At 30.0% G+C, this 114477-nt stretch overlaps 5 protein-coding genes across 12 annotated transcripts; all 5 read left to right on the top strand.

Moving 5' to 3' along the window:
- The first annotated feature begins 5545 nt into the window (after positions 1-5545).
- LOC107440113 (uncharacterized) lies at positions 5546-17173 on the top strand. 5 transcript variants are annotated; one of them, XM_043053634.3, is made up of 8 exons: positions 5546-5584; positions 5794-5888; positions 7831-7937; positions 8672-8767; positions 11951-12052; positions 14035-14142; positions 14813-14923; positions 16154-17173. In XM_043053634.3, the coding sequence occupies exons 3-8, from the start codon at positions 7931-7933 to the stop codon at positions 16270-16272; spliced, it is 543 nt and encodes a 180-aa protein (XP_042909568.2). In that variant the 5' UTR covers positions 5546-5584; positions 5794-5888; positions 7831-7930; the 3' UTR covers positions 16273-17173. The 5 variants fall into 5 exon arrangements, with proteins under 5 accessions (XP_042909568.2, XP_087007226.1, XP_071042724.2 ...); XM_087151100.1 differs by lacking the exon at positions 5794-5888 and having other exon boundaries at positions 5560-5584; XM_071186622.2 differs by lacking the exons at positions 5546-5584; positions 5794-5888 and adding an exon at positions 6777-7746.
- Positions 17174-24823: 7650 nt separating this feature from the next.
- Positions 24824-26533, top strand: LOC122272883 (uncharacterized). The gene is made up of 2 exons (XM_043056918.3): positions 24824-25545; positions 25643-26533. Exons 1-2 carry the CDS (start codon positions 25471-25473, stop codon positions 26480-26482), a joined length of 915 nt encoding a protein of 304 aa, XP_042912852.2. The 5' UTR covers positions 24824-25470; the 3' UTR covers positions 26483-26533.
- Positions 26534-35145: 8612 nt separating this feature from the next.
- On the top strand, positions 35146-35664 carry LOC147803422 (uncharacterized). Its single transcript, XM_087151304.1, has one exon. It carries the CDS (start codon positions 35146-35148, stop codon positions 35662-35664), a length of 519 nt encoding a protein of 172 aa, XP_087007430.1.
- A 5847-nt stretch (positions 35665-41511) lies between these two features.
- Positions 41512-45886, top strand: LOC147803423 (uncharacterized). Its single transcript, XM_087151092.1, has one exon. The coding sequence runs from the start codon at positions 41981-41983 to the stop codon at positions 45632-45634; it is 3654 nt and encodes a 1217-aa protein (XP_087007218.1). The 5' UTR covers positions 41512-41980; the 3' UTR covers positions 45635-45886.
- Positions 45887-57655: 11769 nt separating this feature from the next.
- On the top strand, positions 57656-97801 carry LOC147803424 (uncharacterized). Of its 4 annotated transcripts, XM_087151101.1 has the most exons (7): positions 57656-57914; positions 58965-59072; positions 60765-60860; positions 69301-69402; positions 72654-72761; positions 96775-96882; positions 97705-97801. In XM_087151101.1, the coding sequence occupies exons 2-7, from the start codon at positions 59066-59068 to the stop codon at positions 97794-97796; spliced, it is 513 nt and encodes a 170-aa protein (XP_087007227.1). In that variant the 5' UTR covers positions 57656-57914; positions 58965-59065; the 3' UTR covers positions 97797-97801. The 4 variants fall into 4 exon arrangements, with proteins under 4 accessions (XP_087007227.1, XP_087007228.1, XP_087007229.1 ...); XM_087151102.1 differs by lacking the exons at positions 57656-57914; positions 58965-59072; positions 60765-60860; positions 69301-69402; positions 72654-72761 and adding exons at positions 89457-89617; positions 91352-91460; positions 92690-92791; positions 94973-95080; XM_087151103.1 differs by lacking the exons at positions 57656-57914; positions 58965-59072; positions 60765-60860; positions 69301-69402; positions 72654-72761 and adding exons at positions 89641-89919; positions 91352-91460; positions 92690-92791; positions 94973-95080.
- Positions 97802-114477: the final 16676 nt, after the last annotated feature.

A 114477-nucleotide genomic window follows, 5' to 3' on the forward strand; every position in this document is an offset into this window, starting at 1 on the left:
GCCGCGTCAGCCACCGGTGGCTGACACTAAAATTACACTTAGGGCGCGTCAGTCACCGGTGGCTGACACTGAAATTACACTTAGGGCGCGTCAGTCACCGGTGGCTGACACTGAAATTACATTTAGGGCGCGTCAGTCACCGGTGGCTGACACTGAAATTACATTTAGGGCGCGTCAGTCACCGGTGGCTGACACTGAAATTACATTTAGGGCGCGTCAGTCACCGGTGGCTGACACTGAAATTACATTTAGGGAGCGTCAACCACAGGTGGTTGACACTGAAATTACATTTAGGCCGCGTCAACCACAGGTGGCTGACACTGACCTTTCACATAGGCCGCGAAAAACAGCTGGCTGACAGCGTATAACGTGATATAGAACTATAAAATTTACGCTCTTTTATGGTATTGCAGAAAATGTATTCAAAATTTACTTAATTATTGTGATTCTTGGTTTAATAAAATCAATTTACTAGGTTTTTATCCACCACTATTTCTAAACAATTCGTAGGCTTATATAATTCACCACTTTTATCAGATATTATAAGCATACCTTCTAACTTTTACGCATTTGGCGTAAAATTTTGTTTTTATATTTAAAGTGGTAGAAAATATATAAAATTTTTTCCTTTATAAACTTATATTTTAAATTATTTTAATCACCACTATTCTTAAAAAAATTAAGCACATATGTTAATATGTGTTGCTGAAACTTTTTGAAATACAACGTATTTTTTTTACTTACAATTGAAATTTTAAATCCATTTTATTACCACTGGGAAAAATCATAATGGAAGGGATCAAAAGTTGGCAGGTATGTATAAGTATCAGTCACCCCAAAAACTCTGTATACAAACTGCTTTATTTTTTAATTTTTGCTGTAATTTCTCGATAAATGGGATATGGGTCTTCTGCACGGCCCAGGTGACCAGTTTTTGTTAAATAAAGTAAGTAAGTAAGATATTATAAGAATTTTATTCTTATATTTGAATGAATATAAGATAGAGGTGAGCTTGATAATGGTGAAAGTGATATTAATAAATTGAATTATAAAAGAAACAAAATTTAGACTGTTCTGGCATTTGTTTCTATAAGACAAAATTGCAAAATATACGAAAAAAAAATATTTTCTTTCATAGCCGATCAACTCTTTCGAGGTGTGGGTATATTGCCAGAAAAACAACCCGCCTTCTTACAGAGGGCCCCTTCGCTCTCCACCCCATTAAGCAACCCTATTCCACTCTGCTCCCAACACCTCTCTCCTTTGTATCTCCCCACTCAGAGAAATAGCTAATGAAAAGTGACTCAACACACCCGTTTGTTTATGCGCTTTACCGACTTATATGGTCTTGAAAAAGGTTTACTTTTTAAGCAAGGAAAATATTTACTTGAGACGAATTCATTAAAAAATAAATAAAAGTTATTATTTTTACATAGTCAAAAACAATTTTTTTTGGATTGAATGAATTAATATAATACACAAATAATAAAATAATTGCTTTAAATATTAAGTCTTTTTTCTTATAGCAAAAAAATTTTCAGTTAGGTTGTATAAAGGCATTTTCTTGTGCCATAACTATCACTACAATTATTAAACATCAATTTAGTACTATACAAAACCTGCTCACCACTATCATTTAATTATCATTTCTTGACGAAGGCTGTCATTGTTTAAGAGTCTTACCCCATAATATTGACCCGGACGTGATATGATCGATTAACACGTTCACGCCGGGAAAAGTAAAAAAATACTGGTAGAAGAACTATTTCCAGAAAATTATTAGATAATATTCGGGAGGAGTTAATCAATTCTCAACAATAACAATTCACTGTAAGGAAATCTATCACGGCGAAGAAGCATTTCAATATAATAATTGCACCCGTTAAAAACAATTGGTAGTTATGGATTTTTATTATTCCCGGAAAAAAACTAAAAAATGGAATTTATTTGTTACCAGTTTTTACTCTGGTGCGCAGCCTAGATGAAACATTCTAGCGTGACCCACCGGTGGGTCACCCCGCCGTGAACGTGTTAATGGTCCACGTTGAACAGTTTATTTGCTAGTTGTGACTGCGTCATTGTCCTCCTCTCGCTTTTGCTTCTCTGTCTCATTTATACACAACGGGACTCGACTTATTCACTCGACTGCTAATAGCGACACAGAAGTGACCACACGCACAACCATGAACTTAATACAGCTCTCATGGCTAAAGCTCAAAAAACCCGGTAACCTTAATACAGTTCTCCCACAAATATAGCAATTAGTGGTATCCGTTCATCTATCCTTGATAAAACTCAGGTGGGGAAGTATTGCGGCGTTACTTCCACTTCGATTATTAAATAACTAGTATATAAGACATGCTAACTGGGTTTAATATGGAGGTACCTTTCGCTAAATGAAGGTTGACATTGTTTAATAGAAAAAGTTACAATTTTTAAGTAAAAATAGAAATATATTTCCTTTAGGTAAATGATGAAATACGTCAAGTTTTCGATTAGCTAATGTTTTAAAGCATTTTAAAATAATGAGAAAAAAAAGTTAAGTTATCAATTTAAGACCACCTAACCTAATATAGATAAAATTTATTCAAATATGCATAATTATTTTACATTAATGCTGTACTTCAACAAACACTTAAATTTTAATACATGCAATTTTCTTAATTCTTGTAATAAATACATAAATTAAATGGAGAAAAATTAATTACATAAAATATAGACAAAAACACCCATAGTAAATACAGTAAATCTATGCACAAATAAAAATCATAAAACTAATACAAATAAAATATACACAAAATTAGCAAAAATGGAAAATGTATCTAAGATACCTACATGAATATATTAAAAACTGGAATAAATTATCGCTACAGGAAAAATTAAGGACATATTGCCTCTTATTTTCAAATATCTGTAATTTGAGTAAAGGAAAATTTCAAAACGCCTTCAGTTTAATCATCTATGTTTTTTTCTTTTCTTTTTCGTTAAAGTAATAGATATTTTTAATAAAGTTAACAATAGCACAACATTCGTTAGATAATACTTGAACATATTTTTACATATTTAATATTTTTCATATCCAATTAATTCTATTTTAAGTGTTGAAAAAAAAATCTACTTATACTCTATGAAATACTTAAGATTTGAGTGATAAAAAATTTTTATCTGCGAAAAAATAAACTTGAAATAACAGAGATCGTTTCAGCAATCAGTAGTTTTCTTTTTATTACAAAACCAGGCTTATATCTTTTTATGAATGTTTTTTAGCAACGAAATAATACTTATTCGGGTACATTTGAAATTTAAAAAATATCTTTAACTTAAATTATATAATTTCCAATCTACACCGCGTTCATTTTAATTCTTGGATTATAACTTAAGTAAGAGATATGAAGTAATTACTCACAATAATGATAAAAAAGTTTATCGAAACTGCAGCTAAACTAGTACATACGTACAAAAACCATACCCAAAAGCAAATATTTACGCGATAGAATAAATATATAAGAATTCCGGATGGTGAATAAATACTTATTCGAAGTAACTTAAAAATATTGTGTGGTATAACTCTCTCTCCTTTTTTTTTGGTGATTTTTCTTTCTGATGCAGATGGTGCCGATTATAAAGCAAGCAGCTATTTCTTTTACTATCTGTTACCTAAACATTGAACTGGAGTTCGCCAATGGGAGATTGAACTCGAGTTCTTCGCAATGATAGTTCAATGCCTTAACCACTGAGCCATCGCGGCTCCATTACTATTACAGTAGGGAACCGATTTTCCGGAACGATCGGGACCATCGCTATTCCGGATAACTGATTTTTCCGGTTTTCTGAATCGCTACAAAAAGCCGTTTTTTTTATTGTTAAACACAACTAAAAAAAATTTTTTTGGGGGGAAATAATCTTAAAAAGAAGAAAAAACGATGGAGTAATACACTAATGATTATTTCCAAAAAGATGGTAAGGTAAGCATCTTTCAAAAAAGAAAGAAAAATCCTAAAATCTTATGAGGAAAAAAAATTTTTTTTTTAAAAAATGGCGGGAAAATGTATCGAATTTCGTTCCGGTTTTTTGGTTTTCTGATTTTCGGATAAGGGGTTCTGTACTGTACTATGATCCGTTAATACTAAATTAGAGAAGAAAAAAAAATTATTGCGTAAAACTTGGCATAAATTCCAACCGAAATTTTTTTTTTGTACATTTCAGTCATTAACCCCTCATTTCTTTTTCTTCTTTTTAATATACTAGTATAATCAACTAGGATAGTCTCTTTAGACTTAACAGAATTCTCAAACGATTCCAGGTTTTCTTAAATAAAATTCGAACAGAAAGGAATATTGGGCGTAGCGTGAGGGGGACACATTTTGGTATATATATATACATATTCATAAAATTTTACTTAAACAGTTCTCTTGAAATAAAAAGTGTGCCCCCTCTCACCCTATGCCTATGATCAGAATCTAAATTACAATTAAAAATGATTTAAATTACGGATAATAAATAATTTATAGACGATTTTGGCACTTTAAAAATATTGCTCATTTTATCACAAATTGTGGAATTTTATTAGAATTTATCACAAATTTTGAATTTTATTAGAATTTATCACAAATTGTGAATTTTATTAAAATTACCGTTCAATAGAAAACAATTATGCAGTTAACTGAATTTTGTACGATGGGTAATTAATACAAGCATTTTATTTTGATTATGTTACATACAAGTATTTTATTTTGATTATGTTACATAAAACCATTTTATTTCGATTATGTTACAAATGTTTTTAATGTATAGGGCATGGAATTAAACAAATATTTCTTTGAATTGCTATTAAGCTATGAACAACAAGGCTAGATCTGCAAATGAGGGGAGTTAAGCACAGAACTGTCAACAACTCTGTGGTTACTTAAAACTAAATTTACCCATGGTTTAATTACGAAGTGTTTTTAAATTATTTATAACACAAGTAAATTGCGATGTATTAGTAAAATTGAACTTATATTTATTTCAATATTTGTTAACTTATAACTGACTCTAATAAACAGCTCTTAAGGAAAAACACACAGAAAAAAAATAATAATAAATAAATAATAATAATAAATTGTGACATTTAGGGGTCTTAGGTTTGGGCCTCTTAGACCTTGTGATAAATCATGGACTAATGGCTACTCAGGGGTCCGATTTTTAAGAACGAAATTAAAGTACATTATTACTATAGTTCTCTATAATAATAAGAAAAAAAAAAGTTCTAATATTTGCAAAAACATTAATTATTTTTATTTTTCTCGTTTTTAACTGATGAATTTAAATCAATTGAAACATAAATATGGATTTTTTTTAGTACCTGCCCCTTCCCCATCCCCAACGATAGCCTTGAATTTCGTAAATATTTAGAAGAAGAAAATAAAACGAAGGCACGTGTGAAACGAAATTTGCCTGCAAACGCCAGTGAATCAATATACGCTATCTCTCTTCCTGCATGCAGTGACGTCATTTTCGGCCAATACCGTTGTCCGGCGCATTTAGTATTTAACCGCTCGTCTTTATTTACGTCGCATTAGAGCTGTACGATTGTCACTGATAAGTATTATGCTTTTTTATGGATAAAATATTGAATACGATGAGGCTTAAAGAACATTCATTTTATTTTTTCTCCTTAACAATTTTTTGTTAACTGTTAAATTTGTATATCTATTTTTATCACAAGTTTATTTTATTTTAATTCATATAAATAAATTTGTTATCTGCTTTTCTTCATTCATCTTAAAATCATTTAAAATTGCATTTTTTCAGAGGCATTGACGCAATTTAAGGAGTGATTTTTATCTTAGGATAATTATTCTTCATTTTGAAATGCATCTTTCGCTGCAAGGAGTGCTTCCGGATGAGTACCTTTACGTTTTTTCATCAAAATATTTTTTACTATTTTTTTTCTAATTATATTATGTTTCTATATATGTATGGTATAATTGATGTAAAAATATTGATTGGTAATATAAAACATTTTTTCAGCGTCATGATATCATAATAACGATATATTTATCTATACATATAGATTGAAATATCGTTATTATGATATCATGATGCTAAAAAAATACCGATTTTCCAATGCTTAATATTTTGGTCTAGTGTGCCATATTTAAGTTTTGACTAAAAACTAGTAATATTTTGAAATTTTCGTTTTTTTAAAAGTCTTCTTTCTAGTGGATTTATTATTTTAACGATAATATCTTTTATTTAAAGTGATAAATAATATTAAATAAGCGCCTGATTTTTGGACCAAATATTAATTTTTTTATTTGCTGCTATGCAATTTGTTCTTTTTTACAAAAGTAATTGAACTACTAATTTTGATTATTTTTTTTTTTTTGGATAAAATAAAGGAGTGTATCTGATAGCAAATAAGTTTTGAAGTGTTTACGTGTTTGTCAAGTTTTATAGTCTAATGCAGGGGTTGCCAAACTTTTTTGATCATCGACCCCTACATAATTTTTCGAAATCTCCATCGACCCCCATAAAAGTAATTTTCTGTTAATTAAAATAAAACTCTATTAGATACTGTGTTTGTACATTTATTTTATGATTTTGAACATTTATTAAAGTAATAGTACATAGTGTAACAATAGTTTTATGAAAAATATATTAATGTTGAAATATAAATACCTTAATATTTATGAAATAATAAGTAATTATAAGTAAGTAGAAATAATAAGTAAAGTAACTACGGATTTATTGTTTCTTAATCAATGACATGGGTGTGCCTGGTGTTTTTTTTTTTTTTTTTTCTGCAAGGTTCGTTATATTGGGTTCAAAATTAGTCAATTTTAATCTTAAATCCCCTCGAAACTCCACATTTAATTTATTTCTGTTCTTAGTTAAGATTTAATTTACGTGACTGAAACCGGCTTCAACCATATAGGAACTTGGAAATGCTATCATAAAAGGCTGAAATATTTCGTAAAGTCTTACATATTTTTGCATTATATTTATATTTGTCCAAAATTTGCTTATTGTTAAATTTTTAAAAAGCGTCTTTGCTTCAAATCCCCATAATAATTCAGCAAGCTCATCTTGCAGGTTGATGTCCAATTGATTGCCAATTTGAGCAGAAAAAGGTACAATAATCCAATCAGGGATGTCAATGTTTTCCAAATCAACAAAACGCAGTTTAAAAATTGTCGCTCAATTTTTGAAGATTACCTGCATATATTTCCAAGTCTTCTTCTTTTATTTCTAATTGTCACATATCTGAAAAATACTGATAATCCTTCGACCAATCGACCCTTCCTGTTCGAATCGACCCCCGCTTATGTTAAATAGACCCCTGGGGGTCTATATAGACCACTTTGGCGACCTCTGGTCTAATGCATTATTAGTGATTACATATTAATGCATTGATTTTACAAAAAATTGAAGCTCCAATATGCAATTTGTATTTATTCTGGATTTAATAATAGATAAGCTTTTTATAACTGCTATTTTTTGTGACATATCTTTTTTTATATTTTGATCATTTTTATTATATCTTTGAGTATCATATCTTATAACTACTTCAATTTTATTCATTTTTTGGTTATTATTTTGCACGTCCATGTTGATTTTTACTATAAGTATAATTTCCCCGAATGATGATATTGTAATCATTGAGAAAACATAATCTCTTAGTAATTTTTAATTGCATTCTAGACTAGAGCATTTTGGTTACAGAATGTGTTCATTTGGTTTAATGCTATGCATATACTAAAAGTATAGTTATTAATATTTATGTATAGTTATGAGACTTATTATGTAATTTCATAGCAATCTTGTTCATTTTATGTTTATTTATAGCTTTCGTACTTATAATCCCGACCAAAGTTTGACGACTGCATTATAATCCACTCCGAAATATTTGTATTTTCTCAAACCTAAGGATCCTAAACCAGAGAATATGTCTGGTGAGTTGCATCCAGTGAATTAATAACATTTTTATTTCTTCAGATTAGTAATATTTTTCTTACTTCTATGAGATGTTAATGTTTACTAGAGCAGTGATTATAAAACTTATGAAGCTTTTGAATTATCATACTGTTTTTAAATCCCTCTGTGAGCTACCAACGATAAGAATTTCCAACCTTTTTTTTTTTAAATTTTTTTTTTATCATCAAGTTTTTTGCAGGGGAGATATCAATGTTACTTAACCGTGGTGTTGACACAATCGACCAAATATGTCTCCACAAGTTCAACAAGCTTGTTTATATCTCGGAAAATAAAAAAATTTAATTGTGACAAACTCTGTGACTTCTTCGTCTGCTGTATTAATAGTTTTAGTTGCACAGTGACTTTTTTCTTGGAATATTTAGATAATTTGGGGTAGAAATCTTAAATCTTCAAAATATACTCTCAGTATTAGACAAAGTTACAACTGTGGTGCTCGCAGTCTAGTCAAAAATACCTAATAAAAGTCGGATGCTTTTCAAGAATTGTAGGGATTGGGACAGTATGAAGATGAGTGAACTTTTTCAAAGAATGATAATTATCTGTTTAACATTTATTAACAAACACATCTTTCACACCTTACTTTGGAGTTAAGTTTATTACGAACTCCTGTCATAACTTGATGTATAGAATTAAGCTATTATACTTAATAGTAAATATTAAAATATCTTTATTCTTTCTTATTCATCGCCAGGCCAATGTGACCCAGAAAAGACCGTTCATTATTCATCACCTAATTATAGTCCTGGACCGAGGCCCAACAAAAATTCAAAGCCTGACAACAATCCTGGTATGTTACAAATTTTTTGATTTAAATCTTATTGCATTCATTAGTTCGTTTCGTAAATTTATTTAATTTCTCGCAGTTTAACTCTTGTTGTTTTTTTCAATAAATATATATTTTATTTTATATTGACCAATAGCTATGGTGAGTAATAATATATAGGGTCTCCTTATCCTTTGTCTTTTTTAGCGAGAAGCTCTTACTTTAAAACCTTTAAATTCGTGTATTTTCTGTTACAAAAACTTAGGGTGTTTTTGAGGTTTATTAGAAGTTGACATCAAAACCAACCTTAAAGGAATCAACCTCTCAAGGTTGATGAAGTTGTTTTATTCACACTTTCAGTAGTTTTGATGTTGATAAAAATCTGACTTAGAGCATACAGTTATTATTTTTTCGTATCATGTGATCTACAATACCCAGACTTCTTTGTTAGAAATGACACTGTAAGATGTAATCACAAGACCCGATGAAGTTGTATTAATATCTCAAAATATTTATTAAATTTAATGGGAATTCGGTTTCATAAAGATATCTTACTGCCCAGTATGGACTCATTTTATAAATAAAGATAGCATTTCTACTTATGATACTATATTCCTCGAAGTGCTTAATTTATTTTGTGAAGGAGATTATTTAATGTTCTCATCTGCTGGAAAGGCTAGTCTGCAATTAAAATATATTTCTTTTTAAGTTAAGTTTTAAGATTCCTTTAACTTTATTAAGCAATAATTTTAGATGTTTATATATATATATATATATAGTTAGAGATAAAAAACCTGGAAAAAATTGAAAAAGAGAAGTTCTTTTCTTTATTTTCTTCTAGAAAAGTTAACTTTCTTTTCTCTTTTCATTATTCTGTAATTTTTTCCATGTTTTCTCTACATTTTGAGCTTATTTTATGAGTTCTATATGCTTGCAGATTATGCACAGTAAATAAAAGTTATTAGTTTCTTAATTTTCTGCATTGTTCGTTTTATCCTTTTTGTATTTATTATGTATGCTGTGGTATATGTTGCTATATATGTACTGTATATGTAAACATAAATTTAAACTTTATTAGCTAGTTTTTCTATAATAAATATAAGAATTGATTAATATTCAAATTGAATAGTATTATGATCTCCTTCTGCACTTATAAATTAAATTCTCTTACTTTAATTTATTAAGTATGATTACAGAACTATTCAGTTCAGTTCGAATTTATTATATGGGATTTTAAAATTTATATAAATATTATTGTAAAATAATATTTGATTATTTGAAAAAAGATTTTGTCATATCTTAGAGAAAAATATTATTTTATAAAGGAATCTGATTTCCTTGTTGATTTTTTGTTCAACTTGTTGCTTGACACTTAGAATTTTTTGAGGAACTTCTTTTAAATTTTTCCTGCGGCACTTCGATAAACGCACTGTGGTGACAAGCAAATAATTTGCTCCAGCTAAATAATAAAAAATATTTACAATACAATAGAAATGTACTAGAATTAAAAGATAGAATTTTTTGTTAATTTATTGTTTCATTTGATATTAATTCAATGAGCAATTCATAATCATTCTCTTTAATTTTGATGGAAATTATGCATCAAAAATTAATAAAATAAACATCTTAAAAGACAATTGCTTGATTTCTTAGTTGTCAAATAACACTTTTTCGTTATTATAAAACATTTAACAAACAAAAGAAAATATTATTAAAAAAAAAGTTATAAATAGGTAGAATAATGCAGATCTTTTAGTTTTATTTTATAAAAATAGATGGCGCCACTAATAATAATCATTTTAAACTTAAAACCTATTCTTTTAATTTTAGTAATCCACAAGGAATAAATAAATTATTCATTCAATTCGATAAACATTAATTTAATTCCATAAATATCAAGTTGAAAATATTGAGTTTTCATTTCATAGAGGGTATAAGAATTGAGCAAGGCAATTGAACTTCGATATCAATGTTATTCCTTAAATTAGAGTGATATTAGCTTTAAAATTCATGCATGTGATAATCATAAATTTGACAAAAAAAAGCATTTCCCTTAAAAATTAAATACAAAATTTTCCTTAAAATAACTAAACTAGTTATTTACCAATACCAACAAGCAAATCTTTCTCCTTGAGGTTTCGAAGTTCTGTAGTAAGTAAAGTTTTGTAAGTTCCCTGAAATTTTTTCCCTGAGAATTTGTAAGTTCCCCAAATTCATTTACCCACTTGTTGCAATCTTCTAAATTTATAAGATTGCTTCTAAAGGTAATAATATTTGATGAAATAGCTTCTATTTCATTTTAAAATGAAGGAGGCAGTTTCGCAGGTGAAAAACCTGACATTTTAAGTTTGCAAAACAAAAGCTGGAGTACAGAAATTTCTCAATGCTGAAAATAAGAAGCATGGCAGAATAAAATCGTCACAGAAGGCGTCGCCGATAAAACCAATCAGCGCTCACAAAATCTCTTGGGGAAACTATAGTTGTAAACATAGTTTACATGCACCTCGGACAGCTATTGCGGGAATTCTCGATAAGACTCATGAAAATAGTACAAGGAGTTAATGAACACATCAAATCTGCCAACTCCGATTTTCTAAAATTCTGAAGATTTATTAGGAAGTTGCAGAATAAATTACACAATGCAGTAGTTAAGAATAAAATTTAAAAAAATCATGGCAAACATTATTTCACAACTTAATTATTTTATTTTAAAACAAAACACAATATAAATGTAAACTGTATTCAATTAGAAAAGCAATATATTCTTACTGTCATTGTTTAATCTAATCATATCGATAATCCTTTAGTAAAATACAAGTTAAGAACACATATTTGTAAATAATAATATAAATAAATGTTTATTTATTAATAATATGAGATGCCCTTTCGCAAAAAAGTGGCACTGGACCAAAAGTAATAAAATAGTTGATAATTTTTAGAAGTTTTAATTTAAGATCGAATTATATTTAATCTTATATAATATTAGCTCTAATATCCAAAGATGGGAAGTTAGCGTGCTGACATGAAACTAAGTTTTTATTTAATAATATTAACACTAAGAAATTTTAACAATTAAATTGGTAATTATTGGATGCATTACAATAGTAATTGAGGATCATCAGTTTCTTCCATGTAAAGTTAAATCTGAAATATTATTAATATTGAGAGTGAGTCTAATGAAAGATACTATATTTTCAAATATTTCAGCTCCTGGTTATTATGATCCCACCCATAACAATCGACAAGATATGAAGCCAGGCTACACATTCGGACATAAGCGTTCACCTCCAAGAATTGATGCAACTCCTGGTATAGCTAAAGATTTATATCCTATCTATAGATTTGTTTTCTATTAAAACCTGCTATTTTTTATCAACTCCGTGTTACACAAGCACTTTTCATTAAACAAAATTCTTAAATAACAATCATTTTGAGCCAAATTTGTTTATTCTCAAATTAACGTTTATCATTTAAAAATTTATTATTTGCTGTATTTATTAGAATTTTGTACCTAGCGCACCACGTATAAATGAGAATAATACTGTGGCACCATGCTTATATAATTCCTGGATGACTCTGCCTATACATAATATTTAGTTCTTCTAAAAAGCCTATACTCCGTTGCAAGTTAAGAAATGACCATTGCGGTCTAGGACTTAAGTAATCATACTGTACTGCTTTAATTCTGTTTTATTTCGTTAAAAAAATTATACAACTATGCGCAAAAACATTATAAAAGCTTTAAAATAAGCCACTTCAGATAATTTGTCCCATCTATTAATCATAGAATTACATATTATTTAAAGAGAAATAGGTTATAATTTCGTGTTTATACTGAAATCCTAAACTGCTCCTATAAAAGGTGGCACTTCTTATACTGACATGCTCTTAACAAATCAAGTGCGAGATAATAATTTTTTACTACTCAGCTTAACTCGACTATCATTTTACAACTAAAATAGATGATTACAATGACAAAAGGAAATCTTTAAATGTAATTTCGTGTGGTGCTAAGTTCCTAATATTACTTAATATAATAATTTCTTTATATGAATGCAGTTCTATGTATATAACTATTAATATATATATATATAAACACAAATAATAAAATAAAATATAATAATATAAAGAAAAACTATAAATGGGAATAACCAATAGTCTTCAAGACTCATCTATTGGTATAATTTAATGCAATATTTCTGAATAAAGAATAATTATCCTAGGATAAGAATTATTCTTTATATGTGTCAATATCGCCAAAAAATTATTGTTGAAAAAGAGCATGAAATAAAAGAAAGCAGTAACTTACCGGCGTGTAGCAAAATGCGGTTTAGGTTTTAAAGTAAAATAATTAAACAGTTAACAAAATTCGCAAAGAGGTAAAATCTTTAAAGTTGTGTTTATAGCTTGAATCGAATAAAATAAAATTTAAAAAATATATTTGGTCGAGAAAAAGAAAAAGTTTTTTAAGCAAGTAACATATTAGTGCTGCCATCTATGAAAAAAACTATTAAAAAAATATTCGGAAATTAATTTAATAAGAAGAAAATGTAATTATATTTATTACAATAAAAAAATGGTAAACGTTGTAATTTAATTAACAGACTTTAAAAAAAGGTAAGAATCATTCATTCATTTCCATCCCATCATTCATAGGGTAACTCATTTAAAAGTCAGAGCTTGCACATATGGATAGAGGGTTGTTTATAGACTTTATCCTTCATTCATACATCCTTACATAATTTTAAAATCTACACCTATCACCTGCATTCATCTGGGGTGGTTGTTTATACACCAGAGCCCGTTCACTTCTTACAAAAAAATAGTAATAAATAATTAAAGTATTAAACTGTTTATTATACTGGACAGTTAAAATATTTGAAGTTATTTTAAGAGGCTACAAATTATTAAGAAATTACTTAAAAATGTATTTAACTAATCCAGTATAAAAGGTCATACATCCAAACTATTCCGTCCAGTGGCATATATATATTGTCAAGAATAAATAAAAATATTAAATTGTTAACTGATTTCGCATATTTAATAAATTGTTCTATTATCAAAAAATATTATGAGCTTCCAGATACTTTTGGATTGTGTGTGCAGAAACTTTTTTCTTTTCTTATTATGATACTCACTAATATTCTCCCTGACTCGAATTAATCACTTACTAATATCACTTGTGTATCACTTTATGTCATTCACTTTTTAGAGTACTTTTAAAATCCATTAGTTGTGCACACTTTCACATCTCAAAATTTTTGTTTTTAAATTTAATAATGTGTTTATAGCACCTGGATACTATGACCCTGATCAAGCCTTAAAGAAAGTGGAAAGTTCAAAGGCCAGTTACAGTTATTCATTTGGAGAGAAGCATCACATGATGGAAGACGCACCGGGTAATCAAAACGTCTAATGAAAGAACACAAAATATTACTACATGTTAGAATAGATGCATTTGTGTTACAGTACAATTATATTAGATTTACAGTATATTCAGGGATTGGACAAAATTATGGAAACATACTAACTCTATACTAGTTCTACTCTAACCATATACTAACTCAACTCTAACTCTATACTAACTCTCTGAAAATAACTTTCGTTTAGCAACAAATGTTTTGGAAACTTTTACAAATCTCTTGGCTCAGTTTGAGAGATCATGCTTTCAGATTTTAGAAATGTTATCTTTTTACCCATGCAAAATTTGGATCAACCAAATTGAGGAAAGGAAGGTAATAACTTCTTCCAAACTTTTATATACCAAAACAATTTTGAAATTATGCTATAGGATTACGATATTTTCAAAGAATAATTGCCACATGATAAACAAAACAAAGTTTTTTAAAGTATTTCTAATCGCTCAAATTCAGGCTAGTGTGCTGACATGAAACTAAAATATTACTAAATAATATTAACACTATGAAATTTTAACAGTTAAATTAGTAATTATGAGATGAATTACAATGGTAATTGAGAATCGTCAGTTTATTAAATGCAAAGTTTAATTTGAAATATTGCTAATATTGACAGTGAGTCTTATGAAAAATATGTTTTCAAATATTTCAGCTGCTGGTTATTACGAAACAGATTCGGCCTATAAGGATCAGCAAGATATGAACCACCCAAGCTACACATTCGGACATAAACGTTCTCCTCCAAAAGTTGATGCAAACCCCGGTATAGCTACAGATTTATTACCTATTAAAAACTGATATTTCTTATCGCAACTAGTTACACAAGCACTTTTCCTTAAATTAAACGAAATTATTAAATAACAATCATTTTTGGCCAGATTTGTTTATTCTCAAATTAACATTTCTCATTTAAAAATTATTTTCTGCTGTAATTATTAAAAATTTGTACCTAGCAAACCAAGTATAAATGAGAATAATAGTGGGGAACCATGCTTATATCATGTTGATATGCATTTGAGCTGGGAGCTTAGCTTAGCATCAATTTGGTGCGCACTTATATACAAAGGGCTTTCTCAATTGAGATTTAAAATTTTTTTTTATTAACTTTCAACGCAGTATAGTTGTACATTTTTGCTGAAGAATTCATACACAGATTTAACCAATACAGTTTTGGGAATAGAGTAATCAGTAACTTGTAGAAATCAGCAACTAAAAAAAAAATTTCCAAAGTTAAATTGGGGTGCTTTTCTTTATGATCAGAATTTTTCTTGAGGTAGAAAAACTAGTATATTAGTGTATAATTCTTGCTCTAGTTAATTTGTTAAAATTTATTTTGCCCACCACTGCTTTTTTTTCTCTCCATTTTATTACCAGTCATATAAATCAGATTGTTGTAACCGGGAAGCAACCCACCAGAAGCTGCGGACAACCGCAGAGAAGGTGGATCCACCGCCGTGCATATATATTGCCATTGTTATTTCTTCTATATGAATGTTTGTGCCATCTTAATACTAGACTATGTGACTAGCCATGATTCTAGTACCTAGTCCTCTATCATCATGTTTCACGCCATGTACTAGATCATGTATTATGTACCTAGTCATCTTATCTTTTTGAGTAATGTCATATCTAATAAATCAGTGAGAGCCAACTAGGGCTGGTTCTGAGTAACCAGAACAGTCTAGGTGCAGTTATCTCGTGAGAAATCTTTTCAAAAGTTGGTGCAATCATCCTTATTTGATAGCTTTTACTATTTATTTCTCTACCAATGTATTAAAACTTAAACAGAAAGCGGAGTTGTTAGTATCCCTGATAATTATACCCAAAATATTTTTGCACTGATACTCACTAATATTCTCCCCGACACAAAATAATCACTTACTAATGTCACTTGTGTATCACACTTTATGTCATTCCCGTTTTAAAATCCATTACTTATGCACACTTTCACATCTCAAAACTTTTACTTTTATGTTTAATAATGTGTTTATAGCGCCTGGATACTATGATCCCGATCAAGCTTTAAAGAATGTTGAAGGTTCAAAACCCAGATATTCATTTGCAGAGAAGCATCACATGATGGATGACACTCACTGTAATCAAAACGTCTAATGAAAGAACACAAAATATTACTTCCTGTTAGAATAGAGGCTTTTGTTTTACATCACAATTATATTTACAGTATATTCAGGGGTTGAACAAAATTATGGAAACATACTAACTCTATGAAAACTCTACTGTAACTCTATACTAACTAGACTCTAAATCTATACTAACTCAATGAAAGTAATTTTCGTTTAGCAGCAAATGTTTTGGAAGCTTTTACGTGGAAAATCTCTTGACTCAGTTTGAAAGATCATGCTTTAAGCTTTTAGAAATGGTTTCTTCGGAATTCGGATCAACCAAATTGAGGAGAGGAAGTTAGTAACTTCTTTCAAACTTTATTACCAACAGATTTTGAAATCATGCTATAGGATTGCGATAATTAAAAGGATAATAGCCAATTTAATTTCAGGAGACACTGAGTACCTATCCTGGGGGCTTTCTGCTCCTTTATAGAAATATAATCGAACTAAGGAAGTGGAGGGGGGGGGGAGAATATCACATTGGCTAATTTTATATGATAATAAAATACACTAATGAGTTATATAAAAAAAATTAAAAATTCGTGAAGTGGAAAAACTTATTTATATAAATATGGTATTCAAATATACTTCTTTAACTATAGTGGTATTTAAAATAGGAAAAGAGCTTTTAATTCCTTTACACTCATTTCAGTCGATGTAAATTTTGCATGGGTAAAAAGGACACCGTTTCAGAAATCTTTAAACACGATCTTTTAAATTGTACCAGCTGTTAAACCATATTAAATGTTCAAAAACATTTGCTTCTATAAGGAAGATTGTTCAAATAGAGTTAGTATCAAATTATTACCATATTTTTGTCCATTTTATTATCATGTTGTGTAGAACACAAGCACATTGAATTTTCTTAATAAATGCTTATAATTTACCATTTTGTCTCTTATTGCTTTAATGTGAGCGAGTCAATCGAGGTATCTGTCTTCCGCCGCTTGCCTCTTCATTTATGATATAGCTATAATCAACGATGAGGACTTATCGGTGATAAAAATAATGGAAAATTACAGTCAATTATTTTTAAAATCTTAATGCATTCAGAATTTCTCAAAACTCCCAGAAAGCATTTTATTGCTTTCCTGGAAGTGCAATTTATTAAGTTATTTTTAGGAAAAATCGTTTACTTTCATTTTCATCTGAAACGGGGAGTTACGTGATTATTCGCGAACTGACGTCACACGTGTCCATTCATTTACAATCGCTGTACTGTGAAAACCAATACTTTCTTGCTTTCATTGAATTTTCATAATTAAATCCAACTATTTTAGATAAGCAATAACTATCTGTAAAATAAATTGTGCCCTAATGTAGCTGAATGAAAATGTGGGTTTTGACATAATGTATATTTAAAACGTTATATTTTAATGGAACCCACTGAAACATTGTTAATATTTGACAAAATTTTCTAGTTCTGAATATTTAAGATTTTTTAATTCAGTAAAAAAGGTATTAAAATGAGTTATGTATACCTGGTACTACTTATTAAAATGATTAATGTGTATTTTAATATATAATAATAATAAAAAGAAGACATAAACTACATTAGTAAATATTTACTTAAAAAGTCTTTTAACTCCTGTAAAAATGAATAAAAAAAGAAGAAAAATTTAATTGCATTATGGGAATTCTTGAATATTAACACATAGATTGAAACAATGATGAATTGATATTTTTCAATGGACTAGATTTATGAAAATACTGATTTGTTTTAATACAATACCGAATAATAAAATGATCCATCGTATATCTTAATTTTAACTATTTCTATCCAATCTACGACTGCTTTTAATTAAACAATTAGGCTTTTTAACTTAAAAATAAGTTGAATAAAATTTAATTTCCTATGAACTTTAACACCACTGATTTTAGCCGAAACGAAATGTTGATTCGCTGTGAAAAGCTGCATAATCATTTCTTCAGATATTTTAGTGATATATAAACAGAAGTTTTAAAATCTTTTTTTCATTTTGCACACATTTTCAAAACTGTACATTTAATTCACAAAATTTTTACTTATGATTTACAAAGGATGTTCATACGGTATAAGTGATATCAGACCTAAAAGAGCATTGCAATATCCTTAGTGGATGGAGGCGACACGTTTCCATTCAGCACTTGTGAGGTCATAACCAATGAGGGATCGATTTTGATTGCATTGCTTTCTAAGGCTATTTTGGGAAATTTAAATGTTTAATAACTAAATAAACAAACATTAAGAAAAAACAAAAGGAAACAGATTTTTGGCTTCGACAGAGATTTTCCAATAAGTTAGGATTGGAAATAAAATAAAAAATTAAAAGGTAATGTAATTGTCCATTATAATTACAAAATATGATACATTATACATCAATATTTTTTTTAAAAATTAAATTTAATGATAAAGTAGTTATATGATTTCTTTATTGCTGAGGAAATTAATATGTATGTATTATACATTACTTTCACAACCAATAAAAGATTTAATGGACATTTTTCAAAAGGGATTTAATATGCATGAAGTTTTAAAAAATACCTTTTGTGATTATACTTATGTACACGTCAGAAAAAATTAGAATATCGCATTTGTCATCTAAGTACGTAGTGAAGACGCATTTATCAAAATGTGTACTTGCTTTCATTGCCATTTAACATTTCAAAATCACTCCTCTGAAATATTACCACAGAACTTGTAAAACTTACCTTACTTAAATCTAAATTTGCTTACGTCACTATGAGAAATTAAAGCTGAAAGTCTTTCTACTATTTAGCAAACCAACATATCGCTTAAGAGAACGCTAAGCACCATTTAATTAATCATCAGTATTACAAAGCGCTGTTATAAGATGAGATTAAATTTTAATGAAAATATTTGTATTCTTTTTAATTTTATTACTATAATTGATTAGTCTTTAAAAACGCATGCATAGTGTATATGTGGATGCAAAGAACTTGAGAAATATCGTGATACTCTACATATTCATTATTGTTCTAGAAAGCGTTTCTTGATAGTTTTTACAGGCAAGAAATTCTCGGATGCATTCACTCACCGTCAAATGCAACTCAACTCACTGCGAAACCTTAAATATCGATATCTTTGATATGAACAACAAAAATCTTAATTTAATTCAGTTTTGAGATTATGGACAACTACTCGAATTTTCATTTTGTGATGTAGCTAAGTTAGAAAAGGATTTAAAAAATAAAAATAATGAAGAAATAAAGTATAAAAATAATGAAGAAATAAAGTTTTAAAAAAAATATCAGTTCAGCGTATGAAACGATGATACCCATCTAGGAAAAAAAAAACTATCACGAGCAAAGAAGAGAATTGTTGAAATTGGAACAAGCTCCTAAAAAAAATGCATAATGTAGAAAATAGTGTAAAAAAAGTTTTTACACGAGGTCAAATACAATCTTTAATGAAGGGTACTTCAAATTTCAGGTGGATAACAGAGGACATTCCACGATGCATTATTATACGTTCTCTTTCTTCAAAAGCATATGACACTTCGGCAGAATTTCCAAATACCAATTAAATCAGTTTAGTTTCTGATTCATATCTGACCATCGTCAAAAATTTTTGTTTTGGGGGATGAGAATTATGCCTCATTACCTAAAGTTACTGCGGAATCATGGAATAATTTTAGATGATGGAACTTTTATCAACTCTGGAACTGTAGAAAAAGTATTAAGAAAAGATACCGGAGAAATAAAATTGTGGCACAAACTGAAAGAGTCATTCATTAGTTAAAGCTAACGATAGACAAAAAGTTAGACACACAGAGGTGTTATCAGGGCCCGATTAACCTCTGAAAATAGGGGAAGCATAATAGAATTTTGGGGCCCCCCTAACTTAAGCAAAAGAAATTTTTGATATTTTTCGCCCATAAGCAATACATTTTAAAGAGACAAGAACCATGAGAAAACTATTAGAACCTTAGAAAGGAATACAGAGATCTTATGCAATCATGTTGGGCCCTTCTTTACGTGCTTTATAGTAACAAAAACATGTTAACAAAATTTAAATATTCCAATAAATTAAATTATAAAATTACTTGTTGTTATACGAAAGGTTCTTTGCAAGATTAGTCTCTTATTTTACGCCAATTCGTTTACTAGCGGCAGAACAACACAAAATTCTAATTCAGCATAAATTATTGTTACTGCACCAGAAAAATCATACCAAATAATTTTCAAACATGAAACAAAAATATTTTTCGTACTGATAGATATTTAAAAGTCTTGTGTGTTTAGTTCAACAATAAAAAGCAGAGTAAAATTAATTTGAGCACAATGATAGAGAAAAAAGAAATAAGAAAATTCATAGGTTTATTACCATTACATATGTTTTTTTCTCGCTGTTAAATTCGCAAAATCTTCAATAATATCTGCAAATTGTAACATATTTGTAATATCGCTCTCTTTTGCCCAAAAGGGCTAAACTACTTAATTTATTATTTGAAAGAGTTGATCTCCACCGATTTTTTATTCTTTTCAATACAGAAAATGAACGTTCACTAGTGCAGTTATAAGTCACTAGTACATTTTCAAAAATAAGAAATTGGGCCCTTAATTTCAGTCGTTTGGGGGCCCCCCCTAGAATTTTACAGGGGAAGCACTTGCTTCCTATGCCTTTTCGGTAATCAGGCCCTGGGTGTTATTCTCTGCCACTACAGCAAAGGGAATATTAAATTTTACAGGAAACAAGAAGGCCCATGATTTTTTTAAATTAATCGATTTTTTTTGATGTGATGAACAGAAAGAGCTTAGAGCCCCCTCCAGCAAAAGGTATGAAAGCTGCTAAATTATTTTCAGTCTCAATCACTTGTTCTAAATGAAGTCAGAGAAGTTGTAAGCAAAATGAGATTGCTCCGTAAATAATGACTACTTCCATTTCAAAAAGAAATTTTTATCTCAATATCTTCATTATTAGAAGATTTAAAATCCGTCGAAGTATGATACATTCTAACCACTAGATTAACTCAAGATGCTCTTGAGAGTTTAGCCAAATTATAGGTCTTGGCAGATTTAATGACCATCCAAGTTCTACCGAAGTAATTAAAAGATTTAAACACTTGTTAATAGTAAATAAGCTACCTAATCTTTCGTCAAAAGTATGCGCAGAAATAAAAAATTCAGAAATAGGTTGTTATTTAACTGCGGAATTGTTAGAAAAAGCGCTTAAAAACCCACAACAAGAAATATAATTTCAAAAAGTAATGATATTCTTGACAACGTTGAAAATATAATGCATGACTTGACTAACTCCTTTCCTATGTCTTGGGATATTGACCTCAATTTGGGAAAGAAAATGATCAATTCACAAGAAAAAGGACTAAATTATATTGCTGGATGATTTCGCCTTAAAAATATTGATTCAAAATTAGGAATATCATCTTCTCAGTACATCCAACAACAGGGAAGCAACACGGAATGGATAAATCTCTTATCTAAGGGAGGATTATTTGTTCTGTCAACAGCATGGATGGAAGTGTGTCAGGAATTTGAGAACATTTTTCAACGTGTGCATGGGACATCTTACAGAAAATCAAAGAGTGTCCTCAAAGAACTTATAAATGAATTAGAGGGACGACATCCCGCAGTGAATAAAGCAACAGTACGTTTATTTTGTCGACTTAGAACTTATAAAGAATTCGCCATCTAAACAGAAACCTCCCCGTTACTTCAAAAAGAAAGACAGGCGGAAAAAATTAAAAAATGGATTAAGTCAAAGAAAATAAAAACTTAATTAGAAAGTAAAAATAATTAATAGTTAAAATTCTTCTAATTTCATAACATAGTTTTTAATGTAGTTATTCTAAATATGTATGTTTTTTTTAAATCATATTCTCTTAAATTTAAATATCTATAAACAACTGAACAATTTCTAATATAATGAAAATAAATTATTATTTTGTTTCAGTAATTAGCTTTTAAGGTTGTAGTTTACTAATGATTAAGTATAAACAAATTGCCATTAACAGCATATTTTAAAATCAGGATTTTAAATTTTAACCCAACTTTACAAATTATTGTTATCGAACAATTTATAGCCAAAAAGGTATCGATATATGCTTTAATTTTTTTTAGCAATGAAAGTTAAAATTTTAAAATAAAGTATTTATAGCCTCATTTACGACAACCAGTAAAATATTTTTATTAGTTTTGAATGGTATTTATTTTAATATTATGGCCAAGAAACTTTTTTTGAACTGAAATAATGTGTTAATTATGTAAAGTTTGAAAGCTAATATCAAAAAAAAAAAAAAAAAAGGTGGAACTTATTTTTACAGAGAGAATGATGCAAAGTTTTCATAGTATCTTTGCGTACGACCTCCGAGATCTGTGTGCGGCGTGACGTCATGAAGGGGGAAATCGTAGCTTCAGCTCTAAAGGCCTGGTTTCTTAAGAGAAGCGCCTTGTCTGGGCGTCAGCGGGTAGTTGACGTAACGCTGATTCCAACCTGTCCTGTCCTAAGAAACTAGGGCCTGGTTGATATGTGAAATTTTTATTTAACATATCAATTATTTAGGAGGAAGAAAAATCAAATGATAATAATAGTTCACTAAAGCGTGTTTGAAATAATTACATAAAAGTAATATTCAACCAGTGTTACTTTACTCCAGGGGGAGGGGAGGCAGGAAAGTTGACTAATGCTGCCAAAAGAAAAATCATAATTCGATAGCAGTTATTTCGCGAGCGCAAACAATTCTTTCACAAGTGGTCTGTTGACTAATATTTGGGTCCCGCAGTGGACTAAGACACGGTTCCCAGCAGATCACCGAAGTCAAGCATCACTGGCTACGGTCAGTGTGCGGGTGGGTGACCACTTGGGTCAGTCTGCGTTGGGACCGAGGGTGTGCTATATTGGTCCTCGTTAAACTGTGCTACCGTAAAGTGCTCAACTTCGCGCGCAGGTCGCCGGGCTACCGATGCGGGGGTGCCATCCCCTCCGCAGAGGATCAAAATTGTGATGGCATGTGTTCGGATCATCCTCCAGGATGTTTCCCAGACCGTCGCCAATAGCCCATTGTGCAGCTCTAGTGCCACGCAAATTAACAACAACAACTAATATTTGGTGATTGCTGTTATAAAGGATTGCATGAGCGCAAATACTATCTGAAATGAAAATCAAGTGAAAATTAACAGACAGCACCATTGGCAAATGCAGTGTTACAGTAAGTGATCAAAATTGGATCCGTGGTATATGTCTGGTTGTGTGTATTTTCAAATAAAACCAAATATTTTTCGCTATGTTCGAATGCAACAGTTTCGGATGTCCGAGCAACGATATTCTCATCTGAGTTAATTTGGAGTCTCATCAACTCTTTGGGATGTTTTAACCCTCCGCTTTCGGCTCAGTTTTTATACTTTCCGGTCCTGAAATACGGGGCGATTTTTAAGTTACTTTTAGTTTAGTATTTTTCATTTTAAGTAATTTTTTCACCACTAAATATCAAAAATTATAAGTATGATATGAAATGCAACGTTAAAGCATCATTCTACTGGTTACGATATTAAAAAGTAGGCGTTACTATCTTCCTTCAAGGAATTTTTCTATATAATTTGCGAAATTCCCGAACCCTCTAGTGCAGTGTTTCCCAACGTGGGACCCACTCCCCACCGGGGGGCAATTTGATTGTAAAGGGGGGCAATTCAAAAATGGACTCGACATGAGTTTAAACCTTTTGCTCTAGGCCATTTAAATGCAATGCGAGATTTCGGTGACAAAATCAAAAGAAAAAAGCAAATTCTTAAATAATTGCGGTCAATAAATATTATGTGACTTAGGGATTTTTTAAGCGACAAACCTGAAATGAAGTATCTGTTAACAGTCGATGGTCTGTTAACAGATGGTCTGTTAACAGCCGATGGTCTGTTAACAGGCGCAGGCGGTCGAGTTGAGTTGAATTGTTTTACTCCTGCTGCTGAGTTGAGTTGTTTCCCTCCTGCTTTAGTTTTGGTTTCGGTTTCCAAAATTATTAACTTCCGGTGGCAACACTGGTTTTAGTTTTGGTTTCGGTTTCCAAAATTGTTGACTTCCGGTGGCAACACTAGATAATTTCTTATTTCTGTCCGCTTGAATTTCTTATTTTAGTTTTAGTTTTGATTTCATTATTATTTCTTAGCGTTGGCAACACTCATTAATTTAGATTTGTTATTAAAAGATGGCAACACATTCTAGTTTCGGTTTTCAAAATAAACAGGCGGTGCAGGCGGAGATACTCGTGGCTCCATCTAGTGATTAAAATAATTACTAATTTTTGCACATTATAGATGTTTGATGCTGGTGACGCCATCTATGTGGAAATTTTAGAAATAAAAATAATTTTAAATCTATTTTAATATTTAATTATGTTTTATTATTTATTAAATTATAATTCAGACTGAGGATCGAACTCATGCCAATCAAAAAAGCACTCGTGGGTCAGTAGTTGGATATCATAACCACTGACCTACGATTGCTTGGTCAGATATGTGTAAATAAGTTAAACCTTTGTATATTGAACACGTGTATGAATTAAAAGGGGTCGATTACGATATCACCTTTTAGTTTAATCGATATGTTTTTCACTTAATCATTGACAGTTATTAAATGACTATTTCTACCCGTATTGATGCGATTATAATTTTCTCTGGGTGGCAACAGCAATGACCATGCACATGTTAAAGTTTGACGTGTAAATTCGCAGACGGTCATGAAGAAAATCTTAGTTTCTTTTTTCTAGGTTTTTAAAATGGCAACACATAATTATCAAATTAAAATAGTTTGAACTAGTGAGATTTTTATTTATTGTACTTCTTAGCTGTGGCAACGCTTTTATTTTTATTTACTGAATGGCAACACCTAATCATTGCTAGATGATGTTATCCGATCGGGTATTATCTTGTTATATCCTGCAGGATCTGATAAAAACTGTCATTACTTGTTAAACGTATGACGTACGATAAATTTCTTCACTTCTTTTCACTTTCAGTATTTACTTTAGTTAAATGATTGGTATGGATTATATGATTGGTTATTTACTTCTTCTGTTTATATTGTTGGCAACGGAACCTGATTGATAAGGAATTTAGTTTAAGTTAAAAGTTGTGCGACTGTTAGTGATTGGTGTATGTACATAACTGTGTTTCTCTATAATTCAGATTTTAAAGTATTTTACTTAGCCATCCTGTTTGAATTTATTTAAGTATGGAAAAACGAAAATTAAACCAGGATACATCTACACAGAATATTAGCAAAAAGTCAAGAACTGAAGTTTCAAATGTAAGTAACAATATTCAGTACATTTTAATACATGTGGTTGACTATATGTTAATGTTTATTTTGTAAAACTAATTGCATTTTATTGTATTTTCTTTAGAGCAATGGAAAGTTTTCTGAGGATCATATTCCAGAAGGAGTATTTCCAATAGGAAATGATTTTTTTGTGATTGCAACTACTTTTCAAGGTAATGCTACAGTTCATATTAGACAGTACAAGAAACATGGAAAATTCTACTATTCGACTAAGAATGGAATCACCTTACGCCCATGGTGGATTGAGTACATAATGGGAATAAAAAAGGTTCCAGACTCGAAGCAGGAGTTACCTCATGGACTGTTACCGCCAGAAAATCAAATCCAAATTACAAGTGAGAATTTCAATGACTTTTGTTTTAAGCGTATTGAATATGGACTTGATAAAAAAGTGTTTTTTAAAGAAATTTCAATATCTCGTGGTCAGTGGGATGAAATGATTAAATGTTATAATGATATAGCAGCCAGTGTATTAGATCATGTATTTCGATGCATGAATCTTTTAGATGCATTTAAAAACTATCATGAAGGTCCAATAGAAAAGGAATTACCCCCTTCTTCAGACAATAGCCTCGGCCAAGCACATTTAAAAACAGAAATGAAAAAGTCAATTTGTAACCTTCTTGTTGAAAAAGGTTTAAAAGAACCAAAAATGATGGCCGAGGAGTTGTGGGCTAATAGTGAAGAGACATTTAATTCTTATGTACTTTCGCTTGAGGAAATGGAAATTGCGGAGAGTTTCTATTCCAATTTATGGGAAAATCAAAACTTTTTGTTAATGAAACCTATATACTATGTAACTACTGATTTTTTTAAAAATCTACGTTTAGATTTAGCTGTTAGAGAAGCGAGAAATTTCATGTGCCCCGAAGACACTTTTGAATTTTATAATGATGAATGTTAAGAAACAATATTGTATTACACTTATACAAGTCTTAAATAAATAGTTTTGTATATACTTATGTTTGTTTTAACCCTCCTGGCGTCAAGCCCGTTATATTACGGGCTTCATTTCCTTGCTAAAAGCGGCTTGCCCGTGTTTTCACGGGTTCACGATCTGCCTCTGGAGCGGCGAACCCGTCTTTTTCTCCTCTAGAATATTTCCTTCCCCCTCAACCTCCTACTGCTCACAAATTGAGAGGCGTATAAGCTGTCATCGTAAATCACTCACTGTGCTATAGTATTTCTGTTTGAATAGATGTGAATATTTTGCATTCTTTTTGATTTTTGAACCCCCACTCAAACTAAAAGTTTACCTTTAATAAACAGGTTTTTTTTTTTTGTTCAACTTATTCGATAGATTTAATTTTATTCAATATTTATTGCTTAATTTATTATACTAAATCTTTAAATGTTTTAAATCGTTTTGTATTTTTAAATTTCAAATAATTTTCGAAAATTCATTTAATTTTAGTGTAAATTGCAGCAAATTATTTCTTCTCTAAATAATAATGTAATATTTAATGAACTAATTTATGAATTTTTAATATTACCAATTTTCTATAATATTTAACTAATTTAGTTAAAGTAATTAATTGTTTTTTAAAAAAATTTTTTTTTTTTTGCTTACAAAATATATTTCAAAACAATTCTTGCAATTGAAGTTAACTCTAAAAACATTCTCTCCTCTTCATGTAATGTTCTGGACTTTCTCAGCGTTTGTCTAAAATCCCGTCACCTATGACACTAGTTTTATTTGTACTTTAGTTTAATGATATTGAAACATTTTCATGGATAGAGAGGAAATCGAAATTCTTTTCATTTGGAAATACGTTTTATTAAATTAGTAAAATTACAAGCTGTTAAAACTCCAAATAACTAAGTGAGTTTCAATATACCAAATATTTTTTTTTCATCCAAGCAAATAATCAAATGAATTGTAAATTTTTATGTCACTCACATTACGATATACATTTTAAAGAAAACGATTTATAGCTTGTTTTAGTAAAAACAAATAAGTTTAATAATAAATTTAAATTTTCTTAATAAATTATATTAAAAAAAAATTACAAGCAGTTAAAACTCCAAATAACTAAGTGAGTTTTAATATACCAAATATTTTTTTTTCCATCCCCACAAATAATCAAATGAATTGTAAATTTTTTGGTCACTCACATTACGATATACATTTTAAAGAAAACGATTTATAGCTTGTTTTAGTAAAAACAAATAAGTTTAATAATAAATTTAAATTTTCTTAATAAATTATATTAAAAAAAATTACAAGCAGTTAAAACTCCAAATAACTAAGTGAGTTTTAATATACCAAATATTTTTTTTTCCATCCCCACAAATAATCAAATGAATTGTAAATTTTTTGGTCACTCACATTACGATATACATTTTAAAGAAAACGATTTATAGCTTGTTTTAGTAATAACAAATAAGTTTAATATTAAATTTTCTTAATAAATTATATAAAAAAAAATTACAAGTTGTTAAAAACTCCAAATAACTAAGTGAGTTTTAATATACCAAATATTTTTTTTTTCATCCAAGCAAATAATCAAATGAATTGTAAATTTTTATGTCACTCACATTACGATATACATTTTAAAGAAAACGATTTATAGCTTGTTTCAGTAAAAACAACTAAGTTTAATAATAAATTTAAATTTTCTTAATAAATTATGTAAAAAAAATTACAAGTTGTTAAAACTTCAAATAACTAAGTGAGTTTTAATATACCAAACATTTTTTTCCATCCTTGCAAATAATCAAATAAATTTTAAATTTTTTATGTCACTCACATTACGATATACATTTTAAACAATCCGGAATTTGAAAGTTGTTGATAACGAGGGTGAATACAGTGTTGATTAAAAATAAAATCTTGGTAACAAATACCAACTGCACCGAAATGACCTTACTTTCCACTCCCCCTAATATTCCATTAATTTAACACAATAAAATTAAGTATTACAGTACTGTCATTCGTACTAGAATATTCATCTATTGACGGTCTAAATACAAAAGTAAATGATACTTCTAGTTACGTGATGATCTTGTTGAGTTATTGAAATCGTTTTTAGAAGTTTCATTTGAAATGAGCAATAAACAAGCTTTATTGTGATGTAAATATAATCTAGACTCCGCTTATAAGTGTTCGGATGAAGTGAGTTTCGCCTATCGCTTTCTTTTCTATTTATGATCAAAAATACTATGAAAGATGATCTAAAAGAAATGGACGTACTGTAATAAGCAGAACGTGTTGCATTAAGTTAGCGAAATGTGAAATGCAGAGAAGATTTGTCACTGTATTTTCTGAGATTCTTTTCGAGAAATTCTCGACTGCAAGAAAATAATAAAACTTAAAATAAGAGCTTCAATAAATTTAGGATGAATAATAATAATATTTGGGAATAAATATGAAAGACATGATGTTTTTTTTTTCATTCTTAGGAATTGTATATCTTTGAATTCATAAATGACGGTGCAATTTATTTTATAAGGCATAATGCAACCTCTTATATGTTTTTTTTAAGTGATAACAAGTTCTTGCGCCCTACCATAATCTCAAGTATATCCATAACCCACAAGCTCCTTAAATACGTTGCTAATTACTATAAATAAAATATTCTTAAAGTGTTACTCTTATAAATAGTAAATATAGTGGACAGGGAGGCAAGTTTTATTACACGAAATATTTCTTAGCACATATAATTTGAAACCATAGAGTAATACGTATAATACTTTTTTCTTTAAAAAATGTAATTTTAAAAAAAAAAAATGTTATTGCAACTTTTCATTAGTTGATATGTTACAAAAGTAGTGCAATAAGTTTTTATTTTTTTGCAAATTTGAAGCTAAAGATCCCGAAAACTTTATTCCTAAATTTGATCTGCTTAAATGTATTAGTAATAATTTAAAAAGAAAAAAGAAAATTAGATGAAAGATAAAATTATACTGATAACCTCGTTAGAAATACAAAATATAGCAACTTCATTAAAATTCATTTATATATAGCTTACTTTATTCAATTAAATAGTATTTATAAAATACAAACGAAGTTATGCAATAAAATATTTATTTAAATGAGAAAATGTTAAACAGGTTAATGTTAATTAAAATATCAGTTGTATTATGTTTTAAACATGTGTAAAAATTACAAATTCTCAATTGTATGATATACTTCAAAACAAGGTACAACACACAAAGTGACATTGCACTGTTTACATTGAAATCGAGATTCTTTCCTAACTCGTTGTCCTTTTGAGTCAAAATTTTTACTCCGCCACCCCCCTAGAAAAGAAATCCTACCCTTATCTATTCTGAATAGAAGGAGTGACTAGTTCGATGACGTTCGACTTAAAAACCTGAATTTGCAATCCCATAGCTCATTTCCTATTATACGTCAGTCATTTCCTATCTCTTGACTTTGAAGAGGGATGAAAGAATGGAATTCGGGGGAAAGCAATATTTATATTGTAATAGATTTTTATACTTATACACATAAGTTTTTTTCAATTTTTTTTCCAGCTAAGTTAGGTTCTATAAAGAAATAAAAAAAGCAAACATATCCTACTTATAAAAATTAAATATAGACTAATGAATATAAGAATATAAAGTAATGAATATATAAACTAACGAATAAAAATATAAAATCCCATATTCATTCTATTTACCATTTCCAATTTTGAAAATATCTTCCTTTTTTTTGTGTAATTCTTTTCTATGTCATTTAATTGCCACACAAAAGGTGTGCACCTTGAATAATGCATAATCGAAGTACTTTTTTATGACAAAGTATTTTTATGTCATGTTTACAGGTTGTAATTATTGTCAGTTTTTTTCACAGAAAAAGAAAAGCAGAGCAACGATTTTTTTCCGATTTTGCATGCACTGTATTCTATTCTATAGGCGGAAAAAATTAGTGTTGTCAGCTAGAAATATAGTTATTTACCTTTGAGTCTGAGACAATATTTCTAAATGGTGTCTCAGAAACATATTTGGAATAACTGATTCTATAGGTCATCATGGTGCAAAGAGTTAATTTTTTTCATGAAAAAAATTTTATTGATATTTATTATACTAAATCAATACAACCAAAAATCTTTAAAAATATGTTTATTTTTGTATATTTAAATTCTGTTACTGTGACGTACTTTTTTTACAATATATATTGTTTGATTTATATTGTAAAAATCATTCACACGAAATTAAAGCAGTAGACAAAATAGCAAAGAATCAATGTATTAATTCTTGAAATCAAGGATGGCGCCAGACTCTGCCCGACAAGGGGTCAAGTCTCCCCCGACTGGGGGGCTCAAACAAATTCAAAATATTTAAATTAATTATACTTTACATTTTTTTCAAGTGTGTTTCTAAGAATCTAAAATCAGTAATATTGATACCCATAATGTGCAGATTCCTTTTAATGTAAATTTAAATCTAATTTTTTTTTCTGTTATCGATATATTTTGTACTGTATGGTGCAATTTACCATACATTGTAATCGTAAAAATTACTTCTGTAATGAAGAATAGTTGTAGCAGTAACCGCTGTTTCAAAAAAATTCGACACTTCTTACTCTCATAAAGCAAAAATTATTCGATAATAAAAATCAGAAATTTCATGCACATTTAACAAAACATTTAAAGAATATTTTAATATAAAATGTTATTTTTATATTCATCGATTGACTTTTGACTCATTTAAATATTTTTCAAATAAAGTTTTAAGTACATTTTTTGCATCCACGTATTCTATCTAAATATATCATGCCCCGTTTCGAAGGAACTTCGAAATGGTTATGCCCATAAAATTGCAAAATTTCTATTTTTTTTAATTGTTACACTGTATAATTTTACGGACAAAAAAAGGGCTATTTTAATCAGGGGACTCGATGCTAATATATATTGTAAATAAATACAAAGATACTTCGAAAATTTCTCCTTGCGATTCCCTTTTCTTTTCAAAGATGCTTTTAAAGTGAACATCAATGTCCGGCAAAATGCTAATTTCTCTATTTGAGAAAAAGAGTAAGTCCATCGGCTGAAAATATAAGATTCAAACAATATAGCTGAAATTTGTAATTATTTTTAAATTTACAAATTTTAAATTTGCTTCCGAGAAACGAATATTAACTAACTTACATTTTTAAAAAAAAATTGCAACACATGGCTGCTGTTTGTCTGCCTATGTTTTCGTTTCACTGCAAAGCTGAAAGCACACTTTCTACCAAGATTTCTGTTTCGCCCTGCAAAAGCGTTTTACATATTGGCATATGCCTGCAACGAATAACCTTTCACACAGTTAATTGATTATTGTTTACCACATGTCAACGCGAAACATTCTTTCCTCTACGATTTAAATTTGTTTTTGCTTTCATAGTTACGAATTTTAAGTCACAAGAAATGGACACTAAAAATTAAGAAGTTAGGGGACCAAATTTCGAAAAAAAAAAAATTATTTTTATTTTTCAGGACTTATTTGACCGATTTTGCTTTTTGATTGAATCGAAAAAATTTTCATACAATTGTTAAAATTCGTTTTTCCAAAGGTAATTCCATGCAAAAAATATAGTTTTAAATAGTTATAAAATATTTAATATATTTATAATATGCGTTGAAAAATTCTGAATCACGATTTTTGAAATTCCTGTGCAGTAAATGGCGACTGATGCACGTTAAATCTATCGAGTCGCAAAGCCCCCCATGTTCCCATAACAAATAAACAACACTGGGGGTACTTATCCAGGAGTTTCCTGGTCTTCTGGATTGGTTCAAAATTACAAGGCTACGGAGTTGAAATTGGGTCGGTTGTTCAACGACGGATAAAATAAAATAGCAAGATCTACAAACCTGAAACTATAGACAAACTTGTATGTTTATCCAGATCAGAATGCGTTTTTCTGTTTATTTTCGTAACTTAAAATATGGTATTGATTCTTTGTACGTGAAAATATGATTAAATCAAAAGTTAATCAAGGTGTTCCCTTTTTCCATTTCATGCACTGTACATAAAATAAGTCAATGAGAATCTGTTAGGTTGATTAATATATATTTTAGGATATTGAATATGAACAGTTTAATTGTTTTTCTGACTCAATCAACAATCTTTTTACTACTAAGAAAATGATAAAAAAGATAATAAATAAAAAATATTTTGTTATTGTTTTTTTTCCGACTGCATATTTATTGCGTTGATTAAAATATAAACCTTGAATCCGAATAAGTAAATGATTTTCCTCAATTAATAGTATTTTTTAAAAAAAAAAGATTAAAAAATTAAATTTTTTTTATTTTGTTCTTATACTTTCATTTTGCTTGAAAATTTCAAAAAGAAATTATGTGATCACATAAACCATTGATAAACACATTACATAAAAAAGAATTCGCAAAGAAGAGGACCTGTGTATCCCCTTTCTTAGTTCTCCAGAAGAAAGAATAGCAGTTTGAAAGATAAGTTTCCAAGAAAATGAAGATGTGTCTGTGGGAAAGGATTTCTATGGGACTTCGAAAAGTCTTCAATTTCACCTATGTCTAATCGCATCCAGTCTCTAGTTTGACAATGTACAGGTAAAGTTATGGGTAGTGCAGTGAAACTATAATTACATAGAATTTACAATATATTTTACTAATTTTTGTTACTAATTAAGAACAAATAGATAAAAAGTCAACTACAAAATTTTTTTATTAGGCATTTGTAAAAGAATTTTTGACATAATTTAGAAAAAAATGTGACCAGACTATTTTCCGGACGAGACTTTAAAATTTTCCCGTGGGAGGGGGGGGGGCATGCCCGACAGGGGAGCAATTCCCCCTCCCCTGATCCCGCCTTTGCTTGAAAAAATATTCTTGCAATGATTCTTGTACTGATATTTATTCCTTGCATGCGAAATTTAATAAGATTTTGATATGTTTTCATTCTTAATATTATTTTTACTATGAAAAAATGTAATGAAAAATGCAGTTTTGCTTAATAACTACTAGTGTAAATAGAAATTCATATTTTTTGAAGTTTTATAAATCTCTATTAGAATACCTAACGATTTTTACTCAATCGCGTAAACGATGAATTAAAAATGGATATTTCGTTTTGAAACAGTAGCGCTTAACAAAAGCTTTTTCTCCCTCTCAAAGAAAAAGAGCCATTATACATGAAAATATAATATCCACTGAATTGACGTTATATTTCGCATCTATAGTACTATTATATAAGTACTATAAATTATTTTTTAAATTCAAAGATATCATTAATGTGGATTAAAAAGGTAAATATGATTTGTTATTAACACGTATATCAACGAAATTGTTCTCATCCTACATGAACTTAGAACTGAAGTAAATTAAAAAGGATGCACATTTTTTTTTTAAAACTTGGCAATTGTATCTGGGAAATAACAGAAGTCAAAAGAGCTAGGAAGGAAAAAATATCAGTAGAAAGAACCTATTCAGTACCATCACAGGGGATATTGATAACAACCTTTGATGTTATATATCAACGTTATCATTGTCAAAGTTCAAAGGACAAGAAAAAGTGTAATTTAACCTAAAAGCAATAATCTTATCAGTAAAAATGTCTTCTTCATTGCTTGATATTTCAGAGGAAAGTGCAATGTTGACCACAGTTCAAAAATGACTTTCGGAAAAGTGAATCACATACGCGATTCATCCATCAAACTGTCATGACCCACCTGGACCTCCTAGACCGATAATCACCCCTTTTAACCACAAATTGAAGTGGAAAGGGGAAAGCATACCTTTTGTCCGACCCTCGACACTTTTCGTGGCATCTTTCTAAAATGTGTCTGCCGCTTGTAGTAAGAAACTAAGAGAGAGGGGAAACGCCAGGAGGGTTAATTATAGAAATAATAGTATTTAAATTTACACAAATTTTGTTCAATATTTCAGTTTTTTTTTTTTATTTATTTATTTATTTATTTATTTTTTTAAATAACATTTCGTTCTTATATATTGTATATCATGTTTGAAAACAGAAGCAGTTTACGATTTTACTTTAAAAAAATTAAGCATAAATGGCAGGGGAATGAAATTAGACAGTCATTCAGATAAGTTCTGTTCCATAGTAAAGATGAATCAAGATTTAGCTAAGTTCTACCGAAATCCCGAAGTTCCAAGTAGCTTCGGTGGTCCGGAAGCTTTACACCGTGCTTTAAAAGGAAAATATAGTAGAAAAGATATAAAAAAATGGTTAACTCAAAAAGATTCTTATACACTTCACAAGCCGGTTAAGCATAAATTCAAAAAAAATCGTGTATTTGTAAACGATATTGATAAACAATTTCAGGCAGATTTGGCTGATATGCAATCCTTATCAGGGTTTAATAAAGGCTACAAGTACTTATTAACCTGTATTGACATATTCTCAAAATTTGCGTGGGCAATACCCTTAAAAGATAAGTCTGGAAAAAATGTTAAGTCTGCACTAGAATCTATTTTTAAAAAAAGAAAGCCTAAAGTTTTACAAACAGATGCTGGCACAGAATTTACAAATAAAATAGTTCAGAATTATTTAAAAAATATGAATGTCAAATATTTTTCGACGAATAATGAAACTAAAGCCAGTATAGTTGAGAGGTTTAATCGTACGCTAAAAACAAAAATGTGGAAATACTTCACAGAATTTAATACTAAGAATTACATTGATGTTATAGATAAATTAATATATAGCTATAATCATTCCTATCATCGATCGATTAAAATGGAACCTGCTTCCGTAAATAAACAAAATATGAAACAGGTATTACGTAATTTGTATGGTACTCCAACAAACGAGGAATCTAAAATACCCAAACTTAAAATTGGTGATCTTGTACGCATAAGTAAGAAAAAACTTCACTTTGAAAAGGGATATGAACAAAATTGGAGTATAGAACTTTTTAAAATTTATGAAATCATGCAAAGAATTCCAGTTGTTTATAAATTGAAAGATTTGGGGGGTGAGGAGATAAAAGGTACTTTCTACGAAGCAGAACTGCAAAAAGTAAAAGATTCAGGCTTCTATCCTGTCGAAAAAGTGATTCAAATAAGAAAAAGACGAGGAGTAACTGAATATTTTGTTAAATTTATGGGTTATCCCGAAAAATTTAATGCTTGGGTAACTGATATTCAAAAAGTATAAATAGTAGAACTTGTTTATTACAGATTCATTTTCAAAAATGTCTTTCTACGTAACATTGCCTTCTGATAGTTCCATGCAATTCTTTCCTGAAAACAAATTATCTCATTTTAAGGCTCAATTACCTGCTCCAGTTGATTTAAATGGACAATGGGAAGTAGGACTGTCTGAAATAATCTATCCTCATTCATGGTATAATGTTAATGAAACTAATAATTATTTTCTATATAAAATTAGTAATGGCAATATCACATCGACTGTTAAGAAAACAATTGACGTGGGTTGTTATGAATCAATGTTCGATATTGTATCAGCTATACAACTCACTTTACCAAAAAATCCTAGTCGGTTTACATTACATTATAATAAAGCTACGAAACGAGTAAAAATTAAAGCAGTGGAGGGTAGCAGTCTTCATTTAGAGAAGTTAGGTGAATTGCTAGGATTTCAACGTGATACAATCATAACGGGTAACATGAAAAGTGAATTTGCTGCAGATGCATTGTCTAACTTTTCCGTTTTTTACGTTTACTCAGATTTAATTTCACCACAAATTGTAGGCGATATACAAGCCCCTTTATTACGAATCGTTCGGATCAAAGGAGAAGACGGGGAAACGATTAGTCAGTATTACGATAGACCACAATACTTACCGTTAATGAGACATTCATTCCAAACTATTCAAGTTGAGCTGAGACTCAATTCAGGTGATTTTGTTCCCTTTGAAAGAGGTAAAGTGATTATAGTACTACATTTTCGTCTTAGGCAAATACTATAAATAGTATATCACAATTATTGTATCCTCATTTAATGATATAACCATCAAGATGAATGCACCATATGTTTGCTGCACTAAAAAGTTTGAAGACCATTATGCGAGTCAAATTGGCTCGGGATTAGTCTATTATAAAGGGGCTAATTTCCAAAAGGGTTATGGAATCGGAGGGATATTTCGTCGATTATTTAGAGCGGCATTACCTTTTTTAGTAAAAGGAGGTAAAACTGTTGCAAAAGAAGCATTAATAACAGGCAGTCGTGTCGCGTCGGACGTATTGTCAGGAGAAAATTTTAAAGAAGCACTAAAAACTAGAAGTAAAGAAAGCGGAAAGAATTTAACACAAAAAGCCCTCGATAAAGTACAGTCAATGGTAGGGAAAGGAGGATATAAAAGAAAGCGTAAGAAAAAGAAAACAATCATTTCCTCCAAAGCACGTAAAGTGAGTGGACGCGATATATTCGACCCGTAATAATGACATTTCTATTGAAAAATTCCCCCGAATGCGTGAAGTCGGAATTGGAACTTTTTAATTTACCCGGAACTCAAACAGTTATTCAAGATGGGCAGTGGATACAATTTCATCCACTTTCTAATGTTTTCGACAACGCACCTGTGGAGTTTCTCATTTCTGGAAGTGGAGAAGACTAAATAGATCTCAGTCAAACACAACTATATGTGAAAGCGAAAATAGTTAAAACTGACAATTCAGCTATCACTAAAGATGATACTATAGGACCTGTGAATTTATTTCTTCATTCTTTATTTTCTCAAGTAGATGTATCCTTAAATGATCGCGTGGTTTCTAATTCAAATAATACCTACCCTTATCGAGCGTATATTGAGACGCTCTTAAACCATGGATATGATAGCAAAACTTCTCAATTAACAGCTGAATTATTTTACAAAGATAATGAAGATGGACTCAAGAAAAGAACTGAATTTTTTAAAGAAAGTGCCACAGTAGAAATGATTGGATGTATTCATTCAGATTTATTTTATCAAGATCGTCTCTTACTTAATTTAGTGGATTTGAAAATAAAATTAATACGAAGCAAGCCTGAATTTTGTTTACAAGGATCTGAAGGTTTTAAAGTTGTATTAGATCATGTTTCCTTATTCATTCGAAAAGTTCGTGTTAACCCCGGAGTTATTCTTGGTCATGCTAAAGCACTAGAGAAAACAAGTGCAAAATATCCTATTAATAGAGTTCTTTGCAAAGTGTATTCGATTCCTAAAGGAAGCATGTCTTTCATTCAAGATAACATATTTTCAGGACAAATGCCAAAAAAAATTATTGTAGGATGTGTAGAAAATGACGCTTTTCATGGAACATTTGCAAAATCTCCCTACGAATTTAAACATTTTAATTTAAATTTTATCGGAGTGTATGTAGACGGACAACCCGTACCACACAATCCTTTGGAACTTGATTTTTCTCAAAATCAATACATACGTGCCTATCAAACTCTATTTGTTGGAACAGATCGAATGGGTCAAGACAGAGGAATATTTATTTCCAGAGAAGAATATAAGAACTCTAATACATTATACGGATTTAATCTTTCACCGGATTTATGTTCAGGAGAACATTTAAATTTAATAAAGCACAGTAATTTACGATTAGAACTAAAGTTCAACAAACCATTAGAACACACAGTATGTGTCATAATTTTCGCTGAGTTTGAAAACTTAATTGAAGTAAACAAATCAAGAAATATTTTGTACGATTTCGGAAACTAAAGAATGGATGGATTACAACTATTTCATATTTTATCTAAAGAAAAGATAACGTCCCCTTATTTTCGAGGGATCTATTCTATAGACACCCTGCCGGTTTTACAAGAAAATTCCTGTGCAATAATGAACACTGACGAATCCTCACAGCCCGGAACTCACTGGCTTGGTATATTTATCAATAAGAAAAAAGAGTTAGAATTATATGACTCGTATGGTAGACCACCCAGCTTTTACGGCATGAATACATCTCACTACTCAACTGTACAATGGAATTCTAAAATATTTCAATCACCTACTTCAAATGTGTGTGGTCAATATTGTATTTATTTTCTACTGAAACGCTGTCAAGGTTATTCTATGTTTCATATTTTAAATCAATTGTATGTTAATGATTTTCGAGTGTATCAATTTGTAAAGAAAAGATACGGTGTAAGATTTGTGTTTAGAAAATAAAATAAAAAATTATAAAATTTAAAAATTGTGTATGTTTTTGTATTGTTTAATTTTTATTTCTTTACTTTAGAAAAAAGTCTAACATTTTTATTTGTATTAAAATTATTATTATCAAATTATAATTTTTTTGAAAAAACTATTTTCGAAAAATTTATATTTAAAAATAATTTTGAAAATGATTACTTAAGAAGTTATATTCAAGAAAAAGAATATTTTGATTAAAATTTTTCATATACAAAGAAAAAAAAAATTCGATAGGATATTATACCTAAGAAAAAGTTTCTCGAAAAGATTTTGATTAAACCAAAATCTATAATTATTATTATTATTATTTCTTTTTCTTAAATATTTTCATATTTTACTTAAGATTTTTTTTTCTTCTAAATATAAAATTTTTATCTGAAAAGAAAACTTTGAAGATAATGACAAAGACAAAAAGTTTAACTCAATAAATATTTATTTTTTTAAAGTTTCAACCAGGCATTTCTGCGAGCATACATTACAGGTTTCTTAACAATTTTATTTTTACTATACAATTTTTTATTTACATCAAAATGTGCTGGTAATTGAGCATCATTTAATGTTTTCAAAAATACATTTCTCCCCACTGGAGCTGATTTTCTATTTCGTAAAAAGTCATTTATAAGATTTACTATATTACTTCCAGGAACAGCTTTATCTTCATGAATAATCTCCCCTTTATTGTTCCATAGGAGAGATTCATTATTTTTTAAAAATTGGTACATATCTTTAGCTTTTTCTTGAAATCGAGCTGGAACTACAGTTAGAATTTTATCCTCCAAGTCTTCTGTTTCTTTTTTGATATTTGAAGAGTCCTCTTCTGCAGACGCATCTGCAGGATTCTCTACATTTGTAATATCCTGTTGTTCCGTTTGAGGTTCTGATTTATCGGGTTTCATAATTGAAAAATTAGTGTATTTCTGTAACACTTGCGAATACAGAGCTGCTTTATCATGATCAGCTAAATATTTGTTCTGTAGAATATTTTTCATTTGTTGATCCAACTCTGATAAGTGTTCTTGAATTTGGACCCTATCTTCTGGAACTAGCACGAATTTTTTACTGTGCTCCATGAATTAAAGAACTAATAACTGATATAGCAGCAGGTAATAAAATAGATAAAAATCCTTCTCCCTTTTGAATGAGAATTTTCTTTTTCCTATATAAGGGTGTTTTTTTGTTTGAAAGTTTTCGCAAATTTTCTTTAAACGGAGATAAACGACTTTTTTGAGTTTTTGTTAGGGGTATATTTCCACACAACACATTTAAGACACATTCACACAAAGTTTTTATCTCACTTTTTGAACACTTTTTCAGAAGATACTTAGAATTTTTGGTTTTAGAAATTAATTTTAAGAGCTGTAAAGTTTGTTGAGTACACACTGACATCTTGTAATCAAATGACTGATGCAGTTACTATTCGAGTGTATTTATCGTTACTCCAAAAATCTTGCGAAAGCTTTCACTTTAGTGAGTGCGCATTTTTTAAAATTAGGAGTGTGATAAGGACAAGAGTCTGAATTTGCAACTAATTTATCAATTTTTGGGCAGCCAATATCTTCTAAATTTTCACATTTTCTCCCGATTAAAAATTCCAAAAATTTTTTTTTCTCTAATCCTTTAACATAAATATGTGTGAACATATTTGATAAAAAGTTCAAAACTGTGCGTAGTTGATAATATGGCAGTTCTCCCTCATTCCATTCTATTAAATGTATATGATTTGTTACCCATTTATATTGAAATTTCTGATGACGAGTAAGTTCTTCGAAAGAACATGGCGGAAGAAAATGAAAGTTACCGATGATGGAATTACTATTTACCGCCTGAAAGGCAAGTTCTTTTATGATATAGTTTCCTGAAAATTGTTGAAATCCCTCGAAATCTATAACGACGGCGGACATGTTGCTTCTTAAGAATCATTTACTTAAATGAAGTTAGCGGGGTTGATATACGTAAAAAGTATCTCCCGGGAACATGCCAGTACGCACGCGCATAGATTCATCAGTTTCCGATTTTAAATCTATAAGTAAATATCCATATGGTTTCGACGTAGCATCTGCAAAACATTCTTGAAAAAACTTTATTTTTCGGGGAAATAACTGGCGGCCTAAATGAGCAATTTGCGATTGGTCTCTTCGATTCTTGAATAATACAAGATAATGAGCATTTAGGGATATTTCTCTTATTTCCTTCCCTTTGTGAAAAATGTTCTGCACCACAAAGATTATGCTTAAATTTCTGTGATGGGAAAATTTAGTAAATAATTTTGTTAATTGGGGATCATTTCCTAACTCACTCATTAGATCATCTATGATAATCAATGCATCTGAATATTGATTCAAATTTAATGGTAGACCATCATGGAAGGTAACATTTCGAATTTCATCATATAATTTTTGATAAATACCATAACACCAAACTATTTCTTTCGGGAAGGGTTTAATCATTTTATTTTCTATTAGTTTTTTAATATAATGTGTTTTGCCGCTTCCTGATGGACCTGAGACGATCATCGAAAACGAGTGGACTAATTTAAGAGTGTCCATGACTATACTAAAGTTTATCGATTATGGTAAAGCTATTTATACGAGAATATTGCAACAATAAATGTCAAAATAAATATTCTCAATAAATTTTCAATATAACTCAATATTATTTTCAATGGTAATAAATTAAAATATTTCTTTCATTATTTACTTATATATTTTGACTTATCTAAAAAATAAAACTCATTGTTAGTTTCATACGTCTTTGTTCAATAATAACCATCATTCTTTACCGCGTTAACTACCTCTAAAGAGAGAAACACGCTTTTACAAGATAAAATTGATTGTGTGTGGTAAGGGTGTGTATGATGATTCACCACCCAGTTAAACTCAGCGTGATTTCACATGATAGTATCCATATACCTGTGTGTCACTTGCAAACTCATGTTTAACGAGATAAAAATGTTGTTGCTTGACGAATATATCACGATCTATCTTGTTCTGTACGCTTTGACTATGTTATCAGTTCAATACTAACACACAGTAGTTTACTTGTTAGACCAGGTGAGAGGAGATAATTACACATTTTTAACTGACAGTAGGGGTGAGCTAGATATGATTCAGGTTTAAAGAATAGAAAATCTATATTTTGCTTAAGATTCTTAGAGTGGGGGGGGGAGGAGTCTGACGTAGCTAGAAAAATGACGTCGCGAGAAAATGACCTATCTGAATTACACTTTGAATATCTGTACTGCGCATGATCCTTAAAATTTTGTAGATAACTTTTCATTCTACAACTATGCATTTCACGATAGCTTGATTTTCATTTCATGAAAGTACGATGTCGGTTTGCGAAATTTGTGGAAAATGTTTTTCCATTAAGTCTGCTTTGAAAAGACACATTTTAGAAGTTCACGAGAAGAAACATGTGCACTCATGTATGGATTGTAATAAAAAATTCGTGCGGAAAAGTGATTTAAAGCGACATGCGGACACTGTCCATTCTTCGGAAAAAATTTCCTGTGAAGTTTGCAAAACTACATTTGCTCGAAGAGACAATCTTCTACACCACGTAAACAATGGAAACTGCAAAAGAAAAATGGATAGAAAGAGAAAGAGGGAAGATGGTGATCTATCTTCAAAGAAAAAGCTTCCTTCTGAAATGAAAACTTCTGAACCTTCGACTTCAGCAGCCGCTCCTTCTGATTTAGGATCATCGTCTCCTCCTGTAAGCAGGATTACTACAAAAAATGTTAACCAACCCTCAACATCTTCAGCTGTTTCTGTAAATTTAGAGTCATCTTCTCGTTCTGAAATGTCCATACTTATGCCGAAAACAACATTGTTTACAAAAGAAAGTAAGAGTGCCTTCGAAAAAGCATATAAGACATTTGATCTATTAAACGATGATAGAGCTCTAGGCATTAAAGAGTTTCTAGTTTTAAAGAAGGAAGAAAGTGTAAACATATTTAGTCACGAGCTTCAAAAATACAAGGCATTAAAAGTCAGCAAGTGGCTTCATTGCATCTACTTTAAAGACACCGAAACAGGGAGAAAAATAAAAAATGTTGAATTTAAGACTTCAAACAATGAAGTTTTTGTGTCAACAGACTTGGATTGCCTTTATGATCATATGTCTGAAAAAATCATAAAGGAAAGCGAAGATTTTGAGGAAAAAGACTCAGGCTGGAGTCTTGATGAGATACTGAGACTCGAAGTAAGAACTAACAAATATTCCCCTTTTAGAGGCTCGTCATCGTTTGTTGAGTTACCGAAGAAAATTGTCGATACCAATGCTGTTGTGAACGTCAAAAATAATGACTCTCAGTGCTTTAAATGGTCTGTTTTATCTGCGATTTTTCCTGCTGCTAATAACATCAATAAAACATCGAGTTATGTCACCCATCAAAATAGTTTGAATTTCCATGGTGTCACTTATCCAACCCCCTTAAGTGACATTAAAAAATTTTCTAAATTGAACAATATAACTATCAATATATATTCCTACGGAGAAGACTTAAAAATATTCCCCTTGTTAATTTCTAATGACGTATTGGAACGACACATCGATCTCTTATTTGTCCCCATCAAAGAACATTTGGGACATTATTGTTGGATAAAAAATTTTTCTCGTTTAGTTTCAAGTCAAATGTCCAACCATCAACACAGGACACATGTTTGTAAAAGATGTCTGACAGGCTTTCAATCAGCGAGTAAACTTCTTCAACATAGTAGGATATGTAACGAGAAAAGTCCAGCAAGAGTAGTAATGCCGACTGAAGAAGGTAAGTTTTTAAAGTTTCAAAACTTTCAACATGCTTTAAAAGTCCCCTTTGTAGTCTATGCAGACTTTGAGTGTTTAACTTTAAAAATACATAATTGTTCTCCTAATCCTAAATCATCTTTTACAAATCCTTATCAAAAACATGTTCCAGTTAGTTTTTCTTTTTATATTACTTGTGACGGAGAGTACTATCAGGATCCCATAATTTATCGAGGTAAAGACGCCCCTAAAGTTTTTATTGAGACCCTTAAAAATGAAGCACAAAAAATAGAACAAATTTATAACAATCCTAAACCCTTAAAACCTTTAAATGCAGATGAACAAAGACGATTCGATTGTGTCGATAAATGTTACGTTTGCAATCAGACATTTTCACTTACAAATGTTAAAGTTCGAGACTATAATCATGTGAAGCAAAAGTTCAATGGAGCGTGCTGCAATCGATGCAACTTATCAATGAAAACTCCAAAGTTTTTACCGGTGTTTTTTCATAACCTCTCAGGATACGATGCTCATATTTTTATAAAAGAATTGAGCTATGATAATAAAGAAATTTTTCTCATTCCCAACACCGAAGAAAAATATATTTCGTTTTCGAAAAAGATCTCTAATAAATTTGAAATTCGATTTTTGGACTCTTTTAAATTCATGTCCACAAGTCTAGATAAACTTATAGCAAATTTAAATAAAGATCAATTTAAACACATGTTTCAAAATTTCCCCTCTAACAAAATCGAGTTACTATTAAGAAAAGGTGTATTCCCGTATGACTATTTCGATGATATTGAAAAATGTAATGAAAAGAATTTACCATCTAGATCAAAATTTTATAATGAACTAAACGAACAGGAAGTAAGTGAGAATGATTACGAGCACGCTATAAATGTGTTTCAAACATTTGAACTTAAAACTTTTGGTGATTATGTTGATATTTATGTCAAAACAGATGTTATATTATTGGCAGATGTTTTTGAGACTTTTAGAGATATCTGCTTGAAAACATACAAATTGGATCCTTGTTGGTATCACACATCCCCCGCCTTATCGTGGGATGCCATGTTGTACCACACACGAGTGTCAATTGAATTATTAACCGATTACGACATGTTGCTATTTATTGAGAAAGGTGTGCGTGGCGGTATCAGTCAGTGTTCAAATCGATATTCAAAAGCCAACAATAAATATATGCCTGATTTTAATCCTGACGACGAGTCCAAATTTTTAATGTATCTCGACGCAAATAATTTGTACGGGTATGCAATGAGTCGTTATTTACCTTTAAAAAATTTTACTTGGTGTGATGCCGATTTTAGTGAGGAAGATATTAAACAAATGTTAGATGAATCAGACACAGGATACATATTAGAAGTCGATCTTGACTATCCATCTGCATTGCACGACGTTCACTCAGATTTCCCCCTAGCACCCGAAAACAAACCTCCACCCTCTTGTAAAGAGTCTCGACTTTTAACAACTTTAGAATCGAAAAAAAGATATATTATTCATTATTCCAATTTAAAACTTTATCTGAAGTTAGGGTTAGTCTTGAAAAAAATACACCGCGTTTTAAAGTTTTCCCAATCACCTTGGCTTAAAAGTTATATAGACTTTAATACTAAATTAAGAACTGAAGCCGTAAACGATTTTCAAAAAGATTATTACAAATTAATGAACAACAGTATTTTTGGAAAAACTATGGAGAACGTAAGAAAGAGAGTAGATATTCGATTATGCACTTCACAAGAACAATCTAGGAAACTAGTAGCAAAATCAAATTTTGATCGTCGCACGATATTCACAGAAAATTTAATGGCGGTTCATTTAAAGAAAACTAGTGTTAAATTCCTTAAACCAATACATGTTGGAATGGCTATATTAGAACTTTCGAAAGTTTTAATGTATTCATTCCATTATGAACACATGAAACATTTGTACGGTTCTAATGTCAGACTTATGTACACAGATACCGATTCCTTTATTTATGAAGTGAAAACAGACGATTTTTACAGAGATATGAAAAATGATATCCATCTCTATGACACCTCGGATTATGATAAAAATAATGTTTATGGATTACCCCTTGTAAACAAAAAAATTATAGGAAAAATGAAGGATGAAAACAGAGGTAAAATAATGAGGGAGTATGTGGGTATAAAAGCGAAGATGTACGCTTATAAAACAGAAGATAAAACAGAGAAAAGAAACAAATGAATTAAAAAAGAAACTCTAAAAAATAAAATAACATTTGAAGACTACAAAGAATGTTTATTTAGTAAAAAGCAAAAGCATGTTGAAATGAATCTCATACGATCGAAATTTCACGAAATACAGTCGATAAAAATGAATAAACTTGCTTTATCATTTAATGATCAAAAAAGGCACATAAACTCTGATGGTATTACTACTCTTGCGCACGGACATTATTCTTTAGTCACTAATGATGTTAATGAATGTTGATTATGCCAAATGTCAATTTTTGTATTCATTTTAAAAATAATATTTAAATATGTATTTTGAATAAAAAATGAATATATTTGCCTTATTTGTGATGATATTTATGTTTATATTTTTATTTTTTACCCTAATTATCTACAAATTTAAAATTGGCTAAAACCATTGTCATCTGAAATAAATAAAGAAAAAATATTTAATTATTTAAAAGAAAAAAAAATCTTTAAAATTTTTCACAATTGAAATGTCTGAAACCGCTTGTAAAGTTGAAACTTATTGCATTATTAAGTTTTATTAAAATCATTAAATGTATTTCTATCATATCATTTTTATCTAATATCTAATATCATTTAATAATATCATTAAATATAATTTTTAAACATTTTCTATTTCCAAATATATATAAACAAGTTATTATTTTAAATACAAGATGTCGCCACGATTAACATTTGTAAATTAGTAGATATTTTAATTACTAGATGGAGCCATGAGTATCTCCGCCTGCACCGCCTGTTTATTTTGAAAACCGAAATAAGATTTTATTCATAACCGTCTGCGAATTTACACGTCAAACTTTAACATGTGCATGGTCAAAGCCGTTGCCACCCAGAGAAAATTATAATCGCATCAATACGGGTAGAAATAGTCATTTAATAACTGTCAATGATTAAGTGAAAAACATATCGATTAAACTAAAAGGTGATATCGTAATCGACCCCTTTTAATTCATACACGTGTTCAATATACAAAGGTTTAACTTATTTACACATATCTGACCAAGCAATCGTAGGTCAGTGGTTATGATATCCAACTACTGACCCACGAGTGCTTTTTTGATTGGCATGAGTTCGATCCTCAGTCTGAATTATAATTTAATAAATAATAAAACATAATTAAATATTAAAATAGATTTAAAATTATTTTTATTTCTAAAATTTCCACATAGATGGCGTCACCAGCATCAAACATCTATAATGTGCAAAAATTAGTAATTATTTTAATCACTAGATGGAGCCACGAGTATCTCCGCCTGCACCGCCTGTTTATTTTGAAAACCGAAACTAGAATGTGTTGCCATCTTTTAATAACAAATCTAAATTAATGAGTGTTGCCAACGCTAAGAAATAATAATGAAATCAAAACTAAAACTAAAATAAGAAATTCAAGCGGACAGAAATAAGAAATTATCTAGTGTTGCCACCGGAAGTCAACAATTTTGGAAACCGAAACCAAAACTAAAACCAGTGTTGCCACCGGAAGTTAATAATTTTGGAAACCGAAACCAAAACTAAAGCAGGAGGGAAACAACTCAACTCAGCAGCAGGAGTAAAAACAACTCAACTCAACTCGACCGCCTGCGCCTGTACCGCCTGCACCGCCGTTTATCGTGGAAACGGCTTTTTTATTCTACTTTTAGCCAATATCATTGAGAAACTGAATATATTAAATAAGAAACTTCAAGGAACAAATAAAACTCTTGTTGATGCAAAAGCGAAGATATTTGGCTTCATTACCCTTATTGAGTTATGTCTGAAATATATAAACAACAAAAACTTGGAACAGTTGGCCACAAAAATGTGCAGTAAATGATATCGCTTTACTTATTATTGTCTATCATCTGAAAATTCTATCGGCTGATTTAAAAGAAAGATATTCTGATTTAAAACAAATTTATTTTCCAACATGGATTTTGCAGTCCATGTAAGTGGATTTGTCTGATATATCAAATATATCAAGAAAAACTTGCAGAAATGCAAAATGATGAGTCAGTTAAAACTTTATTTAATATGAAAGGAGTGATGGCATGGCTTCGTGAGAAAAAAGAAAGCAAATACCCAAATTCAATCAAATGTGCAAGAAAACTATTGTTACCGATTCCATCTTCATATTTAGCTGAATGTGGATTTAGTGCTGTAAATGATTTTATTGGTAAAAAAAAGAAATCGTCTGGATATAACACAACGGGAAGACTTGAGACTGAAGCTAAACAAATTGGAACTTACGATAAAATCTACGTGCAGCAAGCATCAAGGGCAAGAATCTCACTAAATTAAATTATTATAGAAAAATCTTTATTAAAATTATTTCGAATTTGAATTTTTGTTTTTCATTATGTGTTCTGAAAATTTATTTACTTTGTTTCGCTAACAATTTCCTAAGTTTCTTAAGTGAACAATTCGATTTTTTAATATTAAAAATTATGTATATGTTACATAGGGGGGCATAAGAATTTTAGAAAGGCTTAGGTGAGGCATGGTACAAAAAAGGTTGGGAAACACTGCTCTAGTGCCACCTAGTAGCAAAAATAAGCATCAGATGATGGTCGTACACGGGGAAATGGCGGGATCCGTATTGAAATCAGGGGAAAAATTTCTTCGCCCGCGATTTTCATGTGACCCGTAGTGGGGGACGAAACAGATACCCCGCTCAAATCGCGGGAGCCGTACGCGGAGGGTTAATAAAGAATAATTAAGGATTGATAAACTGTTAAATCGGCGTGGTTAGGAGTAAGGTCAAACCATTCATCCATCGTTCTCCTCAAAGGTGTAATCGAATAATTGCGAACATAAACGCTGAAGTATTTCCTCGCCGAGTAACATTGCAGATATACAATAAATGATTGTTACAATGTCCTCCATCCCATTTTTAAGGTTGCACCCGAAATCGGTATGATCCTGCACTTTTAGACATTTAGAATATTTAATTTTGACGTTCTGATTAAATCATGTTACTAAAATAATTTGCTAATTTCAGTTTCTCTTACTCAAGGTGTTTCATTAACACATGCTGTATAGCATTTTATAGTTTTCTCAAAAAAATATCTTGTTCATTAAGGCGACATGTTTGTTTGAATTTTCTTCGAATAGATTTTTAATGAAGGTCTTGCATGAACCATCTGTGCTTCTTTTCACATATTACACTGTATATTTAATTTTCAAGTTATTATGAGTCATAAAATACATAATTCTTGGTATGTGTTTTTCGATTTATCTATTCAAGATTGTCATCATGGTAACATTATTTTTTTTTACCTACACAATTAAAAATTAAACAATTTGATCCGAATTTAAATCTCTGTCGAACCTGAATTAATTTCTTAACCTGAACTAATGAGTGAAACTGGCCATCGAAAACTTAATTTTAATCAAAAAGCGTGATTCTCTTTTGTTCTGCCTTTTACCTGAGTTTTTGGAAATTGAATTTTCTGAGCCATAACGACAGAGGACGTTGAATCCGGCTATCCGAGCTAAAATCTCGGTGGAACCTGAATTAATATCTTAACCCTGAACTAATGATCAAAATTGGCCATCGAAAACTTTAAACTTAAATATTATCAAAAAGCGTAATTCTCTTTTGATATGACTTTTACCTGAGAGATCGGAAATTGAATTTTCTGAGCCATAACGACAGAGGACGTTGAATCCGGCTATCCGAGCTCAAATCTCGGTGGAACCTGAATTAATATCTTAACCCTGAACTAATGATCAAAATTGGCCATCGAAAACTTTAAACTTAAATATTATCAAAAAGCGTAATTCTCTTTTGATATGACTTTTACCTGAGAGATCGGAAATTGAATTTTCTGAGCCATAACGACAGAGGACGTTGAATCCGGCTATTCGAGCTCAAATCTCGGTGGAACCTGAATTAATATCTTAACCCTGAACTAATGATCAAAATTGGCCATCGAAAACTTTAAACTTAAATATTATCAAAAAGCGTAATTCTCTTTTGATATGACTTTTACCTGAGAGATCGGAAATTGAATTTTCTGAGCCATAACGACAGAGGACGTTGAATCCGGCTATCCGAACTCAAATCTCGGTGGAACTTGAATTAATATCTTAACCCTGAACTAATGATCAAAATTGGCCATCGAAAACTTTAAACTTAAATATTATCAAAAAGCGTAATTCTCTTTTGATATGACTTTTACCTGAGAGGTTGGAAATTGAATTTTCTGAGCCATAACGACAGAGGACGTTGAATCCGGCGATCCGAGCTCAAATCTTGGTGGAACCTGAATTAATATCTTAACCCTGAACTAATGATCGAAATTGGCCATCGAAAACTTTAAACTTGATTTTTATCAAAAATTATTATCAAGTTAATCTAGAGCAGAGGTCGCCAAAGTGGTCTATATAGACCCCCAGGGGTCTATTTAACATAAGCGGGGGTCGATCTGAGCCAGGGGGTCGAATGGGGGTCGATCCGAACCGGAAGGGTCGATTGGTCGAGGGATTATCGGTATTTTTCAGATATGTGACAATTAGAAATAAAAGAAGAAGACTTGGAAATATATACAGGTAATCTTTAAAAATTGAGCGACGATTTTAAACTGCGTTTTGTTGATTTGGAAAACATTGACATCCCTGATTGGATTATTGTGCCATTTTCTGCTCATTGAAAACGTGAACATCAACCTGCAAGATGAGCTTGCTGAATTATTATGGGGATTTGAAGCAAAGACGCTTTTTAAAAATTTAACAATAAGCAAATTTTGGACAAATATAAATATAATGCAAAAATATGTTGTTGTTGTTGTTAATTTACGTCGCACTAGAGCTGCACAATGGGCTATTGGCGACGGTCTGGGAAACATCCCGGAGGATGATCCGAAGACATGCCATCACAATTTTGATCCTCTGCGGAGGGGATAGCACCCCAACTTCGGTAGCCCGACGACCTGCGCGCGAAATCGAGCACTTTACGGTAGCACAGTTTAACGAGGACCCATACCGCACACCCTCGGTCCCTACGCAGACTGATCCAAGTGGTCACCCACCCGCACACTGACCGCAGCCAGTGATGCTTGACTTCGGTGATCTGCTGGGAACCGCGTCTTATCGATCAGTCCACTGCGGGACTGAAAAATATGTAAGACTTTACGAAATAGCTCAGCCATTTATGATAGCATTTTCAAGTTCCTATATGGTTGAAGCCGGTTTCAGTCACGTAAATTCAATCTTAACTAAGAACAGAAATAAATTAAATGTGGAGTTTCGAGGGGATTTAAGATTAAAATTGACCAATTTTGAACCCAATGTAACAAACCTTGCAGAAAAAAAAACACCAGGCACACCCATGTCACTGATTAAGAAGCAATAAACCCGTAGTTACTTTACTTATTATTTCTACTTACTTATAATTACTTATTATTTCATAAATATTAAGGTATTTATATTTCAACATTAATATATTTTTCATAAAACTATTGTTACACTATGTACTATTACTTTAATAAATGTTCAAAATCATAAAATAAATGTACAAACACAGTATCTAATAGAGCTTTATTTTAATTAACAGAAAATTACTTTTATGGGGGTCGATGGAGATTTCGAAAAATTATGTAGGGGTCGATGATCAAAAAAGTTTGGCATCCCCTGATCTAGAGAGATCATTTAACAAGTCAAAAGGAGGTAGTTTAATGTGTCTCACATTGAATTTTTGAAAAATATCGTAATTTTAAATACTTTTTCGAGAATTTACTTTCCCTTTTGAAATAACCATGTATACACCGTTGAAAGAAAAATAGGAAAATATCTCTTCAGAAATGAGATTTGCACTTTTGAAATTAATTTTTTTTTTTTTTTTTTTTTGAAAAAAGAGTTTTCTAAAACATCTATTGCCACGGTTTAGTACAGTTATTATTTTCACGACACATTTTGCTAAATATTCAAAATAAATAAATGAGTAAAAAGAAAGTTTTGCTTCTTATCTATATATATAAAAATCTCTTGTCACAGTTTTAGTGGTTAAACTCCTCCTAAACGGCTCGACCGATTTTGATGAAATTTTATATGTATATTCAGTAGGTCTGAGAATAGGTTTATAACTAATTTTTTTCATTTTTTGGACAAATTTAACGTATATTTTAAATATATCTTTATTTAAACGATTCCAAACTAGACATAGAAACATAATTAATCAAAAGTAACATTCACGCACGTTGCAACAAGTCATATTAAACTGTAATACTTATGCTCGCCCTTAAAAGAAGAGCATCAAATATATTTGCAAGTATGTGAATAAAGGCAGTATATAATATGGCAGTATTTCGAGTTGAAAATACTAATGTGACTGCTCTTCCAGTGAATAACAACGACGAAATAACGCTGTACCAAATCGGCCGGTACATCAGCTCCAATGAAGCTGTTTAGCGTAACTTTGGATTCCCAATTCATGATCCAACCGTTAGTCATTTAGCCGTCCATCTTGAAAACGGTCAGAGCGTATATTTCACGAACGAGACAGCGATTCGCGATTGCAACGAACTATAGGGGGCGTTGTTGTATGAGACGCATACCTGCGATTTCTATATGAACCGTCATTCAGTTACTCTGGAGACGTCTTTAATGTAGCACGTAGCATTGCAACGTTCCTTCGTTATTGTGGCTAATTAAATTTAAAAAAGAAAAATGCTTGATATTCTTTCTTATGCAAACGAAAACAAAATGGTATTTCTTTTTTTTAGAGAAGGAACATCCAAAACACATCGGAAAAATATTTGTACATTAACAGAAAAAAATATGTATATTCTTATAAGAGTTAAAACCTAATGCCCGAGAAATAGTTTTACTAAATTTAATGATATAACATGAAAGGCCCATTTAAACTTTACATTCTATAGTTTTAAGAATCATATTACTTCAAAAATTAAAATGAACAAAAAGTATACATAAACCTCATAATTTTATGAAATTTAATTTTGTAAACAAAGTTTTTTGACAACAATTTTTATCAAAAAATTTCAAGTTTCAATAAAAATCATTATTTAGAAAGTAAGAAACGTAAAATAAAGAATGCTGACGAAACAAAAACAAAAAAACAATTCTTTTTTGTCGCCATTTTTAGTGCTACAAAAATTGGTCTTTGGGATTTGCCAAAAACAAAACAAGATGCAATTGTATTTTTTTAGGAGGGAAATATTTTACCGAAAAAACGAAAATGTACCAATTCCCACATCATAAAACTTTATCTTGGTAAACGTACGTTTTGGAAATGTTATTTCATTTGGAATCTTATTTATCATGGCGATATGATTGTTTTGAATCTATGCTAAACTCTATATCAGCTCATTTTCCACCGAAATCCGATTGACTATTTTGATTTTAAATAGTGTTTTATTTTATGAATTGTCGCAAAAAGTTTAAGTGTAGATTAGCGGCACTTAAAAACCGCCAAATCTGTATCGGCGGTGGCGTTAATACGTAAGTACCGAATTTTTATTCCATACTTTTCTGAATCATATTACTTCAAACATTGGAATGTACAAGAAGTATACATAAACACATAATGTTATACCATTTAATTTTTCAAAAAAAGTATTTTGAGAACAATTTTTATCAAAAAATTATAAACGGAAAATAAAGAATTCTTAGGATAAAAAAATGATTTCAAGAATTCTTTACATTGAAATAAAAACTTTCATATTGTTTCTTTTTTTATTATTCTCATAGTTCTTAATCAGACGTAAAAAACCATTCTGTAGAGAACCGTCATCAAATGAAAAAAAAATATTTACAGGCAAATTTTTTATTGTAAAAATCATTGCACTTACCTGATTTATAATTCCCGGAGAATTCCAAAATGATAAGTTCCTTGTTTGAAAACTTTATTCTCCAATAATAGATACATAGTTTATCCCTTCATTACTTTTATATAACATACTACACAGCAAAATTTTATTTAGATATGAATTTTAATATGTAGCTAAAAACAGAATAGCTGAATTCTAGTTGAACTTATTCTTTCAAAACTAAAAAATACTTACCAAGAAAGCGATTAAAATTAATTAAGAATCAGCACAAATGGCACTATTTCAAGTAACTTGGATAATTTTTTATTGTTGTTTTCCGAATTATATGGATACAGAAATATATACTATTCTATAACGAAGAAGAATATGTTATAACTATTACAATTCTGTATGTTCTGAATTCATATTTATTCACTGGAATGAGGAAAGCAATGTTGACTTCACTTTAATTCGTAATGAATTGAAGACAGAAGAAATGCATTTTACCTTAATACACACATCTGTAACAGTATCCGAAATCGGAAGTCATCAGTTGCAAGTTTGTTGATAATAGAAATTAAAAATTATTGAGGAATTTTTCTTCAAATGTTTGGCGTGTTCTGTTCCTGAAAGATTTACTAATATTCTGGAGATTTTTTTCAAGTTCTTCGGCCTTTTTCTTAGGGAAATTTTGTTTCTTATTTGCTGCTAAAAAATGGCGTCTGATTCTGTCAATGATTTCGATGGAACTAAATGAAAACGTGATAAATTAATGTCTGATATTTACAGGCTCCCGCTAGACGGCGTACTCGAGCGTTGCGATCGCGAAGTGACCGAGCTATAAATCCACCAAAAACTACACTGACCGAATTTTTCTGAATTGTGTAATCGTGCGGATGCTTTTGGTGCCTTTGCATGGACATTACTCTACTCAGAAGTACCATACTATTTCACATGGGCTCAAACAAAAAAATGGACACCCCGCAATCAAGGCACACCGGTTGATGCATGTCCCGGTTTATTCAAATCAAACGCCTTGGGGAGAGTACAGTCAACCCAAGGCAGATTGAGTGCTTTTATTGTCGACTGTTGTTGGTCAATGTCACGGGCTAATTGTCAATTCAAGATATACGTAAAGTCGATGGACATCAGCATCCATCGTATAAAGATGCATGCCTTGCACTCGGCTTGCTGGAAGACGACAACCAGTGGGAATGTATGCTTGCTAAGACTGTACCGCAAAACAAATTCGTCTACTATTTGCTATAGTATTAACTACATATCCTCCTGTCCGTATAGAAACGTTATGGGATAATCACAAAGATTCGATGACTGATGATATATGGTATCAACATCGCACACGTTGCAACGATCTAACGATATCATTCAGCGATGCTATGTACAATGAAGCACTGATTGCTATTGAGGATCTTTGCATTATTATTGCCAACGTGCCACTCAGTCATTTCGGTATGCCTTCACCAAATCGAAGTGCATCTGATTTATTAAACAATGACATGAGAACTTCAATACAATACGATAGAAATGACAACGATTGTTACTCGCAATGTTTCACTAATGAATGAGGAACAAAGGAACATTTATGACCGCATTACGCTTGCAGTTTCGGCAGGACAAGGAGGATTTTTTTTTTGGATGCACCAGGTGGAACTGGCAAAACACTTATTATATCGCTAATTCTCGCTGAAATACGATCAAATAATGGCATCGCGTTGGCCATTTCATCATCTGGCATTGTGGCAACTTTATTGGATGTAGGCAGAACAGCTCATTCAGTATTTTAGCTGCCACTAAATATTTAAAACAATCCAGATGCAGTGTGCAACTTAAAAAAGCAATTGTCTATGGCCACAGTGTTGAAACACTGTAAAATTATCATCTGGGATCTATCACTATGGCACACAAACATTCGCTTGAGGCGTTGAACAGGACATTGAAAGATATAAAAAACAATGAAAAATTATTTGGCGGCTCTCTCTGTTACTCCTTCCAGGTGATTTCAGACAAACACTTCCCGTCATTCCGCGTTCAACGTACGCTGATGAGATCAATGCTTGTCTGAAATCATCTCCACTGTGACGTAATGTTAAAAAAGTTCAACTAAAAGTAAATATGCGCGTCCAAATGCTTCAAAATCTATCTGCTCAAACATTCTCAAAACAATTGTTAGATATCTGTGGTGGAAAGGATGAGACTGAATGCATAAAATTACCGGACGATTTCTGCACAATCATTGATTCACAAGATGCTCTCATTAACCTAATATTTCTCGATGTACACACACAATACATTCATCATGAGTGGCTGGCAGAAAGGGCGATTTCAGCAGAAAATGTGAACGTCAACGAAGTGAATCTCTGAAGATACAACAGTTATTGCCAGGTAACTTGGTGACATATATATATATATATATATATATATATATATATATATATATATATATATATATATATATATTCGTTGATGCAGTTCGCGATCACATTGAAGCTGCAAATTTTCCAACAGTTTTAAACTAATTGGATTTACCAGGCATACCACCGCATAAGTTAGTACTCAAAGTTGAATCTCCGGTTATTGAGCTTCGTAATTTGAACCCACTATGGCTGTGCAACGACACGCGATTAGTCATTAAAAAATTAATGAACAACGCTATCGAAGTTATTATTTTAAGTGACAAATTCCGGGGTGAAAGTATATTACTTCCACGAATCCCTACTATACCCACAGATGTGCCAATTCAATTTAAACGCATTAAGTTCCCCATTACATTGGCCCTATCAATGACACGGCCAAACAATGTCCGTTTCTGTCTTAGGTTTGAGCCCACCATGTTTTTCTAACGAACATACGTGGCATGCTCTCGAGTGGTCAAACCATCCAGTTTATTTGTGTTAGCTAAAGATGGAATGACAAAAAATATTGTACACTCCATTCAAGGGCGCCGGCAGAATAATATAAAAGGGGGTGCAACAAACTACCCCCTAACAAACTACCTCTAACACGCTACCCCCCCCCCGAAAAAAAATTAAAATATTCTGCTATTACATTTTGTTTTGTTATTACATATTACTTTCATCTGTCAATTTTTTCAGGATACATTTCTTCATTGTTAGCAAGATATTTAAAAAAAAAAAGTACGAATTTCTTGTACTTGCAAATTTTGCAAACTGTATCGATGAAGAAGCTGTATCGATGGCGCTGGCATAGCTACTGACTTTGAAACACAAATAACTACAAACAGTAGTTTCGTATACTAACGTGTTTGTCCACGCTTAACATTGGTCTTTATGGTGTTGATGAAGTTTTACAGTTGTGAGAAGTCAGTTTGTGTTATACACCTTTGCAAACTAAATAACTAATAGAAAATATAATATTATTTATATTTTATTAAATGAAATTTAAAAATATAGCTTAGATGTCTGCCACGTTTGTGCATACTCAGTGTGCATAAGAAAAGAATCAAAGATGACTCAAAATTCATTGAAAAAGTTATAAACAGATTTGGACAGCAAGAAAGCCGATTACAATTCTCTTTTGATTAAATAATTTTTAAATTGTTATGCATCAATAATTACTTAATTATTTGTTTTTCAATAAAAATATTTGTTTAATAAAAAAAATTTATTAAAAATTTTTTCTGTATCTCTTCAATTGTTTAAAAAAAAAGCCTGGGGGGGGTGCAAGTGCACCCCCTTGCACCCCGCTGCCGGCGCCCTTGTCTCCATTGCACTAAAAGATTAATATTGTTGACTAATATTTTCGGAATTCGTTGTATATATAATTTATAAAAAAAAGTTACAATAAATTAAAAAAAAACTATTATTTGGTGTATTGTTATTTTCACATTCCGTCATCGTTCACAGCGCTCCATGCCTCTTCCACTCATATACCACATACGCACACACTTACAATAAATAAGATATATTTTCATACTCTAGAAATAAGAAATAATTCATATGGCAAAACAACGTTTGCCGGGTCAGCTAGTATTCAAATAAAATAAAACGAAGGCACGTGTAAAAAGAGGAATTTTGTCGCTAAACTCCTGCAAACGCCAGTCAATCAATATACGTGCCATCTCTCTTGCTGCATGCAGTGACGCCATTTTCGGCCAATAGCGTTGTCCGGGTCATTTAGCATTTAAACGCTCGTCTTTATTTACATCGCACTAGAGCAGTACGATTGTCACTGATAAGTATTATGCTATTTTTGGATAAAATATTTAATACGATGAAGCTTAAGGAACATTCGTTTTATTTTTTCTCCTTAACAATTTTTGTTAACTGTTAAATTCGTATATCTAATTTTATCACAAGTTTATTTTATTTTAATTCATTTAAATAAATTTGTTATCTGCTTTTCTTCTTTCATCTTAAAATCATTTAAAATTGCATTTTTTCAGAGGCATAGACGCAATTTAAGGAGTAATTTTTATCTTAGGATAATTATTCTTCATTTTGAATTGCATCTTTCGCCGCAAGGAGTGCTTCCGGATGAGTATCTTTACGTTTTTTCATCAAAATATTTTTTACTATTTTTTTTCTAATTATATTATGTTTCTATATATGTATGGTATAATTGATGTAAAAATATTGATTGGTAATATAAAACATTTTTTCAGCGTCATGATATCATAATAACGATATATTTATCTATACATATATTGAAATATCGTTATTATATCATGATACTAAAAAAATACTGATTTTCCATTACTTAATATTTTGGTCTAGTGTGCCATAGGTAATTTTTGACTCGAAAATTGTATTATTTTGAACTTTACGTTTTCTGAAAAGCTATTTCTAAAGGATTTATTATTTTAACGATAATTTCTTTTATTTAAAGTGATAAATAATATTAAATAAGCACCTGATTTTTGAACCAAATATTTTTTTTATTTATTACGTACTATATTGTTGTTGCCATGCAATTTGTTCTTTTTTACGAAAATAATTAAACTGCTAATTTTGATTTTTTTTGTTAAAATAATTGATTGTATCCTAGAGCTAATGAGTTTTAAAGTGTTTACGTGTTTGTTAAGTTTCATAGTCTAATGCGTTATTAGTAATTAGTACATATTGTTGCAATGATTTTACAAAAAATTTAAGCATTAATATGCAATTGTATTTATCCTGGATTTAATAATAGATAAGCTTTAAGAAACTGCTATTTTTCGTGACATATTTTTTCTTATATTTCGATCATTTTTATTATATCTTTTGAATATCACGTCTTATAACTACTTAAATTTTATTCATTTTTTGGTTATTATTGTGCACGTCTATGTTAATTTGTACTATAAGTATAATTTTTCCCGAATGGTGATATTGTAATCATTGAGAAAACATAATCTCTTAGTAATTCTTAATTGCATTCTAAACTTGAGCATTTTGGTTACAGAATGTGTTATTTTGGTTTAATGCTATGCCTACACTAAAAGTATAGTTATTAATATTTATTTTTATGCATATTTATCATGAGACTTATTATGTAATGTACATAAAAGTTTTTTTATAGAAATCTTGTTAATTTTTTGTTTATTTATAGTTGTCGATGCTTATAATCCCGACCAAAACTTGACGACTGTATTAGAATCAACTCCAAAATATTCGTTTGGTAACAAACCTTAAGATACTAAACCGGAGAATATGCCTGGTGAGTTGTTGTGTCCGGTGAATTAGTAACATTTTATTTCTTCAGATTAGTAATATTTTTTTTATTTCAATTGGATGTTAATGTTGTACTAGAGCAGTTGCCATACAACCTATGAAGCTTTTGTTTTATGGTACTGTTTTTAAATCCCTTTGTGAGCTACCAACAGAAAAAGTTACCAACCTTTTTTAAAAATATTATTACCTATTAGCGTTTATTACCTAATGACCTTCATTATTACCTACTAAAGTTTATTACCTATTAACCCCTTGGGGACGGGTAATTCAGAAAAGCATTCGTACAAAATCAGAATCAAGTTGTAATTAAATAAAAAACGGTAACTTAAATGTTTTCGTTTCTAATTTGACAGACTTATTTTGCTGTTACTTCAATTATTGTTAGTTTAATCATATATATAATCAATTTTAATTCAAAGTAAATCTAAATAGTTTTATTTTGAACAAAGTAATGGTGAATTAAATAAATCAAACAATTATAACTCCGCCCACAAATAAACTGCTAAAGAAATACTTTGATTACCAGTTTTATCTTTTTACCCTGATTGTTGCGGTTTTATGCTGTCACGTATTTGTGACAGTCGGCGCGAAAGGGTTAACTTACATTTCTATTAAATATGAAATCAATTTTCATTTAACTACATCAAAAAAAAGAAAAAAAAGGAACATAAGAAAGAAATTGAAGTGTATTTAACACGTTGAACGCCACGCTAATTTTACATTTCTTGCCAATCTGTCCACGGTAAATAACTACAAACTAAATTTGCAATTATTAGACAGATTTTGCTATTTTTTAGAAGGTTTATCATGACATATCTGATAAAAGTGGTGGATTATATAAGCCTACGAATTATGTAGAAATAGTGGTGGATAAAAATCTGCTAAATTGAATTTATTAAACCAAGAATCACAATAATTAAGTAAATTTTCTGCAATTCCATAAAAGAGTGTAAATTTTATAGTTCTATATCATGTTATACGCTGTCAGCCAGCTGTTTTTCGCGGCCTATGTGAAAGGTCAGTGTCAGTAAGCGGTGGCAGACGCAGCCTAAATGTAATTTCAGTGTCAGCCACCGGTGGTTGACACTGCCTAAATGTAATTTCAGTCTTAGCCACCGGTGGTTGACGCTGCCTATAAATGGAAAGTCTAGTGTCAGCCACCGATGGTTGACGCGGTTCTCAACCTGTTAACCATAGTATTGACACAATCTTCCGAAAATGTCTCCACGAATTCAACAAGCTTGTTTATATCTCAAAAGACAAAAAATTCAATTGTGACTATCTCCGTGTCTTCTTCGTCTGCTGTATAAATAGTTTTGGTTGCACAGTCACATTTTTCTTAGAATATTTAGATAATTTGGGGTTGAAATCTAAAATCTTCAAAATATACTCTGAGTATAGGCAGGGTGCAAACTGTGCCGCTCATAGTTTAGTCAAAAATACCTAAAAAGTCTGACGCTTTTCAAGAATTGTAGGGATTAGGACAGTATGAAGATGAGTGATTTTTTTTCCAAATATGCTAATTATCTCTGTAACATTTATTAACAAACACATCTTTAACGCCTTACTTTGGAGTGAAGTTTATTACGAGCTCCTGTCTTAACTTGATGTATGGATTAAGATATTATACTTAATAGTAAAAATTAAAATATCTTTATTCTTTCTTATTCATCGCCAGGCCAATACGACCCAGAAAAGTCGGTTTATTTTTTATCACCTAAACATAGTTCTGGACAGAGGCCCAACAAAGATTCAAAGCCTGACAACAATCCTGGTATGTTACAAATTTTTTCATTTAAATCTTATTGCATTCATTAGTTTGTTTCGTAAATTTATTTTATTGCACGCAGTTTAACTCTTGTTTTTTTTTTCAATAAATATATTTTTAATTTTATATTGAGCAATAGCTTTGGTGGGTAATAATACATAACGTCTCCTTATCCTTTGTCTTTTTTAGCGAGAAACTCTTACTTTAAAACCTTTAAATTCGTGTATTTTCTGTTACAAAAACTTGGGGTGTTTTTGAGGTTTATTAGAAGTTGACATAAAAATCAACCTTAAAGGAATCAACCTCTCAAGGTTGATGAAGTTGTTTTATTCACACTTTAGGTTGTTTTGAGGTTGATAAAAATCTGACTTAGAGCATGCAGTTATTATTTTTTCATATCATGTGATCTACAATACCGAGACTTCTTTGTTAGAAATGACACTGTAAGATGTAATCACAAGACCGGATGAAGATGTATTAATATCTCAAAATGTTTCTTAAATTTAATGGGAATTCGGTTTCATAAAGATATTTTGCTGCACAGTATTGACTCATTTTATAAACAAAGATTACATTTCTATTTAATTAATGATAATATCTACGTGAAGCGCTTAGTTTATTTTGTGAAAGATATTATTTAATGTTCTCATCTGCTAGAAAGGCTAGTCTGCAATTAAAATATATTTCTTTTAAAGTTTAGTTTTGAGATTCCTTTAATTTTATTAAGCTATAATTTTTAGATGTTTATATATATATATATATATATATATATATATATATATATATATATATATATATATATATATATATATATATATTCTCTTTTCATTATTTTGTAATTTTTTCCATGTTTTCTTTACATTTTGAACTTATTCAATGAGCTGAGCTCTATATATACTTGCAGATTATGCACAGTAAATAAAACTTATTAGTTTTCTTAATTTTCTGCATTTTTCTCTTTATCCTTTTTGTATTTATTTAGTGTGCTATATATGTAAGGTATGGTATATGTAAGGTATGGTATATATATATATATATATATATGTATGGTATATGTACAGTCCGCAAAAAAAAAACGAATCACCCTGAATAACTTTCGTTCTAATGATCGGATTTTCACGAACTAAGTGTCAATCTTAATGGTTCCTGGGGGTGACCTCAAATATGCTAATTAATTAGTTCTAACTATTAATTAAGTTACGAAATCAGACACAAAAACGTACTTTCTCTGAATAAACATATATTTTTTTTTACATATTTGGAATCTAGACACTTGAATTAGGGGGGGTAGACAAAATTTTAAAAAAATTGGGTGGTAAATTGGGCAGCAATAAAGGTTTATATATTTGGCGATAGTCCAGAAAACCGCCAAAAAAAGTCGCCTGTGCAAATTAATATTTTATGATAACCCATTGACTAATTCAAAAGAGGAATGCTTCATTTTACTAGGTTGCTAGGCAACCACGCTCTGACTGTAAAAAAAATTGAAATAATGTTTGTGATTGCTGGGAGAGGTTTAATTAATTGTTAACAGTAAATATCTCGAAGTTTCTAGGCAATAGACAATTTTTAAGCTGATTTCTGTCCAAAAAGCAAAAAAAAAAAAAAAAAAAAAAAAAAATATTTAAATCCCCTTTGAAAAGAAAATTTGTATCGATTTATAAATTATTTATGATTTTCTAAGTTTTTAGAATTTAAATACATGAACTTTTTATCTGATATTATATAGATTATGCTGTTTTTGCTATATTTATTCGAGGATTTCATACTAAAATTAAATTAACATAACTTATTATAGCTATATAAAAAATTTTAGGGATAATTCACAAGGTTTTATATAGTTTACGAGATTTCTTTTTTCTATAACTCAAGGAATTTCTGAATGTTTAGTGCCATTATGAAAACATTGAAATATGTTATGTTTAAGAATAAGATATTGAAATAATATGTTGCACATTGTATGATTCATCGTTTAAAAAATCGCTTCATTCTGCTAGATATTTAGGTTACATGGTTTTCTTTGGATAAAAATGATTAGCAAATAGCATCCTCATGTTTCGTTACATTGTGAAACTTACGTTCGCAAATTGACCATAAAATGTCGCACAGCATATTCTTCAATTAAGATACGCTACATTTATCACCAAATACGGCTACTATGATTAATTTGTTTTCTTATATATATCTGATACTTTCTTTTTAAACAGAGCTCGTAAGATCTTTAAGATACTGAGATGGGGGCACGAAAACTTAAAAGATAAAATATTTAATTTCATTAACTCAAAATATCTGGTCTCAAAATTTTAACTTTTAAGTTAAATATAACTTTTACAATATGGATTCTCTTACGTTTTTAAAGACCACATAAATCCTGTTAAAATATTAAAATGCATATGTTTACTTTAACGAGTGTAAAATCCTTATCAAAATAATGATCAAGACCCAAATGTAAAACAGTATAATTGACGATAAAAACTCAACTGGCTTCAAAACATATGAAGAGGGAAACAAAAGTCAACATGTTTCGAGCGTTCAAATATAATCGCCCATTCTCAAGACTTGTCAGGCTTGAATTACTTGTGCCTTTTATTATTGGACGCTCAAAACATGTCTATTTTTATTATCATCCATTATTTTTTTAAATCATTGACGTTATTATATTTTCGATTCAGTTTCTTGGGATTATCCATTTAGTTACACAACATATTAAATTATTTCACTCTATATTAAAATAAGTTTTACATAAGTTATAGGCACAGGTTCTTAGATTGAAAAAATAATAATTCACTACTTTGTAAAAAAAATCAATGCAGTAATTAATTTTTTTTTTTTTTTTTTTTTTTTTTTGCTACAAGCCTTAACATTTTAATTTAAGGACATCAAAAAATTCCGTTTACAATTGGAATTTATATTATTTATTATCTTCATAAATATAGTGATTAGTTATTACATCATACCTTAGACACCTTACTAAACTATGTTTACTGACTAAATATAATAATAAGAGCTTGAATGGAAAATTTCTTTGCAGGCTTTTGCGCCAATAATTAGCTAAATTTTTATATTATTGCGGTCTTTAATGTCCTGACGGGAACTGGTAGGAAAAATCCATTTAAGGACAATCATCCAGGTAAAAAATGGGTGAAGCTTTTTTTAAGGTGACATCCAACGATAACTCAGGGCAATGCGAAGATAATTTCAAAAAGCAAAACTTCCCTTAGAGAATAATATTCGAAATACTGATTTTAAGAACTTTAGAAGAATCTTTAAGAGGGAAGTAGCCCTGGCATCCTTTTAGAAAGTGATTGCATTTGCAATGCGGACGAAGCAAGAGTTGAATACTGCCCTTAAACGGGAAAAATTTTTGTCCCTAAAAATTATAAGGATTTATATTCCAAAGTACCCAGGAAAGAAAAGGTACCTGCCTTGGTAGTTTTTCCTTACTGAAGAATTCTTTGAGATATTACAGAATCAGTCCCTGTTATATATTTCATTGGAAAAAGCGATTCATGAACTGAAACGATGATCGCAGCAACATTTTACAAATAATTATATTGCAAATGTTTCTACCCATGGCTAATTAAAAATGCTATCAAATTCCCTATTTTGCTTGTTCTGGATAGGTATAAATCTCATATCAATTTGAAACTGAGCAAGTTTTGTTCATCAAAACAAATTTTCTGGTTTACTTTTCTACCTAATTCATTGAAATCTCCCGTTAGATCTTGAAAACAAAAGAATCGTAAAACAATATGTCGAGAAAATTTTACATCCATTTTTAAATAAGATTTTGAGGCATCAACTGATGAAGTTAAAATGCTTTTATGAAATGTGATATTATTCCATTCGATGTAGAAAACGTTGAACAAATGCATGCAAAACAAACACCAAGAGTTAATGAGCAAGACAGCTTATCAACAAAACACATGCTTTGAGAGTAACGATGCACTATTTCTTCAGAAGCTTGAGATGGAAATCTCAGAAGTTATGTTGCAAATTTTTAAAGGAACACTGACAGAAAAGTTTAATCTCCCAAATATCCAATAGCCTGTGCTTTTCTCAATATTGAAGAATTTATTTCAAAAAGAACATTTGGTTAATCAAATTTTGGCACTGAAGCTGATACAACTAACATTGATAATGAAAGTATCTTGAAAACTGATTTTGAGATAAGTCCTCTTGAGGCATTGTTAGTTGCAAAAACAATCGGTTCCATAAGTAAATGGTAAGTACTGCTGATGACTCACTAGATATAAGTCAATGAGAGATGGATTTTACTCAAACTTCGAAACTCCTTTTTCTCATTTATTATCCAGTGAGGAATTATAGAAATGGTACTGGAAAATCAAAAGAAATTTCAAAGATACATTTACATTTGCCAAAAATTTGGAAAAAAGAGGAAGGTTAAATCAAAAGAAAAATAAATAAATTACTTTTTTGCATTAATTTCAGAAAAAGAACGAAAATTTAAAGAGGTTGAAAGAGCTGAAAAAAAGTTAAAGCAGAAAGTATGACGAAGAGAAAAAAAGTACTTAAGATGAAAAAGAAGTTCAAAAAATATGGGGAAAAGAGTAAACAAAAAACTGATCTAATTATAATAATAATAGTAAAAGCATCATCGGATTACACAATAATAAACATTCATAATTTAGAATTGACTATTAAACTGTGTGGGAAAAAAATTAAATTTTTTTTTTAAATTATGTGTTCAAACATATTTTACTTTCCATTCCATGACTGAAAAAAAAGTAACATTTTCCACTTTAACTGTGGTTATATGTTGCAATTCCAAGAAAAAGCTCGTTTTTAGACATTTGTGTGGCCTTTTATGGATTCCTAACGAGCATCAAACATTCTCAAAATTAAGTGTTCATTCACTTGAAAATTTAGCGATTATTCACTGGTAAGAACTGTTCCTTCACTTGGTTATCTTACTACTTATTATTTAAACCACCAAAAGCTTAAAACAATATTATGTAAGTTATCTAATTTTTTTACATAATTTACATTTAATAACAAATTTAGAAATTTTTATAATTTTTTTTTAAGGCAAGCAAGCTGTTCCTTCATTGGTTAGTTTACCCTATAAGATGTTGAGAAATTTGTGATGTTGTGAGAGATGCTGAAAAATTTTGACTACGTATTTTTATTAATATTTATGAAATATATAATCAAGAAATTGATAAATATATTACTTCAAATCTATGCGTAGGTATGTATATTATTGAAATTGTATCAGTTATTGAAAAACAAAATAAAAAAAAAATCACATTAAATTAGCACGATCTGGTGTATAATCAATCATATTCTATCAGAAGCACGCTTTTATAAAACTAGACATTCGTTTAATAAAGTGTTTTTTATTCAAATTTCTTTACTAAATAGAAAAATAAAATATTAAACGACTAAAAAAGAAATATCCTAATTTATAGTTTGAAAAAAATAAAAATAAAAAGATTAGCAAACGATTATTAGCGAAAAAAATATGAATTAAATTTTACGCTACGCGCGCGAAGTCAAGTTCCTCGCAAGTTTATCACATTTTAATATTAATCGCCCCATTTAATTATTTCTTTACTGTCGCCAAGTTATTTTTTTAAAAATAATTAGTTTTAATTTTTTTCAGCTTCTAATTAATAAAAACAGTTGAAACTTTAGATTTTTCTATTGAAAAATATGTAGATTAATATTGTATAAAAAATTCATACCTTATAATTCAAAATTTTTTCATCCTCAATTTAATTAAATAATAAAAAATAATTAATAATTATTAAAAATTATTTTTTTCATGAAATTATCTTTGGGTAATCGAGTTTTATGAGTGGGTGCAATTTTCTTTGAATTTCTTTAACAGTTTTAAAAATATGACTAAAAACGTAAAAAGTGAAATTAACATTAAGGGGTACGAACTTTGGATCGCTCTCCTGACCAAACTATGGGGACCATATTTCCCAGATTGCGGCTACCCCCTATATTTTGAAGGTCAGGAATCCAAATATGTAAAAAAAAATATATGTTTATTCAGAGAAAGTACGTTTTTGTGTCTGATTTCGTAACTTAATTAATAGTTAGAACTAATTAATTAGCATATTTGAGGTCACCCCCAGAAACCATTAAGATTGACACATTGTTCGTGAAAATCCAATCATTAGAACGAAAGTTATTCAGGGTGATTCGTTTTTTTTTTTTTTGCGGACTGTACAATGTAAATAGCTAATATACTTTTTTAAAAGCCAATAAGAACATTGATAGAATTCTTCTACATAAGTACAATACTATGTCTTTGATGATAAAATACTATGTCTTTGATGATAATATACTATGTCTTTGTGCTAGAACATTGTGTTCATTGGCAAGCGAGTGCAGCGAGCCATGGTTCACGGCGTGAACCACATAGGATTGCGTAGCAATTCTCGGGGGTTGGCGAGCTTTAGCAAGCAGGGGGCGGAGCCTCCTAGTATTAAAATAATAATTTCATATTTATTAAAAATAGTTGAGCATGGAGTGCATTATGATTGAAAAAGCTGGCGATCAGATGATGACTGGCAGATTTTTTAAATATAGATATATATAGATTAGATTTTTATATATATATATAAAATATTTTATATATATATATATATATATATAAATATATATATATATATATATATATATATATATATATATATATATATATATATATATATATATATATATATATATATATATATATATATATATATATATATATATATATAATATATATATATATGTATGGTATATGTAGCTATATGTTGCTATATATGTATGGTATATGTGAACATAAATTAAAGCTTTATTAGCTAGCTTTTATACAATAAATATAAGAATTGATTAATATTCAAATTGAATAGTATTATGAATCTCCTTATGCACTTAGAAATTAAATTCTCTTACTTTAATTTATTAAGTATGATTGCAGAACCATTCAGCTCAGTTTGAATTTATTATATGAGAATTTAAAATGTATATAAATATTATTATAAAATTTGGTTTGCTTATTTGAAAAAGGATTTTATGGTATCTTAGCTGAAAATATTATTTTATAAAGGAATCTGATTTCCTTGTTGATTTTTTGCTCAATTGGGAATTATGTATCAATATTTAAAACATTTAAGAAACAAAAGAAAATATTAAAAATAAGTTATAAGTAGGTAGAATAATGCAGATCTTTTAGTTTTATTTTATAAAAATAGATAGCGCCACTAATAAAAATTTTAAATTTAAAACCTATTATTTTAATTTTAGTAATCCACAAGAAATAAATAAAATATTAATTTAATTCGATAAACATTATTTTAATTCAATAAACATCAAGTTAAAACTATTGAGTTTTCATTTCATAGAGGGATAATCATAAATTTAGCAAAAAAAGCATTTCCTGTAAAATTTAAATACAATTTTTTCTTAAAATAACTAAACTACTTACTTACCAACAAGCAAATCTTACTCCTTGGGGTTTCGAAGTTCTAGAAATCCATTTCGTATCTGTAAGTACCCCAAATTCCTTTACCCACTTGTTTCAATCTTCTAAATTTAGAACATTACTTCTATGGGTAATAATATTTGATGAAATAGCTTCTATTTCACTTTTAAGTGAAGAAGGCAGTTTCTCAGGCGAAAAACTGACATTTCAAGTTTGAAAAACGAAGCTGGAGTACAGAAATCGCTCAATGCTGAAAATAAGAAGCATGGCAGAATGAAATAGCAATACGACACAGAAGGCGTCACCAGGAAATCCAATCAGCGCTCTCAAAATCTCTTAGGGATACTATAGATGTAAAGAGAGTTTACATGCGCCCGGACAGCTATTGTGAGAATTCTCGATAAGACTCATGAAAATAGTGCAAGGAGTTAATGAACACATCATATCTGCCAACTACAATTTTCTAAAATTCTGAAGATTTATTAGGAAGTTGCAGAATAAATTAAACAATGCAGTAGTTAAGAATAAAATTTAAAAAAATCTTGGCAAACTTTATTTCCTATCTTAATTATTTTATTTTAAAACAAAACACAATATAAATGTAAACTCAATTAGAAAAGCAATATATTCTTACCGTCATTGTTTAATCTAAGCAAATCGATAATCCTTAGGTAAAATACAAGTTAAGAACACATATTTGTAAGTAATAATATAAATAAATGATAATTTTAAAAGTTTGAATGTTATATCGAATAATATTTAATCTTATATAATATTATCTCTAATATTCGAAGATAGGAGGTTAGCGTGCTGACATGAAACTAAGTTTTTATTTAATAATATTAACACTAAGAAATTTTAGCGATTAAATTGTAATTATCAGATGCATTACAATAGTAATTGAGAATCATCAGTTTATTGAATGCAAAGTTTAATCTGAAATATTGTTAATATTGAGAGTGAGTCTTATGAAAAATATTATATTTTCAAATATTTCAGCTCCTGGTTATTATGATCTAGCCCATAACGATCGACAAGATACGAAGCCAGGCCACACATTCGGACATAGGCGTTCACCTCCAAGAATTGATGCAACCCCCGGTACAGCTGAAGATTTATTTCCTATTAAAAAATCTTTTTTATCACAACTTCATGTTACACAAGCACTTTTCATTAAACAAAATTCTTAATTAAGAATCATTTTTGGCCAAATTTTTTTATTCTCAAATTAACATTTTTCATTTAAAAGTTATAGTATAGTACACCAAGTATAGAACACCAAGTATAAATGAGAATAATACTGTGGCATCATGCTTATATCATTCCTGGCTGACGCTGCCTATACATAATATTTAGTTCTTCTAAAAAAGCCTATACTCCGTTGCAAGTTAAAAAAAGACTACTGCGGTCTAGGACTTAAGTAATCATACATGACTGCATATAGTTCTGTTTTATTTTGTTAAAAAACTATACAGCTGTGCTCAAAAACGATAGAAATGCTTTAAAAAGTAAAACCAGAGCCGGATTATACCTATCGTAGGCCCTACGCATAGCCGTTTTTGGGCCGTCCCCTCCTTCCCCCACTCCTCCCCTCTTTTCAATATATATGCTAAAATTTTCTTGCATATTTTTTTCACATTTTTATTAATATGGATTTTAATTTACAAATTTGTTTATCAAACACGCATCGCTCGCACTTATGTCTATTGAATACGGCATTTTGCGTAGTTTGGAATTCGACAGCATAATACAAGATTTCGTTGAATCCAAAAATCGCAAAAAAGTAATATTTTAGATCATAAGATTCTGCAAAATAATTTATTAGCGAAAAATATTATATTTTTATTTGTATCTTCATAATTTTGTGCAAAATACACTTGTTGTTTTCAAAGCTAAATTATTTTTGTCAACAAATTTTTTTCTCCCAAGTTTTTCGTAGGCCCTAGGCACGTGCCTAGTGTGCCTATAGGTTAATCCGGCCCTGAGTAAAACACATCAGATAATTCATCCCATCTATTAATCACAGAATTATTATAAAAAGAGAAATAGGTTATAATTTAGTGTTAATACAGAAATCATAGACGTCTCATATAAAAGTTGGCACTTCTTATACTGACACGCCCTTTAGCAAATCAAGTGCGAGAAAAAAAAATTACTTTTGTTTTGCTCTAGAAGAAAATCGTCTACAAGAAACAATATTTAATATTTTTTCAGTTTTGTTAAATGAGAGTTGGCGATGTTGATATACGTTTGAGCTGGGAGATTAGCATCAATTTGGCACGCACTTATATACAAACAGGATTTCTCAATCGAAATAATGGTAATATATTTTTTTATTAACTTGCAACACAGTATAGTTGGAAATTTTTGCTGAAGAATTTATACGCAGATTTAACCAATACAGCTTTGGGAATGAAGTAACCGGAAAAACTGGCAATTAAATAGGTAAATTGGATGCTTCTCTTTATGATCAGATTTTTTTTGAGGTAGCAAAGCAAAACATTTAGTTAGTTTGCTTTAGTTAATTTGATTAAAAATTATTTTGCCCCCTCTGCTTTTTTTCCCATTTTATTACCATTCATATAAATCAGACTGTTGAAACCAGGAAGCAATCCACCAGAAGCTGCGGACAGCCACGGGAAAGGTGGATCCACAGCCGTGCACACATATGGCCATTTTTTTTTCTATATTAATGTTTGTGCCGTTCAAATACAAGACTATATGCCTAGTCATGTATCTAGTACCTAGTCGTCTATCATCCTGTTTCATGTCATATTCTAGGTCATGTATAATACACCTAGTCATCTTATCTTTTTAAGTCCGTTATGTTATGAGAAATCTTTTAAAAAGTGGGCGTAATCATCCTTATTCTATAAGATTTACTGTTTATTTCGCTATCAATTTATTAAAAATTTAACGGAAAGCGGAGCAGTTAGCATCCCTGATAATATACCCAACATATTTTTGCACTGATACTCACTAACATTCTCCCTGACACGAATTAATCACTTACCAATGTCTTGCTTATTAATCATTTACTTGTATCGCTTTATGTCATTATCTTTTAAAATCCATTACTTATGCAAACTTTCACATCTCAAAACTTTTACTTTTAAATTTAATGTGTTTATAGCGCCTGGACACTATGATCCCGATCAAGCTTTAAAGAAAGTGGAAAGTTCAAAACCCAGTTACAGTTATTCATTTGGAGAGAAGCATCACGTGATGGTTGACAGACCGGGTGATCAAAACGTCTAATGAACGAACACAAAATATTACTATGTTAGAATAGAAGCATTTTGCATTACCATTATATTGGATTTACAGTATATTCAGGGGTTGGACAAAATTGTGGAAACATACTAGCTTAATGAAAACTTTTAACTCTACATTACCTCTACTCTAACTCCATACTAACTCTTGGAAATAACTTTCGTTTAGAAGTAAATGTTTTGGAAACTTTAACATGGCAAAGCTCTTGGCACAGTTTGCTTTAACACGTTCACGCCGGGGTGACCCACCGGTGGGTCACGCTATATTGTCTCATCTTGGCAGCGCGCCGGAGTAAAAACTGCTAACAATAAATTTCATTTTTTAGTTTCTTTTCTTGGAATAATAAAAATCCATAACTACCAATTGTTTTTAACGGATGCAATTTTTATATTGAATTGCTTCTTCGCCGTGATAAAATTCCTTACAGTGAATTGTTATTGTTGAGAATAGATTAACTCCTCCCGAATATTATCTAATATTGAAATAGTTCTTCTACCAGTATTTTCTCTTTTCCAGTACCAGTATTTTCACTTTTCCCGGCGTGAACGTGTTAAGCTTTCAGAAATGGTATCTTTTTAGCTATGCAAAATTCGGATCAACCAAATAGACGAGAGGAAGTTAATAACTTCTTTCTAACTTCAATACCAACAAATTTTGAAATCATGCTATAGGATTGCGATATTTAAAAGGATAATTACCGATTTAAATTCTGCTTACAGAATACTTAGCTTACAGAATACTTACCGGGGGCTATCTACTCATTCATCGAAATATAATAGAATTAAGGAAGAAGGGTGGGGGATGAGAAGATTACGTGTGTAAATTAACATGATAAACACAACAAAATTTTTTAAATTCTTGATACTCGCACAAATTTAGGCTAGTGTGGTGACATTAAAACTGAAATGTTATTAAATGTTATTAACACTAAGAAATTTTAAAAATTAAATAAGTAATAATTACATGCATTACATTAGTAATTGAGAATCATCAGTTTCTTGAATGCAAAGTTTAATTTGAAATATTGCTAATATTGAGAGTGAGTCTTATGAAAAATATCATATTTTCAAATATTTCAGCTCCTGGATATTACGAAGCAGATTCTGCTTTTAAGAATCAGCAATATATGAACCCAAGCTACACATTCGGACATAAACGTTCACCTCCAAGAATTGATGCAACCCCCGGTATAGCTGAAGATTTGTTTCCTATTAAAACCTGCTATTTTTTATCACAACTCCATGTTACACAAGCACTTTTCATTCAACAAAATTCTTAAATAACAATCATTTTTGGCCAAATTTATTTATTCTCAAATTAACATTTCTCATTTGAAAATTATTTTTTGCTGTATTTATTAGGATTTTATACCTAGAGCACCAAGTATAAATGAGAATAATAGTGTGGCACCATGCTTATATCATTCCTGGTTGACGCTGCCTATACGTAATATTTAGTTCTTCTAGAAAGCCTATACTCTGTTGCAAGTTAAGAAAAGGCCTTTGTGGTCTAGGACTTAAGTAATCATCCACGACTGCATGCAGTTCTGTTTTATTTTCTTAAAAAATTATACAACTATGCTCAAAAACAATATAAAAGATTTAAAAAGTAAAACACATCAGATAATTCATCTCATCTATTAATCATAGAATTATTATAAAAAGAGAAATAGATTATAATTTCGTGTTTATACTGAAATCCTAGCAGCCTCTTATAAGAGTTGGCACTTTTTATACTGGCATCATTAACAAATCAAGTGCGAGATAAAGAATATTTACTTTTGTTTTGTTGTAAAGGAGACAATGTTTAATATTCTTTCATCAGTTTCGTTAAAAAAGAGTTAGCAATGTTGATATACGTTCGAGCTGGGAGTGTAGCATTAATTTGGCGCACACTTATATACAAACAGGCTTTCTCCATAGAGATAATGTTTTTTTTATTTTTTATTAACTTGCAGCAGAGTGTAGTTGCAAATGTTTGCTAAGGAATTTTTACTCAGATTTAACCAATACACATGGGAATGGAGTAATTAGTACCTTGGAAAAATCAGCAAGTAAGAAAAAACATGCGTTCATAAGTAAATTGGGATGCAGAATTTTTCTTGAAATACCAAACCTAGTATATTAATGTATAATTCTTGCTCTAATAAATTTGATTATAAATTATTTTTCTCACCTTAGCTTTCCCCCCCCCCCATTTTATTACCATTCATAGAGATGAGACTGGTAACCGGGAAGCAACCCGGAAGGTGGATCCACCGCCGCACACATATATTGTAATTGTTTTTTTTTATATATATTAATGTTTGTGCCGTCCAAATACTAGACTATATACCTAGTCATGTATCTAGTACCTAGTCATCTATCATCATGCTTCATGTCATGTACTAGGTCATCATGTACTTAGTCATCTTATCTGTTTGATTCATGTCAGATTTAATGAATCAGTGAGAGCTCACCAGGGCTGGTACTGAGTTACCAGAACAATTCTAACTAGGTGCAGTTTTCTCATGAGAAATCTTTTAAAAAGTGGGCGTAATCATCCTTATTCTATAAGTTTTACTGTTTAATTCGCTATCAATTTATTAAAGTAGAAAATGGAGTAATTAGCATCCCTGATAATATACACAAACTTTTTTTGCACTAATACACATTTATATTCTTCCCGACAAGAATTATTGACTCACTAATGTCACTTGTGTGTTACTTTTTTTGCACTAATACACATTTATATTCTTCCCGACAAGAATTATTGACTCACTAATGTCACTTGTGTGTTACTTTTTTTGCACTAATACACATTTATATTCTTCCCGACAAGAATTATTGACTCACTAATGTCACTTGTGTGTTACTTTTTTTGCACTAATACACATTTATATTCTTCCCGACAAGAATTATTGACTCACTAATGTCACTTGTGTGTTACTTTTTTTGCACTAATACACATTTATATTCTTCCCGACAAGAATTATTGACTCACTAATGTCACTTGTGTGTTACATTTTTTGCACTAATACACATTTATATTCTTCCCGACAAGAATTATTGACTCACTAATGTCACTTGTGTGTTACTTTATGTCATTCACTTCTTAAAGCACCTTCAAAATCCATTACTTATGCACACACTTTCACACCTCAAAACTTTTACTTTTAAATTAATTAATGTGTTTATAGCGCCTGGACATTATGATCCGATCAAGCCCTAAAGAAAGTGGAAAGTTCAAAGGCCAGTTACTGTTATTCATTTGGAGAGAAGCATCACATGATGGAAGACGCACCGGGTAATCAAAACGTCTAATGAAAGAACGCAAAACATTACTACATATTAGAATCGAAGCATTTGTTTTACATTACAATTATATTATATTTCAGTATATTCAGGGGTTAGACAAAATTATGGAAACATACTAACTCTAACTCTATGAAAATAATTTTCGTTTAGCAGTAAATGTTTTGGAAGCTTTTACTTAACAAAGCTCTTGGCACAGATTGAGATATCATGCTTTAAACTTTTAGAAATGGTATCTTTTTACCCATGCAAAATTCGGATCGACCAAATAGAGGAGAGGAAGTTAATAACTTCTTTCTGACTTTAATACCAATACATTTTGAAATCATGCCATAGGATTGCGATATTAAAAAGGATAATTGCCTATTTAAATTCTGGATACGGAGTACTTATCCTTGGAGGCTATCTGCTCCTTCATCGAAATGTAATAGAATTAAAGAAGGATGGAGGAATAAGAAGATTACGCTAGTTAATTAACATGATGATAAAATACACTAATAAATTATATACAAAAATGAAAATTCGAGAAGGGGAAAAAATTATTTATATAAATATTGCATTCTTCTTAAACTATAATGGTATTTAAAATAGGAAAAGTGCTTTTAATTTCTTTACGCTCATTTCTTTCGTTGCAAATTTTGCGTGGGTAAAAAGGTCACCATTTCTAAAATCTTTAAACACGATATTTTAAGCTGTTTAACCATATAAAATTTTCAAAAAGATTTGCTGCTGTAAGAAAGATTGTTCACATAGTGTTAGTTTAAAATTATTACCATATTTTTGTCCATCCTCTACACAAGTACATTGAATTTTCTTAATAAATGCTTATAATTAACCATTTTGTCTCTTATTGCTTTAATGTGAGCGAGTCAATCGAGGTATCTGCCTTTCGACACTTGCCTCTTCTAAGTGATATTGCTATAGGCAACGAAGGGGACAAATCTGTGATACAGTACAAAACCCGTTATCCGGAAATCAGAAAACCAAAACACCGGAACGAAATTCGATTAGTTTTCCCGCCATTTAAAAAAAAATTTTTTTTTTCCTTATAAGATTTTAGGATTTTTCTTTCTTTTTTGAAAGATGTTTACCTTACCATCTTTTTGGAAATAATCATTAGAGTATTACTTCATCGTTTTTTCTTCTTTTTAAGATTATTTTAAATTTTTTTTTTAGTCGGGTTTAACTATTAAAAAAAACGACTTTTTATTGCGATTCAGAAAACCAGAAAAATCAGTTATCCGGAATATCGATGATCCCGATCGTTTCGGATAATCGTTTCCCTAATGTAAAAGTAATGGAAAATTAGAGTAAATTATTTTTAAAATATATTCAGAATCCCTCAAAACTCTCAGGAAACATTTTATTACTTTCTTAGAAGTGCAAATTATTAAGTTATTTTGAGGCAAAAAAACATTTACTTTCATTTCATACGAAACGGGGAGGCACGTGATTATTCGCGATTCGACGTCACACATGTCCATTTGCCGTTCATTTACAATCGCTGTACTGTGAAAACCAATACGTTCTTGCGTTTGAATTTTCGTTAAATCGAACTATAATAGATCGGCAATAACTATCTGTGTAATAAATTGTGCCCTAATATAGCTGGATGAAAATGTGGGTTTTGATATAATGTATTTTTATAATGTTACAGTTTAATGGTACCCACTGAAACATTGTTAATATATGACGACATTTTCTAGTTCTGAATATTTAAGATTTTTTAATTCAGTAAAAAAGTTGTTAAAATGAGTTATAAATAAAAGTAATAAAATTTTATTACTTTTTTAGAAGTGCAATTTATTAAGTTATTTTAGGCAAAAAAATTTGACTTTCGTTTTCACCCGAAGTGGGGAGTCACGTGATTCAGAGATGGCAACTTGCTCCGGACAGCAAATAAATATTTTAAAGTGGTCGTACAACAATTGTGATTTTTGGTTTAATAAATTCAATTTAATAGATTTTTATCCACCACTATTTCTAAATAATTCGTAGGCTTATAAAATTCACCACTTTATTACAGTTATGACATGCTATACCTTTTAAAAAAGCAAGCAAAATTAGTCCAATATATAAAAATTTATCTCATAGTTATTTACCGTTTTTTAATTATTTTGGCGTGTCCGGAGCAGTTAGCTTCTCTGCGTGATTATTCGCGCTCTGACGTTTCACGTGGTCATCTGCCATTCACTACAATCGCTGTACTGTGTACCTGTACAGTCCGCAAAAAAAAAAACGAATCACCCTGAATAACTTTCGTTCTAATGATCGGATTTTCACGAACTAAGTGTCAATCTTAATGGTTCCTGGGGGTGACCTCAAATATGCTAATTAATTAGTGCTAACTATTAATTAAGTTACGAAATCAGACACAAAAACGTACTTTCTCTGAATAAACATGCATTTTTTTTTACATATTTGGATTTCTTATCTTCAAAATATAGGGGGTAGCCGCAATCTGGGAAATGTGGTCCTCATAGTTAGGTCAGGAGAGCGATTCAAAGTTCGTACCCCTTAATGTTAATTTCGTTTTTTGCGTTTTCAGTTATATTTTCAAAACTAATGAAGCAATTCAAAAAAAAATTGCACCCACTCATAAAACTCATTTACCCAAAGATAATTTCATGCAAATAATAATTTTTAATAATTATTTATTATTTTTTATTATTTAATTAAAGTGAGGATGAAAAAATATTGAATTATAAGGTATGAATTTTTTTATACCATATTAATCTACATATTTTTCAATTGAAAAATCTAAAGTTTCAACTGTTTTTATTTATTAGAAGCTGAGAAAAATTAAAATTAATTATTTTTAAAAAAATAATTTGGCGACAATAAAGAAATAACTAATTGGGGCGATTAAAATTAAAATGTGATAAACTTGGGAGGAACTTGACTTCGCGCGCGTAGCGTAAAATTTCATTCATATTTTTTTCGCTAATAATCGTTTGCTAATCTTTTTATTTTCATTTCTTTCACACTATAAAATACGATGTTTCTTTTTTAGTCATTTAATAATTTATTTGCAATTTAGAAAAAAATTTTGAATAAAAAACACTTTATTCAACAAATGTCTAGTTTTAAAAAAGCGTGCTTCTGATAGAATACACCAGATTGTGCTTATTTAATTTGATTATTTTTTATTTTTTTTTTATTTTGTTTTTCAATAACTGATACAATTTCAATAATATACATACGTATGCATAGATTTGGAATACTATATTTATCAATTTCTTGAATACATATTTTATACATATTAATAAAAATACGTAGTCAACATTTTTAAACATCTCTCACAACATCGCAAATTTCTCAACGTCTTATAGGGTAAACTAAACAATGAAGGAACACTTAAGCTTAGCTTGCCTTTAAAAAAAATTCATAAAAATTTCAAAATTTGTAAATTTAGCTAAATGATGACGTCGACATATTTGTTATTAAATGCAAATTATGTAAATAAAAGTTAGATAACTTACATAATATTGTTTTAAGCTTTTGGTGGTTTAAATAAGTTGTAAGATGACCAAGTGAAGGAACAGTTCTTACCAGTGAATAAACACTAAATTTTCCAGTGAATGAACACTTAATTTTGAGAATGTTTGATGCTCGTTAGGAGTCCATAGGCCACACAAATGTCTAAAAACAAGATTTTTCTTGGAATTACGACATATAACCATAGGTAATGTGGAAAATATTACTTTTTTATCAGTCATGGAATGGAAAGTAAAATATGTTTGAATACATAATTTTAAAAAAAAATGTTTTTCATTTTTTTCTCACAGTTTAATAGTCCGTTCTAAATTATTAATGTTTATCATTGTGTAATCCGATGATGTTTTTATTATTATTATAATTCGATCATTTTTTTGTTTACTCTTTTCCCCATATTTTTGAAGCTTTTTTTAAAATCTTTTTAAGTATTTTTTTTCTCTTCGTCATGAGTAATTTATTTCTTTTGATTTATCCTTCCTCTTTTTTCCAAATTTTTGGCCAATGTAAATGTATCTTCGAAATTTCTTTTGATTTTCTAGTTCCATTTCCAGAATTCCTCACTGGATAATAAATGAGAATAAGGAGTTTCGAAGTTTAAGTAAAACCCATCTCTCATTGACTTATATCTAGTAGTTACTTATGAAACCAATTGTTTTTGCAGCTAATAATGCCTCAAGAGGACTTATCTCAAAATCAGTTTTCAAGATACTTTCATTATTAATGTTAGTTGTCTCAGCTTCAGAGCCAAAATTTGATTATACAATTGTTCTTTTTGAAATAAATTCTTCAATATTGAGAAAAGCACAGGCTATTGGATATTTGGGAGATTAAACTTTTCTGTCAATGCTCCTTTAAAAATTTGCAACATAACTTGTGAGATTTCCATCTCAAGCTTCTGAAGAAATAGCGCATCGTTACTCTCGAAGCAATAAGTTGTATAAGTTGTAGTCTCGATAAGTTGTCTTGCTCATTAATTCTTGGTGTGTGTTTTGCATGCATTTGTTACAGTCAACGTTTTCTACATCGAATGGAAAAATATCGCATTTCATAAAAGCATTTTAACTTCATCAGTTGATGCCTCAAATCTTATTTAAAAATGGATGCAAAATTTTCTAGACATATTGTTTTACAATTCTTTTGTTTTCAAGATCTAACGAGAGATTTCCATGAATTAGGTAGAAAACTAAACCAGAAAATTTGTTTTGAGGAACAAAACCTGCTCAGTTTCAAATTGATATGAGATTTATACCTATCCAGAAGAAGCAAAATATGTAATTTGATTGCATTTTTAATCAGCCATGAGTAGAAGCATTTGCAATATATTTGTAAAATGTTGCTGCAGTCATCGTTTCATTTCATGAACAGCTTTTTCCAATGAAATATGTAGCAGGGACTGATTCTGTAATATCTCAACGACTTCTTCTGTAAGGAAAAACTACCAAGGGAGGAACTTTTTTTTCCTAGGTACTTTAGAATATAAATCCTTATAATTTTTAAGGCCGAAGAGTTTTCCCGTTTATGGGTAGTATTCAACTCTTGTTTCATTCGCATTGTAAATGCAATCACTTTATAAAAGGATGCCAGGGCTACTTCCCTCCTAAAGATTCTTCTGAAGTTCTTAAAACCAGTATTTCAAATATTATTCTCTAAGGGAAGTTTTGCCTTTTGAAATTATCGTCGCATTGCACTGAGTTATCGGTGGATGTCGCCTTAAAAAAACTTCACCCATTTTTCACCTAGATAATTGTCTTTAAATGGATTTTTCCTACCAGTTCCCGTTAGGACATTAATGACGGCAATAAGATAATAATTTAGCTAATTATTGGCACAAAATCCCGCAAAGAAATTTTGCATTCAAGCTTTTATTATTATATTTAGTTGTTATATTTAGTAAATAAACATAGTTTATTAATATGTCTAAGGTATGATGTAATAACTAATCACTACATTTATAAAGATAAATAATAAATTAATTATTATTATAATTCTTTAAATAAATTTAGCAACTAAATTTGCATATTTAAATGAAATTGTTATAGGAACTATTCATACAACATTTAACTGAATTTTAGGAGTCCTCTATGTCGCTGAACTACTAATTATCCATGTAAAATCATATTTCACTTACTATTCATTCACTGGGAAATCTATTCTCAGTGAAGGAACATGCCTGTTCCTTCACTGGTTAGAAGTTGTTCTTTTAATTTCTAACATAATTTTGATTTATAATATGACAAAAGGTACAAGAAAATTAAAATTTTTCTTTTATTTTCATTAACTTGAAAAAATCCCAATAAAGGAACACTTGTTTATTCATTGGTTTTTCATCGTTTGGTAATCCAGTTAATAAGCACCCCTAATCTCAGTACCTGCTTATGTTATGATGCTTGAAATAAATAAAACGTAACTTCAATAACCATATTTTGAACAACTTTTTCACAATGAGAAAAAAAGCATTATTATATGCAATTAATTTTACTTTAAACGGATAACTAGCACCACTGACCTTATAATTGTGTCAAAGAAACAAGGCGTTGAGCAGATACTAACAAATTCAAAATTTTTTCCAGAGAAGACTCTAAGACCAGGTAACTCAATGCATTGTTAGATAACTTCCTATTGTTAGGTAGTAAGCTACTGTTACCAATCAATCTAAAGTAAAACGTTTAAAATCTTATTTTAAAAAAATATCTATGAAATGTTCCTTCACTGGGGTGTGTTCCATCACTGGTTGGCTTACCTTATATCGCCTTAATCTTAATAGAAATTTCTGGAAGTGTTTCACAAATGTTTCGCAGAACTATTTTACCAGTTATTTAAGTAAATTTTGAAATTTTTAAGAATCTTATTCTTTGCCCTTTTACGTTTATTATTTCTTTATTAATATACTAATCAATTTTTTCAGTTCTTTAATTTAGGTTTTCTTTAAAGTAAAGTTCCTTTCTAAATTATAGTAAAGTTTTCTTAAAAAGAATTATTGTCTGCTAGCTAAGAATAAAACCTTGTTAAGAAATTAAAAACATTCCGCTGTTAAAAATTATTTAATGCAAAACAGCTGATTATTTACTAAGCATACTATTTTTTTTGAAGAAAGAGTATAAATTATTAATTGTCTTTTTTTTGTTTGTTTTGACTTCAACATAGATTATCTAAAATAGTTTTGATGTTTTATAAGTCACTACAAAGAGTTTAAAGATACAGAACATAAAAAGCTGTCGAATACGCAGCCAAATTTTTAAGCGTCTTAAAATATCTGAGTATCTTAAATGTCGTCCTAACATCCTAGTTGTGAAATTAAATTTTTAATTATCTGATCACGTGTGATTCACTAATTATTTCATTATATCTTTTACTCTTTCTTTATGATACCAAGTAGATTTTTTTCCCGATAATATACTAAACTATTTTGTTTATTTTTTTACTTTAGTACGATTCACAATATATTATTGTAGTATAATTTGTTATCAGGAAAATACCTTATTTTGTTAAGAAAGCCTTATTTTGTTGAAATACTAAAAATTGAAATTTGTAAGAAGGTTCCGAAGCTGTGCCAATTTTAGAGTCATCTGATTTTAAAAAAATGCTATAAAAAATACGCAATTTCCGAACTTATTTTAATAAAAAAATAAATAAAAGAAACCGTGGCAAGAAGGCTAACATACTTTTTACAGAAACTGTGAAAACTAATTTTTCCTATATTTCGTCAAAAGAGGATAAGAATGATATTGCTCCAAGGGATCTACTCAATAATTTCGCTATTTCCAGAATGAAATCTGTTTGATCGAAACATATTATTCCTTGAAAATTAAAACGAGGAAAAAATTAGCTTTTATTATTTATCTAAGCTTATTCCATTTATTTAATAATACAGGTATTAAGGTTAAGAATATGCGATGGAAGCCCCGTTTACTATTATACTATAAATGCATTAAATCATATAGCTTGAATAATTTATTTTAAGCAAATTATTTAATAATTTTAAGCAAATAAGGGTGTAAAAATAAACTCGATCAAAATACTCCGAAAGCATACCCTAAAATATATATAGAATAAACTTTGGCATCGATACATAAAAAATACCTTTTCAAAACTTATTTTAATATCGAGTGAAATAATTTAATATGTTGTGTAACTAGATGGATAATCCCAAGAAACTAAATCGAAAATATGAAAACTTCATTGCTTTAAAAAAATAATAGATGATAATAAAAGTAAACATGTTTTGAGAGTCCAATAATGAAAGTCACAAGTTATTCAAGCCTGACAAGTCTTGAGAATGGGCGATTATATTTGAACGCTCGAAACATGTCGACTTTTACTTCCCTCTTCATATGTTTTGAAGCCAGTTGAGCTTTTATCGTCAATTATACTGTTTTACATTTGGGTCTTGATCATTATTTTGATAAGGATTTTACACTCGTTAAAGTAAACATATGCATTTTAACAGGATTCATGTGGTCTTTAAAAACGTAAGAGCATCAATATTGTAAAATTTATATTTAACTAAAAAATTAAAATTTTGACACCGGATATTTTGAGTTAATGAAATAAAATATTTTATCTTTTAAGTTTTTGGGCCCCATTTCAGTAACTTAAAGATCTTACTAGCTCTGTTTAAAAGCAGAGTATCAGATATATATAAGAAAACATAAATAATCATAGTAGCAGTATTTGGTGGTAAATGTAGCTTATCGTAATTGAAGAATATGCTGTGCGACATTGTATGGTGAATTCGAGAACGTAAGTTTCAGAATGCATCAAAACACGAGGATGCTATTTGCTAATCATCTTTATCCAAAGAAAACCATGTAACCTAAATATCTAGCAGAATGAATCGATTTTATAAACAACGAATCATACAATATGCAGCATATTATTTCAATATCTTATTCTTAAACAAAACATATTTCAATGTCTTTAAAATGCCACTAAACATTCAGCAATTCCTTGAGTTATAGAAAAAAGAAATATCGTAAATTATAGAAAATCTTGTAAATGTGCATTAGAATTACTATACAATCTACATTTTATTTTTCAAGTACTTTTTTTTTCTTCAAACTTTCTTGCTTAGAAGACTCGATTAAAGCTGTAAAAATGATTATCCCTAAAATTTTGTATTTAGCTATAATAAGTTACGTTAATTTAATTTTAGTATGAAATCCTCGAATAAATATAGCAAAAACAGCATAATCTATATAATATCGGTAAAAAGTTCACGTATTTAAATTCTAAAAACTTAGAAAATCATAAATAATTTATAAATCGATAAAAATTTTCTTTTCAAAGGGGATTAAAATATTTCTTTTGCTTTTTGGACTGAAATCAGCTTAAAAATTGTCTATTGCCAGAAACTTTGAGATATTTACTATTAACAATTAATTAAACCTCTCCCAGCAATCACAAACATTATTTCAATTTTTTTCTACAGTCAGAGCGTGGTTGCCTAGCAACCTAGTAAAATTACGCATTCCTCTTTTGAATTAGTCAATGGGTTATCTTAAAATATTCATTTGCGCAGGCGACTTTTTTTGGCGGTTTTCTGGACTATCGCCAAATATATAAACCTTTATTCCTACCCAATTTACCACCCAATTTTTTTAAAATTTTGTCTACCCCCCCTAATTCAAGTGTCTAGATTCCAAATATGTAAAAAAAAATATATGTTTATTCAGAGAAAGTACGTTTTTGTGTCTGATTTCGTAACTTAATTAATAGTTAGCACTAATTAATTAGCATATTTGAGGTCACCCCCAGGAACCATTAAGATTGACACTTAGTTCGTGAAAATCCGTTCATTAGAACGAAAGTTATTCAGGGTGATTCGTTTTTTTTTTTGCGGACTGTACATTCTTGTTTGCGTTTGAATTTTCGTAATTAAATACAACTAATTTAAATGGTCAATAAATGTCTGCATAATAAACTATCCCTTAACCCCTTGGGGACGGGTGATTCAGAAAAGCATTCGTACAAAATCAGAATCAGGATGTAGGGATTTAATATGTATGGCGTGTAAAAAATACATTTTGTGATTGTACTTATGTACACGTTTGAAAAACTTAGAATATCGCATTTATCATTTAGGTACATAGTGAAGACGCGTTTATCAAATTCTGTACTTTTTTATACTTCTTACTTCCTTAGTACCTCATAGCTTCTAAGCTGTTGGTACTATTGCCTTTATTTTAGTATCATTCAATTCAGCATAACAGATGCATATGAAACAACACCTGACTCATCTAGATAGCATTGTTTAGGTTTTCCCTCTAACCCTCAGTCAATTTAAGAGGACAAGTACTGTATGCTTTGAAGGAATCAATTTCAGGTATAGTATTCAAAGGGATAAATTTCAGGTAAAATTAGTCTCAAACCACCTTTAAAACGATTTCCAGCTTTTTCCTAATCATTTTCACAGTTTCCTACTTAGGAATTAGCCTAGCTTGTCTATTTTGCAAAAATTTCTAGTTATGTAAGCTAGGTGATCAGCGTCCTCTGAAAAATTAAAAATTTTTAAAATCAATTTAAAAAAAAACTCCCATTTTTTACCTTTCCAATTATTTGAAAGAAATTATTTCTGTTGAAAAATCTCTACAAGGGACTTCTGTTCTCGGTATAATGAATAGGAACAGCAAAGCAGTGAGTTTCCAAATATCTGTATAAAAATATTTCTACCAGTTTGAGCACTCTGGTCAGGTTACATGCATTAATTATCATTTTGGTGATTTCCCCTCAAACTAATGCGTGGGAAAGACTTTTTTCCTGGACCCATTTAACAGACCAATAGCAATTTCTAAGATTTCTCTTATTCCTTAAAACGAAACATATTTCGGATTTACTTTGCAAGACTTCCCCTAACTTTTATTGAGGAGCACAACATCCACCTTGTTCGTTTCCACTTTGATAACTACTCTCTGTCTAATGATTATTAAATAAATTTTGTGCCCTCTTTCCTTGCCTAATGCGTGTTTTAATCTTCCCACTCAGCAACAACGTTATATCCACTCTATAACAAAAAAATCGACGCACCAAGAAGGAGTTGTCCGATTGAAACGAAAATTGGTGGATAGGAAGACAATGTACGGAATAGTAAATGATTAAAGTTTCAGAACAATTGAATAATTTATTGCAGAGTTACAGTAACAAGTTCAATAAGGTATTGACCCGCCTCTAGCCTGGATACAAGCTGCGACACGGCGTGGCATAGACCGATAAAGCTCCCGGATGGTCTCTGGCGGTATTTCCGGCCAAATTCGATCCAATTGTCGAACGAGGTCATCAACATTCCGTGCCAGATGCAATCGCCTTCAAATCATATCCCAGACATGCTCGATGGGAGAGAGATCTGGTGATCTGGCAGGCCAAGGAAGAGTTTGACAAGCTTGCAGACAGTTCATAGCAACACGTGCCGTATGTTGTCTGGCATTGTCCTGCTGAAAAACCAGCCCAGGGTGCTGCAAAAGGAACGGTAGCAAAACAGGTCTTAGGATGTCGTCGACGTACTGCTGTGCAGTAAGTGTACCTCTAATGACGAAAAAAGGGGTCCGGCTGTCAAAGGAAATGGCACCCCAGACCATAATGCCTTGTTGAGGGCCGGTGTGGCGTGCAATAGTGAAGGCAGGATCCCCCCTCTGCCCTGTGCGTCTCCAAATACGTCTTCGATGATCGTCAGGGCACAGTTGGAAGCGGGAGTCGCCGCTAAAGACTATACGTCCCCAGTCGGCATCATTCCAGCCATATCTGTTCAAAACATTCATGCATACGAAATTTCAAAGCAATCGGATGATTGCTTCTTGGTGCGTAGATTTTTTTGTGATAGAGTGTATATTGACTAGTCAAAAGGTGATAGTTAGATTGTCTGACATTGAGCTTTCAAAAAATATCGTAATTTTAAATTTTTTTTCGAGAATTTCCTTTAGAAAAAAATATATACACACCGTTAAAAGAAAAATTGGAAAATCCCTCTCCAGAAATTAGATTTACACTTTTCCCTTGTATTGAAATAAAGTTTTTTTTTTTAAAAAAAAAAGAGTTGTCTGAAATATCTATTGCCACGGCTTAGTACAGTTATTATTTTCACCACATTTTGCTAAATAATCAAAATAAAAAAAATGAGTGAAAAGAAAGTTTTCCTTCTTATATTCAAATGAATGTAAGAATTTTATTCTTAAGTTCAAATCAATAAACACTATAGCGCAAGACTCGAAAAAACTTAAAAATTTTACCCGTCCCCGAGGACGGCTTGTCCAATAATGTACCCGTCCTCCTTTGAAACTAACCCGTAGCTTCTAAATAAATAGAAATATAATTTTCTCTTATTTATTACAAACATTTATATAAAATTGCATAATGAATTAGGTGTTACTAGGATTACATTATACATTAATAAAAGAAATACTAGGTTACTTATAGTAACCTAGCATTTCTTTTATTAAATAATTTATTTCTCTTACGAAATAATTTAAACGACAAAGGTCAAGTTGTCTGGAATGTCAATTTATCCGAGGGTACTGCGTTTTTTAAATGAATCAAATATGACGTTTGCCAGTTCCACAATCAAGCCAATGATTTACAGAGGTTTCTGCACAGGAATCTGAAAGGGGCTTTCCAGGGGTTTTCCATGTTCCCTTTGCTGTCAGGCTAACCGTGGGAGGTTCACGTGGTTTTCCTCTCCATGTAACGCAAATGCGGGTTAGTTGAACTAATCCTAGAAGAAAGAAGGCCTCAGCACGGATCAATTTAGTAGTCCGACGTGACGAACATAAACTGCGCAGTCGATGAAAAAGAAGAATGATGTCACTACGTTTGGGCTACTAAGTTGCACAGTGGTGGAAATGGTAACCCGTGCCTTCTCTTTTCTAGGAGGTATTGGTTAGTTCCATCAAAAAGTCCTCAACAACGACAAATTTCTCCCAATACTTGATCCAGGAGTTCCCTTGTCTTCCGGATTGGAATCAAAATTACAAGGCTACGGAGTTGAACATTAGTAGTCGTAAACTCGAAATTGGGTCGGCTGTTCAACGACGGTTATAAAATATTTTCACTAATGAAAATTACCTAACTTCTTTTCCTCCTAAATGCTTAAACCACAACTAAGAAAAAAAAATATTAGTAGATTTTGCTCTTTTCAGTCTTATCTAACCCACGGTTATTTTCAATTTCTGTTAGAATAACTGACGAAGTTTCCCTTTAAAATTTCTTCATGTAAGCAACTGTGCTTTCGTGAAACATATCACGATGAAAATATAATTATTACACATTCCAAGTCAATTTGCTCATAAACATTGCACCATCCCTATCAAAATAGCAGCTGCATTAATTTTTCTAAATTCAAGCAATCAAATATTAAATTTATTTTGACTTATGTCATTGACATTTACGTTGATATACACAGAAATAAATGGTCTATATGTTAGATTTTCATTTCTGTTTAGCTTATCATGAGAGGCATTAAAGAGGTGCCGTCTCATGTACTTCAAATGCTAACTAATGCTAATGCAAGTTTACACTTTAAAAGATCTTATTATATTAAGATAAAATATGCTCTCGTGTGGAAATTCATTATGAAAGTAAGTTTATTAAATTTAAATTAAATTAATTATACTATTTACATGAAAAAATGAAGCTTAAAGCAAGCTAAATATATTTTTTTTAATTAAAAAAATCGAAACTCACTCTGGGCAAGGGAAAAAAAGAATATATAAAGAAATTTCCAATCGCTGTTGGGTAATGGATAATGAGTTTTTAAAATAGCTATTGTTTTTAATACTTCTTATACATGCAACTAAATGTTAAGTATTAAATTGAAGAATTTCTAACACATTTTAATGTAACTAAAATGTTTGAAATCTTTATTATTTTCACAACAAATTAATCGGAAATATTTAGGCCATATTTTTTGCCTGTTGATTAACTTCCTAAAATTCTAGCTCAGAAAGCAATGATATTAATACTCTATTTTCTTGTGTAATATTGTGGGAGGGTGTACTTCCTATTTTGTAGTAGCAAATATTTTAGACTGCCTCTTCATCTGTGATTACTTCCTTTTAATACACTGGTGAACAAAATTAAGAGATGGAAGACATTTTCCCAAATATCTAAAAAAACATTGAATATAAATGAATGAAATTTGGTATGGATATAGCTTATTCCATGATAATAAATTATGCAAAACAAAAATGAAAGTGCCATTCACTGGCAAGACATTGACAAACACATGGAGTAGTGCGCGGGTATCTTGCATGTGCGAATGAATGTGCGAAAATGCTTTCTCTTAATTTTGTCTACCAGTGTAGTTTACTTAAATGTGTCTATTTTTTTTATGTATTTAAAGTAATTTTCGGTCAGATTGACAGAAATATTGCAAATTTATTAATTAATAACTAAATAAAAATCTCAAGTGATATTTAGTTAAAATTGCAATATTTTCTTATGGTTTCTGGTGGTTTAGATGGATTTTCTTTTTGTTTAATTAATGCAAATTTAAGGCGATTTTTCGACAACAGATATAAACTGCCTTGATGGTTTAATATTATTTCATTATTAGAAGTATAATGATTATATTTTGCGAAGTTATGATACCAGTATATTTCGAAGAAGAACAATAAAAATTGTGCTGAGTAAATTTTTATTTTTCTCTTTAATTTTGTTAAATATTTAAATGTAAGACTTTTCAATTTGGAAAAATATACAAAGAGAAATAGAAACTAGTATATACGATAGAAGTTTTACTTTTAATCAACTAAATTTAAAAACTAAATAAGGTAAACTGAAACTAATCATACAGCAGGTGCAGAATATTTTGTTTTATTCTATCAAACGGTTTTAAAAGTCTATAAATATATGTTCTTTAACAAATAATGCAAAAATAGAATGACGAAAAAATAAATATAATACCCCCCCCCCCCCCCAAAAAAAAAAAAAAATTATAATTTTTTTTTCTCCAATCATTAATAAATTTTTCGCTAAGATTCAATTAGAGGAGAGCGTCTGTTTCTGGTCGCCAATGGCAACCAGAGTTCGACGTAACCGCGCCGATCGTGCCTAAACTAAATTACGGTGCGAACCTTGGCAACCAAGATCTATTTATCCTGGTGGCCAAGGTGCGAACTAAGAGAAACTGAGCTCACGCGTCTAGTTCACTTCAGTTTCACCAAAGTTTCGAGTTATATCCTTCGCGAACAGACTTTAGATCCACTAATATTTTCTTGCGTTTTCTGTCATAAAATTAGTGTCATTGGCTAAAAATAATTTTTTAAGTAATATTTAATTTATTGTTTTTTTTTTCATAAATAAATGTAATGTGTATTTATTAATAATATGGGATAGCCTTTAACAAGAAAGTGGGGCTGGACCAAAAATAATGAAATAGATGATAATTTTAAAAATTCGAATGTTTAGATTGAATACTATTTAATCTTATATAATATTAGCTCTAATATTAGAAGTTATGATTCAGGAATCTCGCGTTTTCTAGCACGGCAATAATATATTGCATCTTTCTAATAGATAATACCATTTTGCATCGCATCTTTCTAATAGATATCATTTTGCTCCCTGGGTATGTATATCCCTCTATGAAAGAAGGAAAACCAATTAAAGGGTTTATTCCTAATTTCTGTTTAAATGTTAAGCTATACAAATGCTATATATTTGAATGTTTTTTTAATGATTTTACAATTTAAATACTTTTTTCATTGATTTGTAACTTCTTGACCTATTATGAGTTTTGTTACTTAAATTTTCCAATTATTATTATTATTAAAGTATTTTTTCATAGATGGCAGCACTGAAATTAAGGTTGATAGGTTCTTTATTTACATTGCATTAGAGCTGCTCTATGGTCACAGATATGTATTATGCTTTATATATTTATTATCAACTATTTCATACAATCTGTTAATTAAAATTTTTTACTATTTTTCAAGTTATATTATGTTTATATATATATATATATATATATATATATATATATATATATATATATATATATATATATATATATATATATATAACCTTGGAAAAAAAATTTTCAGCGTCATGATATCATAATAACGATATTTTAATCTATACATATATTGAAATATCGTTATTATGATATCATGATGCTAAAAAATACTGATTTTCCAATACTTAATATCCTGGTCTAGTATCCCATATGTAATTTTTGATAAATAATTTGTTTGACTAGAAACTAGTAATATTTTGAGCTTAACGTTTTTTTTAAAAAGCTGGATTTAGTGAATTTCTTATTTTAACAATACTTTCTTCTATTTGATGTAATAAATAATGTTAAATAATAGCCTAATTTTTGGACCAAATATTTCTTTTTTTTATTATTACGTACTACATTATTGCTGACATACAATTTGTTTCTTTCTTAGAAAAATAATTAAACTGCTAATTTTGACTTTTTTTTTTATAAAAAAAAGGTATGTATTTGAGAGCTAATGAGTTTTAAAGCGTTTACGTGTTTGACAAGTTTTAAACTCTAATGAGATATTAGTGATTAGTGCATTGCTTTTTCAAAAAATTGAAGCACTGATATGCAATTTGTATTTATTCTGAATTAAATAGTAGATACACTTTTTGAAACTATTTTTACTGCATTTTTTGTGACAGATCTTTTTTTATATTTCCATCATTTATATTATATCTCTTGAGTATCACGTCTTATAACAACGATTCACAATTTCAATTTTAATCATTTTTGGTGATTATTTCCTATATCCATGTTTCCAATTTTCCTCGAATGGTGATATTGTAATCATTGAGGAAACATAATCTTTTGGCAATTTTTAATAACATTATAAACTTGAGCATTCAGGTTACAGGATGTGTACATTTGGTTTAATGCTATGCGATACTAAACGTATAGTTATTCATATTTATTTTTATATATATCTATGAGATTTCATATATATATAGTCATGAGATGCAAATTTTATAAAAGTCTTTATAGCAATTTTGTTAAATTTTTTGTTTATTTATAGCTGACGGTGCTTATAATCCCGACCAAAGCTTGACGACTGTATTAGAATCCATTTCGAAATATTTGTTTTTTTCTCAAACCTAAAGATCCTAAACTGGACAATATGTCTGGTGAGTTGTTGCGTCCAGTGATTTAGTAACAATATTTTTATTTTTACAGATTAGTAATATTTTTTGTTAATTGTTGTTAATTGGTTGTTAATGTCGCACTAGAGCAGTGGTCACAAAACTTATGAAGCTTCTGAATTATGGCATACCTGCCAACTCTTCCGGAAGATTTTATTTTCATATTTAAAGTGGTAGCAATACTCATGTTATTCCAATTAACTTTTTGAATTATAATGATAATTATAAATGAGTTTGACCACCACTACATATAAATAATTACAATAAATATATAAAAGCATAATAATCCATGCTCAAGCGAATTTCAACAGGATCAAAATATAAATATATTTTTGAGTCAGATTGTTTTTCGTTCATTGTTTTACAACCACTCTAAAAATCCATTCTCGGAAAGAGTGAAAGTTGGCAGGTATGTTATGGTACTGTGTTTAAATCCCTATGTGGGCTACCAGCGATAAGAGCTTCCAATTTTTTTTTTAAATTCAAAATATGGTATTTTACTTATTAATTTACATTTCTATTAAAATATGAAATGAATTTTCATTAAACTGCCTCAAACCAAAAAAATAATAAATTGAATCTATATAAGAAAGAAATTGAAGTTTAGTTAATAACTATACCTATTTCTTTTAAATAAGCTTAGTAATTTTAATGCGACGAATGGAACTCTTCTTTTTTTTTCTTTTTTTGTCATCAGCAAGTTTTGCACAAGGAAGATATCGAAGTTATTTAACCATAGTGTTGACACTATACATCGAAAATGTCTCCACGAATTCAATTTCTTATATCTCAAAATATAAAAAATTGAATTGTGACAAACTCCATGACTTCTTCGTCAACTGTATAAATATTTTAGTTGCACAGTTACATTTTTCTTCGAATATTTAGATAATTCGGGGAAGAAATCTAAAATCTTCAAAATATACACTGAGTATAGGCAAGGTGCAAACTGTGCCGCTCATAGTTTAGTCAAAAATACCAAAAAAGTCTGACGTTTTTCAAGAATTGTAGGGATTAGGACAGTATGAAGATGAGTGAGCTTTTTTCAAATATGCTAATTATCTCTGTAACATTTATTAACAAACACATCTTTAACGCCTTACTTTGAAATGAAGTTTATTTCGAACTCCTGTCTAAACTTGATGTATAGAATTAAGATATTATACTTAATAGTAAAAATTAAAATATCTTTATTCCTTTATATTCATCGCCAGGCCAATATGACCCAGAAAAAAGTGTGAAAACGGTTCAGTATTCAGCACCTAAACATAGTTTTGGAAAGAGGCCCAAAGATCCAAAGACTGACAACAATCCTGGTATGTTGCAAATATTTTTGATTTAAATCTTATTGCATTCATTAGTTTGTTTCGTGAATTTATTTTATGGCACACAGCTTAACTCTTGGGGCTTTTATGTCAATAAATATATATTTTATTTTATATCATGCAATAGCTATGATGGATTATAATATATAACGTCTCCTGATCGTTTGTCTTTTTCAGCGAGAAACTCTTACCTTTAAATTCGTGTTTTTTTCCGTTACGAAAACTGAAGGTTTATTTGAGATTGTTTTGAGGTTTATTAGAAGTTGACTTCAAACTCAATCTTAAAAAAATCAACCTCACAAGGTCTATGAAGTTGCTTTATTCATACTTTAGGTTGTTTTGAGCTTGATAGAAATCTGATTTAGAGCAACCAGCTTAGGTTAATCTTGAGGTATACAGGTAATTTTTTCTCTACTTCGAGCAAAAAAGCAGATTTAAGGTGTTTATAATTTCACCCGATTTCAACTAAAAGTAATGATGTTGATTTTATAAGATTTAAATTAAATTTTATTGATGAGGTTAATGATGACAAACATAACCTCATTTTCTACTTTAGGTGTATTTTTTTACACCTATTAACCTCCAAAATTTCTTATCTTTGTAAGGTTTAATTTCCGTACCAATCTAGATAGAATTTTATTTCAATACCAATTTGCAGTAGTACTTTTAATAAAGGGATAAATTTAAGCTTAGGTGTTGTGCTTATTTTGCTGCTGGACTGAAAGTAAGACGGAAAATAGGAAAAATATTTACGTAACTTTATCCTTTTAGAATCTGAAATTTTACTTAACAAAACACTTGGGAAAAAATCCGAAAGGCACCCGTAGAAATATTTTCAGAGAGTGAAACCAGGAAAGCCTTTATGAAAACAATTAAAAAATTTTAATTAATATTTTTGAGTAAAATTTATAATTTTTTGTCATGTAAAAATAATAGTCAATAATTTTTTGTGTTGTAAAAATAATTTTACATTGGCAAATCAAAACTTTTTAACTATTCGTTAATTAGTTTAAAAGTAGTGTGTAACTAACCAACAATTTTAGCCGAAAAATTTTGGTAACATTTGAAATTAGAAATCGAAAAAAGTAGTAATTGTATTTTATCAAAATTAAATTTGCTGAAACATTTAATTGCATAAAAGTTACATCACGTTAATAATGATACAAGAATGAAAAGAAAAAACATAACAGCAGCCTTCATTAATGATCCAAATTTGACTACCATCAATTTCTTTTTTGAGAGAGCTGCTATTTATTTAACGCTATATATTTGTTCAAAATCAATCAATTCCATTGCTTGTATCTCGTTGATAAGAGACTATGCATTAATAACATAGTAAAAAAAACATAACATTATATGAAAACGTCTTAAAAAAGAACATTTTGAAAAAAGAGGCAATTGCATGCAACATGTTTTCACAAAGAACATACAGGACCTTTCAGATTAAAGTTTAAGCAATATTCTTTTGTACATTGATTCATAATTTTTATCATAATGTAAATGTTATTTAGCTTAAAGTCAACGAAATTTTTACGATTATAATTATTTTACAATCATATCACTATAAACGTCATAAAAATAAAAAAGCATAAATTTTTGTCTCAAATTTCAAACGAATAATCGTGTGAAAATTTCCACATTAAAGTAATAAACACAATGCTGATGATAAATTTACTCACAAGTTTGATATAGACTTTAAAATCAGCGTTAAAAGAGAACTGTTTCCTTTATCATACCGAACTATTAAAAATAACCAAATTTTAATTATATTCAACTGTTTTCATAACACTTAAGCACTATCTACTGTAAAAATCTTTTATAAATGCAAAAATCATACGTGACAAATCCAATTTTTTAAAATTTTAGAAATTTATCACAAATTTGTAGTAGAAATTACACACTTCAGTAATTAAGAAGGAAAAAAAACATGAAAAACATAACAAAGTTTTTTATATTATTGCTACTTGCCCAAATACAGGCTTGTGTGCTGAAACTAAGTTGTTAATAAATAATATTAAGACTAAGAAGTTTTAACAATTAAGTTTATAATTATTAGATGCATTACAATTGTATTTGAGAATCGTCAGTTTCTTGAATGCAAAGCTTAATTTGAAATATTGTTAATATTGAGAGTGAGTCTTGTGAAAAATATCATATTTTCAAATATTTCAGCTCCTGGTTATTACGATCCAAATTCTACCGATAGGAATCAGCAAGATATGAACCCAAGCTACACATTCGGACATAAACGTTCACCCCCAAGAATTGATGCAACCCCCGGTATAGCTAAAGATTTGTTTCCTATTAAAAACTGCTATTTTTTATCACAACTCTATGTTACACAAGCACTTTTTATGAAACGAAATTTTTAAATAACAGTCATTTTTGGCCAATTTTTTTTATTCTCAAGACTTTTTTTTAAAAATTATTTTTTGCTGTATTTATTAGAAATTTGTACCTACGCACCAAGTATAGATGAGAATAATACTGTGGCACCATGCTTATATCATTCCTGGCTGACACTGCCTATATGCAATATTTAGTTCTCCTAAAAAGCCTATACTCCGTTGCAAGTTAAGAAAAGACCTTTGCGGTCTAGGATTTAAGTAATCAAACACGACATAGCTCCGCTTTATTTCTTTAAAAAATTATACAACTATGCTTTCAAAAACAATATAAAAGCTTTAAAAAGTAAGACACGTCAGATAATTCATCCTATCTTTTAATCAGAGAATTATTGTAAGAAAAAAAAAAGTTATAATTTTGTGTTCATACTGAAATTCTAGTCTAGGATTTCAGTATAAACACGAAGGTGGATCCCCCGCCGTGCACATATATTGCCATTGTTTTTTTTCTATATTAATGTTTGTGTCGTCCAGATACCACACAATATGTCTAGTATCTAGTACCTAGCCATCAATCATAATGTTTCATACCATGTACTAGATCATGTATCATGTACCTAGCCATCTTATCTTTCTGAGTGATGTCAGGTCTAATGAATCAGTGAGAGCTAGCTGATCAGGGCTAGTGCTGAGTTACCAAAACAATTCTAACTAGGTGCAGTTATCTCATGGGAAATCTTTTAAAGAGTGGGCGTTATCATCCTTATTCTAAGAGTTTTACTGTATAATCCTCAACCAATTTATTAAAACTTAAGCAGAAAGCGGAGCAGTTAGCATCTCTGATAATATCCACGTAATATTTTTGCACTGATACTCACCACAGTTAGATAATATAGACACGCCCGCCGTGCGCGGATCCGCGTGGTGATTCTCCAATTTCGCAGATATTTTTTTAATATTTATTGTTATATAAAAAAAGGTATCCATGCACAAAAAAAGTTTGCAGTGGGAGGGGGGATATGAAGCAGACTGCGTAATTATGATTTATGCATAGTAGAAGAAAGTCAGTGTTTAATTGTATGCATGCTGCTCCCAAAGAGAAGAGATATAGCTCTCACTTTTGTCCTATGCTTAGCGATCCCATCGTTAGCGGACGAGCTTACAATCAGCTGATATTTTACAACTCAACTTAACTCGACTATCGCTTTACAACTAAAATGGACGATTGCAGTGGCAGTATCGGAAATCTTTTATTGTGATTTCCTAATATTATTTAATATAATAATTACTTTATATGCATGTAGCTATTATATTAATGTATAACTATAATATATAATATATAACTATTAATATATAATATATATATTAACTGATTTCGTACATTTAATAAATTATTCTATTATCAACAATATTATGAGCTTCCAGATACTTTTGGATTGTGTGCGCACATACTTTATGTTTTTATTTTACTATGATACTCAGTAATATTCTCCCTGACATGAATTAATCACTTACTAATGTCACTTGTGCATCACTTTATGTCATTCACTTTTTAAAGCACTTTCAAAATCCATTAGTTGTGCACACTTTCACATCTCAAAGCTTTTAAATTTAATAATGTGTTTATAGCGCCTGGATACTATGATCCCGATCAAGCCTCAAAGAAAATGGAAGGTTCAAAGCCCAGTTACAGTTATTCATTTGGAGAGAAGCATCACGTGATGGATGACACACCGGGTAATCAAAACGTCTAATTAAAGAACACAAAATAATGCTGCATGTTAGAATAGAAGCATCTGTTTTGCATTGCCATTATGATAGATTTATTGTATACTCAGGGGTTGGACAAAATAGTGGAAACATTCTAACTCTAACTCTATATTGACTTTACTCTAACTCTATACTAGCTCAACTCTAACTCTATACTAACTCTACTCTAACTCTATACTAGCTCCACTCTAATTCTATACTATCTCTATAAAAATAACTTTCGTTTAGCAGCAAATGTTTTGGAAGCTTTCACGTGGCAAAATTCTTGGCGCAGTTTGAAAGATCATGCTTTAAGCTTTTAGAAATGGTATCCATGCAAAATTCAAATCGACCAATTGAGGAGAGGAAGTTAATAACTTCTTTTTAACTTTAATACCAATAAATTTTGAAATCATGCTATAGGATTAGGATATTTGTCAAAGGATAATTGCCAATTTAAATTCTGGGTACAGAGTACTTAGCCCCGGGGGCTATCTGCTTCTTCATCGAAATATAATAGAATTAAAGAAGTAATGAGAAGATTACGTTAGTAAATTTAAATGATAAACAAAACAAAGTCTTTTAAAGTATTGCTACTCGCACAAATTCAGGCTAGTGTGCTGACATGAAACTAAAATTTTATTAAATAATAGTAACACTAAGAAATTTTAACAATTAAATAAGTATTTATTACATGAATTACAACAGTAATTGTGAATCATCAGTTTCTTGAATGCAAAGCTTAATTTGAAATATTGCTAATATTGAGAGTGAATCTCATGAAAAATATAATATTTTCAAATATTTCAGCTCCTGTTTATTACGAGCAAGATTCGGCCAACAAGAACCAGCAAGATAAGATCCCAAACTACACATTCGGACGTAAACGTTCACCTCCATAAGTTGATGCAATCCCAGGTATAGCTAAAGATTTTTTTCCTATTAAAAACTGCCATTTTTTGTTACAACTCCATGTTACACAAGCACTTTTTATTAAACGAAATTATTAAATAACAATCATTTTTGGCCAAATTTGTTTATTCTCAAATAATTATTCTCATTAAAATTATTTTTTTGCTGTATTTATTAGAAATTTGTACCTAGCGCATCAAGTATAAATAAGAATAATACTTGGCGCCATGCTTATATCACTCCTGGCAGACGCTGCCTTTACGCAATATTTAGTTGTTCTAAAAAGCCTATACTCCGTTGCAATTTAAGAAAAGACCATTGCGGTCTAGGATTTCAGTAATCATAAACGACAGCATATAGTTCTGTTATATTTCGTTAAAAATTATAAAACTATGCTTTCAAAAATAATATAAAAGCTTTAAAAAGTAATACACGTCAGATAATTTATCCCATCCATTAATCATAGAATTATTATAAAAAGAGAAATAGGTTATAATTTCGTGTTTATACTCAAATCCTAGACGCTTCTTGAACTGGGAGTTTAGCATTAATTTGGCGCGCACTTATATACAAACAGGCTTTCTCAAAAGAGATAATGTTTTTTTCTTTATTAACTAGCAACAGAGTATAGTTGTAAATTTTTGCTGAAAAATTTATACTCAGATTTTACCACTGCAGCTTTGGGAATGGAGTAATCAGTAATTTGGAAAAATCAGCAATTAGAAGAAAAAAAAACTTTCATTGGTAAATTGGGATGTTTCTCTTTATGATCAGAATTTTTCTTGAGGTAGCAAAACTAGTATATTAATGTAGAATTCATGTGTTAGTTAATTTGATTAAAAAATATTTTGCCCACAACTCATTTTATTATCATTCATATAAATCAGATTATTGTAACCGGGAAGTAACCCACCAGAAGATGCGGACAGCCACGGGGAAGGTGGGTCCACCGCAGAGCACATATACTGCCATTGTACTTTTTTCCATATTAATGTTTGCGCCTTCCAAATACTAGACTATATGCCTAGTCATGTATCTAGTGCCTAGTCATCTATCGTCATGTTTCATGTTATATATTATGTACCTAGCCATCTTATCTTTTTTAGTGATGTCAGATCTAGTGAATCAGTGAGAGCTCACCAGGGCTGGTACAGAATTACTGCAACAATTCTAACTACGTGAGAAATCTTTTAAAGTGTGGGCGTTATCATTCTTATTCTATAAGCTTTACTTATAATTCGCTATCAATTTATTAAAACCTTAGGTCCCGCAGTGGACTGATCGTTAAGACACGGTTCCCAGCAGATCACCGAAGTCAAGCATCACTGACTACGGTCAGTGTGCGGGTGGGTGACCACTTGGATCAGTCTGAGTAGGTACCGAGGGTGTGCGGTATTGGTCCTCGTTAAACTGTGCTACCGTAAAGTGCTCGACTTCGCGCGCAGGTCGTCGGGCTACCGAGGCGGGGGTGCCATCCCCTCCGCAGAGGATCAAAATTGTGATGGCATGTCTTCGGATCATCCTCCGGGATGTTTCCCAGACCGTCGCCAATAGCCCATTGTGCAGCTCTAGTGCGACGTAAATTAACAGCAACAACAACAAAATATTAAAACTTCAGCAGAAAGCGGAGCAGTTAGCATCCCTGATAATATACCCAAGCTGTTTTTGTACTGATACTCACTAATATTCTCCCTGACACGAATTAATCACTTACTAATGTCACTTGTGTATCACTTTATGTCATTCACTTTTTAAAGCACTTTTAAAATCCATTACTTCTGCACACTTTCGCATCTCAAAACTTGTAAACTTGATAATGTGTTTATAGTTCCTGGACACTATGATCCCTATCAAGCCTTAAAGAAAGTGGAAAGTTCAAAGCCCCGTTACAGTTATTCATTTGGAGCGAAGCATCACGTGATGGATGGCACACCGGGTAATCAAAGCGTCTAGTGAAAGAACACAAAATATTATTACACGTTAGAATAGAAGCATTTGTTTTACATTACAATTATATTACATTTACAGTATATTCAGGGGTTGGACAGAATTGTGGAAACATGCTAACTCTATGAAACCTCTACTCTAACTCTATACTAATTCTCTGAAAATAATTTTCGTTTAGCAGTAAATGTTTCGGAAGCTTTTACTTAGCAAAGCTCTTGGCACTGTTTGAGAGATCAGGCTTTAAGCTTTTAGAAATGGTATCTTTTTACCCATGCTAAATTCGGATTGACCAAATTGAGGAGAAGAACGTAATAACTTCTTTCTAACTTTAACAAATTTTGAAACCATGCTACATGATGGCTATATTTAAAAGGATAATTGCCAATTTAAATTCTGGGTATGGAGCAGAGTTGGCCGTTGATTACAGTAATCGATTACAACTGTAATTGATTACAGATAATTACAGCTATGTAATCAATTACTTGTAATCACGATTACAAGTAATCAATTACTTGTAATCGTGATTACAACTTTCAAAAAATTTTGATTACAGCTGTAATCATGATTACAATTTTAATTATAGTAATCAATTACTTGTAATCGTGATTACAACTTTCAAAAAATTTTGATTACAGCTGTAATCATGATTACAATTTTGATTACAGTAATCAATTACTTGTAATCATGATTACAAGTAATTGCGATTACAAGTAATCACAACAAAAACGATTACAAGTAATTATGATTACAAGTAATCAAAATATATGATTACATGTAATCATGATTACATGTAATTTGATTACATGTAATTGTGATTACTTGTAATCAAACTATACGATTACAAGTTATTACGATTGTATACTATAGTCAAATTTTTTATGTAAGTATTCATGTGCTTACATATTTTTATATACATAGAATATACGCTCGCATGAACGTACAATTTGCGATTCCAATACATACAATGTATGCACAAACGTTGTTTGTACGTACAATATTCATAATTATATTGTAATATACTTAATGCAATGCGCATATGCTTAGTACATATAATTATGCATTTATGATACATGTACGCATGTATGTTAGTTTGTACAAAAAGGCAATGTTTTGTATCTTTGACAATCATAGACAATGTATGTATGAACGTATATGAAAATAATGTTCATGCGTTTGCATGCTTTTATGTACTTAAGTGCATATATTGTATAAATTTACGATAATAGCACGTATATACAATGTACGTTTGTATATAAAATTGTACGTATTTGCGTACAATATGTAAGAATATTATTTAAAGGTACAATATATGCACATAGTTGCGTAAATAAAATGCGTACATGTATATATACATGCATATTTATATGTACATCGATATATGTGCACGCAAAGTATGTACTTATGAACAACTTACGTATGTACTTGTATAACTACATACTTTGTTAATACTTATGCGCATGTAATGCATGGATGTACAAAAAATAGTTATATGCACAATGTATGCATGTGCATACAACGTATACATGTACATAATTACAAGTAATGTACAAATACATGCGTATATTTAAATATATGTAATTACAATATACACATACATTGTGCATAAAAAAAAATTTTACTATTAAATTATTAAAATTTGTTTTAAAATTTATTCTAAGGCATATGAAACTCGACCTCATATTTTTTAGAAAGCAAACGATAATTTTATTTGGAATTTCTAAATATTAATTCCACACATAAAATTTACCGTTTTTCTTAGCATTTAAAAAATTTCTATGAATCATGCATTATGTTATAAAAAAAATAAATCTGTATTGTCAAACATTTCATGAAAATACCTGAAAATAATTTTTTACTCAGAGAATTTCAAAATGATATAGAACAATTAAAGCTGAAAACTGAATTTAAATATCGTTTGATTTTGTCATTTAACTTGCTTGAGTCATTAAAAGTTAACTTACATGCATTTTATTTATTGCATTGCACACATATTTAGACATAAATGTAATGTACATATGTATACGTGTAATGTATGTACGCATGTACAATGTATGTACATACATTCATGTATTGTACGTGCATATATAGTACATATGGATATGCATACATGGAACATACGTGTATTGTACATGTGTGGATACATTCATTGGACATATATACATTGCACCATATGCATAGATAGGGACAGCATGCATGTACACATGTAAAATTTGTACGAAAGAATTATGCCCAATATATTTATGCACATATGTACTGTATATGTACACACATATGTACATTATATGAACATTATATGTTCATTTCATCATATGTACATTATATGAATATACATCTGTACGCTATATGTATATACATCTGTACGCTATATTTATATATCTGTACAATATATGCATCTCAAATGTGTGTATGTACGTTATGCATGTATGAATATATGTGAAATATAAATACGCCCAATGTACGTACAATCGTACACAAATGTATTATGCATATTTGGATACTTACATTGAGCATGAACATATTATGTACATGTACATAAATACACTGGACATGCATATCAGGTACATGTATACATACATATATTGTACGTCCTACGGATATACCTATATTGTACATGCATACATATATTGTACTGTTCATAAATAAATTGCACATACATGCATGGGACATACATTGTACAGACAATGTATGTATGTTCTTACAAACACAAGTACTTGTATATACATGCGTACATGAACATAGATATACATTTTACATACACAAATATTTGCATAAAATGCATATATTCATTATGTATAAATGTACATGTCTACATTGTTTGCACATACATACGTAATTATTATCTATATACATACGTACATATATTTTATACCTACAATATAAGTGTATGTACATGTGTGTGAAACTAAAATGTCTGAACATATGCACTAGATAAAATCATATGTACATACATTTTAGTTACATTCATTTGTACGTATACAAATACGTACAAAATGCAGTACATGTTAATACGTGCAAAATGTATCATTATAAAATACATTCTACTATCTACTGTAAAATATAATCATTTATAAGAATACAATAGTCTTGTAATCGTGTAATTAGATTACATGTAATCATAATTACATGTAATCAAATTACATGTAATCAAATTACATGTAATCAAATTACATGTAATCAAATTACATGTAATCAAATTACATGTAATCATATATTTTGATTACTTGTAATCATAATTACTTGTAATCGTTTTTGTTGTGATTACTTGTAATCGCAATTACTTGGAATCATGATTACAAGTAATTGATTACTGTAATCAAAATTGTAATCATGATTACAGCTGTAATAAAAAATTTTTGAAAATTGTAATCATGATTACAAGTAATTGATTACTGTAATCGACTATGTAATCATGATTACATCTGTAATCAAACTTTGTAATCACGATTACAAGTAATTGATTACTGTAATCAATATTGTAATCATGATTACAGCTGTAATCAAAATTTTTGAAAATTGTAATCATGATTACAAGTAATTGATTACTGTAATCAAAAAATGTAATCGATTACATTTTTGGCCAACTCTGGTATGGAGTACCTATTCTGTGGGCTATCTGCTCCTTCATTGAAATATAATAGAATTAAGGAAGGAGGGGGGTGGTGAGAGGATTACTTTAGTAAATTATTATGATAATTAAATAGACTAATAAGTTATGTACAATAATGAAAATTACGGGATAGGAGATATTATTTATATAATGGTATTCAAATATACTTCTTAAACTATAGTGGTATTTAAAATAGGATAAGAACTTTCAATTGCTTTACACTCATTTTTAAGTCAATGTAAATTTTGCATGGGTAAAAAGGACACCATTTCAGAAATCTTTAAACACAATCTTTTAAATTGTACCAGCTGTTAAACCATATGAAATGCTCAAAAACATTGCTGCTATAAGGAAGATTGTTCACATAGAGTTAGTATCAAATTATTACCATATTTTTGTCCATTTTATTATCATGTTGTGTAGAACACAAGCACATTGAATTTTCTTAATAAATGCTTATAATTAACCATTTTGTCTCTTATTGCTTTAATGTGAGCGAGTTAAACGAGGTATCTGTCTTCCGCCATTTGCCTCTTCATCTATGATATAGCTATAGTCAACGATGGGGACATATCGGTGATAGATGTAATGGAAACTTACAGTCAATTATTTTTAAAATCTTAATGCATTCAGAATTTCTCAAAACTCCCAGAAAACATTTTATTACTTTCCTAGAAGTGCAATTTATTAAGTTATTTTTAGGAAAAAACGTTTACTTTCATTTTCATCTGAAACGGGGAGTCACGTGATTATTCGCGAACTGACGTCACACGTGCCCATTCATTTACAATCGCTGTACTGTGAAAACCAATAATTTTCTTGCTTTCGTTTGAATTTTCGTAATTAAATCCAACTATTTTAGATAGGCAATAACTATCTGTATAATAAATTGTACCCTAATGTAGCAGAATGAAAAGGTGGGTTTTGATATAATGTATTTTTATAACGTTACATTTTAGTGGTACCCACTGAAACATTGCTAATATTTGGCGACATTTTCTATTTCTGAATATTAAAGATTTTTTAGTTCAGTAAAAAAGGTATTAAAATGATCTATGTATACTTGATATTACTTATTAAAATGATTAACGTGTCTTTTAATATATAATAATAGTAATAAAAAAAAAGAAGACATAAACTGCATTAGTAAATATTTACTTAAAAAGAAAGTCTTTCAACTCTTGTAAAAATAAATAATAAAAGAAGCAAAATTTAATTACATTATGGGAATTCTTGAATATTAACGCAAGAATTGAAACGATGATTAATTGATATTTTTCAATGGACTAGATTTATGAAAATACTGATTTGTTTTAATGCAATACCGAATAATAAAATGATCCATCGTATATCTGAATGTATACTATTTCTATTCTGGACAATTTAAATGTTTAGGGCCGGGATAGCCTGGTCGGTAGGGCACCTTGCCCATGTACTAGAGTTCGTGGGTTCGATCCCCACCTTCCGAAGACTCCCCGTGTAGTAAATGGTGACCGATGCACGTTAAATCTGTCGAGTCGCAAAGTCCTCCATGTTCCCATAACAAATCAATACCTCTGGGGGTACTGATCCAGGAGTTCCCTTGTCTTCTGGATTGGGTTCAAAATTACAAGGCTACGGAGTTGAACATTAGTAGTCGTAAACCCAAAAGTTGGGTCTGCTGTTCAGCGACGAATATAAAATAAAATTTAAATGTTTGAGCCGCGATGGTTCAGGCGATAGAGCGTTCGCCTTCCAATGAGGCGAAAAGGGTTTGAATCCCTGTCGATACGAATTCCGCATCCGGCTTGCACTGACCACAGTGCTGACGTGAAATATTCTCAGTGGTAGACAAATCAAGGGTTAGAGTCCCCTTGCCGTCAGGCTAACCGTGGGAGATTCTCGTGGTCTTCTTCTCCATGTAACCCAAATGAAGTTAGCTCCATCAAAAAGTCCTCCACGAAGGCAAAATTTTCCCAATACTCGATCCGGGAGTTCCCTTGTCTTCTGGATTAGGTTCAAAATTACAAGGCTACGGAGTTGAACCTTAGTAGTCGTAAACCTATAAAATTGGGTCGGCTGTTCAACGACCTAAAATTTAAATGTTTAATAACTAAATAAGCATTAAGAAAGAGAAACAGAATTTTAGTTTCAGGAGAGAATTTCCAATAAGTTAGGATTGAAAATAAAAATAAAAAAATTAAAAGATGCTGTAATTGTCCATTTTAATCACAAAATATGATACATTATACAACAATAATTTTTTTGAAATCAAATTTAATGATAAAGTGGTTTTATGATTTCTTTATTGCTGAAGAAATTGATATCTATGTATTATACTTTACTTTCACAACCAATAAAAGATTTAATGGACATTTTTCAAAAGGATTTAATATGTATGAAGTTTAAAAAAAATACATTTTGTGATTATACTTATGTACACGTCTGGAAAAAAGAATATCGCATTTGTCATCTAGGTACGTAGTGAAGACGCGTTTATCAAATGTTGTACTTTTTTATACTTCATACTTGCCTAGTCCCTTATAGCTTCTAAGCTGTTGGTCCTATTGCCTTTATTTTAGTATATTTCAATTCAGCATAACAAATGCATATGAAACAACACCTGGCTTGTCTAGATAGCATTGTTTAGATTTTCCCTCTTTGACACCCTCTAACCCTCAGTCAATTTAAGATGGCAAGTGCTGCTTACTTCAAAGGGACAAATTTCAGGTATAGTATTCAAGGGGCTACATTTCAGGTAAAATTTGTCTCAAACCACCTGTAAAACGATTTCTAGCTTTTTCCAAATTATTTTCACAGTTAACTACTTAAGCTTGTCTATTTTGCAAAAATTTCTAGTTATATAAGCTAGGTGTTCAGCGTCCTCTGAAAAATTAAAAAATTAGCAGCAAAATTTTTAAAAAAAAATCTCCCATTTTTTAGCTTTCCAATTATTTGAAAGAATTTATTTCTGTTGAAAAATCCCTACAAGGAACTTTTGTTCTAGGTATATTGAATTGGAACGGAAAAGCAGTGAGTTTCCAAATATTGGTATAAAAAAATTTCTACCAGTTTGAGCTTTCTGGTCAGCTTATATATGTAACATGAAAAGCTTCAATTAATCTTTTTATGTTATTCCTTTTCTGTAAATCCTTTTTTTCATTTATTATTCAAAACGGAACACTCTTTCTTACACTTTAAAATTCACACCCTGACTTTTAATCTATTTTTAGTTCAAGTATGTATTAATTACCATTTTGGCGATTATCCCTGTAACTAATGTGTGGGAAAGGCTTCTTTCCTGGACCCATTTAACAGGCCAATAATAATTACTAAGATTTCCCTTATTCCTTAAAACGAAATATTTTACGGATTTACTTTGCAACATTTTCCCAAACTTTTATTGAGGAGCACAACGATTTCGTGTTTACTTTGATAACTGTTCTCTGTATAAGAATTATTAAATAAAATTTGTGCTCTCCTTTCCTGCCTAATATCTGTTTTTATCTTTCCACTCTGCAACGACGTTATGCGTATATGCAATTTAAAGTAATTCTCCTCAAATTCTTTTCGCCACTTAACATTTCAAAACCACTCCTCTGAAATATTACCACAGAACTTGTAAAACTTGCCTTACTTAAATCTAAATGTGCTTACATCACTATGAGACATTAAAGCTCAAATTTGAAGTCTTTTACTATTTAACAAACCAATATATCGCTTAAGAGAACGCTAAGCACCATTTAAATAATCATCAGTATTACAAAGCGCTGTTTTAAAATAAGATTAAATTTTAATAAAAATATTTGTATTCTTTTCAATTTGATTACAATAATTGATTAGTCTTTAAAAACGCATGTATAATGTATATGTGAGTGCAAGATACAAGGGACTTGAGAAATATCATGATACTTTACATATTCATATTGTTCTGCATGATGCGTTTTTAAAAAGTCCTTAAAGGTGCTTTTTTCATTGGGTGTTTTTAAAAAGTGCTTAATTTTCCCTTTTCGAAAATGATATTTTTTTCTTTACCATGTCGATTTTCGTCACGTATTATGCAAAAGCGTGCTTTTTACGTTTTTCTATTCAATGTTTTCAAATTTTATTCACAATCTATTTCGGCTTAACGTCGGTCCATAGCGTATGAAAGCGCCATTTTACATGTTTGACGAAATACTCGGGAGTCCGCGTGTGCGTCTCCTGAGCTGGGTGCGGAGAGATTATTGCACTCTCATGTGCAACTCTGCTGCATTTTGCAAGTTATCCTCAATTTCAATCCTCATTTTCCACCCTCTGATATCGAAACGAAAAGTCTCTCGACCAATTTAAATGGCTAATATGATCAAAAAAAGAGTTCTTTGTCAGAAACTAGTTATTTTATCATGTTAGGTCTGTGAAAATTATTTTGCATTTTGTGAAAATATATAGTGCTTAAAAATATTTTGAGTGCTTAAAAAGTACTTAAAAGGGGCTTAATTTAGGTGAAAGATTTGGCTACCCACCCTGTTCAGGGGTGAAAGCGAGACGGAAAAGAGGAAAGGCTGGTAGTAAAACTATTTCAGTTATAGCTAGTTTTGGGGAGGAGTTTACTTATTCTTTTTTTAAATTTTTCAACAATCTCTACTTAATCTTGGAAAAAAGCAGTTTTATATATATGCCAGAATTATAAAAGAAATCTTGATAGTTACAGATATTTCATTTTTTTTCGAAAAAAATGCTGGAATGAAATGTTTTACGTACCAGGTTTTTCTCTTTTCCGTCTTGCTATATAAGGGCTTTCACCCATGACCCTGTTCTAGAAAGCGTTTCTTGACGGTTTTTGCAGGCAAGAAATTATCGAATGCATTCCCTCGCCGTCAAATGCAACTCACTGCGTGTCTTTTATATGAACAACAAAAATCTTTATTTAATTTAGTTTTGAGATCATGGACAACTACTCGAATTTTCATTTTGTTATGCAGCTAAGTTAGAAAAGTATTTGAAAAATAAAAATAATGAAGAAATAAAGTTTAAAAAAATATCAGTTCAGCGTATGAAACGGTGGTACCCATCTAGGAAAAAAAACTATCACGAGCAAAGAAAGAAAGGGAACAAGCTCCTAAAAAAATGCATAATTTAGGAAATAGTGTAAAAAAAGTTTTTACAAGAGGTCAAATACAATCTTTAATGAAGGGTACTTCAAATTTCAGGTGGACAACAGAGGACATTTCACGATGCATTATTATACGTTCTCTTTCTTCAAAAGCATATGACACTTCGGCAGAATTAACAAATACCAATTGAATCAGTTTAGTTTTTGATTCATATCTGACCATCGTCAAAAATTTTTGTTTTTGGGGAAGAAAATTATGCCTCATTACCTAAAGTTACTGCGGAATCATGGAATAATTTTAGATGATGGAACTTTTATCAACTCTGGAATTGTTGAAAAAGTATTAAGAAATGATACCGGAGAAATAAAATTGTTCCACAAACTGAAAGAGTCATATCTATTAGTTAAAGCTAATGATAGACAAAAAGTCAGACACACAGAGGTGTTATTCTCTGCCACTACAGCAAAGGGAATATTAAATTTTACAGGAAACAAGAAGGCCCATGATTTTTTAAATTAATCGATTTTTTTTTTTGATGTGATAAACAGAAAGAGCTTAGAGCCCCCTCCAGCAAAAGGTATAAAAGCTGCTAAATTATTTTCAGCCTCAATAACTTGTTCTAAATGAAGTCAGAGAAGTTGTAAGCAAAATGAGAGTGCTCCGTAAATAATGACTACTTCCATTTCAAAAAGAAATTTTTATCTCTATATCTTCATTATTAGAAGATTTAAAATCCGTCGAAGTATGATACATTTTAACCACTAGATTAACTCAAGATGCTCTAGAGAGTTTAGCCAAATTATAGGTCTTGGCAGATTTAATGACCATCCAAGTTCTACCGAAGTAATTAAAAGATTTAAACACTTGTTAATTGTAAATAAGCTACCTAATCTTTCGTCAAAAGTATGCGCAGAAATATAAAATTCAGAAATAGGTTGTTATTTAACTGCGGAATCGTTAGAAAAAGCGCTTAATAAAGCCACAACAAAAAATATAGTTTCAAAAAATAATATTCTCGACAACGTTGAAAATATAATGCATTACTTGACTAACTCTTTTCCTATGTCTTGGGATATTGACCTCAATTTGGGAAAGAAAATGATCAATTCACAAGAAAAAGGACTAAATTATATTGCTGGATACATAGGATTTCGCCTTAGAAATATTGATTCAAAATTAGAAATACCATCTTCTCAGTACACCCAACAACAGGGGAGCAACACGGAATGGATAAATCTCTTATCGATTATTTGTTCCGTCAGCAGCATGGATGGAAGAGTGTCAGGAATTTGAGAACATTTTTCTAAGTGTGCATGGGACATCTTACAGAAAGTCAAAGAGTGTCCTCAAGAACTTATAAATTAATTAGAGGGATGATATCCAGCAGTGAATAAAGCAGCAATACGCTTATTTTGTCGTCTAAGAAGAACTTATAAGTATAAAAATTCGCCATCTAAACAGAAACCGCCCCGTTACTTCCAAACGAAAGACAGGCGGAAAAATTAAAAAATTTATTAAGTCAAAGAAAATAAAAACTTAAATAATTAATAGTTAAAATTCTAATTTCATAACATAGTTTTTAATGTAGTTATTCTGAATATTTATGTTTTTCTTTTTTAATTATATTCTCTTAAATTTAAATATCTATTAACAATTGTGCAATTTCTAATATTATTATGAAAAAAAATTATTATTCTGTTACAGTAATTAACTTTTAAGTTTGTAGTTTACTGATGATTAAGTATGAACAAATTGCCATTAAGAACATATTTTAAAATCAGGATTTCAAATTTAACCCAACTTTATAAATTATTGTTATCGAACAATTTGTAACTAAAAAAGTATCGATATATACTTTAATTTTCTTTAACAATAAAAGTTAAAACTTAAAATTTTAAAATAAAGTATGTGTAGCGTCATTTACGACAACTAGTAAAATATTTTTATTAGTTTTGAATGGTATTTATTTTAATATTATGGCCAAGAAACTTTTTTTGAACGGAAATAATGTGTTAATTATGTAAAGTTTGAAAGCTAATATCAAAAAAAGTCGAACTTATTTTAACAGAGAGAATGATGCAAAGTTTTCATAATATTTTTGCGTACGATCTCCGAATTCTGTGTGCGGCGTGACGTCATGAGGAGGGAAATCGTAGCTTCAGCTCTAAAGGCCTGCTTTCTTAAGACAAGCACCTTGTCTGGGCGTCAGCGGGAAGTTGACGTACCGCTGATGCCAACCTGTCCTAAGAAACTAGAGCCTGGTTGATATGTGAAATTTTTATTTAACATATCAATTATTTATGAGGAAGAAAAATCAAATGATAGTAATAGTTAATTAAAGCGTATTTAAAATAATTACATAAAAGTAATACTCAACAAGTGTTACTTTACTCCAAGGGAGGGGGGGGAGGCAGGAAATTTGACTAATGCTGCCAAAAGAAAAATCCTCATTTATTTCTCGGCGTGAACGTGTTAAAATAAAAATTCAATTTTCTATTTGGAAAAATATACAAAAACAAGTATATAAGATAGAAGTTATACTTTTAACACGTTCACGCCGGGGTGACCCACCGTTGGGTCACGCTAGATTGTCTCATCTTGGCAGCGCACCGGAGTAAAAACTGGTAACAATAAATTTCATTTTTCAGTTTTTTTCCGGGAATAATAAAAATCCATAACTACCAATTGTTCTTAACGGATACAATTTTTATATTGAATTGCTTCTTCGCCGTGATAAGGTTTCTTACAGTGAATTTTTATTGTTGAGAATAGATTAACTCCCAGGGATGCCAACTTGTTCCGCTTTGTGAAATAGTATTTTCTAGTGGTAACGAAATTTAAGTTACTTTCAGTTCAGTATTTTTCATTTTAAGTAATTTTGTCACCACTACATATCAAAAATTATAAGTATCATACAAAATGCTACATTAAAAATTCATCTACTGGTTACTCTATTAAAAAGTAGGCGTAACTATCCTTCTTTAACGAATTTTACTATATAATTTGATACCACTTTATTAAAAATATTCCAGAAAGCGGAGCAGTTGGCATCCCTGAACTCCTCCCGAATATTATCTAATATTGAAATAGTTCTTCTACCAGTATTTTCACTTTTCCCGGCGTGAACGTGTTAATCAACTAAATTTAAAAACGAAATAAGATCAACTGAAACTAATCATACAGCAGGCGCAAAATATCGTGTTTTGTTCTATAAAATCGTTATAAAAGTCTCGAAATATATATTCTTTAACAAGTAATGCAAAAATAGAATGGCTAAAAAATAAATATAATACCCCTTCCGCTCCCCCAAAAAAAAAAAAAATATATATATATATATATATGGGTCATTCTCACGAAAACTGTCATTTTTCAGTTCATAAAATCCCAAAAAAGTAAAGTGAATAAAAAGCTCTGAAACTTTTTATATTAATAGAAATATGTAATGACATTATAAAGAAAGTATATATCTATAAATTATACTTAATATTTAAATTAATTAATTTTCTTAAATAATTATTTTTTAATTAATTAATTTATAATAATTAATTAATTAATTTAATAAATTAATTAATTTAATAAATAAATTTATAAATTTTTTAATTTATTTTTCAAATTAATTAATAAGTAAATTAATTATTTTCACTATTTAAAAAGTGAGGGAATGATATTTTATTTTAATACATGTTTTTATCTAAGTTACATCTACCTAAAGTTTGAAAATGATAACATACTAAGTATATCTAATATTTATTATAATTTAGTCTTATATATTTAATAGTTTTTACAGGTTTGGGAAATAAAATTGGCTGGCACGATTGAACAAAAATAAATTTAATAATATACTCATCTTGAATCATTCCCTCACTTTATACACAAGAGAGGGAATGACGAATTCAATAAAATTTATAAATAACAGTTAGGCCTAATGAATTTCTGAAGTCAATCATATACAATTATATTCATACAAGAAAGCAACATATAATTATCCACTTTCTCGATGAAGTTGTATTTTATTTTACTCTAAAAAATGACATGAGGGAATGACAAATGTAAAAAATTTAACTGGTTTGATTCATTCAAATTTATTCCACAGCAAAGCTTCTTTAAGTTGAAGATGGAAACATACTGCAATTTTGTTCTATGATGCCAGTTGTTAACTTCTGAAGTTTTTATTAAAATATTTTTATTCTAAGAAGATTGCAGGTGATAAGAACATTGTTGTGAGGGAATGACGCGAAACACTGGGGACAAAGTTTAAAATAGTGTTGTGTTAATATTTTTATCAGAAATTAAATATAAAATTGATTTTCTGAATTCTATATTTTAGTATTCTGAAATAAAAAACACGAATTTGAATTTTTTTTTTTTTTTTTTTTTTTCATTTCAGTAACAATTTTTTTTCTTTTTTCAAATCAGCAGTGGGGACAAGTGAGGGAATGACATATTGGTATATTTTAATTACCTAAAATAAATAAAAAATAAAAATTGATAATTTTATTTTTATTCTTTTGTTAGCTTGCATTCTGAAGGACACTTTCACTGAATTTTTTTTCTTCGTAAGCTGTAAAACAAACATAAAATATACTGGGGACATGAAAATGACCCATATATATATATTCTGTAATCACTAATACATAACCATAATTCCACCTAACCGGACCGATCGTTCCTAAATTACGCTGCGAACTAAGAGAAACTGAGGTCACGTGACTAGTTCACTTCAGTTTTAAGAAAAAATATATAATGCACCAGTGTAAATATTTGAACGCGATCATGGTGATTTAAATTGTAAGCCTTGTCGTAAACAATCGTGAAGAAGCTATAACTCAACAGTTGAAAAAGTTTTTCGAGTTATATCATTCACGAACAGAATTTTTTGCATCTTTCTATTTTAGATAATATCATTTCTGCTACCTGCGTAAATATATATATATATATATATATATATATATATATATATATATATATATATATATATATATATATATATATATATATATATGTATATATATATATATATATATATAATTTTTTTTTTTAGTATATCCCTTTATGAAAGAAGGAAAACCAATAAAAGGGTTTATTCCTAATTTACGTTTATATGTTACTGTTATATGTTAAGCTAGAAAAATTTTATCTATCTGAATGCTTTTTAAAGATTTTACAATTAAATACTTTTTTTTTTAATATTTGATTTTCTTTACCTATTATTTGTTTCGTTCAGGGACTATATTTTCCAATTATTATTATTATTAAAGTATTTTCTTCATAGAAGGCAGCACTGAAATGTAGGTGGGTAGGTGCTTTATTTACGCCGCACTTCAGCTGCACAGCGGTTTCTGATATGTATTATGCCTTATATATTTGTTATCAACTATTTTATACTATCTGTTTTTCTTCTTTCATCTTAAAATCATTAAAAATTGCATGTTTTAAAAATTTTTTAGAGGCACAGACGCATTATAAGGAGTGATTTTTATCTGAGGATAATTATTCTTCATTTCAAAATGCATCTTTCGCTGTCGTAAAAGAAACACATCTGATGAGAAACTTTTTACTTTTCCAGTCTGCACCGCGTTCATTTTAATTCTTGGATTGCTACTTAAATCTAAGATATAAAGTAATTACTCAAAACAAAGACAAAAAAAATTTATAGAAACTGCAGCAAAACTAGTACATACAAAAACCATACCCAGAAACTAATATTTACAAGATAGAATAAATATATAAAAAAATCCGGGTGGTGTATAAATCTTTATTAGAAGCAACTTAATTAATTATATTGTGTGATATAACTCGTTCTCTCTCTCTTTTTCTTACTCTCTTCATTTTTTTTTTCTTTTGTGATTTTTCTTTCGCATGTAGTTGGTACCTATTACAAAGCAAGCAGCTATTTTTTTTTTTTTTTAATATGCTTGGATAGTCTTCTTTTTAGAAAACAGTTTGTTTATTTTAAGTTTTATTACCATTATTATATATAAATAGACATACATAAACACAAACTATGTATATATATATATATATATATATATATATATATAT

The sequence above is a fragment of the Parasteatoda tepidariorum genome, chromosome 9, assembly GCF_982258835.1.
Source record: "Parasteatoda tepidariorum strain Cologne lab strain chromosome 9, Ptep-v5.0, whole genome shotgun sequence".
Lineage (NCBI taxonomy): Eukaryota > Metazoa > Arthropoda > Arachnida > Araneae > Theridiidae > Parasteatoda > Parasteatoda tepidariorum.

Excerpts from the sequence above, each read along its gene's own strand:
- LOC147803424 (XM_087151101.1), top strand. Across the intron at positions 69,403-72,653 it reads AAGAATTGATGCAACCCCCG|CTCCTGGATATTACGAAGCA; the intron begins GTACAGCTGAAG and ends CAAATATTTCAG. Across the intron at positions 96,883-97,704 it reads CGTGATGGATGACACACCGG|CTCCTGTTTATTACGAGCAA; the intron begins GTAATCAAAACG and ends CAAATATTTCAG.
- LOC107440113 (XM_043053634.3), top strand. Across the intron at positions 12,053-14,034 it reads AAGAATTGATGCAACTCCTG|CACCTGGATACTATGACCCT; the intron begins GTATAGCTAAAG and ends ATGTGTTTATAG. Across the intron at positions 14,143-14,812 it reads CATGATGGAAGACGCACCGG|CTGCTGGTTATTACGAAACA; the intron begins GTAATCAAAACG and ends CAAATATTTCAG.
- LOC122272883 (XM_043056918.3), top strand. The coding sequence starts at position 25,471 with ATGGAAAAACGAAAATTAAACCAGGATACATCTACACAGAATATTAGC. Across the intron at positions 25,546-25,642 it reads CAAGAACTGAAGTTTCAAAT|AGCAATGGAAAGTTTTCTGA; the intron begins GTAAGTAACAAT and ends TATTTTCTTTAG.
- LOC147803423 (XM_087151092.1), top strand. The coding sequence starts at position 41,981 with ATGTCGGTTTGCGAAATTTGTGGAAAATGTTTTTCCATTAAGTCTGCT.
- LOC147803422 (XM_087151304.1), top strand. The coding sequence starts at position 35,146 with ATGTGGAAATACTTCACAGAATTTAATACTAAGAATTACATTGATGTT.